This window comes from Delphinapterus leucas, chromosome 12 (assembly GCF_059928025.1).
Source record: "Delphinapterus leucas isolate spDelLeu-1000000601 "Yukka" chromosome 12, BTC_Dleu_Yukka2, whole genome shotgun sequence".
Lineage (NCBI taxonomy): Eukaryota > Metazoa > Chordata > Mammalia > Artiodactyla > Monodontidae > Delphinapterus > Delphinapterus leucas.
Window position 1 is genome coordinate 80,416,199 of NC_143140.1, and position 131,367 is coordinate 80,547,565.

General features: G+C 39.6%; 1 protein-coding gene, 1 long non-coding RNA gene and 1 pseudogene across 6 annotated transcripts; 2 read left to right on the forward strand and 1 right to left on the reverse strand.

Annotated features, from left to right (window-relative positions):
- The first annotated feature begins 9,681 nt into the window (after positions 1-9,681).
- On the forward strand, positions 9,682-94,420 carry TAB2 (TGF-beta activated kinase 1 (MAP3K7) binding protein 2). 5 transcript variants are annotated; one of them, XM_022558901.3, is made up of 8 exons: positions 9,682-10,038; positions 34,409-34,557; positions 55,707-55,897; positions 63,474-64,974; positions 80,997-81,157; positions 81,371-81,464; positions 82,720-82,800; positions 92,365-94,420. In XM_022558901.3, exons 3-8 carry the CDS (start codon positions 55,796-55,798, stop codon positions 92,505-92,507), a joined length of 2,082 nt encoding a protein of 693 aa, XP_022414609.1. In that variant the 5' UTR covers positions 9,682-10,038; positions 34,409-34,557; positions 55,707-55,795; the 3' UTR covers positions 92,508-94,420. The 5 variants fall into 5 exon arrangements, with proteins under 5 accessions (XP_022414609.1, XP_030616222.1, XP_089778255.1 ...); XM_030760362.2 differs by lacking the exon at positions 34,409-34,557; XM_089922128.1 differs by lacking the exon at positions 9,682-10,038 and having other exon boundaries at positions 32,530-34,557.
- Positions 49,589-51,513, reverse strand: LOC111168371 (large ribosomal subunit protein eL30 pseudogene; annotated as a pseudogene).
- Positions 94,421-111,197: 16,777 nt separating the features above from the next.
- On the forward strand, positions 111,198-118,526 carry LOC149747910 (uncharacterized). Its single transcript, XR_016395251.1, has 2 exons — positions 111,198-114,110; positions 115,922-118,526. It is a non-coding gene; the product is annotated as an uncharacterized LOC149747910 (long non-coding RNA).
- The last annotated feature ends 12,841 nt before the right edge of the window (positions 118,527-131,367 follow it).

Genomic DNA, 131,367 nt, shown 5'->3' on the forward strand with positions numbered 1-131,367 from the left:
AATGCACAGAAATCTCTGGCATTCCTATACACTAGTGATGAAAAATCTGAAAGTGAAATCAAGAAAATACTCCTATTTACCATTGCAACAAAAAGAATAAAATATCTAGGAATAAACCTACCTAAGGAGACAAAAGACCTGTATGCAGAAAACTATAAGACACTAATGAAAGAAATTAAAGATGATACAAACAAATGGAGAGATATACCATGTTTATGCATTGGAAGAATCAACGTTGTGATAATGACTATACTACCGAAGGCAGTCTACAGATTCGGTGCAATCCCTTTCAACCTCTCTATGCATTTTTCACAGAACTAGAACAAAAAATTTCACAATTTGTATGGAAATACAAAAGATCCCGAATAGCCAAAGCAATCTTGAGATAGAAAAGCGGAGCTTGAGGAATCAGGCTCCCAGACTTAAGACTATACTACAAAGCCACAGTAATAAAGACAGTATGGTACTGGCACAAAAACAGAAATATAGATCAATGGAACAGGATAGAAAGCCCAGATATAAACCCACACACCTATGGTCACCTTATCTTTGATAAAGGAGGCAAGAATATACAATGGAGAAAAGAGAGCCTCTTCAATAAGTGGTGCCAGGAAAACTGGACAGCTACATGTAAAAGAATGAAATTAGAACACTCCCTAACACCATACACAGAAATAAACTCAAAATGGATTAAAGATCTAAATGTAAGGCCAGACACTATAAAACTCTTAGAGGAAAACATAGGCAGAATACTCAGTGACATAAATCACAGCAAGATCCTTTTTGACCCACCTCCTAGAGAAATGGAAATAAAAACAAACAATTGGGACCTAATGAAACTTAAAAGCTTTTGCACAGCAAAGGAAACCATAAGCAAGACGAAAAGACAACCCTCAGAATCGGAGAAAATATTTGCAAATGAAGCAACTGACAAAGGAATAATCTCCAAAATTTACAGCTCATGCAGCTCCATATCAAAAAAACAAACAGCCCAATCCCAAAATGGGCAGAAGACCTAAATAGACATTTCTCCAAAGAAGATATACAGATTGCCAACAAACACATGAAAGGATGCTCAACATCACTAATCATTAGAGAAAAACATGACAGTGAGGTATCACCTCACACCAGTCAGAATGTGCATCATCAAAAAATCTACAAACAATAAATTCTGGAGAGGGTGTGGAGAAAAAGGAATCCTCTTGCACTGTTGGTGGGAATGCAAATTGATAAGCCACTATGGAGAACATTATGGAGGTTCCTTAAAAATTAAAAATAGGACTACCATACGACCCAGCAATCCCACTACTGCACATATACCCTGAGAAAACCATAATGGAAAAAGAGTCATGTACCACAATGTTCACTGCAGGTCTATTTACAATAGCCAGGACATGGAAGCAACCTAAGTGTCCATCAACAGATGAATGGATAAAGATGTGGCACATATATACAATGGAATATTACTCAGCCATAAAAAGAAACGAAATTGAGTTATTTGTAGTGAGGTGGATAGACCTAGAGTCTGTCATACAGAGTGAAGTAAGTCAGAAAGAGAAAAACAAATACTGTATGCTAACACATATATATGGAATCTAAACAAACAAACAAAAAAAAAAACAATGGTTCTGAAGAACCAGGGGCAAGACAGGAATAAAGACACAGACGTAGAGAATGGACTTGAGGACACGGGGAGGGGGAATGGTAAGCTGGGACGAAGTGAGGGAGTGGCAGGGACATATATACAGTACCAAATGTAAAATAGATAGCTAGTGGGAAGCAGCTGCAAGGCACAGGAAGATCAGCTCCGTGCTTTGTGACCACCTAGAGGGGTAGGATAGGAACGGTTGGAGAGAGACGCAAGAGGGAGGAGTTATGGGGATATATGTATACGTATAGCTGATTCACTTTGTTATAAAGCAGAAGCTAACACATCATTGTAAAACAATTATACTCCAATAATGATGTTAAAAAAAAAATCTACCATCGAAATTTCTCTTGCTCCTGACTTTTTTTTTTTTTATTGCCACAGGTTTTTTCAGGTTGTCCATACCTTTGCCTAGAAATGATTGGCTTTGTGGTCTTCCCACCTCCAGGCTCTTCTTTCTCCACCGAATAGAGGACAGATGAAGTACAGATGCAAGTATATTCAGTTGCTCATAAGACTTCAATGGTACACTACTGCCTACCAAACTTAGTTCATAATGCTACCTTTTTCTGTTTTCTCTCTTACCACTATCCTACATTTTTCCTACAGTTCAACAAAACCAAACTACTGAATATTCCCAAAATATGGTCTATGCTTTTCTGACTTTATGGCTTTGCACCTACTATTACATGCACCTGCAATGCCTTCCCTTGTTTTTGTTTGTTTGGTTTGGTTCTGGGGGGTTTTTGGTCTTTTGCAATCCCGTCACCTCTTCAAGGCCCATCTGGAATATAATCCCCAAGAAACCTTTCCTGTGATCCCCTCTTCTTCTGAACTTCCAGAGTAACTTTGTTTCTCTTAAACTTCCCACCCTATTATTATCATCACTGTAAATTTTTTACGCAAAGAGAAGATGTCTTGCTGGATGGTATGGTGAAAAGGACCTGGGCTATGTGGTCAGAGGATCTGTTCAAAGTCCCACTGTTCACTTAATAATTGTTTTAGATTACCCAATCTAAAGAAAGTCATTTAACCTGTTGAACCTTAAAATCTTTAGTTGTGAACTGGTGGTGGTAGTAATAATGTAGAAAACAAAAGAAACTGTGACAAACAGAGAAGATAATATATGTGAGAAAACCTTGTAAATTGTAAAGCACTGTATAATAAATAGTGGTTTATAACTGGTAAATTTTATATGCTCTGGGTTCCTATCACATTTGTGCATCACGCCAGTGTATCAACGTGCCATATTCTACGTCAGACAGTCGCAACATTTTCTGATAAGCTCTTGCATCATGATCTAGTCTCAAAAATGGAAATCAGCATGACTGGTTGGCTGGGAAGATAATAGACTTTTTAACTAATGGTTATCTAAAGGTGAAAAAGAGCCTTAAAAGTACTGAGCACCCCAGTCCAGCCTAAAGCTAGATTATGGAATTTAAACACTAGCTAATTATGCTGGCATAAACTATTCTGAATGAAACAGATTTTTATTCAAGAGTTTATGATCTAGGGTGAAAGGGAGAGACAAAGATGAGAATATTAGCCATTCTAATTGTCTCTGTTTTCAAGTCTAGTCCTGAGGCAAAGGGTAGCTGAGTCCATGAAAAAGACTGTTGATTTCTCATGGATCTGTCTGTTATTATTATTCTCCTGGAATAAGTTTTTAAATTATTCATAAAAACTTCTGGTGTTTCTACCCACAGTGGCATCACGCAGCACACACATACCATATTTTGTACACATGAGAGCATGTGACATAAATCACATTGTTTACCCTAGAGAGAAATAAGACAACAATTAATGAGTGACCCTCTTCCTTCATATCACTATCTCCTTTCCATAAGTTTTTAATCCCCTTCCCAACACTCTTACTCTGAGCAAAGGACCTTGCTTTCTGCATATTCGAAAGCTTGGAGGCCACCACAACCTCTCTACTGTCCCTTTTTCTAAGATTAAATTTCTCTACATTGTCACCCATTGTTCTCCTTTTAGAAAATGTTTTTATTGAAGTACAAAATATTTTCAGTAAAGTGCCTAAGTCACGCTTAACTTTAGTGTATATATAACTCGATGGATATTTGCATGTGTTTAAATCCAAACAATCACCACCCAGATCAAGATGAAGGATATTTTAGTGCCCCAGTAGGCTCCCGCATGAGTCCTCCTAATCAAAACTCCTCATCCTGTACCCCCAGAGGTAGCCACTATTCTGAATTGTATTGCCATCAGTTACTTTTGCCTGTTCTTGCACTTCACATATACAGAATTATACAATGTGTATTCTTTTCTGTTTTTTTCTCCTCTCAGAATGTGCATGAGATTCACTGATTTTGTTAAGTGTATCAGTAATTAATTCGTTTTTAAATATGTAACTGTTTTATTAAGATAATTCACATACCATAAAATTACCGTTGCAAAGTACAAAATTCAGTGAGTTTTAGTATACTCAGAGTTATGAAACCATCACCAATATATAACTGTAGAACATTTTCATCATCCCCAAAGGAAACTGTGTACCAATTAAAAGCCACTCCATATTCTACCCTTTCCTCCAGCCTCTGGCAACCACTAATATACTTTCTGTCTCTATGAATTCACCTATTCTGGACAGTTCATATAAACGAAAACATACGATATGTGGTCCTTTATGACTAGCTTCTTTCATTTAGCAGAAGGTGTTCAAAGTTCATCGCTGTTGTAGCATGTATCAGTGCTTCATTGCTTTTTATTGCTGAATAATATTCCATTTATCGGTTTTTTGATGGACATGTGCATTTATTTCTCCTGAGTGTATACCCAGGAATGAAATTGTTGGTGTATAAGAATTCTCCAGAGAAACAGAACCAATAGGACACAGAGAGAAAGAATGATGGAGAGATTATAGGAAATTGGCTCACATGGTTATGTAGGCTGGCAAGTCCAAAATCTACAGGATGAGCTGGCAGGCTGGATAGCCAGGGGGAGCCAATGTTGCAGTTTCTGTTCAAAAGCCAGCAGGCTGGAGAACCAGGAAGAGCCTATGTACCAGTTCAAGTCAGGAAGCCATCTAGTTGGGGAAATTCCTCCTAGTGGGGGAAAAGTTGTTCTTTTGGTCTATTCAAGCCTTCAATGATTGAATGAAGCCCATCTACATTGTGGAGGGCAATCTGCTGTATTCGAAGTCCACTAATGTAAATGTTAATCTCATACAAAAACGCCCTCACAAAAACACCCAGAATAATGTTCAGCCAGCTGTTTGGGCACCATGGCCCAGCCAAGTTGACACATAAAATAAAACAACAGAGTTAGGTCATAAAGTAGGCATATGTTTAGCTTTAGTAGACACTGTCAAAGAGTTTTCCAATGTGGTTGAACCAATTTACAATCCCATCTGCAGTATATGAGAGTTCAGGTTGCTCTACACTTTTCTTTGCTAACACTTGGCACTGTTAGACTTTTTAACGTTAGCTCTTCTGTTAGGTAGGTACTGATATGTCATTGTGTTTGTAATTTGCATTTTCCTGATAAGAAATTATGTTGAACACTTTTCTGTGAACTTATTGGCCATTTGGAAATCATCTTATAGGGTACTTCTTCCAAGAGTTTTTCCTTATTTTAAAAATTGGGTTGTTTGGTTTTTCTTTTTGATTTATGGAAATTTTCTCATATACTTTGAATGTGAGTCCATTGTCAGATATATGTATTGAAATATGTTCTCTCTTTCTTATTCACTTTCCTGATAGTGTCTTTTGATTAACAGAAGCTTTTTTAAACTTCCCATTTAGGTCTATGATCCATCTTGAATTAATTTTTGTATATGGTGTGAGGTAGGAGTCAAGTATCCTTTTTTTCCATATGAATGGCCAATTGTTCCAGCACCATTTGTTGAAAATATATCCTTTTCTCACTGAATTGCAGCAGTGCCTTTGTCATAAATCAAGTTCTATTTCTGGATTCTCTGTTATGTTCCTTTTGTGTATTCATCTGTCTCTGTGCCAATACCACACTGTCTTAATTACTGAGACTTTTAATGAGTCTTTAAACTTGGTAGCGTTAAGTCTTAAGTTTGTTCTTCTTCAAAATTGTCTTGGTTACTATAGAATACCCTTCTATTTCCACATAAATTTTAGAATCACCTTTCAATTTGCACACACACATGCACAAACACACACAAATATTTTAGGATAGTCTTCCTTTCTTAATTATTTTTGTCTCAGAAAATGTCCCTTGTCCTAAAAAGCTAAACTCTTCTTGTGCCTTCAATATTATTCCTATAAGTTTCTCTTAGACGCTCAAGAGTCATCACCTCATTCTTGCACCTTCAGTCTCTCCCTCTACTTTGAATCTGTGCTCCAGACGCGCAGGCTCAGCGGCCATGGCTCACGGGCCCAGCCGCTCCGCGGCACGTGGGATCCTCCCGGACCGGGGCAGGAACCCGCGTCCCCTGCATCGGCAGGCGGACTCTCAACCACTGCGCCACCAGGGAAGCCCCCTAAACCATTTTAAATTGGAATTTGTTACATCCTTACTGATAGACCGCTTTATATCAATTCATTATGTCTCATTTGGGCTATTGCAATGCTATGCAGTCTTTATGCCCTCAACTCTAATCCATTTCATACATGTGCTGCTAGATTATCCTTCTTAAAGAACTATTTGATCATATTTTTTGTCTCGTCCAAAAGATAACTTCTTTAGTAACTTCCCGTTGCTTAGAGAATTAGTCCAAGCTCAGCAGTTCAACATTTGTGATGTTGTACAGCGCTACACTCTGTTACGTACCTTGCACTATGGATACATACAACTAAGTGCTATCCCTTGAATATGCCTCTGCCTTTCCCGCTTTGTTCATCTTGTCTTTGCCTGGAATTCTCTTGCTCCATCTCCACTTGCCTGTACACAATCTTCTTGAAACTGTCCCTGACATTTCCTCTACTGCCACCCCCTGCAAAGTAAACTCTCCTTCTTCTAAGCTTCTATGGTGCTTATTACCATCTACTTTGTATTGGTGTTACTTACATAGTGTATTCTCTTCTACTACCAGTGCTGTTCAATAATAGAACTTTCTGTGAAGACGGTTAATGAGCACTTGAAATGTGGCTAATGCAACTGGGGGCCTGAACATTTCATTTTGCTTAATTAATTTAAATGTAAATAGCTACAGGTAGCTAGTGGCCACACAGCACTAAACTAAAAGACTCTTGAATGTAGTATAGGGATTATATCTTGTTTTAGCTCTCTAATCATTACAGAGAGCATCTGAAAGGCACAGTCTGCTTTGTTCCCTCATGTTTTCTCCACAGAGCCTTGTGGATAATAGACACTGAATATTTATTGGATCACTAAATATGGATATCACATTTACCAAATATATAGTAAGCGTTCCTATTTCTGTTCCAAATTCAAGTAGATTAAATAGGTGAGAAGAAGGAAAAGTTGAATGACCAAAACTCCCATCTGTTACTGAGAAACAGATGGCTAGTTCCATTATGAAAGGATATCTATTTCTCTATCTCTACCTGTCCATCTCACAACATTCCTTCTCTTGGTTAAGTAGGGAACTCTGCAGTTTAAAGCTCTTTGTTTTTTAAAACTTATTTTGCAATAATTTCATACAGTGAAAAATTGCAAGAATAGTAGAGAAATTCCCATATTCACCAAGTTTTTTAAAATATTTAAACTATTTTAAAATTTAAAAATAACCTATTTTAAAATTTAAAAATAACCAAGGGGACTTCCCTGGTGGCCATTTCAGTGTGTTTTCCGATGAACAAGAATATTCTCATACATAATATATTCAGGAAACTTAACATGGATAACGTACTTTAATCTACAGTTCATATTCCAACTGCATCGATTATCCCAGTAACATCCTAAAGTATAAAATTTTCCTCCTCCAGTAAAGATGTAGTTCAGGGTCACATATTGCATTTAGTTGTTATGTCTTTAGTTTCCTTTAATCTGCAGTTTTGTTTTGTTTTCATGACATTGAGCGTGTTTTAAGAATATGGGCCAGCTATTTTGTAGAATTTTCCTCTATTTGGGTTTGTTTGATGCTTCTCATGATTAGATCCAGGTTAAAGCTCTTCAGTTTTGGTGCAAGGATGTATTGTTATACATACCTTCTCTGCCACCCACTGGTTCTTAGACTTGAGCTATTCACACCTATCGTGTTCATAAGGTTACAAAGCATTATATTTCTATTAAAATATGTATATATACATTTCATTAAATTTCTAACAATATTTTGTATAAAATATGTAATTCTACCATTTCAAAAGCAATTTTTGGCTCTATATTTTATAGTGGTTTCAAAGAGAAGTGAAATTTACTTAATAATGGATTCAATTTCTCTAAACTCATTTCATTAATTACTTTAACATTTAGTTCAGAAATAGTTTCTCAGAAAGGACTACTGTGAAGTATTAAGGTTCAGTGATTTTTTTTATTACCAAGCATTGCATACATTAAAACTATAGTCTTCCCATTTTTTAAATCCTAATTTACTCCTTTTAATATCGACAATGGAGAGAAAAATACTTAAATTCTGATACAGTAAGTAATAATAAGTACTTCCGGCTTCTGACGTGGTAAAGGTTTTGAACTGGTGCCCTATCCCAATATTTCAGGTATTTTTAAATGATGAGTGAGGGGAAAAGAACTGGCAAAAGTACCTTAACCGTAGAGAAGCCTGTACTTCTTAAGAGATTTTTGTTTTGTTTTGGGTGGGTGGGTGTGTGTTTAAAGGCTCTCGCTGTAACTACAGCGCTCATACTGGAAATAGAAAAATAAAAATGGTCCTTCAGGATTTTTCTGGGGAGTAAGAATTGTTTCAAGGAAGAAACTGGCAGAGAAATGGACAAAAATTTTTAAAATGTAGTGTTTTGGACACCATTAAAGCGCTAGAATGTTTAAATAAATATCTTACATTGTGAGAAACGTGTGAGTGTTAAACACGTTTCATTTTAGGGGGAAATTAAACAAATATTTCTTTAAGAAGATAGAAACAGAAGTCTTTGCTTCGCCTGCCCCCCCCCCCAAGTTAAAGTGTCTTTGGCTCTGCTTCTAGGACTTCTAGGAACGTGCAATTTAAATAAAAGCGAAACAACAAAACCCTTGCAGCATTTGGACTGGTTTTTTCTTTCCAGCGCTCAAGAAGACTCAGAGCCCAACATTTTTTTCCAAACTCGAAGCTGCGAGTTCCGAGCCTTCTAGGACGCGTCCAGCACACTCTCGGGACGACTCTGGTCTCCCGCTCTGACCACAGTCAGCCAGCGGCTCTCGGCGCCGCCCGCCTCCAAAGGGGTGTGTCCCCGCCCCGCCAGCGGCCCACCTGCCGCCCTCGGCTGCCCGGGCCCGGGGAAGGCGCGGGGCTGCTGTAGTACCGCGGCAGCGGGTCCGCCCCCCGCCCGGAGCTCGAAGCCCCCTCCCCGCGCGGCAAGGCCAGCAGCCCCACTGGTCCCGCCGCCCGCTTCCGGACGGGCCGAGCCGCGGGGAGCTGAGTTCTTTTCTCCTTTCAACCCAAACTGCTATCGGCCCCCGTTGGGGGGTAAACCTGCTCTTTCTCTCCACACACACACACCCTCCAAGTAACGGCGGCCGGGATAAAACTTAAAAAGTAGGATCGGGCCCTCCTCTGGCCGTTTGCCTCGGCGCCCACTCTAGCACGGCCCCGGCGGCTGCCCGTGCCAGTCCGCGCGACCGGGCAGCGTTCTCCCTGCAGCCTTCGCAAGACGGGTGTGGAGTCTGCGAGAGTCGGGGGAGGGGTGCAGGGCAGAGAAAGAGCATCTTCCCGCCGCGCCGCCGCCGCCGCCGCCGCCGCCGGCCGCTCCCCCGCCGCCCGACTGGGGGAGGCCTAGTCACAGCCGCCGCCTCAGCAGCGCCCACAGATCTCGCGGTGTTTGCCGGCGGCCGCGCCGCCATATTGTGTGACAGTATTTTGATTTGCACTGGACTGGCGGAGCCGCGGCGAGAGCGAGCGAGAGCTGGGGGGGTGGGGGGAGGGCAAGCAAGCGCGAGGGGGGTGGGGGCTGAAGGAGGTAGGGAGGCCGAGCGAGCTGGAGCCGAGGAGCGGGGAGAGGCGACGCCACCCAGCCATCGTTTTTGATCTGCAGCAGCCGCCGGCGAGGCGTCCCAGCCCGACCCCCTCCCCTCCCCCTCAGCCACGAGCAGCGGCGGCGGCGGCAGCCGGAGGGAGTTGGCGGCGGCGGCCGATCGGAGGGGCTGAGCGGGGAGGGAGGGAGAGCTGAGGTGTCCCCCCTGCCGGGTGGAATCGGAGGCGGCGGCGGCGCTGGCGGCGGCTGTGGTGGTGGAGGCGGCGGCGGCGACGGTGGAGACGGCTGCCGTAGTGGGAGAGGCGGCGGCGGCGGCGGCCGAGGAGGAGGAGGGGGAAGCGGCGGCGGCGAAGGGTAAGCGGACAGCGCTGCCGGGCCTCGGCGGGATCCCCAATCCCGGCTCTCCCCTCAGCTCCCCGCACCCCCCCCTTCATCTGGAAGGGACTCTGCCGACTCGCGAGGCCCTTGCGGGGCGTCCGCTTCTTCCTCTCGCTCTTCCTCCCTCCGCCTCCTTCCTTCCCCAGTGGCGAGGCAGAGAGGGAGGCCCCCCAAGTCCTCCAGACCGGGCGGGGGTGGGGAGCATCGGGCCCGGCCTGGGCTCCCGGGAAGAAGTGTGTAGGGGGAGGGGGAGATTCATTGGAGTCGGGCGCCGGGGAGAGCCTCGGGTGGGGGAGGGTGCCGGGGGCGGGGAGGGCCCCTGCCTGCACGGGTGCCCCCGGCCCGCCCCTTTGGCATGTGTGAGATATGGGGGGGCTGGGCGGGGGGGGACGGAGATCTCCTCTGGGGGAGCCGTGGCCCGAGGAGGGATGACTTAGGGGCGAGGGTGTTGCGGGGAGAGATCGAGGGAGTTACGTGGAGGTCGAGGGGAGAGCGTCTTTCCTTTTCCGATGTGGGTTTTCTGCAGCCTTCTGGAAGTGGGGAGCCAGCCCCGGCTGTGAGTGTGTAGCCCTTAGATTTCAGAGTATAGTTCTAGCTTTCTGTCCTGTCAACCTCAAAACCTAAGATTGGGGTTGGGGCCGGGAGGCTGAAAGGGTCTGGGTATCGCTGAACAGGTGACAGGTGTATCTTCCCGTTGCTGATGCTGTAAGGCTGCTCGGGCTGGGTAGTATAGCAGAGTGGCGGAGCCCATGTGGCTTCGTATCTATGCGTTTGGCCATGTTTCATTCCATATATAGTATATTTGCGATGTTCGGTTTCCATTCTTCAAGTCAGCTTAATTGTCGTGGAGGAATTCTTCAAATGTTTCTGATAAGCTGGGTTTCCAGGAGAGTGGAGGGCATTTGCAGCTTCACGGGGGTTTCGCAGGAGTTCATGCGTTTCGGGGTCCCCAGTGCGAGGCTGTTTTGAGTGCCTCTCTTCATTGGAAAGTTCTTGAACACTAAGGTCGTATTTGAGGCAACAGTGAGGCAGTATACTTTTGCATCCATTTTGTCTGTTTTAGGTAAGTTTGTAAAGTGTCGAACTTTAGGGTCAGGTTTATTCGCATTTTATAAAAGGAATTCGTTTGTGCTTTAGCTCACTCTTAAAGAGTACGTTGCTCATTATGCAATTTCAGATTTGGCCGGGAATTTTGGTGGGCATGGAATACAATTTTGCTTTCAGTTTTTACACTACTGCTGCTTACCACACTCTTCATACAGTAGCAGAGTATTGACACCTTTTTAAAAGTATCTTTGAATTCCTTGGAACAATGAAGTCGTGATTGGTTTTAAACCCTGACAGTTTGAAACTTTAGATTTTGAAACCACTGCATTTTCTAATAAAGACAGACACGCTCTTCATCTTACTGTAAGCTTTGGCTGAGCACTTAAATTAGAAACAATGGGAAGAATTGTCAGATAAATGAGTTACAAATTAAAATAGGGCCAAGTTTAAAAAGGATTCAATAGCTTTGAAAAAACGTGTCTGGAAGGAATATATTGAATGATGGCACTATCAGTGTGTTAACAGGAAATAGAACAAAAATTCCAGTGATTCAGAACTTCTGTTGGGTTTTTTTTCCCCTTAAATCTAATCAGTTTCTAATAGAGGGTGCTTAAGATTTAAATCTTTAAAGGATCAACTGAAAGTTGAATGCGTTAATTAGATGAGTAAGTCGTCCACTGAATATACTCCGTTATTTCATTTTTCTCTTGGGCACGTGGAATACCTTTTCTGAGTTCAAAAGTATTCTCAGGGGACACTGATGAAATGCAAGTGGTTCAGCCCTCTTTAGTGAACTGTCGCATAGTAGAACCTGTGCCTCTGTAACTTGTTAAGAAGTGGGTAAATGATCAGTCTCATCTGATCCAAATTTCCTGAAAAATAAGTTTTAACTTAATCTGATTTGATTGAAATAACACCTATATTTGGTCCTCTCTTTACTGGAAAGAAGCGCTTGCCTTCAGCTAGTGATATTGTTTAAAACTTGCATACAGTTATTGCATCTAATGAAATCAGGAGGTTTTTAAACTCTGCAAAGTGGGCACAACTACTCAGATCCCCAGTTACGTTATTATTGAGAATTGCTTGTTTAGTATTAGTAACACATTATACTTGGGTAAGTGTCATAACATGATTAGTCTTGTGTCTTGACAGAAATAAAAATTTATTCTACTTCTGTAGTTTTCTCTGTAAGGAAAATTCTTTTCTCAAAATACTGTTGAGGATGAAATCTACATATGTATCTATGAACATATGGCATTTTGCAAAATGGGTGTGATGGGCACCACTTACATGAAACTTTGTGAGTTTTGTGCCAAAAAAGTCCCATGAGGAATGTGTGAATTTTCTGAAACAGCATTTATTTTAGTTGTATAAATTCATCAAGACTAAAAGTGTATTTTTTAATGGTTATCAAAGTATTTAAAAGGCACTGTTTACCTTGCTATAGATGTTTTGAAAAAAAGTTCCTGATAATCTTTACAACATACAAAGTTTGTAAGTTAAACTGTAATTCAGAAAAGCTTCAATATCATTATATCTCTACTTGGCCATGCTCCTATGACCCAAGAGAGAACGGTAGTAGCACTTTTCCGTTGTTTCACTTATGTCATCTTTATTTGGTCCATCTAAGATTGGGACTCTATAAAATAGAAGGATTATGAGGAAATAACAGAGGCAAATGTGAAAATGGGGCAAAACAGTAATAAGGAGGAGAAGCTAGGGGATAAGATGCTAGTAGAGGATTAGATGAACAGTTTTAGGCAACTAGGAAAATGGAAAGGTGGGTAGTGGTGGGTGCCAAGCACAGGAAGGTGATCATGCTGAACGATTCTAAGGAGGTTTCGGCTGAATCTTTCGGTAGACTCTCACAGTCTATATGTCATTTTATTTTAAGTCCTCTGTATTAAGATGGTAAGGATTTTGAGACTTGGAAATTGTATGAAATCTAAACGTATGCATGTTCATATTTATTTGCCTCTGGCTCATATTTCCAAAATACTTATAATATTTTAACATTTCATTTTTTTATGATTCTGACCCTAAAAATCAAGGACACTTACTTAATCAGAAAGCTAAAATCCCTGAGTAAGTACTCAGGGGTGGCCAGTACTGTACTTTGTTTGTTTGTTTGTTTGTTTTTGCGGTACGCGGGCCTCTCACTGTTGTGGCCTCTCCCGTTGCGGAGCACAGGCTCCGGACGCGCAGGCTCAGCGGCCATGGCTCACGGGCCCAGCCGCTCCACGGCATGTGGGATCTTCCCGGACCGGGGCACGAACCCGCGTCCCCTGCATCGGCAGGCGGACTCAACCACTGCGCCACCAGGGAAGCCCAGTACTGTACTTTTTACATTCCCTTTAGTTAACTGCTAAACTCGCCTGTGATCTTGATAAGAGTCAGAGATTAAGAATGGCTGTCTTTTTCTTCATTTTCTAAGTATTCCATCCCTCAAAACACAATGTTTGGTACTAAGTAGTATTTACTACTAGCCTTCTAGTGTTAAACTTATGCATTTTACTTAGACTTTTCACTTTGATTTTTTTTGACTCATTTTACAAAGTATGCTTAGTTTCTAATTTCTTAATCCTCAGAAGGAATGGGCTACTGTTAAAAACACAGTAAGATGCGTCAGCTGAGAAGTTGATGTTTTAGAAGGCGATCCAAGTCAGAATTGCCACAAAGCAAAATTGTGAATATTAATATCAGTAAAAGATCTCTGTGAAAATTGATTAAAGTTTTGCCACTTAAAAGTGCTTTGTTCAAAATATAATTCATGTAGACCCCCGTATCTCCTGACAGTGCTTTATAAATGAGGCTTTGCCGAATGTATCTTTTTGATTTGCCTCAACATTTTTAATGTAAAACTTGAGCAAGAAATTCTATTGGATTTCTGATAATCTGTTTCAGTTCAAAATTTGGTATCAAGGGAGTGGTAAATTTCTTTAGACCTTTAGTATCTTAACATTAACCTTTTTAGTGTTTCCTGCATAGTAAAAGAGAAACTAATATTTATTGAATACCTACTAAGTGCCAAGGTTTCTATCGTTTCACAGATATTTATTGAGCACAGGGTTCTTTGAGATATTGGAGATGGCAGCAGTGGATAACACAGACAAAATTTCTGTCCTCATATAGTTTACATTTTAGTAGTGGAAGATATAATAAATGAGTAAAATCAAGCGTGTCTGGGAGAAAAAAGTACTGTGGAGAAAAGTAAAACAGAACAGGAGGTTGGGGAACAGACATTGCATATTTGCTCTTTTAAAAACTGCATAGTGGATATTATCTTTGATTTCAAAAACAAAAACTTCCATACATAAATTTTTTTCTTTAAGAATATACTTCAAAACTAACACAACATTGTAAATCAACTATACTCCAATAAGAAACTTTTTTTAGAAATATACTTCATAACTTGGGAACAACATTATGTTTGTACTTCAGAGTTTTAGTTAATAGCGATTTCCTATTGTTAGTGCTTCAGAAAGCTGCTTTGTGGCTCAGTAGAAAATTTGGAGTCTGCTATCCTGGTTTGAATCCTGGTTTGCCACTTACTAGCTTTGTGATTTGGGGCCAACTACAATTTCTCAGCCTCTCTGAGCTTGTTTTCTTCTCTGTAAAATGAATAGAATATCTATAGGGTTGTCGTGATGCCAAATTATACATTTTGTGTAAATTATCTGATATATAGAAGGGGCTCAATAAACTGCAACTTTTTTGTCTGTTGCTTATCTGGAGTTCTGTTATAAAACAAAATAGCTGATGTTGGTAATCTTTCCAAGAAGCTTTCATAGCACTGTGGGGGACATTGTTTAATACACAGTTTATTTGAACAACTAAAGCACTCTTCTCTGATAGAATAAGGTTAATTAAAACTCACCTGTAATTTATGGTCACTAATACTTTCTGGAGCGTTTGCACATGTTATCTAGTCAATATGCTGTGAGGAGTAAACCTAGTCTTTATGATGAGGAAAAGTTGTGACATATCTTGATGAGTTGGATTTCAGCATTTTGACAAGTAGATAAAAATATCGTATAAGATCCCAGTTCATGGAAGTACTTGTGAAACATTTAGTGCAGTTTATATATTCAATAAATGTTCGCTTTGTCATTAGTTATTATACCTTTATTGTGTGAAAAGGGGTAATTCAGAGAATTCACAAAGTATTAAGGAAAACTTTTATGAAGAGGAAGTAATGCAAATTGTGCATAAGTTTTTTGAAGAAAGAGTGGAATAGTCAAATTGCAATATTTGTTTTTCATTTTTAGCCTGGGAAATCACTAAACTGTCTCAAGGACAAACCGTGTCTTATTTTCCCTTCAGTCTTGACTTCACCATATCTTCAGTGCCTGGCCTGTACTTAAGGAGCTCAAGGATTACTGCACATTCAGTGCTGAATGGCTCTTAGTGATAGTTTTCCTGTGTATCACAACTCTTTTTGGTAGTAAGCACCTTCTGATTTTGAAAAGTGTTTGCACTGGACTTAAGTCTTTGAATCTCTAGTTTTAAGCACAGACTCAGATATCACACAAAATCTTCTGAATGCTATTTTTTTGAATCTAGCCAAAAGTTTGAAAAAACATCCTAGAAGTTAAAAGGAAGAAAAGAAAGAAATTATTTGCAGCTAAATTAGTATTTATTAACCTATTCCTATGAAGTTGTTGACATTAAAGTGAAAAAGTGAATAGAAATTTTTAAAAGCAGATTAGAAAAAATAATTCATGTATAATTATGTGCTCTTAACCAGCCTTTAAAAGACAAGTTTGTCTTACCTCTTTAAGGCAATTTCAGTGAAACTGTACATTTATACTGACATTATGGATTAAATGGCTCAGTCACTTTCTTACATTCCTGTGATGTGGGGAATATTGGTGTTTTCACGGAAAAGGGAAAACGTCCCACCCCACCCTACCCTACTTTAACAGTAACCATTTTTCAGATGTTTGAATCTTAGTACCAGTAAGCTTTTTCCTGCTCTGTAGCAAGTTATTCTCTGCCTAATGAATAATAATTTTAACTTTCCTAAAACTGAAGACTTCCCTTAAGTTCTAAGATCTTTAGTCATTTATGCAAAATATTTCTTGGCTTTTAAAAAAATTCCCCTTGAAGATGTATAGAAACAAATTGCTTCATTTTTAAACTTGGTATGACACAATACTGTTTTAGAAATGAGATAAAAATATCTACAATTGGATATTTTTATACTCTTGTGGGTTTTTGTTTGTTTGTTTGTTTGTTTTGAACTGTAATAACCTACCACTGGAAAGGGATACTACTACAGGGTGTCAGCTTGAGTGGCTTCAGAAAGAAAGTCAGTCTGATTTATCCACAAACAGGTACAACATAGACCAGGGCATTTTAAGAATTTGTAGTATTTTAATTGCCTTGTTAAAGAAAGTGGCATTCTTGTTTCACCTAAGAAGAAAAACAAAAAACAGTCCTGGTACAAGCCTCAGAAGCCAAATAATAAAGTAGAGGTTGGAATGGTCCTGCAGAGAGAGACAGAGGAGAGAAGCAAGAGTAAAGAAGTGTTGAATTTAAAAGATTTTGGTGGAAATGTATGAATGCTGATTGTTTTTAATAAAATTATTCAAAAGAATTACTCTGTTAAAGAAAATTCGTGGTCTCTGCAGCCAGCCCCTGCCCAAGCTTGCCAAAACAGTAAGTCAAAAGCAATGCCACATTCCGAGGTATAGTATAGAGATTAGTGCTACCATCAAAAACTTCAGAGTTTCTGGGGGTTGATTCTGACCATTTAACTTGCCTGTTTGGCTAGTGCAGAAGACAGGTTCTGGGAGAATAACAGATGACAGTGAATTATTGAGGGGAAAAAAGTGCACAAAAAGTAAATTTTCAGTTAGTAAATTCTTTTTATTCTTTGGTTTATTAACTATACTTTCATCTGAATTATTAAATAATACTCTTCTTTTGAGTTTTAATGTTTAAAGTTTTCCTCTAACATTTATATTAAGGAAAACTTATTTTGACCCATAATATCTTAATGTTAACCTTTTTAGTGTTAGCAAAATGGAGCACATCACAAGTTTGCTTCCTGTCGGTTTGCCAGTCAGGCAGGCCAGATACTGCTTGTTTCATTAGTATAGAGCCAATGGCAGTTCAGGGGAATGATTTTTCATTCCCGATCAATGGGAGGAAATACTTGCCAATACAAATGAAAACTTGAAATCTGCAATTTGACCTTGCTGAACACAGTTCTCACACCAGGCAAGTTTTGTTTATCAGAGAAATCAACAAAAACAATCATTCTGATATGAACTGGGAAAATAGGAGTAGAAGGGAGTTTACCTAGTTTTAATTCTCTCAGCTGCTGAAGAAAATACTACTTTTGAGTTTGAGTTGGTCTCTGTTAACTTGTCAACTTGTCAACCTCCACCCTTTTAACTAAACATCTTAATTTTATCGTGTTGGGAATCTGTGACGTATGATAAGAAAAGACCTGGTCTTTAAAGTCAGATGAGCCCAAGTTCAATTGTGAGTTCTATTACTAACTATAGCTTTGTGGTCTTAGGCTAATCACTCAAACTCTTTGACTCTAGGACTTGTCTTTAGAAAAATACATAGGTATAATAATACCTACCTTGCATGGTAGTTGTAACTACATTATCTGTATTTCTTATGTTAGCTAGCTCTGTATTTATGTTACCTAGCACAGTACTTACCTGAATTTAGTAGACATCAATAAGTAGTCGTCAAAATGTCTGATATATCCTATGCTTTTTGAGGCAGATTTTCTTCCCTGTAACTTTCTTATATCAATATTAGCTTCTATTTAGCGAAGCTCAGTTTCAAAAAGTATTAATCTTTCAAACAGAACAAGGTGAATTATTTTTTCAAAGTAGACATATAGCTCAAATAATGGGAGGTAATCTTACATTTGGAATTTAGCTTTGTTAGGTTTTTCTTTCAGAATACCTGTTCAATTCATTTTCCCCAACAAGTAGAATAAAAGGGAAATAACTTCTATACTGTTTAATTTACTGTACCTCTTCAGACCAAGGGTGAAATAAACAAAACATAACCATTATTTTTTTAATTACAAAATAAACATGCAAATTATTAATTCTTTGTATTTTTCTTATCTGTTCCTGTGAAAAAGCCCACATTTTTAATTTGAAATTAGTTCACAACCCATGATTTAGGCTTTTTTATGAAAAGCATTAGAAAATTGGCATGGATCAGATTTTGAAAACACTGAAAATATATGAGCTTAAATATAATACTATAAAACATATACCACTTTATCTGTATAAGGTGACCTTTGTAATTTTTTTGTTTTAAATTGCTAGTTAATATTTTTTCAATTATTTTAATAGTATTCTGTGTCCATATTTCACATTCAAAAAAGATACAGTGCTGAATTTCCTGATGTTCATTACTGGGTTAACTGTGATTTTTTGCTTTGAGTTTTCCTAAAAGTTTTTTTATCTTAATTCATTGAGTGAACTGGTGATTGTTGTCGAATATTTTGCTGTACTAATTAGTATTAATTGCTATTTGTATAAGTAATATTTTAACCTACTAATAATACAGTTTGTATTATACAGTGATGCTTATACAAACATTTTCTGTTCATCAGCTTTTATTGGTGCTAAGTTGTCACTAGAAAATAGTAACAGAGAAGATAGCAATATAGGCAAGAAAGTTTGCTTTTTAAAAGGGCTTCAGAACAGAGTGTTTCTTCCATTTTAACTCATTGAGCACAGATTGTGGTATAATTGCTTGGTTAATTTTTAAAAGACTGTTAGTGACCTGACAAACATGGGCGTCTACTCTTTGGAACTCAAGCAGATGCATGTAGGCATCACAGTTAAGTAGTTACTAGAACTGAAGAGAAAAAGTACTCAAGATATCTAAGGGACCATTGACAAACAAAAGTTGGTGAAAATACAGGTACTGTGTGTTTGCATTGAGAGTAACTTGCTGTTTACCTTGTGACTAGCATATACCTGAACTATACTTAACTAAGTACTGTTTGCTACTTTATGATGATTTTCTAAGGAAATGGAAAAATAAACATGTGGAAGTGGGGTTTCAAAAAATAAAAAATTTCCATTTCCACAAAGCCAATTCTGCTTTTTTACATATGAAAATGTATTGACATGTATTGGTTGGGCTTGACTTTTCTTTTTCTCTTTTGAGATTTTTCTAGCTGAGGTGGTGCTTGGGCCTGAGTGAGACATCCTCATTCTCTTCATGAGATTTTCCCCTCATGAACAATGGCATGAATTTACAGGATGACTGTTCAGAGCCGTTGCTGTAGCTCTGTGAATGGAACAAGAAGTACTCTTTTGAGGAAGGTAACTGGTTCATGGGAAAAGTGAACTGGTGATCTTAGCCAAACCAAGCTACGGAATCAGTACTTCAATTTCTATAGGGTATCACATGACCAAAAGAATAGAAAGAAACTCCATAGAGTTTGTTTCATATGGCTTCTATGATATACCTGTGCAAAATAGCTAACCCAAAAAATCTTGCCTGACTCATTCTTTCACCATGCCTCATCTCTACCTTCTTTATTGGTCAACCTAATTCACCTATCCAGTAGTTTTGAATTAGTTTTGAGTCCTGCTGTGTGCCAGGTATTTTGCTAGGTGATGGGATTGGAAAGATGACTAACATATTGTTCTTGCCCTCAAGGGACAGGTATACAAGCTATCAATAGTGTACTAACACTAGCAAATGCAGTGACAAGGTTAGACATAAAACACTTTCGGAATCTACAGGAGGGAGTGTCTGACTCAGTGAGGGAAGGAGGGATATATGAGGGAATTCTTCATAGGAAGGGTGACACAATCTGTTTGTGTCAGATAGGCAAGGAAGAGGAGGACAAGTTGGGAGAAGAGAGGCCATTGCAGTCAGAGAGAACAACATGCATAAAGGATGGAGGTAGCAAAGTCCACACCTATTCAATACTGTGAATAGTTCCACAGTGCATTAGGTACCAGTGATGGGTTAATTGGAAGTGAGGTGGAAGATGAGAAGAAAGAGCATGAAAATACTTGTATGCTCTGTAAAGTAGATTTGACTTCATCCCATAAATGATGGAATGTTTAAATTAACATTCTAGAAAGATTTCTCTGGCTGCAGTGTAGAGAATATTTAGAAAAGAGTGGGGGGGGGGGCGGGAGGTAGCCTTATAACCGTTTATTTGAGAATTGATAAAGACGTGCGTTAAGGCTGTAATTAGGGAGAAGAGCAGGTGATGAATTTGAGAAGAGAATACTGAGTGTGAAGTAAGTAAGTAATCACAAGTGCCCTGGCTTGAGTACCTGAGTGCATAGTATAATGCCTGCCATTCATCAACACAAGAGCATACCAGGGGCAGTAACAGGTGAGGAAGATGTTTGAGTTCTGTTTGTTGGTTTTAAGGTTCCTAGAGAGAGAGAAAGAGGAAGAAGACATCATTTTATTTGGGAGGCAACACGGAAGTCTTCTCTGATTAGATGACATTTGAGCAGGTGCCTGAGTGAAGTAATAAAGGGAAAGAGCTTTCTAAATAGAGAGGCAGGAGCATGCTTGCCGTGTTCCAACAGCAAGAAGACCAGTGCAGTTGGAGTTAAGAGAGTGGGAGAAGAGTGGATGAGATCCTCTCATCTACTGATGTGCTTTCCATGTAGCTCTTTAGATCGTAGAAAGGATTTTAGTATTCAGGATGAGATTAGAAGCCACGGAAGGATTTTAAGACGTGAGCTATTTTCCCTTTTTTCCCCCTTTCACTCTTCAAGAATTGCTATAAAAATGGAATCATGTGTTGTGTTATATATTTTGAGATTGGCTTTTTTTCACTCAGTGTTATGCGCTTGAGATACATCCAAGTTGTTTCGTGTATCAGTAGTTCATTGCATTTTAATGCTAAGAAGTATACCATTGTATGGATGTACCACAATTGTTCAGCCATTGATTGAAGGAATTTTGTGTTTCCAGTTTGGGGCTCCAAAACTAAAGCTGCTGTGAACAGTTTTCCACAGGTTTTTATGTGAAAATACTTTTTCATCTCTCTAGGATAAATCCCCAGGAATACAGTGGCTGGGTTGTATGATAAATGTATGTTTAACTCTGTAAGAAACTGCCACTTTTCCAGAGTGGCTGAACTATTTTACATTCCCATCAGCAGTATATGAGAGATCTAATTTCTCTGCATCCTTGTCAGCATTTGGTATTGTCAGTATATTTTTTATTTTAGCCATTCTAATAGGTATGTAGTGACATCTCTTTGTGGCTTTAGTTTGCATTTCCCTAATAGCTAATGATGTTGAACGTATTTTCATGTGCTTGTTTGCTGTCTGTGTATCCTCTGTGGTGAAGTGTCTGTTCAAGTCTTTTGCTTATGTTCTGATGGGATTGTTTGTTTTCTTGTTGTTGAGTTTAGTGAGTTCTTTATATATTCTGGACACAAGCCCTTTGTCAAGTATGTGATTTGCAAATATCTTCTCCTGATCTGTGGCTTATCTTTTCATCCTCTTAATGGGGGCTTTTGCGGAGAAAAAAAAAAATTTATGAAGTCTAATTTATCTTTTTTTCTTTTATGAATTGTGCCTTTTGTTGTCAAGTCTAATAAGAGCTCTTTGCTTAACCTTAGGTTTCCAAAGGTATTCTCCTATTTTCTTCTAAAAGTTTTCTAAAAAGCTTTACATCTTGCATATGTAGATCTATGATCCAGTTTTACATAACCTTCACATAAAGGTGTGAAGTTTAGATTGAAGTTCACTTTTTGTCTGTGGATTGTTCGGCTGTTCCAACACCACTTGTTAAAAAAAATTATCCTTCCTCCATTGAATTGCTTTTGCACCTTTGTCAAAAGTCAGATGGCTGTGCTTGTGAGCGTCTGTTTCTAGATTCTCTATTCTGATCCACTGATCTTTGTGTTTATCTCTGTACTACTACCACACTGTCTTGATAACTGTAGCTGTATGGTAAGTCTTAAAACCAGGTAGTAAAATTTCCCTAACTTAATTCTTCTTTTTCAGAATTGTTTTAACTATTGCATTTCCTTTCCATGGAAAATTTAGAATCTATAAAAAAATCATGCTGGGATTTTGGTAGGAATTGCATTAAACCCTTAGATCAATTTGGGGAAAATTGACATTTTTATTTTGTTAAGTCTTTCAAGCCATAAACACAGTTTATCTCTCCTTACAGTTAGGTTGCCTGATTTCTTTCATCTGCATTTTGTAGCTTCCAACACACAAATTCTATACATGTTTTGCTAGGTTTATAACTAGATACATTTTTTTTTTTTTTGGAGCAGTTGTAAATGATACTGTGTTTTAAATTTTGGTTTCCAGTTGTTTATTGCTAGTTTATAGCAATATGGTTGATTTCTGTGAGTTCACCCTTTATCCTGAGACATTGCTAAACTAATCAATTCTAGTAGTTTTTTTGTGGAGACTGTGGGTTTTCTAATGTGTCTATGAATAGAGACAGTTTTATTTCTTCCTTTCCAATCTGGATGCCTTTTATTTCCTCTTCTTGCCTTACTGCTCTGGTTGGTACTTCCAATACTGTGTTTAGTAGGCGTGGTGACATCAGACAAGCTAGTCTTATTCCTGATCTTAAGGGAAAGCATGAAGTCTGTCACCATTAAGTACATGTTAGCTGTAGGTTTTTTGTAGGTGCCTGTCTCTTCCTAGTTTAAGAATCACTTGATATGACCATACGGTTTTTCTTCTTTAAACTGTTAACTGAAGGTAACTTTCCTTGTTAAAGATTCACTGTGGCAGCTCTTTGTGGAATAAACTATAAGAGCAGGGCAAAGACGTCAACAGGGAAGCCATATTGGAAATTACTGCAGTTATCCAAATGAGAGCTGATGGTGGCTTAGACCAGAGTAACAACAGGAAAGAGTGTGAAGAGATCAGATTTTGGATATATTACAAACCCTGGGTGGGCAGAAATTGCTGATGAATTGGATCTGAGGCATAAAAGAGAAGTCAAGGATGACTCCAAGATTTTTGGCCCAAGCAGTTGGAAGTATGGAGTCGTTGTTGGCTGAGTTGGGGAAGACAGTGAAGTAACAAGTTTGGGCTGGGCAATCAAGAGATTTTGGTTTTTTTTTTTTGGATGTGTTAACTTTGAAAGGCCTACTAGACACTTAACTGGACCTATCAAGTAGGTAATTTGATATGCAAATGGAATTCAAGCAAGAAATTCAGGCTAGAAATTGAAATTAGAGAGTCATCAGTTGAGTTGATATTTGAGAAATTATAGTGATAGTTATTAAAAATTATACCTGTAACCTTTTTCTTTTTACTGTGCCATTGTTTAAGGCTTATTAGCAAAAAGCAAGACTCTCCTAGCACGTGAAGAACTTTGTGAAAATTTTGATTGGTTCTGTTTATCAACACTGTTGTTTATCTCACATTGAGTGCACCAGAAATTATGTGGTTGGGAGACAAATTTGGGGGATATATATTTCTTGTAATGTGTATTTAATCATGCTTATTTGATAAGTAGATGGCTATAATAGTAGTATAGACACATGTGCTTTACTAATTTTCAGAGCTTTGTCCTAAATCTTTGTAAATGAAGTAGCTTTATGCATATTGTGAAAAGGGTTTGACACTATTATTAAGTGACTGAAAGGCTTTCTGTGGCAACATTTCTTTTGTAGATAAAACAGAGAGCCAAAGAGACAGGTCAAAAACAAAAATTTAAAATAGGAATGCAAAATAGCTAGCAAGGAGAGACTTAGATTTCTGACTTAGAGCCAGAATTAAATTGGTAAAGGGAAAGGGTAAGCCTCAGTTTACAGACTTGGTAAAAAGATCTTCTGAATTCCATTCAGGTATGTTTTCTTCATATTAAGGTATTCTGGAAAATACTTTCTTAAGTGGCATGATATTTTCTGTTGTAACTGATTAATGCTTTTTCTTATTTATAATTTAAATATCTCAGGACTTTTTTTCCCCTATCACAGGATTTACCATATTTTATTATAATATTCTGTTTATTTTTCAGTTTCTCCCACTAAATAAGTTTTTACAGCATCAGTACAATGCCTTGACATTTAAGCTCTATGTAAATATTTGTGAATGAATGAGTGAACACATATACTACTAAAGTTTAAAGCTAGAAGATTTGCTTGCTTTTAAAAGTAAGTGAGTTTTTGAGATTCCAGAGTATAGGTTATGGTCAAATGTCTTTTCTGGGGCTCCCCTGGTGGCGCAGTGGTTGAGAGTTTGCCTGCCGATGCAGGGGACACGGGTTCATGCCCCGGTCCGGGAAGATCCCACATGCCGCAGAGTGGCTGGGCCAGTGAGCCGTGGCCGCTGAGCCTGCGTGTCCGGGGCCTGTGCTCCGCAATGGGAGAGGCCACAACAGTGAGAGGCCCACGTACCGCAAAGAAAAAAAAAAGTCTTTTCTGAATAGTACCCTGATGCTTTCAAACAAATATTACACTCCTGAAGAATGCACCCAAACATAGCAACATTACTAACCCAAGGTCAGTGAAGCACACATTTTGCCATTTGTTATTTGTTCTTTTTTCCTAGTGGTAGTGGATTTATGTGAAATCATCTAAAGTTGGCCCAGACTTCTTGTACGGAATGGAGCACACATGGCAAATAGTAGGCTGGGCTTAGAGTTTAGACCATAGTAGTATCTCATAGGAAATTTCCTATACACATTTTAAAAGAAAGTAACTTTCATCTGCCTTTAGGAGGACTAGGTCCTCCCTATTTCCAGGTAGATGGTAGGGGTATAAGCCTCTTTTCTCTTCAGTTAAAAACATTTTTATTTACCTTTCCTCTTTGAGCTTTACAAGACAAAAATACCCTGAGCCATTACTGTTCCAATTCAGATTTAAGCCCCAAGAGAAGAGTTATTTTTGAAAGCCATAGTATTTTATTTCCAGATCCCTAGTGTGTTTGTATGTGTATGTTTACGTACGTGTATGTATGTATATAGCTGTATATACATGTATATATTGTGCTAGTCAATGACATATTAATGAAATTAATAGGAAAAATGGCTTTCCTCTGGTATTGTTGACACCAACATAGTAAGAATGTAAATTGTTTGGTGCTCTGTTTTAGGCATTGTGGGGAATAAGGCTGGGGCCAGAGGGGGGCGGGGCGCTATATAAAATAATCCTTATTTTCTCTGGGAGAGAACAATGTGTAGTCAGCTGAGTCTGATACAGAGGTACCTACTTCTCATGATTATTGAGAGCATTAAATGAGTGAATGCATTATAAATCATTTGGCCCAGTGCTTAGCACATACATAAATGCTTAATAAATGTTAACTATTCATTGTTACAAAATTATTATAAAAATAATAAACTTTATTGTTATTCCTTTTTTCATTTGGCTTTCTTGATCCCATTCTTTCCTGCATTTTATCTAACTTTTCTGACTCCTTTGTTGTAAGTTCTTGGTCTTTAAGTCTCCTCTCTTCCTGCCCAACCTCTTTTCCATTATTCCCTTGGTCAATGTCATCACCTTCTACCAAAACTCAGTATAGTCTAATTCTACAAAATCTTTTACCTCTCTTGGGGAGGAAAGTGACATGATCCAGCTATGTTTAGGAGCTAGAAAGCTTGTTACCACTGTGAACTATAGCTTAGAACGGCCTAAGAGTGGAATGAGCCATCAGATAAGAGATTATTGTGTTACTTTGATTATCCAGGTAAAAGATACCTGAACCAGGAGGTTGTGGGACTAGAAAAGGGGATTAATGCAAGAAACATTTGTGGGAGTAATCAGTAGAACTTTGCCAGTGATTGTATATGGTGAGGAAAAGAATTGAAGACCCTGAGATTTCTAACTTCAGAATCAGTGCTCTATTATTAGTAATTAACATATAGCTATATTATTGCGTGGGAGGCAGTGGGTTGAGTTTTGGATAAGATGAATTAAGGTTACTAGCATGGCACTGTCAGACTATTTATTTGTTCCAGTCCCACCCACTTATCCTTCCCCCTCACTCACTCACTCAGTCTCTGAATTCCATTGCTATTAGTCTAAGAACTTTCCTTTAAGAAAAGTAATTTCTATTTGGTCATAAACAGCACTAGAGATTGAAATGTGTGGAGAGCAGTTCCTTGTTTCCTACCCGCATTCACATTATCCTCCTCTTTTGGGCTCTTCCCTCCGATGAAAAAGATTACTTAGAATAATATTTACCACCATGACTGCTATCACCCACCCAACTTCTGTGATATTGGTATTTAAGTTTTTATATTTCTATATAAAGTAAATGAGGCAACTTGGCAGAGCTCTTTGAAGAAGAATAAAACTTCATGAAGTGTTTGTGATTAAAATATTAATCAGTGAGTAGAGTAATACCTCATTCATCTAGTATCATTAGGCAATAAATATTCTACAGACAATTGAAACTTATCCCCAAATCTATTTCTTTATAGATTTTATGTATAGAGATTTTAATGTTATATTTATATACTATGTAGATTATATATATTTTTAATAGCTCCAAATCTTTTTCTTTATAATGTTTTATATGATTTACTGCCTTCTGAGAACATTTCTCCACCCCAACTTTACCTATTCTGAAAGACAGAAACAGCTTTTTGTTCCAGAGCCTCATAATGAGAATCAGGAACCCCAGGTTCTAGTCCAAGGCCTAACAGTAAATTCTTGTGTGAGTTTTTGTTTTTCATTGTTTTGGGTTTTTTGTTTTTTGTTTTTTTACCATTGAATCAGTGGAATCTGGAATTGTGCCTGGCATGTAGTAGATGCTTAGCAAATATTTTTTGAATGAATCATTGTTTTATGCCTACTTTAGCACTCCGTTCCTGATTTATTACTTGGAATTCATTACTGCCAGGTAAATAAGTTTCTGAGTTTTTAATATAATATGACTATCTAGGTTCTGATTGAGGTGAATTATTAATATTAAGCTTAATTTATGAGTCTGTTTTTGCTGCTTAGTGGAATTTTCAGTCCTCTTGATGTATTTTCTGGTACTTAAACTTCCCAAAGAAATTGTCTTCTGATACTTGGTTTATTGGGAATAGTTTCTTTATTGAATACATTCGATGTGCCTATATTATATGTGCAGTGTCCTGTATACAAGCATGTCACCCATGTCCTCAGGGATCTTACACCTTGGATGAAGAGACACGGAAGTGGAACTCGAAGAAAATAATTACATGTTGGGTCATGAAGCATTGACCCACAGGCACATTAGGAGTTCTAGGAATAGAGAGATCCATGTGAGCTGAAGAAGTAGAAAAAGAATTCGAAAAGGAGATGCAACATGAATTGCTTTTCAAGAGATAGTTAAGATTTTGATAAGCATCCAGGTGGAGAAATGATATCCTAAGCTAGAGCAGTAACATAGTCAGGAATGAAAGCAGGGTTGAACATGTTCAGACAAAACCTGACTGAAGTTCTCTGACTGTGGGGACTAGTGGGAAATAAAAGTAGGTGGATTTAATAGAGTTTAATTCTAGACTCCATAACCCTGAAGAGCATCTGAGGAGAGAATTTAAAGGAGTCCCTGAAAAAAAAAATCTGTATATTTTTACCAACGAATAACCTGTAACTGAAATTTAATATTTCCTTCCATTATGATTTTAAACAGTAAAGCACAGTAGTATTAGCAGTACCTGTGACTTTATTACTAATAGAAAAAAAGCACAGATATTTTCATATTACTTTACTGTTGTGGCTGTCTCTGAGTACAGTTTATGTAGATTACTACTTCAAAATTATAGTTGTTATTAGACCCCTGCTGGATTTTATTGTGTTGAGTGTTAATAAAGAAGCAAATATATCATAAATATGGGTTCTAAAGAACACTTGATTACTGTGCTTTTCAGTATAATTGATTTTCTTTGTGATCATTTATTTTACTCATTAAAAATCATTCTTTTTAAAAAATAATTAGCTATATTTCAGTAAAACTGGCCTTTACTGAAAAGCCGGGGTTGGCCAGGGGCGTGTCCATGATACCAGTCCTAGTGGAACCAAACTGGAGAAGGCCTTGAAAACCACACTGAGGAATTTTAGTTGAAGTGATAAATAGGGGAGTGGCCTAGTATATTTTTCATTTGTTTGTGTTGTTTTAATTACAGAATAAATATGTCAATTTAGAAATTTTTAAAACTTCATTAAGTTTGAAAAAAAAGAGAACCTCTTCTTAGCTTACAGTTATAGATAAGGTAACAAAAATTCATCTATAATCCCACAATCACCATCTTTACCCTCTTATTATGTATCTGTTCCAGTTTATTAAGTTCTTGTGCAAAGCAGTGAAGTATTTTAAGTGGTTATATAGGAGCCTTTCTTAATCTGCTTGATGGGTCAGATGGGAAGAACTTAATGGCAGGGAGGTAAACTATGGGTCTGGTCGTTTAGAAATTGGATGATTGGGATAGTGTGGTAGCAGTAGTTGTGGAGTAGAATTGGCAATTGTGGTGTTTGGAAAGAAGAACCTATAGGACTTGGTGGTAAATATGGAGGCTGAAATGCATGGAGTGGTGTAAGGGGAAGTATCAAAAAGAAAGTTAAAAATAAGGTGCCTAAATTAGGATTCTTGGAACAATATTGTACAGGTCCATGATAACTTTTCTGAAACCCTGGGGCCAGCTATGTTTTGGAATTCATAATTTTTTGAATTTTAGAAAGGTAACATGTGTATATATTGTATACTATGTAACATGCCCAGCAAGGTTTGAGGCATCACCCAGTAGTTAAACACTAGTATCTCTGCAGTGAAAAATGGAAATGTTTACAGTAAGTGGCTAAATAAAGCCTGTAAGTAGCTTCACGTCAGTTCAAAGCAGATTTTTGCCACTACCAGATGAGTTTTGACATGAAGCTTCATAAAAAATCTTTTCAGAACTTTTTAGATTTCAGAACTGTGGAAGTGATTGTGAACTGTACTGACTGTAATATCCAGTGAGGAGAGTCTCAGGAGTTGTGTTTTGAGGAATGTTAGTTATTAAATGGATGAAATTTGAAGCAGTTGAGAAAGGTAAAGGAAGGCAAGAGAAAAGTTAAGGTAATTTCAGTTTTCAGGCTAACAAGAAAATTGCTATTTCTGATAAAAATGGGAAGTTGAAGAGGGGAAGCTAGTTTGGGGAAGAGTTTAAGTTTAAACTTAAGCACAATTAAGAGGAAAAAAAATCTTCCTGCTTCAAATGAGATTCCCTTTTATTTCTCATGCATTCTGTATCATGGGTAAATGAGCTTAAAAGTTTAGAAGTGTTGGAGTAGAAAATTTCCTTTTAAAATGAGCTGTTAATTTTCAGAGCCTATAGACTCTGATGTTGAGATATTAAAGTACTTCTAGCTTGGGAGTTGTTGGAAAGGTATTCCTAGATAACAAAGGGTTGTGGCCCTGCTCACTAGAACAAAACTTGGGCAGTAGACCAAAAGGAGAAGAGTGAGGTACTGGTCCTCTAACAGGATGCTTGTCTGTATGGCTGAATCATTAATACGGCCATATTTATAATCATATGAATATATTCAGAAGTAGTAATTGGTGGAGAAGCAGTGGTAGCTGACACGTTTTCAGTACTTAATACATGTACCAGGCACTGTTCTAAGTGGTGTTCAGAAAACAGTCTAGTGGTATCTGTTCCTGCCTTGTAGACTAGGTCATGATTATCAACCTAGGTAGGAAGCATTAGGCTAGGTAGTGGCGTGATTTTGATTCCCAGTTCACTCTAAAAATCTGGAAGATAGATAATTAATGCACGAATATATAGAATTGAGTAGGTTTTAACTTTATTGCCATTCCATGATTTTTTTTAAAAAATTACTTTGATAAATGGACTCATACATTAGTATTGTCATATTAGAAATATGGACAAGTATCTTTAACAAAAATGAAACAGGGGCCAGTAATTACTCTTGAAATTTTAGTTGTTTTCTATTTACTGTATATGTATATATTTGTTTTATGATTCATAAGTTTAAAAAGGCAAATTTTGCTTAAACTTTTATTCAAATTCTGCTACTGACTTGTGTGAGTTGAACTTTACATTTTTCTTCTGTTAAATAAAGATGTTGGACTTAATAATCTCTAAGATCCTTTCAACATCAAATTCTATGATTCTGAATGCTTACGTTTCATCAAGTAGAACAGGAAGCTTAAACTACAATTTAAAGGAGCTTCTCCCTAGATGATGCTGTAACTGTAGATGAGATGCCAGAGCAAGAAGTGAGAGAATAAATGTCATAGTTTTTACTTATACATCCTTTTGACAAACATTAAGAAGTACCAAAATAAGGAACCTAGGACGCTAGAAGAATATGCAATATTGACCAGAAAAGTTTTAAAGAAGAGAATGATCAGTAAGTATTCAAGTTAGTAATTAATCAATCAAGTTAATAAAATATAGAGGAGGGAACCCTGGACCTGGAGTTAGAAAGCCACAAATACATCTCTGGCCCTAACTCTGCTGCTTATTGGAGTTTTGATAATCAGTAAATTGATGTATTTTTCTGAACCTTGCAAATGAGAGTAATAATTACCTAGCCTTACTGGGTGGTTTTTCATGAGCATCAAATGATATGGTGAATTAAAAGTGCCTAGTAAAACTTAAAATATTCTATGGGAACTTCCCTGGTGGCACAGTGGTTAAGAATCTGTCTGCCAGTGCACAGGACACGGGTTCAATCCCTGGTCCGGGAAGATCCCACATGCCATAGAGCAGCTAAACCCATGCGCCACAACTACTGAGCCTGCGCTCTAGAGCCCGCGAGCCACAACTACTGAGCCCGTGTGCCACAGCTACTGAAGCCCGTGCGCCTAGAGCCCGTGCTCCACAACAAGAGAAACCACTGCAATGGGAAGCCCACGCACCGCAACGAAGAGTAGCCGCAGCTCACCGCAGCTAGAGAAAGCCGGCGTGCAGCAGTGAAGACCCAACGCAGCCATAAATGAATAAATTTTTAAAGAATAAAATATTCTATGAATTTCCTTTAAAAAAACAAAATTTAACAGTACATTTGAAGATCGAATTGGATTTATTAAAAATATATGAAACAAGCCGCAAAGTTTTTGCAAAATGGTGGGTAAGGCTCCTGAAGAGGTTATTGGATTTGGTGATTTGAATAAAACTTATCAAGGGATAAAACTTGAAGGCAGATTAAAACAAATTTGAGACCATAGCATAACTACTCAGTAGAGAAGTTTGGCAAGGCACCCATGGTGAGAGAGAGATGTCCTAGCATAGCTTGTTTATTCTTTGCATTGCTATTGCAGTTTTTTGTATGCATGGTTGTGCTCCTTACTAGATTAGGAATAGAGGGCAGGAACTGCAGTTCATTCTCAGTTCCTTGAATAGAGTAGCAGTTTTAATAAACAGCTTTGTGAATAAATACTTGCTGAACAAGACTTAACTGATAAGGAAAGTTTTTGTGGTATAAATGTGTCCATGTATGTATGTTTAAGATGGTTAAGACTTAAACAGGTTGGTAGGTTGAAGTGAGAGATTGAAAAGAAAGGGTGTTGTGGAAATGTGAAAGAAAGGGATAGGATCTGGAGCCACAAATGAAAATGCTGGTCTTAGCTGATATGAGACTCTTTCCTGCAAAAAGCACTAGATAATTAGCTGTGTATATCAGAATATAGAGAAGAAAAGTTAAGCTTCCTGGTTCTTTTTATAAAGCCACGTAACGTAAAATATGAACATAAAAGATTGCACATCAGTCTCACAAAAGTTGGTGCAAAAAATGCTTAATAAAACTGTCAAATGGAATCTAGCATTACATTAACAGAATAATACTATAACTGAGTAATATTCACTCTAGGAATGTAATGATAAATCAAATTAAGTCATATTAGTAGGTCACGAGGCCTTTGAATATCTTGATGGATATCAAAAAAAAGGGAAATCAACATTTATTTCTAATAAGAATGCTTAGTGAAACAAGAACGAATGAACATAGCCAAGATTTTATATATCTCAGACCGGAAGCCAGCATTTTGTTACTAGAAATGGTAAAATACTAGAATTCCTATTTTAGCATTTAGTGAAATACTAAATTCCTTTTTAAAAGTCATGAATCAAAAAAGGTCTGGCCAGCATTACTGTTACATAATAACATTGTCTTGGGAATGCTGGCCAATATAATTAGACCAAAAAACAAAATAGAAGGTGTAATTATTGAAAGGGAGGAGGCACATTTATTTGTAGATGACATTTTATATCTGGAAAATCCAAAAGAATCAACTGAAACATTATTTGAGTAATGAAATTTCAATATGATAGTAGTTATAAAATAAAAACAAAAATTAATGGTTTGTCTATAAAAGTGTTTTTCTTGATGTCTTTAAACTGAAAGTCTATCCATATGGGTTAATGAATAGGAATCCTCATTTTTAAATACTTTTTTTTTTTTTTTGCCTTCTGGCAAAATTTAGTTTAATCTTATCATCTCTAAGTAAATTGTAATCTCTTTTGAGTAAGACTCTTTCTTTCCATGTTAACTTTAAAAAACTATTTGAAATAAAGTTGTAGCAGTGAATACATTTCGAGTAACTTTAAGGAAATTTTTTTTTTCTTTTTCTTTTTAAAATTCCTTGTGGCCTGCGATAATGCTCTATTACTTGGTAATGCCAGGGAAGGTGTAATCTGATCTTGGAACCATATTTGGTAAATAATAATTTTGTGTGGAACCCACTGTTCTATCAGTAAGAGGAAAATTATTGCTCAAATGTAAGGCTTTTCTTTGCCCTTAAAGCATTTCCTGACTTAAAGACCTAGTTAGATCATATATTGATTCCTTTTGTTTTTTAAAAGGCACTGTATCCCAGATCTATAACCTTTTAACCTGTTGACAAACATATTTTTTCCTTTACTTGGAGGAGGAAGAATTACATGTCTACTTACTTGTTTACCACTAATTCTCTTTATATCCTAAATGTAAATTGTTATATTTTTATTTATCATCAATTCTCAGAACTGAGCCTTCTTACGTTTGCTTTGTTCTGAAATCAGTGTTGATGAATCAGTTATATCTCTTAGGATGTGACACAGTTGAGTTATTTAAACCTAAAGCTTGTTACACAGCTGTTGCTTTAGCATTTATTAAAATGAAAGCTTAAGTATACTCATATGTTTAGAACAAAAAAATAACGTTCCATTATGCAGAAAAATGTATTGAATACCTACTGTGTGCCAGGTCATTAGGTGCTAATTCTCATGACAATCCAGTGAGGTGGGGGATGGTATCCCATTTAATAGACCGGAAACTTCTGCAGAGTTTTAGTTTATACTGGAACCAGATTTGAACCTAGAACTTTCTCCACCTGAATATTTTCACCTGCAACATGCCATCACAGAAGGTGGAAAATTGACATTTTTCTTAAAAACTACTTTCATTTTATTTTGCTTTGTTGTGTTTCTAGTTACTAGAAATGCAGGGAGTTAAGTTCTTTGAATCCTTGTCTTCACTACTTTTTTGTCCTGTTACAGTTCTCACAATCTGCCATCATTTGACAGCAGCAGAGGGTTCAGTTTATTTTGACTGCTGTGGGATTGATTCGTTTCTTAGAGAGAGACTCCTAAGGGTATCAGCTCACCAAACATAAGGACATCATTTCCAGGCCCTAGTAATCTAATTAGTACAACAGTCTAACATTTTTAATAGCCTACCATTTCTGTAACCTTTGTAGTTGCAAGTTTTGCGTGTGTGTGTTTTTTTAAATAATGTGGACCTAACCAAAAAAAAAAAAAAATCATTGAATCTGTTTTGGTAATGGAAAAAAGAATTTCCAGTGTGGTTAAGAACCACATCTTATGAGCTGTTCTTTGCCTCCCTCTTTAAGAATTACAAAGTATTTTTAAAAATTGGAACTTGAAATTCAGTTCATTGCTTGGATATATATAAAGCATTTCTTAAGAAACCTCTGACAATTGATTGTAGGAAATTAGGGGAACAATTAGAAGATGATTGGAAATAAGATAGCAAAAGAGAAAACTGACCTGAAAATGAGGACTTTACAATTCCAGTTTTACCAATGAAAGTGAATTTATTGTTGTTTTTCTTGTTCTTTTATACTCTGTGGTCCCATATTGGACAGTCTATTGCTAAAAGCCAATAGAGATTTCATAAAGGCTACTGTGTTAGTTTCTAGAATTAGGAGTTCAGAGTGGAGTTGTGTAGATTAAGACAATGACTGAACTAATGCAAATAGCATCTTCTGGTAACTTGTAATTTAAGAGATTCTTTTCCACTTAAGAATATTTCATGTGAGAGACATTGGGGACTACCTCACTGCTATTAGATCTCAATGTTATCTGGTCACGTTTCTTGTTCTGCCTACCTCTAGTTTACTCTAGTTTCTCTTCTGCTTTCAAGGCTCCAGACCCAGTTCCTGGACCTGCCCTGGAAAAGAAGTATCCAGTAGAGATGAGCTCACTGCAGTTACTTAATTAAAAATTTGTAAGCTGCAAAAATGGCAATGGGCCAATCAAGAACAGCTACCATTTGAATTTTTCTATTTCCAGGTATGCTAAAGTCCATGGTACCAGCCAAGCTTAGCCATGTAACTGCCTTACTATGAAATCTATAATAACCAACACTTTACTTTGAAAACTTGTGGTCATCTTGCTTTAAAGTTTGGTAACATCCCTAACACCTAGATAACATGCAGCTAGTATTGACTTTAATGTACCTTTGCCTGAATATTTCTAATTTAACTTGTTTGCTAGTAGTAGCAAACTAATGCAAAAACCATTTAAGAAAAATAAATTTGACATGCTGTTGAGTTAAGCCCTGTAAATCTCCAAAAAGTACTCTGGTCTTCATTGAAAAGTAAACAGTAACAACAAAACTGTCTTCCTTTAAGAGGTTCACATATGGTACAAGTAGTTTTGAGAATTAAATGAAACCAGTTCTCTGTCCTGAGATCCTCAACTGTTCTGCCCTACGAATGCCTTCACATAAAGAGTTAATATGGCTTTTAAAAATTGGAAGAAGATTCCTGGATAGAATCAAGTAACGTATTATGTAATACTTTCGCCTGAAGAATTTAATTATATTTTAAATGTAAGTATATAACTAGTATTTGCTATGTTTTTACTTGATTGCTCAAAAGAAACCAAAGTCATTAGTAGTTGGAATGTCGTGAAATTTAACAACAAAACTAAAAACTAGGGTCTCTTGCTACCTTAGATTTTAACCGAGAAAAAACCACTTATGGTTAGAGGGCTGAGGTCACTTAGCTTTTAAGGACATTTACTGCTTTTACCAATTTGTATAGATTTAGAAATAATCCATAAAAGGTGACTTTATTTACTAAATGGGTAGATGACCTTACACATCCTTTGATTTTAAAGTTCAATTCAGTTAGGTTAGAGATTACCCAAAATTGAACAGAGGAATTTTATATCCCAGTTGTGATTTTAAAAGATGATTCCAATATTCTAGCTTATGCTTTGTATTCCTTCCTCCAGTGTTAATGCGTAATGAATTTAATGTCAGCCAGTCTTGTCAGCATTAGGTCACTGATTATGTGCCACTTCATTTGTTTGGTATGGAAATAATTATATCTCACTGAGTGTTGAATTAGGACTGGAAAGAGTTACTACCAGAGTTACTATAGGGTCATTACCACTGGTAGGTGAATTGAAGGGGAAATTAGAGAGAATTGCTTCAGAATTTCAAGTTGTACTGGTTATCACTGGGGCTATGAGTAATGGTGAAAGTTTTCTACATTATTAAATGCAAATTGTGTATAAAACACTGTGGTAGGCACAGTAGGGATGTAAAAATAAATAAAACTTGCTTTCAGTCAGTTTACAAACAAGTGATACAAAAAAAGTATCATAATAGAGGTGCAAGCAATGTACTTGAGAGTGCCAGAGAGAATCAACTTTGTAGAGAAGGTAATATTTCTACAGAACCTTGAAGAGTAGATAGAACTGTTTAGCGAGAGTGACAAGAGTACTCCTAAGTTATGGAAGTCAGAGTATATAATATATTCTGAAAATTGTGAGCACTCCAATGTGCCTACAGAATAGTAGGGTACAGAAGGAATATGATGGGTGATGGAGCTGCGTCACACATGCTTTCAAATGTCTGATGAAGGAGTTTGGATTTAGTTCAGTAGGTAATGAGAATCCATTGCAGGTTTCTTAGCATTGGCACACTTAAGTCAGTGAGGCTTTTGAAAAGCTGACTGCAGTACAGTAATTGATAAGGTTAGAGATTAGGCAGTAGGAACACCTATAAAGGACAACACTTATTGTTATGTGATTGGGCATTATGTGTGAAGAGTTTTACCTGCAGTTTCTCATTTAATCCTTACAGGAATATTGTAAGAAGTAATTGAAATAATACAGGTTAACAGCGTTCATCACAGAGCCCAACCTGTAGTGAGTGCTAAACCAGAGTGATTATGCTATAGGTTCAGAGGCAAGTGCTCTTGTCCACCTTTATGTATGGACGTTTAAATCTCGTCTGTCAAGACTCCTGATGATTGAGCGTTGTTGCAGTTGCTAACTGTATCGGTAACAGTTTCAGCATTGATAACATAGGCTTTGAGTTATTTGAAAGTACATTGAGTTGTCTCAGTTCAGGTACTTGCAAATAATTCTTTCTATTCTGCTCTTACTCTCCTACCCACATATCAGAATACAAGTAGTGTTATGGGGAAATATGTAGGAAATAACTTTATAGGGAAAATATTCTGCTTTAAGCTCAATTGTTTATGCTTAATTATACAAGTAATACATGAATATATATCCTTATAAAAAATTCAGACATAACAGAGATGACTAAATCTCCTTGGTCCATCTTCCATCCATGTGTCCCTTTACCCAGCCGGCTCTCATTAGTGTGTATCCTTTCAGAGCATTTCCTGTGCGTTCATATAAAAATAATCTGTTTAAAAGTTTTTTTGTATCCTTTTTTTTTTTAACACAAAGGGTATCATTATACATGGGTTTTGCATCTTTTTTCATTCAGTAATGTCTTATAGGTCTTTGCATATAATTACTTGGATATCTTACTCCACTTAAAAAAAAAGTTGTATGATGTTCTTTAGTATTGCTATACAGTAATTTATTCATTCCTCGATGGTCATTCAGGTTGTTCTTTTAGTAATATACACTCCAGTGACATCCTTATATGCTCCTCTTTAAACACATGTGTTTGTCCATAGGTTAGATACTTTATATTGTTATAGATAGAGCTCTGGTACTTAATGATCAGCAACAAATTTCATTTACAACTGATTGCGCTAGCACTGGGTAGTGACACCACAGTTGAGAACTGCTGGCCTAGAATACTGCTCTGCTACTGACTTAGTTGGAACTGTAGATATATCTCTTAATACGTCTTTCCATGATTCTCTTCAGTTAAAAAGAAAAAAAAATGGTTTACCCGTTGTCTTCTCCGCTTCACATGTGGGGAGGATGAAGTAAGATAGATAACAAATATATGCTATAAGAAGTCCAATATAAATCTGAATTCTACTAATTTATAATCTCAGAAGCAGGGACCATATTTTATTCACCTTTGCATGTTTAGCACACATTACCAGGCTTATAGTGGGCAGTGTTTGTGGAATGGATCCCAGATATCAAGGTGAACCAAAAAGTAGATCATATTTATCAGAAAGTTCCAGGACACTATAATTTTCTTAGATCTTTTACATTATCTAGAATCTGTACATTTTTCACTGAAAACTTTCCACCTTTTTAGCCTTATCTCACTTACCCTTCTACACTGCAGCTATAATTCTTCAAATTTATTCTTTCGTGGTCTTTCCCGCAACACAAACAGTAGTCAGTGATGTCCTGCAAGACTTTTATGATTCATCTGTAATGGCTAAGTTCAAGCACTACATTCTTTGTGAAGTTTCTCCTGCCTCTCCTTAACTCCTAAGTTTTAGGCACTTCCTCCTGATCTCCACTGCAGCTTATACACTGCTAAATGGCACAGAGTGAGTGTTGCTGAAGGAATGCCTGCCCACCTCTGGGCCTTGGTGGAATGTCACAGAACCAGGCAGGGCTTGGAACTTCACAGATAAATTATCTGAATCTGGAAAGTGAGAGGCATGTTGTTCTTGCTGACTTGTGGGATTCAGCACATATGGTGCAGAGGAAAGCAATTAAGATCATCTATGATATGCCTGTGCCTACCCTACTTCTTCAGCCTCTTCCTTTATCACACTTTTTTGCTGTTAGCCTCACTCCCTGCACTTCAACATTAACCAGCTTCTTGTGGTTTTCCAAACGTGCCATGCATTTAAAGTCTTTTCCCAGACGACTACTTATGTTTGAAATATTCTTTCCCTCTTGCCTGACAATCTAGCGAACACATTTTTATCTTCCAAGACGCAGCTTAGGTGTTGCCTTCTTTATTTTATTTTTTTTTAATTATAATCTTGTGATTGTTTTGTTTTTCATGTCATCATTCTTTTTTTTGAATTTTATTTATTTTTTTATATAGCAGGTTCTTATTAGTTATCCATTTTATACATATAAGTGTATATATGTCGATCCCAATCTCCCAATTCATCCCACCACCACCATCCTCCCCACTACTTTCCCCCCTTGGTGTCCATACATTTGTTCTCTACATCTGTGTCTCTATTTCTGCCCTGCAAACCAGTTCATCTGTACCATATTTCTAGGTTCCACATATATGCATTAGTATGCGATTTTTTTTTTCTCTTTCTGACTTACTTCACTCTGTATGACAGCCTCTAGGTCCATCCACGTCTCTACAAATGACCCAAAATAAAATATTACTTTTATGGCTGAGTAATATTGCATTGTATATATGCACCACATCTCCTTTATCCAGTTGTCAATGGGCATTTAGGTTGCTTCCATGTCCTGGCTATTGTAAATAGTGCTGCAGTGGACATAAGGGTGCAAGTGTCCTTCTGAATTATGGTTTTCTCTAGATATATGCCCAGTAGTGGGATTGCTGGGTCATATGGTAGTTCTGTTTTTAGTTTTTTAAGGAACCTCCATAGTGTTCTCCATAGTGGCTGTATCAATTTACATTCCCACCAACAGTGCAAGAGGGTTCCCTTTTCTCCACACCCTCTCCAGCATTTGTTGTTTCTAGATTTTCTGATGATGCCCATTCTAACTGGTATGAGGTGATACCTCATTGTAGTTTTGATTTGCATTTCCCTAATAATTAGTGATGTTGAGCACCTTTTCATGTGCTTCTTGGCCGTCTGTATGTCTTCTTTGGAGAAATGTCTATTTAGGTCTTCTACCCATTTTTTCATTGGGTTGTTTGTTTTTTTTTTAATATTGAGCTGCATGAGCCCTTTATATATTTTGGAGATTAACCCTTTGTCTGTTGATTCGTTTGCAAATATTTTCTCGCATTCTGAGGGTTGTCAATTCGTCTTGTTTATGGTCTCCTTGGCTGTGCAAAAGCTTTTAAGTATCAATAGGTCCCATTTGTTTATTTTCGTTTTTATTTCCATTACTCTATGAGGTGGATCAAAAAAGATCTTGCTGTGATTTATGTCAAAGAGTCTTCTTCCTGTGTTTTCCTCTAAGAGTTTTATAGTGTCCAGTCTTCCATTTAGGCCTCTAATCCATTTTGAGTTTATTTTTGTGTATGGTGTTAGGGAGTGTTCTAATTTCGTTCTTTTACATGTAGCTGTCCAGTTTTCCCAGCACCACTTATTGAGGAGACTCTTTTCTCCATTGTATATCCTTGCCTCCTTTGTCATAGATTAGTTGACCAGAGGTGTGTGGGTTTATCTCTGGGCTTTCTATCCTGCTCCATTGATCTGTGTTTCTGTTTTTGTGCCACTACCATATTGTCTTAATTACTGTAGCTTTGTAGTATAGTCTGAAGTCAGGGAGTCAGATTCCTCCAGCTCCATTTTTTTCCCTCAAGACTGCTTTGGCTATTCAGGGTCTTTTGTGTCTCCATACAAATTTTAAGATTTTTTGTTCTAGTTCGATAAAAAATGCCATTGGTAATTTGATAGGGATTGCATTGAATCTGTAGATTGCTTTGGGTAGTATAGTCATTTTCACAATGTTGGTTCTTCCAGTGCATGAACATGGTATATCTTTCCATCTGTTTGTATCATCTTTAATTTCTTTCAGCAGTCTTATAGTTTTCTTTTGTCTTTTGTCTCCTTAGGTAGGTTTATTCCTAGGTATTTTACTCTTTTTGTTGCAATAGTAAATGGGAGTGTTTCCTTAATTTCTCTTTCGGATTTTTCATCATTTGTATATAGGAATGCAAGAGACTTCTGTGCATTAATTTTGTATCCTGCAACTTTACCAAGACGTGATCTATCCTGGAGAATGTTCCTTGTGCACTTGAGAAGAAAGTGTAATCTGCTGGTTTTGGATGGAATGTCCTATAAATGTCAGTTAAATCTAGCTAGTCTATTGTGTCATTGAAATCTTGTGTTTCCTTATTAATTTTCTGTTTGGATGATCTGTCCATTGGTGTAAATGAGGTGTTAAAAGTCCCCCACTATTACTGTGTTTCCGTTGATTTCCTTTTTCATAGCTCTTAGCAGTTGCCTTATGTATTGAGGTGCTCCTATGTTGGGTGCATATATATTTATAATTGTTATATCTTCTTTTTGGATTGATCCCTTGATCATTATGTATTGTCCTTTCTTGTCTCTTGTAACGTTCTTTATTTTAAAGTCTATTTATCTGATACGAGTATTGCTACTCCAGCTTTCTTTTGATTTCCATTTGCATGGAATATCTTTTTCCATCCCCTCACTTTCAGTCTGTATATGTCCCTAGGTCTGAAGTGGTTCTCTTGTAGACAGCATATATATGGGTCTTGTTTTTGTATCCATTCAGCAAGCCTGTGTCTTTTGGTTGGAGCATTTAATCCATTCATGTTTAAGGTAATTATCGATATCTGTGTTCCTATTACCATTTTCTTAATTGTTATGGGTTTGTTTTTGTAGGTCCTTTACTTCTCTTGTGTTTCCCACTTAGAGAAGTTCCTTTAGCATTTGTTGTAGAGCTGGTTTGGTGGCGCTGAATTCTCTTAGCTTTTGCTTGTCTGAAAAGCTTTTGATTTCTCCGTTGAATCTGAATGAGATCCTTGCTGAGTAGAGTAATCTTGGTTGTAGGTTCTTCCCTTTCATCACTTTAAATATATGATGCCACTCCCTTCTGGCTTGTGGAGTTTCTGCTGAGGAATCGGCTGTTAACTTTATGGGAGTTCCCTTGTATGTTATTTGTCATTTTTCCCTTGTTGCTTTCAATAATTTTTCTTTGTCTTTAATTTTTGTCAATTTGATTGCTACGTGTCTCGGTGTGTTTCTCCTTGGGTTTATCCTGCCTGGGACTCTCTGTGCTTCCTGGACTTGGGTGGCTATTTCCTTTCCCATGTTAGGGGTGTTTTCAACTATAATCTCTTCAAATATTTTCTCAGGTCCTTTCTCTCTCTCTTCTCCTTCTGGGACCCCTATAATGTGAATGTTTTTGTGTTTAATGTCCCAGAGGTCTCTTTGGCTGTCTTCATTTCTTTTCATTCTTTTTTCTTTATTCTGTTCCATGGCAGTGAATTCCACCATTCTGTCTTCCTGGTCACTTATCCGTTCTTCTGCTTCAGTTATTCTGCTATTGATTCCTTCTAGTGTATTTTCCATTTCAGTTATTATATTGTTCATCTCTGTTTGTTTGTTCTTTAATTCTTCTAGGTCTTTGTTAAACATTTCTTGCATCTTCTCCATCTTTGCCTCCATTCTTTTTCCGAGGTCCTGGATCATCTTCACTATCATTATTCTGAATTCTTTTTCCGGAAGGTTGCCTATCTCCACTTCATTTAGTTGTCTTTCTGGGGTTTTATCTTGTTCCTTCATCTGGTACATAGCCCTCTGCCTTTTCATCTTGTCCATCTTTCTGTGAATGTGGTTTTTGTTCCACAGGCTGCAGGATTGTAGTTCTTGCTTCCGCTGTCTTGGTGTTGCCTTCTTTAATTAATCGTTTCCATAAACCCTCCACTTCCCTCAGAATTGATGGGTCCCTTCTTTGTTTCCCATGTATACTGCAGCACAACTCAGTTACAATTCAGTTATTATATTTACTTGTTGATGTATTGTCTTCCCCTACTACAATGTAAATTTCTTGAGTGGAGGCAACTGTGCTTTTATTAATTTTAATATTTTCAGCACCCATTATCATATAGAGTGACTAGTAGACACTCAACAAATGTTTATTGAGTAAGCAAAATATGTATACTATATAGTACATATGCAAATATAATATATAACAATAATATATTAGAAAATGTGTCATTTCATAAATCAAAATATGAAGTAGATGGTCACTTTCATATATTTTTGCAGTTCATATTTCTTATTATGGAAGTCTCTAGATTTATGGATAAGCATTGTATAATGAGATTTCTGGTTCTTTATTCAACTATATTATACAATTAAAAATATTGAGTATTCTCTAAGGGTATCTATAATTGTTTGAAGAATTGTGAAATAGATTTATATGTAATAAATCTGCTGAGACAGAAGTTTCTGTACAGTTTTGAGATTATTCTTGACCATCTAATATAAAATTCATTCCCCATAACTATAACAAGATTAATAGCCATCTTTTCAACAGTTTTGTAGTGTTAGATTTGAAAGACTGGCACATAACTTAACAAAAAACAAAATTATTTTAGAGAGTTGATTCAATTTAATATTGTTTCACTGTTTTAACCACTCATTTTAAATACACTATAATTTCTTTTGAAGATTCTGAATACTGTTATAGTAATGAAATCTTTCTTTTAAATGTTTTCCTTTGCACATAGATCCTTATGTACTTTCTCCATTAGCAGGCTTAGCCGTCTCATGATTCACCACAGTTGTCAGTTACCAATCAAGTGTATGTATATGATTTTAAAATTACTGATTTAACTTTTTGTTAGTTATTAAAGGTTTTGGAGATCAAGAATAACTGTCCATTTATACTATGTCTAACTCATGAAGTTAACCATCACACTCTCAGTGCCATAACACACACACATACCTAGCATCTGGCCAGCAGTCTACACTGGGGATAAGTCAGCTAAGGGCCATGACAGTAGAAAGAAGATGGGCAAAGTTAGATGAGATGAACAGAAAAAACGGGTCAAGGAAAGGGTTGAAACTACATGGAGATGGTGAAACTTCTTATAACTTTCTCTGAATCTTCATCTTAAAATGCCATTCTAGATTAATATTTTAACCAAATTATTATAATTTTCACATGTCACTGAGACTGTTAGTTCATTCCAAATGTTTATGGTTGATGTAAGATGTAAACTGGTTCTTTCAAGTGCTTTCATTTCTTTTTCTTCTCTTTTTTTTCCCTTTTACCCATAAATAGGAGCTTATTATCATATCACATATTTATATCATGTTTTCTTTTAAAGATATTTGCATACAGGATGCATTATCCAAAAATTACATTAAAAGGGGCTCACACAGAAGTAACTTTGTTTCCATCTTAAAGCCCTAATGTATTGAAAGATAATAATGGGGTATGAATTGGAAAATACACACAAGGTAGTTAGTTATATAATATGTTTTGATGGATTATAACCATTCTGCCTTAGATTTATTGCACTTTTCTTGATCCTTAGAAAATGGTAGCACTCACCACAAAACCACAATACATAAATTGCCAAGTGTGGCTGACTTGCACATTCCTTTTAGAGGAACTTATAACTGGTAAGCCTTTTAACCATAAGAAACGGTCAACATTCAATGAACTTGAGGCAGTGTATTAAATGAGAAAATTGGGAAATTTTTTTTTAAGAGGAGGTAATGTGGATCATTATGTTACTTCAGGTATTAATATTTACTGTTTTTCTTTAGAAAATAAATTACTGTAGGCTTATAAAGTTGAGAAGTACATTTTCTGGTAACATAATCCTTTGTTCCCTTTAAGCTTTTAACTAACACTAAATCTGAACATGATAGGTAACTTAAAGTAAGTAGCATTTAGGTGACTAACTTGGTGTGTTTCTGTTATTTTATTTTTGCAAATATCTATGTAAAATGATTCAGTATTACAGCTGTTTTATGCTAAAGTTTATGCTACAGGTGAATTGTACTTGTCCTGTTTTTAATTGTAGATGATGATAGTATTTGAATTTTAGATTTTTAATTGCCATAGCTATAACTCTTACATTTTAAATCTTAGGAAAATAACTTGATATTATAGAATTTGGGGGGCAGCGAGTTTGCTTTGCCTTAATAAAGATGTAATATCATGCTCCAAGAAATACAGTTCTAAAAATTTGCTGTTGAAGTTAATTTTGAGATTTTTCATATTCAATTAATGGCATTTGTAAATTCTTTTAAAGTTAATCAGATGTGAAGTGCATCAGCGATTACCTACTTGGCATTTGATGAGATACTTACATACTACACCAATAATGAAAAAGGTATTTTAAATAGTGTATATAATTAGGAAGGTAATACTTTTTTTTTAAGTTTAATTCTGAAATCTTCATAGAGGCCAAAAAGTTTCAAAACTTGCTTTAACTTTATAAAAGTTATAGCTAACTCACTGCACAGCCTGATCCTGTCAGCCAGTCCACAGAGAGACACAAGTTAAAATTAGTAATAAGAAACTGTTAACATCATATTGACAACCAAATATGTAAGTTGAAACATTCTACCTTCCAATTAGACATCCTGGGGAATTGAGTAACCGTTGTTGAGGTCAGGGGCTTTGCAGTACAAACAGTTCTGTTAAAATTTGACATATGTGTTGCTAAAAAACACCATACTATGGAAAATAATACAGTCAAAAAATAAAAAACAAAACCCTACAAGACTTACGGGAAACATGGAATTGGAGTACAACACTCAAAATGTCATCAGTGAACATTTAGAAAGATAGGAACCTTAAAAAACATAGTATAGTTTTACACATGTTAAGTGGCTAAGAAATATGTAAATACTTGTACAATAGTTATACAAATAAATATTGTATTTTGCTTTTAAACCCTCCTGAAGTTTGCCTTGTAAAAGAAGTTTCCACATAGTTGTGGAAGCTTGTTATTGTGAAGTGGTTGAAGAAGCGTTTTCTGAAATCACAAGGGAAGTTGAACACAAGTTGTGGATGGGTGTGACTGATTCCACGAAGATGCAGTGAGCTGAGGTAGCTGGCAGATGGTTGAGGTGTGTTCACATTCACACTTTGTGTATTCACATGAAGCTTGTTTCAGCTGAGTATGGTTTTCTGCATTCACCTAGTGTTTCTGGCAGATAAAGTCACAGCAAAATTCATTTAGTGTTCAAATTGTTCCCTAACGTATCAATTGCATTGAAACAAATTTACAGTTTCAAAACAAGTATTACAGCAGCACTGACATAGCCGGGGGTAAGGCAGACACTTTGGTTTGGAGGGATAGCTACCATTTTTTATAGTAGTCTTTAATCTAGATGTATTCTGATCTGTATTTAGAGACTTATTGCAACAGTATTTTTTGAACATCTACTACTTGCCTTACACTTTCTAAGTGTTTAGGGTACAGCAGCAGTGAACAAGGTAGTCTCTCCACTTCGAAACTAACATTACTTGTGTAAAAATTTCTGTTTGTTGTCCAGGGTTAGTTTTAGGAGGTAAAATTGGATAGATGAATGGAAGAGGAAGTCTGGTAAAAGGAGTCTACTGGGCAGCAAGGCTTTTCTCTAACCTCTTAAATATATATACTTTTATAAGACAATTTCCTAGGGTTCTAGCCAACTCAAGATTCCATTGTTTATAGAAAAAATTATCGTCTCTGGAAGTCACTATGGAAATCAGAGTTAAATTTTAGGATGGTATATATGGTTAAAGTGGAAAGACCTCCTTCTTGTCCGCAAGCTAAAGGAGAATCCTAATGCAGTTGAGAAGTGAATTTTAGTTTTATATATTTCATCCTATTTCTCTGTGATATTTCAACATGAACTGTATTTTTTCTGTTATAGTAATTAAATTTGTTCCAGCAAAACTCAACCATGTACAAACTGGGCAAAGATAAAATATGTATACCAGTTTACATAATAATACTAAACGGTTAGTGTTAACTCAAGATCTTCTATGATAAAGGCCACTGTACACTTGCAGCCTTCATTGGCCTTTCTCGTCTTCTCTTGTAGATACTCACCACCCCAAACTCCTTCTTCATAATTCCCTTTCCTCCTGTCCCTCCTTCTTTTAGCCAGACAGGTGACTGACTCATTGTCTCCAGGACCTGCCCAGTATTTGGTTGCCTTGCTTCATACTTTAACCTTCTTATTTAAGTACCCATGATTCAAGACCCTCCCACACCCTCCCTCAGCCCAGAGAGCCCTTTAAACACCTATAGCACAGTTTATATCACTTATCTGGCACTTATATGCAACCTAATATTTGGTTTTCAGGTAGCTTTATCTGAGTTACCTAATTAAAACAAATTATTTGTCCCATATACATGGGAAAGGAAGGCCTCAAAGGCTCAGTCAACTCCTTCAATATTCTGCAGCCAGAGTGGCCTGCAGCTGTGTTTGCTAAGGTTTTGCTCCTTTGTACTTTGTGGAAATTCATGATATTTAGAATAAATAATTATTACTACTAGTGTTTGTCATTTTTGCTACAGGCCAGGCAAGTGTAATACCATTAATTTTCACTGTGTTATCACTAATCCTGTAAATTCTTGGAGTTTCCTTCATTTTACAAGGAAGAAATGATAGTGTTAATGGCTACCATTTACATAAGCTATTTTATGTACTTGTTTGCTTGCTCTGTGTTCCTTTTTATTATCTTATGTGTATTACTCAAAATCATGTGAGGTAGCTACTCTGTCATCACCATTTTGTAGGTAAAGAAACTGAGACACAGAGGAGTTTAATGATTTGCCCAAGAAGATACTGCAAGTAAGTGACAGATTAAATTTCATAAATAAATGAGCACAAATTATAGAATCCTAGAATTTATACTTAACCAGCCATTTAATTGTCTCATCTTATTAAATGAAACAATGCCCACTAATGTAGAAATTGAGGGTGAAATATTTAGCAGTGTTATTTCTGTTTTTAACTATTAACATGTTCTTTCGCCAGAAAATTTTAGAAACAGATGGTTAGAGTATTGTTTCTTGAAATTCTACTGCTTAGGAAAGTTCTAAGCTTATCTGAGAGTTACATTTAATTTATTCATTGATTTCTTTTTTTAATAAGACTTTAATAATAAAGGCCAACACTTTGTCAAGTTTAAATTACATAAATCTAAGTAGTTTATATAAGATACATTACCAGTTACTCCTTTTTTATTTATCTTTTTATAAATTAATTAATTAATTTATTTATGGCTGCATTGGGTCTTCGTTGCTGCACGCGGGCTTTCTCTAGTTGTGGTGAGCGGGGGCTACTCTTTGTTGTGGTGCACGGGCTTCTCCCTGTGGTGGCTTCTCTCGTTGCAGAGCACAGGCTCTAGGCACACGGGTTTCAGTAGTTGTGGCATGCGGGCTCAGTAGTTGTGGCTCACAGGCTCTAGAGCACAGGCTCAGTAGTTGTGGCGCACAGGCTTAGTTGCTCCGTGGCACGTGGGATCTTTCTGGACAAGGGATCGAACCCACATACCCTGCATTGTCAGATGGATCCTTTTTTTTTTTTTTTTTTTTTTTTTTTTGCGGTACGCGGGCCTCTCACTGCCCTGGCCTCTCCCGTTGCGGAGCACAGGCTCCGGACGCGCAGGGTCAGCGGCCATGGCTCACGGGCCTAGCCGCTCCGTGGCATGTGGGATCTTCACGGACCGGGGCACGAACCCATGTCCCCTGCATCGGCAGATGGACTCTCAACCACTGTGCCACCAGGGAAGTCCACTCCTTTTTTCTTAAAAGTTAGATCTCTGGGAATTTTGCTTTCCTCCATCATTTATTTTGTATGGTACCTCCTGGCCAGGAGCAGTCAACTTTAATCTTTTACATATCTGTATAGTCATAGTTTGGGGGTTTTGTTTGTTTTTTAATCTCTTGTCAAGGTTTGTTTAAAAGTAATACATCTCATCTAAATCTATAATTTCAATAGTAGAATAGTAGTGTTTACCCCTATCCCCTCCCCTCTCATTTCTCCCCATTTCTCCTGGGGTTAGAATTGCGAGAGCTTTGCTGTTTTCTTGGACTTGATGGAAAGCCAGCTTTTGGTCACATATGGTTAATATTCTACAGTTTTTTCATTAACAACACACACACTTTTCTTCCCAAAATGCTAGTAGGGGAAGGACCTTGGCAATATAATCCACCCCTCATAATAGATTAAGTGTAGGCTAACAGTATTTACAGGAAAAAGTAATATAAATACTGAATATGGATTTAAGCAAAAAATTGTGAAATAAGTATTGGGCAGATGGACATTGGAGTGAAGAAGCATGGTTATATTATAGGATGGGAACTAAGTTATAAAGCTAACTCTTCATTTTCCACAATAGGAAATCCATAGAAAATGTATAAAATTGAAAAATCAAGAAATAGCCCTATAATCATCTTTGTAGGAATGTGGAGAAACAGCTCAGTGTTGACAGTGGAATATGGAATAGGATAAAAGTGGAGAGGCATGAGACAGGGAAATTGCTGGTTTCTTGATAAACTTTGTAGTACTGTTTGGCTTTTAAAAAACTATGTACATGTTTTCTTCTTTAAATTTTTATTTAATTTTTCATTATAGGGTATATCCTTAGAATAGTTCCGGAACAAAAAATTAAGATATTTTAAAATCAATTTTTGTATATAATGTTTGGTGTTTGGGCTGGAAGGAATGTTGGCCTTTAGGGAAAAAATTAATAATGACTGTGTGATGTTTTATACATAGTATAACCAAGAATATTTTTCTTTGACTGTTCTTAAATTATATGGTAGGATTGTCTCATCTATGCTCAGATTTTAATTAATGCCAGCACCATAGATGCCTCTCAAATGTTTATCTGCAGCCTAGACCTCTCCTCTGAGCTCCAGGTCCATATATCCCAACTCCCTCTGTGATATCACTGTTTTGAGGTTTTAAAGGTACCCTAGACTCAGTATGTTCAAAACTAAACTTAGAATCTACCCCTTTGTTTTCTTGGACCTTTTCTGTTGTTCCCTAGTTTATAGATGGGACCACCATCTGAGCAAATAAGAAAGCAACCTTTATACCTCCTTCTTTACCCCAGTATCTAATCCATCTCAAAGTTCTATTAAATTTTACTTCCTAAATATCCCTGAAGATTTTCCTTCTACTCACTGTCCGTTGCTATCTCTGCAGTTACAAGCTATTAACTATTTCATGGTTACACTACAGCATTTTTCTAACTGGTCTTCTCATATATTCTTTTGCCCCTTTTCTCTGTACTATAGCCATTCTTCATACATACAGGTTTTCTTGATCATGTCACCTTTCCTGCCTCTGAGCTTAAATCTTTCAGTGGCTTCCCATTACCCTGAAGCTAAAACCTCCAAATTTTAATGGCCCAAAAGGCACTTCACGATGTGGCCCCTACCTTTCTCTTGCTGCTGCTCTTTATAGTTTTTCCTCATGTACTCCCTTCCAGTCTGTTTTTGAATGATGTGAAACGGATGAAAAAGATTACTGTGTCAGCAACAAGGTAGACTGAGATAGCAGGCAGCAGATCTGGTAGCAGGAGGCAGACAGAATATAAAATAGTGGACAAGTTAAAATAGTTACCTAAATTATGAGCTTGTTTTGATGTGCCTTTAATCCAGGAATGTCTGTGACCTGGAGAGCAAGGGTATAGACTCTAATACTTGTATCTCCAACATGGTATCTGCTGCATACTAGGCACTCCTTAAATTCGTGGGTTGTGGATGGTGATGATAGTCTAATTTTAAATATCCAGTTACCTCATAAATGCTCAAATTTTGATCAGACCTATAAGTCCTGTTGCTTTTCTTTATCGTTGTTTTTTAATCTGAAGACTGTGGTCTCTTCTTGTGAGTACCGTTAAACCATTATTTGTGTTATACTCTTACAGTCCTGGAAGAATTCACCATGGTAAACAGTAGTGAAAATGAAGACTTGATAATTATCATAACGTGAAGTCTGAGTGAGCCATTAACTGATACTTAGTACTCTGCACTGTCATAATATTGAGAGGTCAGAAATAAATTGCTTACATACTCTAAGAAAGGAAAGAATATGGCACATTTTGTAAATCTTTCCAGTATATTTACAGTTGGGTTTTGTAGTACTGTGTATACTCTGCTACTGTTTAGAATCCTTAAGAAATTATTCCTCCTAGATCATTTGAGCTGGTGGCAGGTTAGGTGCCAAAATTTTGCACCTACTGTTAGAAGCATACCTATAAAGTATGACTTCTTTATTTTCTCAGAAGAGCAGTCATTTTGCATCTTAACCATAGAAAATATATTTTTGTTTATTATTAGAAATAATTTTCCAGATTAAGTTGTAAAGTATTTCTTGGTTTTCCTTTCGTAATTAAATAAATACCTGTTTGTTTCAGTAATGTGTTTAGTTGTAAAACTTATTCACTCACCCACAAAGGCTATATTTAAAAATAGTTATCTTGCCTTGTCCTTAAAGTTTACTTTTGCTGGATGCAGGATGTGGGTTCATTGTTTATTTTCCCTTTCAGCACTTAAATTTTGTCATTTCAGTATCTCCTGGACTCCACTGTTTTTGATAAGAAGTTGGCATTCATTTTAATTGTTGTTTCCCTATATTTCGTTTCTTCGGCTCCTTTCAAGATTTTTTTTTTTTCTTTGGTTTTCAGCACTTCGACTGTTAGGCCTCTCTGTGGTTTTCTTTGGCTTTTCCTGTTGAGGGTTTGCTGATCTTCTTGATCAAGATCTTTTTGTTTGTTTGTTGTTTTTAAAACAGGCTCTGGCCAGTTTTATTATAGAAAAATTTTGCATGATTTACTTTTCACAAATCTGTTTTGGCATGCTTCTAATGATATCAGAATCACCTGGATCATTGATAGCCATTGTGCATATTCTTTGGTATTTCCCACACGCTGTGCCCAATTCAACATTATTGCCACTGTAGATGGATACCAGTTTTGGCCAACATGACATAATACTCTGTTTCAGTTTTCCTCAATCTGAGCAGTTGTAGGTGAGGATGACAGGTTTCACTTTGCCTTGTCTTATTTTCAGAGCCTGCATGTACCCCAGCATGTACTTTCCACTTTTCATAAGGAGGTGGAATCTTGAGTTGATCTGGAGTCTAGAGTTGATTGACTTAGGCAACTTTTTTGTCTTCTTTGTGACCACCACCTTCCTGCCTTAGGTGCAGGATGGCGCCCAACCAAGAGCAACCTCCAAGATGGCCGGGGAGCCAGTCAAGATCTTCTGGATGTGTAAATTTATATCATTTACTAACTTGGGGAAATTTTTAGCCACTGTTTCATTAAATACTTTTTTCTACCCCATTCTCCCTCCCCTTTTCTTCTGGATATCCACTTACAGGTATATTATATTAGAGTTATTGATTCTTTCTCACAGGTCCCTGAGGGTCTGTTCATCTCCCTACCTCAACCATGTTTTTTTTCCTCCTCTCTTCAGGTTAGAATGATTTCTATTGCTTTGTCTTCAAGTTCACTGACTCTTTCTTCTGTCATTTCTGATCTGTCGTTAAATCTAGCCAGTGAATTTTTTTATTTCAGACATTTTTCACTTCTTGAATTTGCATTTTTTAATAGTTTCTTTTTTTTTTGGCTGAGAAATCCAAGTATATTTGCCTTTACATTCTTGAACATAGTTAAAATAGCTGCTATAAAATCCTTATGTGCTAATTCTAGCATCTGGGTCATCTTGGGCTTGGTCTCCCTTAGTTGCCTTTCTCTTGAGAATGGGTCAGTTTTTCCTGTTTCTTATGTGTAATAATTTTAGTTTATAACTTGGACATTATGAATGACACATTGTAGAGACTCTGGAGTCTATTGTGTTCCTCTAGTGGGTATTGATGTTTGGCTGGTGGTTTGCTTCCTTACTTGTTTGTTTCAGTAGGCAGTTAACTTGGCTCAACTCAAACTTCAAACTGAAATGTCAGTTCTGTTATTTTAGCCTTAGCCTGGCTGTTTGGAATCTCTCGCATATGTGTAGCTTGGGGATCAGAGATACATGCAGAATTTATACACAGAATTTGGTGCTTCTCTCCTTTCTGTGATTTACTGGCTAGATTTTCAGCTGTTGTGGTCATGCCACAACATGACCTACCCTTTGGTTCATTAAGTGAGTAAGACTATGGATTTACTTGTTTGGGTTTTAGCTGAGCAAACCAGCTGAGGCCTGCTCTCTGGCTAAAAGCCACTTAAAAAATGGAAAATCACCCTGTGCTGTCCACTTCTTCTACGTACTGACTTCCTTCACCTCCCCACCCCCAGCACCACCACTCCCCCTTTGCTGTTTCTGCCTTCAATCTCTTTATACGTTGTCTAGTTATAGAAGTTGCTCATGAGAGAATTCGTCCAGTAGGAGCTACTTAGGCATTACAGGAAGTGGAATCCCTAAAATACAGTTGTACGTTTGAACAGTTTTCTTGTTAGTGTACTTGATAGTCTTTATTAGAAAGCAAGCGTGATAAGAGTTTTTCAAAGAACTTTAGAAATTTCTGTATATGTTTTAACAATAGAATAAGTTGAAATTTATTTACATGATTCATCTACTTTTAAATAAGAAAGGTTGTCCTGAATTAGACTGAGAATTTATTTATTTGCCTCTCCCTCAAATTATGTATATAAATTTCCAATCTAGGTTATTTGAAATGCATTTTAGAAGCAAAAAATATGAAGAAACCATACAGTAAAACCTTTATTTCATCCAACAAATGTTACATCTTTGACTTAGATCCGGGGGATACAGCAGTGAACTTCAAAGTTCTTAATCCTGTGGAGCTAACGCTTTAGGGATAGGCAGGTGGGTAGGTAAGTATGTCAGATATTGATAAATGCTATGAAGTAAAAGCAAGGTATGAGGATGTGATAGGGAGGGAAGGGAAACAAGTGTGGCATTATTTTAGATAGAGAGATTGGTCAAGGAAGCAGTCTCTGAGGAAGTGACATTTGATCAGAGACGTTAATGAAGTAAGAGAGAAAGCCATGCAAGTATCTGAGTGAAAAGTGTTCCAGGCAGAAGGAGCAAGGAGTCTAAAAGCCCTAAGGGAGGAATGAGATTGGCTTCTCTTTGGAAAGTAACCAGTGTGAGGGAACTTAGTTTGGAACTGAGGGAATAAAGATGGTGGTAGGAGACAAAGCCCCGGGGGTGGTAGTTAGCCAGGGCCCTTGTTTAGGATTTTGCGCTGGGGAAATGATTGTTCTGATTTACTTTTCACAAAGATCACTCTGTTCAATAGAGTGGGAGGTGGGGGTAGAGCAAAGAGTTAAGGCAGGGAGGAGACCAGTTAGGAGACCTTCGCAGTAGTAGTCTAGGTGAACTATGATGGCAGCTTGGACAAGAGCAGTAATAGAGGTGGGGAGAAGTGGTCAGATTCAGAATATTCTTTTGCAGATAACAGCCAACCAAACTTTATAATGGATTAGATATGGCATGTGAGAAGGACCAACTGAATGACTGGTGGTACCATATATGGAGATTAAAGAGACTGGGAAAGGTTTGGTTTGGATGGGGGAAAATTGAGAGTTCAATTTTGGACATAGTAAGTTTGAAGTGAATTTTAGATATCCAAAAGGATATGTGAGGCAGGCAGCTGGTTATATTAGTCTGGAACTCAAGGGAGAGAGAGCTCCCTTGCTGTTGGACATACAGATTTGCAAAGCCTCTCTTTAAAGTAGTGTGTTTGGATGAGATTACGTTGAAGAGGAATGTAGGTGTAATTGAAAAGAAACCCTAGATCTGAACTCTGTAACTCACCAAGATTTAGATGTTCCGAAAGGGAAGAGGATCTGACAAAGAAAACTGAGAAGGAGCTGCTAGTGGGTAGGAGGAAATCCAGAAGAGTATAAATCTCAGAGGCCAAGTGAAGAAATTGTTTAAAGAATGAGGGAGTGGTTGACTAGTTCATAAGCTACAGAGAGGTCTGGTGAGATGAGGACTGAGGAGTGACTGTTAAGTTTGACAACCTGAAGATCCAGGACAGCTTTGATAAGTGTAGTTTCAGTGGAGAAAAACTATGAAAACCTGACTGGGGAGGATTTAAAAGTGATAAGAGGAAGGAAATGAAGACAAAGTATAAACCACCCTTTCAAGGAGTTTAGCCCAAAAGAGGGAATGGGCAGATAAATGAGCTGATAGCTGGAGTGAAGTCAAGGAGGCTTTCTCAAGATGAGCAGTACTGTAGCCTGTTTATCGCCCTTTATTGTTATGTTTAAATATCTTTGCTAATTTCCAGTACTTTTCTTTTCTCTTGCAACCCATTTCTAGAAACACTACATTGAGTGCTAAAAATTGTGTGTGTGTGTCTGTGTGTGTGTGTTTTAGAAATAGATTTGAGAAATGTGTAATGCAGATAACTTGGTTTGGCAGTGCTTTTACCTATGAGATGTAACTAAGCTGAAGTCACACAGACAAAAGAATTAAGGAAAAATTAACCACATGATAATAAAAAGCTTGAGAGTCTTTACCAAACATGATATCTCAATGAGCTTTTATTGTGTTGAGGATTCGGGAGTCCTATCATAACTAAATTTACTCAAAAGTGTTTTAATATCTACTGTTATGCTGAAAACTGCCTACAAAGCACTAGGTGTGTAATAATGGGCAAAAGAGACCTAATTCCTATATTCATAGAGTTTACAGACTTGTATTTAAGCTTATGGAAAAGAGAAATGCTACAGATAAGAAATTTGTTTTAAAGAGATTGTCTTATTGTCAAATTTATACTAAAATGAAATGTATTTTAATTATTATGCAAATGGGATGATTTTAAATATTTTAATATGTTATTTAGGTTTAATATACTTTATACTATTTATATCCCAAAGAGGCTTTCAAGATTAAGCACGGTTTACATTAGGAATATTAGGAATATAAATAAGTTAGGTAATTCTCAACTTGGGCTATATGTTAGAATCACTCGGGGAGCTTTTAAATATCCACATGCTCATGCTGCTCCCAGCCAATTAAATCAGAACCTCTGGGGTTGGGGCCCAAGCATTAGCATTTTTAAAATACTAATTTTATAGAAACAGAGGGAATAAAATGCTGCTAAGCCCCTGAGAATGAATTGATTACACATTTAAAGATTAAGTATATCTGAAAATTAAGGCAAAATATCAAATGTTTTGATTTACAGATCAGTTTTAGACAAAGCAGGCAAAGCTATTTGTAGGACCAAACTTTTTCAGGATCCAAACTTTAAGAATTTTAAGTAGAATAAACAAGATTACTTACCTTAGACTGTCCTCTGATCATTAAGAAAAAAATCAGTAAAGTTACTCAGTTTTCCATTTTAAAAACAACCTTGACAGTTTCTTATTTGAATGCCTTTTAAAGCATACAAATACGTAGGAATTAGAATGCCATTATAAAGCATACAAATACATAGGAATTAGAACATTTTAAAGTTTGCCACCAGTAGTTATAAACTGAAAAGATAGTATAACTATATGGGAAGCATTATAGGACTAAATAATATTTTTATAGTTTATATTAAATGTTAGGTACTAAAGCACATACCCTTTTGTATTGAAATTTTAAATCCACAACAATATTCATTCTATAACAGTTCTCATTAAAGTTTTTTTTCTTTCTTTCACAGAAAATGCTTGGACAGAAGAGATGAGTACTGTTTCCACTAAGGCCTAGAATTGCCTACTGTACAAATAGTCCTGATCAGGCAATATACGAATGGCCCAAGGAAGCCACCAAATTGATTTTCAGGTTTTACATGACCTGCGACAAAAATTCCCTGAAGTACCTGAAGTTGTTGTATCCAGGTGCATGTTACAGGTCAGTGTTCAATGATTTCTGAATTTATTAATACAAACTTGGTATTTTTTTAAACACTGAAAGAAAACTCTTTTATCTTCTTTGGCTTTAGTGTACTATGATGGAGAGATGAGCTTTGGTGTCTGATAGTCACGTGGCCTTTAGCAAGTTATTAGGCTCTCTGTACCCCATCTGTCATATGGATAATACCTACCTTGTAAAGTAGATGGAGGATTAAATGAGATCTCAATATAAAGCATTGATACATGGTCCACACTTACTACGAGCTTGCTTCACTCCCCCCTTTCCCCATTTTGCCAGAACTTTTAAAAATTCCAGGTCTTCATACGAAAGTGAGAAAATCATTAAATAAGGAATCAGGAAACTTGGGATCTAATCCTAAATAGGCACCCTAAACATATTTGACAAGTAATATGCCTTCTTTTGTGCTTTAGTTTTCTTATCTGTAAAATGAGGAAATTTGACTAGACAATGCCTGAAGTCCCAATGCTAAAGAAGAAAAATGTTTCTTTTTATATCTCTTAATTTAATCTGTAAGTTTTCCAATTAATACCACTATCTAATAAATTTTTACATTTTTCTTAGTACGTACAATTTTAGAAATCCATAATTCTAAATAGTGATAGTGTACCTTCTCATTTGATTAAACTGGACACCTTTCTATCAAGAACTATTTTTCAGCTTGTTAAAATGGAGATATAAAAAAGTGATTTGGTTTCAGACATATTTATTCTTGATGAATGATTTTTAAAGTTTGAAATTATATGAAACTTTAAAGGCTCAATATCAGTACTTGATATCAAGTGACTACATTTTGTTCACACCCTATCATCTTTTATCTGTACATTTAATTGGTCTACCCACCTTTAGCCTAACCCAGCTTTGGTCGCTCCTATCTATCCTCCTCACTTCTGCTAGAAATGTCTTTTTAAATGCAGGTTTTATCATATATTTACCTGTTTAAAAACCTCATGGTTGTTCCCCATACCCTTCAGAGTAAAGTTTATGTATCTTGACTAGGACATACTAGGCCTGTGATCTAAATCCTGCCTTCTTGTGCAGCATGATCTCTTACCCAGTCCTTCCTCCCTCACACCCTATGCTATAATCATCCTCAACTGATTGGAACTCTCCGAACACGTCTGGCTCTTTCTGTGGTATATTGTTTAAGAGCATATGTTTTGAGTTAATAATACTGTATTGTATATTTGAAATTTGCTAAGAGAACAGATCTTAAGTATGCTTACCGCCAAAAAAGAAAGAAGCCAGGGTGGGAGGGTTGGGGGAGGGATGGAGGAAGGAAGGAGAGAAGAGTTGACTATGTGAAGTGGTGGATGTGTTAATTGTAGTAACCATTGCACAATGTATATGTATATTAAATCATCACATTGTATACCTTTAAAAAACATCATGTACAACCAAAATATATACAATTTTTATTTATCAATCATACCTCAGTTAAAGCTAGGGGGAAATAAATTTAAAAATTTAAATAATAACAAATAGTATATATTTTCCTGATAAATAAAGAGACTTGAGTTCAAGATTTGACAGTTATTAGCAGCAATTGAATTAACCTCTCTGACCCCCATTTTCCTCAGGGGTACAATGGGAATAAAGAAAGTTCACAGAGAGTTAAATGTGATAATGCAGGAAAGCAACTAGTAGGATACCTGATTCATAATGAGCACTCAATAAATGTTAGCAACCAATACGAATAACAGTAATAATAGTGGAAGGCCCATAATGAATATTTGGTGAATGAATCAATAGTCCATATTTGTTGATATCGGATGTGCAGTGATATGAAAGAGGAAAAAAGGGTAATAAAAATGGAGTCAGAAGCTAAAGAAAGTATGGGAAGAAGCAGAGATAGTGAGGGGAAGGTATCTTCCCCTAGCACTCAGGTACCTCTTCCTAATTTTTCAAATAGCATTTTCTGATAAGACTATACTGAGAATGTTCAGTGAGTCATTGAAAACTACAAAAATATTATAGGTTCTTCAATAAGATTGTATAAGATTTGCTATTGAAAGAACTGTCCAGAACATGGAGGGGGTGGGGAGGGACGGAGGAGAGAGAAACTCTTACAGTATGATCTTCAGGATATATTAAGTTAAAAAAAAATGTAGAGCAGTATATATAGATGTATGTAAATACATCTATAAATAAATATTCACATGTATGTATATCTGCCCCTGTTTGCATAAGGAAACACTGGAAGGCTTAAAAACAAAGGTAATAAAAGATGGTTACCCATGGTGGGCAAGGAGGAACAGGCCAGATGGGAGTGAGACTTCTTAACGTGTATCTTTTAATATTGTTTTGATCTTTGTAAATGAATTACCTAGTTTTTTAAAAAATAAAATAAGTAAACATGTTTTCAACTTTACCGAAAAATAGAAAATAGATGATTTAGAATTTCTTTTGGGCCCCCAGTAGTATCAACTTTCACTGTGTTAATCTGGTTTTACAAAAACAAACCTCCGTATGGCATGCTTCCCAACACCCAACTCTCTTTAAATTGAGTTGCTAATCATTCGAATAATGTCCCTTTTAGCTGATACAACAAAAATGTGACAAGCAAGGAATGGGGAGGGCTCCTCTGGGGATACAACTAAGGTGTAAGTATTCCCAAATTTAGAGTTACTTTTAAACTGTAACGGCAAATAAGCTACCTCTAAATGCAGTATAAACACCTCTTATTTGGTGACAGCCTTTCTTTTGAGAGCCACTCTCCCTTTCTCAGTTGGGTAGGCTGTCTTTTCTCTGGAGGGATCCTCCCTATAATATACTGGTTCAGAACTTTTCTAGATGAAAAAAAAAAGTATATAGAATATTGAAAATTAGTAGCTAAAGAATCATGTCACACTACCACTTTGTATACATGTTCTTAGGAGGAGAACAGAAATATCTATCCTCTGTTCTCTTCCTGACTTTGTTTACTGTTCAGCCCCCTCTTTTTGGAACTACTCACATCATTTCCTTGTGCTGTGGATTCTCTAAGATAGCTATGTTATCAGTGGATGTAATTCATATCTTTAAAATTTGGTGATTAAATCATAACTTAGAATAGTGTAAAAATATTGCATAGTTGACACTTTAATTTTTTTAACTGAAATTTTCACTAGTTTTTAATTCTTTTAATATGACAATTAAATCTGTAAGTTTAAAATTGCTATTTCTTGGGCTATTCCCTGGTGGCGCAGTGGTTGAGAGTCCACCTGCTGATGCAGGGGACACAGGTTTGTGCCCCAGTCCGGGAAGATCCCACATGCCACAGAGCGTCTGGGCCCATGAGCCATGGCCGCTGAGCCTGCGCGTCTGGAGCCTGTGCTCCGCAACGGGAGAGGCCACAACAGTGAGAGGCCCGCGTACCGCAAAAAAAAAAAAAAAAAATTGCTATTTCTTTTCAAAGTAATGTGTTGTGTTACTTACCATATCCTTAATTGAAGCCTTCTCAGGTGCCCTCCACCCATAATCCTTATTCATATTTCTATTAAAACACCTACCATTGTACATTATATTTATTTGCATACACATTAATCTCCTCCAGTGGACTGTGAGATCCTTAAGAGCAGCGATTATATTCCTTTCTACATCCTACTGGGATGCTCAGTAAATATCGGTTGAAAGAGTGAATGAATCAGAGTTTGAGAAGGATGATTATAGTGTATACTTTGATATTATCTGTAATGTCTCTGTGCAAGAAGCTTGGAGAAAAATGGAAGATGAACTGAAAATAATGATTCGGACTCTTTTGTGGTTTTGAAAAGAATGCAGATTTGTATATATACAAAAAAGCAGTGATTTTTCAACCTTTTAAAAACTCATCCCATCTCTTTTGATACACTTAAAGGGAGTCCTATGCAGTTTCCCACTAAAAGTAGCCAGGGCTTCTTTGAGAAACAGCTGGTCCCAGGTCTGGGATAAGATGTGTACAAGATGATCTTAGACATCTTGTCATATTAGAAAGCAAGGAAGCTATGAAAGACTAACGGGCTCATGTCATATGTACACAGGAGCCAACTTGGAGTCATTCCCACTAGGCTGAAGACAGGATATAATGACCACAATCAGTTGACACATATCAAAATGTTAAAGATACAGGAGTTTATAATGATACTGAAAATAAGTGTCACCTTTGGAAGTTGCTAGGGCACCAGTTCATTATTCTAAAAGCCAGTAAAGAGAACTTATTTATCCTGCCTCTTCTGTGCAAAGAGTAAGTAAATAGTTAAAGAGATCAAGTTCTATGAGGAAGAATTGCAGCTAATACATGATAAAGGAATATTATATTTGGAATATCACCAATAGCACCATTTTGCAACCCCTAATGAGATAAAGTTTCTAAACAGTGATTATCATTGGCTGATAAAAATCATTAGCTGGCGCTTCCCTGGTGGTGCAGTAGTTGAGAGTCCGCCTGCCGATGCAGGGGACATGGGTTCGTGCCCCGGTCCGGGAGGATCCCACATGCCACAGAGCGGCTGGGCCTGTGAGCCATGGCCGCTGAGCCTGTGCGTCCGGAGCCTGTGCTCCGCAACGAGAGAGGACACAACAGTGAGAGGCCCGCATACCAGACACACACACACACGCACACACAAAAAAAATCATTAGCTGGATCAAGCTGTGACAACATCAGAACCTACCAATCAGCCTTAAGATCACAAAAAGACAGGCAGATATATTATTGTGCCTCCTGTGTGATACACTATGAAATAAAGCACATACAGGGCCTTGCTAACAATTTGTACATGAACCTGCACACACCTCTAGTTGTACCTTCTAGTTCACAGTGAAATACAGAAAATATTGATACCACAGGGTGCAATCAGCTAATCCAGATGGGAAATCTGCTGGACAAATGATCATTTTTCAAAAAACAAATGGCTTAGAAAATTTGAGAAAGAGCGGAGGATTAATTATTATTATAAGAAATCTAAGAGGCATATCAACCAAATGAAATATGTGGACCTTGCTTAGATCCCGATTTAAACTAACTAAAAAGATACTTATGAGACAATCAAGGGACTTTAACACTCTTTGGATATTATACGATCTTAAGTGTTGATTATTTTAGGGTATGATAATGGCATTGTGGTTATGTTTTAAGATACATATTGAAGTATTTACAGATGGAAATTAAATAATGTCAGGCTTGATCTAGCTTGATGAAGGGAGCAGCTGGGGCATATACATTGGATGAAGAAAGAGTTGCCATATATTGATATTTTAAAAGATGGATGATGAATATAGGAGAGTTTGTCATATTTACTCTCTATTTTCATACATGTTTAAAATTTTCTAAAATAAAATGTTTAATAAAAAGTACGTTTCCTTTTATCCTATTGTAGCCTTGTAAAATCCCTGTAAGTTCTTTTATGTTTTGCTGATAAGAAACTAATGTCTGTAGAGAGTAAAAAACCTAAGGGCACGTGAGTTATGGCATAGCTGGGACTAGGACATATTAAATAATGAGAGATTATAAAGAATTGAAAGGATTTTTGAGAGCTCAAGAGAATTAGAGAAGAAGACTTTTTAAATGGGAGTATCAGCTTTTAAAAAGGAAGTGTGGGATTGGATTTAGTAGGGAATATACATTTTAATTTGGGAATGTCAGCAAAGGAGATGAGAAGAAGAGGTCTTTGTGAGCTTTGGCTTAGGAGGGAGAAGAATTTACTAAGAATAGCAATAAACTTAGCTTGAAGCAAAAAGCACCAGTTAGGTTTGGCAAAAGATAAGGTCTAACTATGATAAGGAGTAATCAATTGATAAAGATTGTGATGAATTTTTAAATTTTCTTTGAAAAACTAGTATATATCAATTCAGAGTTATGTGTAGGATAAAAGGATTTTTATAGCATGAGAGATTTGAAGTGTTCGTTTGGGGAAGAAAAAAAGTCAAATGTTGCTCACTAATCTTTTCTTTTGTATTATCTGGTCAAACTGTGGACTACCATTTCTTAACAAGACTTCGAGATGCCTTTTAGTTCCATTTTCTCTAATAAGATTTTATCTCATGTCAAACCATCTGTAGACATTTTAACTTGGCTATATTCATCCTCTTTATGTCTAAAACTGTCCCCTTTCTGTCAGGCTCTTTGTCTTCCAGCTGTCTTTGAATTCTCTTTCTCCCTTATAGCCAAATTGTGTTGACTGTTTATTTGTAGTCTTTCATAATTTGTTTCCACCATCAGTCATTATTTCATATCTTCTAACCGATCTTCTTGCCAAAAAGTTTTCCTTTCCTCTTCATCTTAAGTATCAGTGGAGTTCTTTATCTTCCCCAAACATCCTTTGTGTCTTCACTTCTCTGTTAATGAATGTTCAGTGGCTCTCCCCATTGCCTGTATTAAAGCCCAAACTCTAATATAACTCATTTTTAACAAGCCCCAATTATTTAACCCCAATCTGCTTTCCTAACAATTTGTTCCACAAAATTTCCAATACAAACCTTTAACTCCAGCCAGATCTGCTCCAGTCACCTTGTTTAGAACATACTTTTCCTTACTATCACATTTATGTCTGTCTTTAGGCATGCCATTCCCTTCACCAGGAATGCCTTTTTTCCTATCCAAGTCCTACATATACTGTGAAACCCATGAGATTATACCTCCCTCATTAACACAGTCCTTTCTACGGTAGCCTACGGTATTAACTCTCTGTTGAACTTCAATGCCACTTATTATTTGACATATATTCATGTTTTAATAATGTTACCTTTTCATAAATCCATGGTTTGTCTCCCTAATTGAGTTGCAAGCTCTTCTAGGGAAAAGTCTGGTTTTATACATCATTTGAGTCTTCCACAGTCTCAAACAGAATGATGTACATATCGTAGGTGTTCAGTAAATATTTTTATGGATAATTTATAAGTAGTGGTTAGTTTCTTTTGAGAATTCTTTAGAAACGGTCTAATTGTTTGTTTTGTTTTGTTTTGTTTTTCATTTCTCTGGAGTAGAATTATATGATGCTATCTAAAGGCAAAGATGTGATCTCAGTTACTCTGGAGGCTACCTTGATCTTACATATGTATATGTATGTGGCTTGTTTGTTTTTAACACAAGAGGAAGCGCATAAGGAATTGTAATGCCTTTGTTATGAATTTTAGAACTTTTTAATTTAAATACCACAAATAATAGTTTTTAAAAGGTCATTGGTTTAAAAGAATTACATAGCACATGAATATGCAAAATATTAATTATACAATATTATATGCTTAAGTTGAATGCTTATATTTTGTTCAAAATTCAAACTGCATTTTTAATTAAGTTGTAATTTTACTATATTTGCATGAATCCATTTTACTATAAAATAACTCCTAAAACAGAATACTGACTTGGTTCAGTTTTAGCTATTGCTAGTTAGAGAACTTTTCCATTACATTAGTAGTGAGGATTTTTAATTCAACTATTTGCATAAATACTAGTTCTTCTCAAGTAAAAGAGCTCAAGTGTATCTGTTATCATTGTATTAACTAATCTCTTGTTAATCGTGTAATATTTAAGTAGTGATGAGAGTATGTGCATTGGCTTCTGGTTGTTAACACAAGCTGTTTTTATTTTGTCTTATAGAATAATAATAACCTGGATGCCTGCTGTGCAGTTCTCTCTCAGGAGAGTACAAGGTATCTTTACGGTGAAGGAGACTTGAATTTTTCGGATGATTCTGGAATTTCTGGTCTACGCAATCACATGACTTCTCTCAACTTGGACTTGCAGTCACAGAATGTTTACCACCATGGAAGAGAAGGAAATAGAATGAATGGAAGTAGGACTCTAACGCACAGCATTAGTGATGGACAACTTCAAGGTGGTCAGTCCAATAATGAACTATTTCAGCAGGAGCCACAGACAGCACCAGCTCAAGTTCCTCAAGGCTTTAATGTTTTTGGAATGTCCAGTACATCTGGTGCTTCAAATTCAGCACCACATCTTGGATTTCACTTAGGCAGCAAAGGAACATCTAACCTTTCTCAACAAACTCCAAGATTTAATCCCATTATGGTAACTTTAGCCCCAAATATCCAGACTGGTCGTAATACTCCTACATCTTTGCACATACATGGTGTACCTCCACCTGTACTTAACAGTCCGCAGGGAAATTCTATCTATATTAGGCCCTACATTACAACTCCTAGTGGTACAACTCGACAGACACAACAGCATTCTGGCTGGGTATCTCAGTTTAATCCCATGAACCCTCAACAAGTTTATCAACCTTCACAACCTGGTCCCTGGACTACATATCCTGCATCTAATCCTCTGCCACATACCTCAGCCCAGCAGCCAAATCAGCAAGGCCACCAGACCTCTCATGTCTACATGCCCATCAGTTCACCTACTACTCCACAACCACCAACAATTCATTCGTCTGGTAGCTCACAGTCTTCTGCCCATAGCCAATATAACATTCAGAATATTTCAACAGGACCTCGGAAAAACCAGATTGAAATCAAACTTGAACCCCCGCAAAGAAGCAGTTCTTCGAAACTGCGTTCTTCTGGACCTCGAACCTCCAGCAGTTCCTCTTCGGTCAACAGCCAGACCTTAAACAGAAATCAGCCCACTGTTTACATAGCTGCCAGTCCCCCAAATACCGATGAGGTGATGTCCCGTAGTCAACCTAAGGTCTATATTTCAGCTAATGCCACCACAGGAGATGAGCAGGTCATGCGGAATCAGCCCACTCTCTTCATATCCACAAACTCTGGAGCATCTGCTGCCTCCAGGAATATGTCCGGGCAAGTGAGCATGGGGCCTGCCTTTATTCATCACCACCCTCCCAAAAGCCGAGCAATAGGCAATAACTCTGCAACTTCTCCTCGAGTGGTGGTCACTCAACCCAATACAAAATATACTTTCAAAATTACAGTTTCTCCCAATAAACCCCCTGCAGTTTCACCAGGGGTGGTGTCCCCTACCTTTGAACTTACAAATCTGCTGAACCATCCTGATCATTATGTAGAAACAGAGAATATTCAGCACCTCACGGACCCTGCTTTAGCACATGTGGATAGAATAAGTGAAGCACGGAAGTTGAGTATGGGATCTGATGATGCTGCCTACACACAAGGTAATAATAATATTGGCAATGGGATCATTTTCCATTCTGGGCTTAATTGGTGTACATTTGATTTCACTGTAGAAGTGGATATCACTATTATTTTATCTTTTAAATGTTGCCTGAAATAATACTATCTTAAGAACCTTTGAGAGTGTTCATATAAATTTTGAATATCAGTTTTATCTTATAACTTGAAGCTTGAATGGTAGCCTTATCAGATCTTCAGAATAATCAACTCTTGATTTGTCTGTTTTCTTAACGTTTATAAAACTTTCTTTTCAGTAACTCTGTCACCTGTAGTGATGCAGATTTTCCCTTTAAATTTTCTTCAAATAAAAATTCATAAAAACACATTTTAATAAGAGATTAGTGAACTAATATAGTAAATCTGCCTTCTTTGACCAGAAGAATTCTCTGTTCTTCATTTTTCTAATACAACATTACTTGTCTTATTTTATAACAAAGGTTAAATTGCTGTGAATTCTTGAATAACTCAAAGAGAAATTTGAATCCTGTTCCTGGTACTTATTTCTTTCAGCCTCCCTTAAACATCAGTTAGTGCAACCTTTCTCTTTGTTCGGAATTGTGAATGAGAACATTAGTTTTAAATCTATCTCACTTGATTGTCCTTTTCTGGAACAGACTAGTTAATATTGGTGTAATACTAAATTATATTAATTCAATTAGAGATAATTTCTATCATATCACATTTTGTTTTGTTTTGTTTTGTTTTTGCGGTACGCGGGCCTCTCACTGTTGTGGCCTCTCCCGTTGCGGAGCACAGGCTCCGGACGCGCAGGCTCAGTGGCCATGGCTCACAGGCCCAGCCGCTCCGCGGCACGTGGGATCTTCCCGGACCGGGGCACGAACCCATGTCCCCTGCATCGGCAGGCGGACTCTCAACCGCTGCACCACCAGGGAAGCCCATATCATATCACATTTTATCTGACCCCTTAAGTTATTTAATCTTCCGTAGGAAACTGTTAAATTCATTCAGATAAAAAAGGAGAGGATGTTTGTCTTGACTATTGACTCAGGTTTTGTAAATTAGCTGGAGTCCTTTAGAGTAAGGATGTATCTCAGTCATCCTTATATCGCCAATGAATTGTTCCAAGTATTATAGATTGGAAAATACTATATCACCCCCATGCAGCATGTAGCCTCCTACTACTATTAGTACCACTTGTCGTTTTTAGAATTTCTAAAAGTAGTGATTTTACTGCTGAGTTTCTTAGAGGAGCCTGATTGTTTTGGTTTATTTTATGTTTTAAACAACTATATTCTAGTGATTCACAACCCAAGCTAGGCTGTGGTGCTTTCAAATTCTGTAATCACCTACGAAGCTTTCAAAGCATAAAAATGCCCAGATTCAGTCAACACTTGCTCAATTAGAACTTCTTAATGGTGAAGCCTGGGTGCACGTACGCATGGGTGCGCATGTGTGTTTTAAAGCTCCATGGGTGATTCTGATTTCACTAGAAATTGTGCTGAGACTTTATTTTCCATATATCTGTGACTAAACTAGAACCATTTTTGTTTAGTTTTGGCAGTAAATTATTTTTAATATAACAGTATTTTTTTTCCACTGATACTTAATTCCTGTTCTTCCCTCAAAGTCCTTCTCCTCTCCTTCCAACAAAATAGTAGATTTCCTGTGTTTGGATAGTTACTGATTCTTAAATGGAGAGTAATTTTTTTCTTCCAGTTTTATTGATATACAATTGACATATAGCATTGTATAAGCTTAAGGTGTACAACATAATAATTTGATTTACATATGTACATCATGAAATGATTACCACAGTAGGTTTACTGAACATCCATCATCTCATATAGATACAATATTAAAGAAATAGATTTTTTAAATATGTTTTCCTTCTGACTGAGAACTCTTAGGATTTATTCTCTTTTTTTTAATTTTTTTTTTAAAATTTATTTTTTTGGCTGCATCGTGTCTTAGTTGCGGCACGCGAGATCTTTCTTTGTGGCACCTGGGCTCTTTGTTGCGGCGTGCAGGCTTCTCTCTAGTTGTGGCCGGCGGGCTCCAGACCGCACAGGCTTAGTAGTTATAGCAGGTGGGCTCAGTAGTTGTGGTGCGCAGGCTCCAGAGCGCGTGGGCTCTGTAGTTAAGGCACGTGGGCTTAGTGGCCCTACGGCATGTGTGATCCTAGTTCCCCGATCAGGGATCGAACCCACATCCCCTGCATTGTAAGGCGGATTCTTAACCACTGGAACACCAGGGAAGTCCCCCTTAGGATTTGTTCCTAACAGCTTTCATTTACAACGTACAACAGTGTTAATTATCTTTACTGTGTTGTGCATTACATCCCTAGTATTTATTTATCTTATAACTAGAAGTTTGTACCTTTTGACTGCTTTCATCTAATTCCGCCCCCCCACACCTCTGATAGCCACAAATCTGATGTCTCTTTGTTTGTTTTTGAAGTATAATTGACCTACAACACTGTATTAGTTCCTGGTACACATCATAGTGACTCAATATTTCTGTACATTTCAAAGTGATCACGATGATTAGTTGTCATCTGTCACCATACAAAAATATTACATAATTATTGACTGTATTCCCCATGCTGTACATTTTATGCTTGTGACTCAGAATTTCATAACCAAAAGTTTATACCTCTTAATCTCCCTCACCTGTGTCTCTCCTCCTCCCACCACCACCCCCAGAGAGTAATTTATTTTATGAAGATAACTTGATAAGGGGAATTTTTGCTTAAAGTAGATGTGAGATATTCGTATACTAACTGGAGTGTGAAAATAAAGTATTGCTTAGATGTGGTAACTCCAACTTCTCTCCCATTCTCTCTTGAGTCTTCTCTAGTCAGGATTTTTCCCACTGCAGTCAGCCACAACTGCTCCTGTCAAGGTCATCAGTGACAGCATCATTACTAAACCCAGTGGTCTTTCAGCCCTTGTCTTCCTTGATCTGTATCAGTAGCGTTTGCCGCTGTCAAGCACCTTCTTCTCTGTGAGACATTTTGTTCATTTGACTTACTAGGATTCCACCTCTCCTTTTATTCTTTGGTGGTTCTCCCTCATCTCTCTGACCTTTCACTTCTTTGTTCTTCTACTTCTTTGTTCAAAGAAGTGAGATCAAAGCCTCAGAGTTCAATCCTTGGGCCTTCTCTCTTTTCTGTCCTTACCATTCCCTAGATGATCTCAGCCAGCCTCATAACTTTAAATATTATTCTATGCTAATAGCTCCCAACTTTGTAACTCTAACCTGGACTTATTTCCTGAATTTCAAGCAGTTTAATTAACTGCCTACTTAACATCTCCATTTGAATGTTTACTAGGCATCCCAAGTTTACTCTGTCTGAAACAGCTTCTGACATTGCCCCAAACTTACTCTTCCTATCTCCGTTAATGGCAGCTTAATCAGGCCAGAAACTTCAGAAATACCACGGACTCCTTCCTTCTTTCATATTTCACATCTAATTTGACGATAAATCCTGTCAACTCTAACCTTCAAAGTATATCAAGAATTCTTTTTTCTTACCACCCCCGTTTATTGTCACCACTCTGACCTGAGCTACTGTCATCTCTTAGATGAATTATTGCAGTAGCCTACCTGCTTTCACCCTTGCCTACTTATGGTCTTGTTTTAACTCAGCATCCACTGTGATACAGTTTTAAAAACATAAGTCAGATCATATGACTCCTCTGCACATGATCACTACCTATTTCATTCAGCCATCCACTGCCTCCCCCCCATCTCTTTTCCTTTTACTTACCACCTCACTCACTCTGTTCCAGCCCTGCTGGCCTTCATGCTACTATTCTTTAAACATAGAAGGCATACCTTAGGGCCTTTGAACTTGCTATTCCCTCTGTCTGAAATTCTCTTCTCCCTGACTCCACAGTTAACTCCCTCACTCCCTTCAAGTCTTTACTCAGAAGTCTACCTTTTCAATGAGACTATCCCTGATCTCCCTATCTGAATCCACCCCCCAGCATTTCCTGTCTCTCCATCATTGCTTATATTTGCTCAACGGGGAAATGAATAATCTAATATTAAGATATATAACAGCTAATACCTGCTGAAAGCTTATAATGTGCTAGGCATTGTTCTGAAAGCCCATCTATTTCTCACAACCAACTATAAAATAGGCACTAGTAGTATTCCTGTTTTCAGTTTAAAATACTTAGGAACAGATAGGTTAAATAGCTAGCCAAAGGACAAGTAGCAGCGTCAGGACTCTCACGTACGCAGTTAACAGAGCCCATGGCACTGTCTTTCCAGATTTTCAAAATAAACCCTCTGGAAAGATGCTTCAGGTTTATCTTGTACCTTCATATAACCCCTGGTGCACCACTGTAGGGGCTGTGTATGCCTCAGTTTGAGAAGCATGGAGCTAGAAGATCACTCAATAAAAATAAATAAAAACAGGCAGCTATCACAAAAGAAATCACAATATAGATAATATATAGATATAATTTGAAATAACTTGAAACAATAAAGTAATAACCTTGGTAGATGTAGGAAGCACCTTTTTATTTTTTCTTTTATTTTTGGCCGCGCTGCGTGGCATGCGGGATCTTAGTTTCCCGACCAGGGATCGAACCCACGCCCCCTGCCGTGGAAGCAGGGTCTTAACCACTGGACCACCAGGGAAGTCCCGGAAGACCTTATAAAGACACCTGAAGGTAAAAAAAGCTTTGCTAATGAATAAGGGCTCTGTTTTGAGAGCTCAAAGCCTACAAAAAAAAAAAACAGGTTTCCCCAGAATGGGCCACTCAAATTATTTCTCTTTACTGAACAACCTCCAGACAGCTATAACAACCATGCTCACTTTCTTTAAGCATACCTACCTATGTAAGGAATTTCCTAACATCCGTATGGCTGTGTACCCTTGTGTTATCTGCATGTGCACACAGTACTGGGGTGGGTGCTGTTCTGCAACCTCTTATCTCATTTCCTTCTGTTTAGCGTGGAACTGGTGTTGACCAAGATTTCTGTGTCATCCAGTGTCAAAATCTTGACCTAGTGTTTCATCGACTTGGTTCTAGTCAAATCAAAGGACTGTTCTTTCCAGCAAAATGCATCTCTTACGATGTTAACTTATACATGTGTAGTGCTTTACAGTTTACACAGCACTAAATGAGGTGACCCAATAATACTGATCTTTAAGTAAGGATCTTTTCTGAACTTTAATTTGTGTGGTGTGGGTAATAAAGAGAAAAGAAATATCCCTGCCTCCTGCAGTGAAATTGATCTTTCTAAAGCTCCTGAATCATACTGTTTCAGAGTAGAAGAGCAAGTTAAGCCAGGTACTAGAATCATTGGAAAATATTCTTCTCAAATTGAGGCGAGGACGTGCCTAAATAAATGTGGTTAAACAAAACGCATTATTTTTCATTTATTTATCATTTAACATTTGAAATATAAATATACTACAATAAAAATTTCAAAAATGAGAATTTCTTTTTAAAGATCTATTGTTTCATACGCCCTCTGCTATAGAATGAAAAAAGAGGACAGTTAATGAAATTTCTTTCGGGACCCTGCTCATCTCAGCACCAAGTCTATCACCATCACCCCCTGTAAAGGAAGTAAATTATACTTTAGTCCTTAATTATTCACTGTCTTCTGAGACTTTCTGGTGTCCTCCCCCCATTCATAAAAGTTTGCTTTTTGTAACACTGGAAACTTCTGTAGGTGTGGAGAACAAATGCTCCATTCATTCAAACCAGTTTTCATGGTAGGGGATTGGGGGCAGTGGCCTGTGGTCTGTGTTTTGTTACAGTTGCCAGAGGCTCTTACCAAACTAACATTGCTGCCAAAAATGATTTCATCTTCTCCATTATCGCTACAGAAAGCATCTATGGCATTGATCTAGCTAAAGTAATAAGCATTTTTAATGATAATTTAATACTTTTTTTTCCAGTTATATTTATGGTCCCATTACATTGTCAAACAGCAGCTATGACTTTAACCCTAAAATAGAAATGCAAATAAGAAAGTGTATGAGAGGAAATTAGCTTCTTGGACTTTCTCATTCCTTGTCTTTTTTTTTTTTTTTTTTCTGTACGCGGGCCTCTCACTGTTGTGGCCTCTCCCGTTGCGGAGCACAGGCTCCGGACGCGCAGGCTCAGCGGCCATGGCTCACGGGCCCAGCCTCTCCGCGGCATGTGGGATCTTCCCGGACCGGGGCACGAACCCGTGTCCCCTGCATCGGCAGGCGGGCTCTCAACCACTGCGCCACCAGGAAGCCCCTCCTTGTCATTTTTTTCAGCGGTACTTCCCTCCAAATCACTACACCTTTCTATTTAATGAGATTTAATAAAAATGCTAATCATGACAAAACTTGAGGGGGCTAGATATTCTTTTCAAAAGGAACTAGAAATTAATTTAAATTTTAAAATTTGCACTTTGACTCTGATTCACCTGCTGATTGGAAATGCCTTTTTTCGAACGTTGACTCACTATGTTGACATTGAGGTCACATTAAATTAACTCAGTAGTTAAGCTTGACTTCAAACCACTTAAAGAATTTTTTTCCTTTCGAATCTGGCCTACTTCTCGTAGGTTCTTCCTGGTCTTAAGACTACCTACCTTTTTAATTTGGAATAAATCTCAAGGCTGGAAGAGACTTGTTTCATCTAGAACTCTGCAACAAACGTTATCCAGTCCACTTACCCATCCAGCAGTTGGTCCTGCAGGACCCCTGTCAAGTGTAAACCCATTGTGTACTGCGTGCTTTCTGAGGGACAAAGTGCCTCCTAAGGCAGCACATTCCATTTCTGAAGAGTTCTGCCTACTAGCAAGTTATTTCCTATGTTAAACTGAATTTTCTACAAGTATTAATGAAAATAACATATCCATATGGTAAAAGAAATTTAACCCAAAAAAGGGAAGATACGATAAAAATGTCTCCTTTTGACCCCTGACCTGTCCCTTCCCCCAGCCATCCCACTGTTTAATTATCAGAGGTAATCTCCATTAGCAGTTCTTGATCCTCCTTCCCTTTATAATTACTCTCTCTCTCTGTCTCACACACTTTTTTTTAATGGGAATGCAATATATGTATATGGGTATACATAAATACATATATGTGGCATTATATAATATGTACATACTCTACAGTATGTATAACATAAACATACTCTTTGGGGATATATTATATACATTTTTTGTTTAACATCTTAAGATCATTTTATTTTAGCATGTACGAATATTTCATTCTTTTAATTTACTTTAAAAAAGTCTTAGTCATTATTTTAACATTTATTGAGATAAGGTTCATCAGTCATTTACAGTGTACAAGTCAGTGATTTTTAGTATAGTCATATGTGTGTAACCATCACCACAACCAATATTAGAACATTTTCATCACTTCCAAAAGAAGCTCCGTACCCTTTATCTGTCACCTCCTATCCCATCACCTCCACCCTCAGCCCTAAGTAGTCACTAATCTACCTTCTGTCGCCGTAGACTTACATATTCTGGACATTTCCTATAAGAGGAACTACATAATATGCAGTCTTTTGTGACTAGCTTTTTTCACCTAGCATAATGTTTTAAAAGCTCATCCACCTTGTAACACGTGTTAGGACTTCATTCCTTTTTATGGCCCATTATGCCATTGTATAGATATACTGCATTTTGTTTATTCATTCATCAGTTCATGCACATTTAGGTGGTTTCCAGCTTTTGCCTATTGTGAATAATGCTGCTGTGAACATCTGTGTACAAGTTTTTGTGTGGACATATGTATACACATATGTGTAGGTATACACGTAAGAGTAGAATTGTTGGGTCCTGTGGTAGCTCTGTGTTTAGCCATTTGAGGAATGAACTGTTTTCCACAGTGGCTGCACCATTTTGCATTCCCACCAACAATGTGCGAGGGTTTTGATTTCTCCACATCCTTCACGACAGTTGCTTTTTTCTTTGATTCTTGCCATCCTAGTGGCTGTAAAGTGGTATCTCATTGTGGTTTTGATTTACATTTCTCTGATGGCTAATGATGTCAAGGATCATTTCATGTACTCACTGGCCATTTGTATATTTTCTTTGGAGAAATGCCTGTTTATTTCCTTTGCCTATTCTTTAATTGGGTTATTTGTTTTTATTAGTGAGTTGTATGAGTTCTCTGTATATTCTAGATACAAGTCCCTTATATGATTTGCAACTATTTTCTCCCATTCTGTGAGTTATCCTGTCACTTTGATAGTGTCCCTGAAGCACAAGTTTTTAATTTTGCTGAAGCCCAAGTTATCTTTTTCCTTTCATTATTTATATTTTTGCTGTCATATCTAAGAATCATTTGCCAAATCCAGGGTCATCAGGATTTACCCCTGTGTTTTCTCCTGAGAGTTTTATTGTTTTAGAGCTTAAATTTTGGTCTTTCATCTATTTTGAATTAATTTCTGTGTAATGGCATTAGGGTCCAGTTTCATTCTTGTGCATGTGGCAGCCCAGATGTCCCGTCACCATTTGGGCTGTTGTGTTGTTGCTGCAAAGTTCTCTCCTGTACCATAGGTGGCCTTTTCTTTTTCTTTTCTATACTGGAGTAGAGTTGATTAACAATGTTGTGTTAGTTTCAGGTGCACAGCGAAGTGACTCAGCTATAGGTATACTTGTATCTACTCTTTTTCAAATTCTTTTCCTGTTTAGGTTGTTACAGAATATTGAACAGAGTTCCCTGTGCTATACAGTAGGTCCTTGTTGGTTCTCTATTTTAAATATAGCAGTCCAGCACCATTTGTTGAAAAGACTCTTCTTTTCCCATTGAATGGTCTTGGGACCTTTGTAGAAAATGAGTTGACTGTAAACACATGGGTTTATTTCTGGACTTTCAGGGTTTTTTTTATTATCTGTATGTCTATCCTTATGCCATTACTACACTGATTATTGTTACTTTGTAGTAAGTTTTGAAATTGGGGCAGGTAAATTCTACTTTGTTCTTTTTTTAGATTGGCTCTTTGAGGTCTCCTGCTATTCCATATATAATTTAGAATCAGCTTGTCACCTTCTACAAAGAAGTCAGCTAGGATTCTATAGGGATTACACCAAAACATTTTTCTAAATATACTTGATTTTTTTTAAAAATGCAAACAGACCAAAAAGGGTTTATGATGGAAAGTTCCCCTCCCCGGAGACAACCAGTAGCTGGTCACAAACAGTTCATTTTGTGTTCTTCTAGAAATTGAAATTGTATATGAAGCATATATATTTATACCTTTTTTTATACAAATGAAGCATAGTATTTTACTCTCCGTCTTTATCAGTGTTTTTGTTTTTATCTCTTTGAGAGTATTCCATGTCAGGCATTGCAGATCTGCTTCTTTTAAAAATGACTGCATAGGGCTTCCCTGGTGGCGCAGTGGTTGAGAGTCCGCCTGCCGATGCAGGGGACACGGGTTCGTGCCCTGGTCCAGGAAGATCCCACATGCCGCGGAGCGGCTGGGCCCGTGAGCCATGGCCGCTGAGCCTGTGCGTCCAGAGCCTGTGCTCCGCCACGGGAGAGGCCACAACAGTGAGGGGGCCCGCGTACCGCAAAAAAAAAGAAGACTGCATAGTATTTTGTACCATGATCTCTAATCAGTCCTTTTTTGACAGATCTTAGGGTCTTGTTTTTACAAACTGCTGCAGTAAAAATTTTGTGCATACAAATTTTGCCCACACCCAAGTATGTTGGCAGAAGAGATTCCCAGGAGTGGAAAACTGCTGTGTCAAAGGACATGTGCATTTTTAATCTTGATAGATGTATCATTTAGGCTTGGTTATGCTGCTGTAAGAAACTGTGTCTTTAAACAACAAAGGTTTATTTCTAGTTCACTTGCCAATTAGATTAGCTGGTGGGCTCTTCTACATCATCCTCACTTAGGTACCCAGGTTAAGGGAAGCTCCATCTCTGTGCTTCCGTGATTGTTCAGGCAAGGCAAAGGACATACAGCAAATCAGCTCTGACTCTTTAAGCTTCTGCTCCGACACTTGTTACTCTTTAGAAAAAACAAGTCCACGTAGCCACCCCTAATTCAGAGAGAATGGAGAGGCGCCGTTCTACCACATACCTGGAAAGCAGAGAGGCAGAAATATTTGGTGAAGGACACTGATGACCGCCTCAGTGCATGTTGCCGATTTTAATTTTGAGACTCTCTCTAAAGAGATTCTACCAGTTTATACTCCTATATTTATACATGGGGAACATTTTTAGTAATATTTATAAGAATGTCCTTTTCTTCTTTCTTTCTCCCACCCATCACTATGTAGGTGATTGAAAAAAATACATCTTTGTCTGTCTGATAGGTAAAAATATATTGTTTTGGTGTTTTTAAATTTGCATCTTTGAATATGAGTGAGGTTGAGCATCTTTTCATGTATTAATTTTTAAACCATTTGTATTTCTTATTTTGTGAACTTGCTTGTTTTGTGCCTAGTCTGTTTTTTCTAATATGTTGTTACTTTTAACTTGGTCAATAAATTTTTTTGTTGTTTTATAAATTTTTTTATTTTTGTACATTCAAACTTTTTAATCTTTTTTTCCTCTGGCTTCTGTTTATGTTTAGAAAGCCCTTCTCCACTCCAAGATTTTGAGAGAAAAGAACAGAAATCTTGTGTGTATCTCCTCTTTAGTTATAGTGATACTCCTTGAAATCATATTGAACTGGCCTTATTTCTCTTTCATATGGCATCCCTTCAAAAACTTGAAAATAACTACCATATCCCCTTTTAAAGTATAAACCTTTCTAAGCTATAAACATTCCCAATTCCTATTATGGTTCATCCAGTTGTATTTCTTTGAGGCTCTTTAGGTGTCTGTAGGCCCCAGTTTTCTTTTTCTCTAAAACAAAGCTTTTAGACAGTATCTGTATCATAATGCTGTAAGAGTACATGCAGCATCTTAATTATATGCAAATAAATGACAACAAAGTTGTCTAGTAGGGGTCCCATACTCATCTATTATTAATACTAATATATAAGTAATTTAAATTTCTTAAAAATAATTACAGAGGTTAAGCATTATTTTCATGGTTTTGTTGTAAAATGTGTTGCCCAGATTACAGGCCCAGTTGCAACACTGTTGGAAGATCTGATTTCAAGCTGTCCTTAAAAGTGGCAAAATAGATTAAAACATCAACATGCTTTATTTTAAAGAGTAATTGCCGTCTCTGAATCTTGTGACTCAATCACCAAATAAGTGATTGTAATTATACAGTGGTATATAAAACATCTAAATATCCCTGCTGTCCGCAGTTACAGTCCAGAGAAATCTTGATTTATTTTAGAAGGTGACATTGTGCCTTTTGGGGTACAATGACTTAGGCCACATGGTACCACACTTGGGCATTTAAAATTGCCCTGACAGACAAAAATTTTAAAGACAGTAGAAATAAGTGTCTTATGTTTCCAGTGATAAAGTGTATCTCCTTCACTCTCTCTCTTTTTTTTTAAAATAAGCCTAAAATCTTTGTATCCATAAATGCCTGGTACGTTTTCCAATGGCAAAGGCATCTTTTTTTTAATATGCCCATCCAATTCTCTTATTTTTTTTTTTAACTTCTGGAGAAATTAGATGTCATTTACATTTATAGAATGCCTAAAATTAATAAAGCTAGCGCTGTCTGAAACTTCAGGTGAGTTTTTCTATTTACAAATAAAGTTGAGTAATTAATTGTCTCCATTGTTTATTGGAAGCTGGCCAAAGTTCGGTAAAGACTACGTTTTCCGAGATTGCTGTGTGAAATATCTAGTATGCCTATAGAAGCGGTTTTAAAAGCCTTAGTATGTATTTTAAGTAACTAATTGTCAGTTATTTTAACAACCACCAGGGGGCGTTGCATGCCTAAATTACCTTTATTCATTAAAATTTAATTTTGACTGAAAGATTTAAAACGTACTGAGTATTTTTTCTCTACCTGTTATTCCTCCTCCTTTTTTGTCTATTTAAAAGGACAAGGTAGATAGTTAAGTTTGGAAAACAGAAGAAATCGTTGTATGATTGAAATGTTAAATATAACCCTTATTTCCTTAGTAGAACTAGCATATAAAAGAGCCATCTTTCTGCAGTGTCAGCAGCCTAAAAAAGTCTTGCCATATTTTAAAATTATTAAAATTTTGCTAAGTAAAGCATATTAGAAGTACACATTCAAGGAGACTTTAAAATAAATGTCCAATTTTTGTTTTAACAGTATTTCCTAGACATTTCTATTTCATTTTACTATCCATTAAAAGTCAAATTATTGTTATTTTACATTTAATAGGTATTTATCAAGTGCCTACAATTTTCAGGGTTAAAAATAGATACAAGATGGTACAAAAATGTTTACCCTCAAGGAGATTGCAGTTTAATTGAGAAATGTACTTTATCATGAAAAATCTAAAATGCTGAATTTTTCCAAGTGAAAAATGAAATGAACTCATCTAACAAAAAAAGATTCCCCTTTAGTGTGAAATGATTTATAAATACAAAGTAATAATATGTAAGCTCTTGACGTAGTTTATTCCCTTTGTTTCCTTCCTTCACACTTCACTCATGGTAGTAATTTACTTAATGCCCTTTGAACTAGTACAAAAAGTAATTTCAGTTCCATTACGATTTAAATAATTTAGGATTCCAGAATAGGGAAAATTAATGTGATTTGGCCGAATAATTAAAATATTATTACAATGCAAATATTACAAATGAAGCTGCAGCATAGTCTTTACCTGTGCCTTATTATGGTTTAAATACTTGTATATAATTGGATATTATTTTAATTTTATCAAGGTATACATACTTGTGTGTGTGTGTATGTGTATATATATATATATATATACACACATACACACACACATATATTCTATGTATAACTACTCTATATAGACCACAGTAATGTATCTAGGTATAGGTCTTTTTTTTTTTAATTGTCCATTTTTCTACATTCATTGGACCTTCAGTTTGAAGGCTAGCGTCTCCCTTCAGACCAGGAAATCTCCTGATTTCCAGTTTCTTATTGCCTCTTTCCAGAACTTATTTTAATCAGCTATATAACGTCCTGGACCAATTTTCTATTTATTTCTCATTGTCATATTCTCAGTATATCCCACCTCCTTGTCCTTCTGTATTGTAGTTGAGATTTCCTTAAATTTTCTTTCAGTCCATGTATGAAATGTTCATTTCAGCAGTAATGTTTTTAATTTCTAAGAGCTAGTTCTCCGATTCCTTTTTCATAGCAGATTGCTGTTTTATGGATGCTCATTGTCTGAACTCTCTTAATGGTGTTCATTAGAAGTTGAGTTCTCTCATCTCCCTATTCAGTTATATTCACTTAGTCTGGGTTTAGTCTTTCTCTTTATCTAGGTCTTTCACATGTCAGATGTTCCTCAAATGTGTGGTGATCCTTGGCTATTGCTTCATATTTGAGAATGAAGGACTATGAGGGCTAAAACCCCTGGGTAAGCAAGTGAGACTCATCACTTGGCAGACTTTGCTTTGTGAGGAATAAGTGAAGAGCCTTCTGCTGCAAGAGAACACTTCACTATCACCACCTAGCATTCTTTGTGTATGGGAACCAGCTTGAGAAATGTGTGTTTGAAGGAGCCTTAAGAATAAGCATACAGCTACCTGCCCTTCCACAGGATGGGGAGAGATCAGCTGTTCCATAAAGAGACATCCAATTAACCCCCTTTTCTGGCCCACTCCTCACTTCTGCCTTCTGTTGTTACCTTCATTCTCCAAAGTCTGGAGCCTCTTTAGGTTTCTGCAGGCAAGTTAGCTGCCTCTTTGCAGTACAGTACTTGTCTATGAGACTGTAGCTTCCTCCTTCATAAACCTATGCCACTTCATCTACTTTCATTCTCCAGAAACTTGTTGAAATTTCTCGTCCATTTATTGCCTTCTTCCTATTTTTTATCATTGTTGGATTCTATCAGTTTTATTCCTCTGTCATTTTCGTGGGGTTTCAGGAGGCAGAAGATTATGTAAATGCAATGCTCAATCATCTTTAAATGGAAGTCCTCTCTAATATAATTGATTCTTCGTATTTAATTGTTATAACTCCTTACTTTGAGGTTCTCTCCCTGCCCTCGTGGTATGAATTTTGACCACTCAGAGTGTAATATAGGTTGGGTTTCAATTTCTTAGAAAATCTGTTCTTATCCCCTCTCCATATATAATATTAAATAATATAACAAATGTATATCTTATTTTCTAGTTCAGCGCACATATGAATTATCACATATCATTAGAACCACTAAGTAAATGTGTTTTAGAAGAGTAGCCCCTGCTCGCAGCAACTAGAGAAAGCCTGCGCGCAGCAATGAAGACCCAGCGCAGCCAAAAATAAAATAAATAAATAAATGTATTTTTTAAAAGTTGTGGTTTTTTTTTTTTTACATATTTAGGAAAAAACTTTTAGGGAGAAAATCTCCATTACTTTTAAGAAATACTGCTTTTAAGTAGTCATTAATTTGAACAAATGTCTAATGCCACTTGAGACACGTTGGTAGGTAGTTAGGGTTTAGAAACAAAGGAAAGTGTATTACGTACTCCTAGTTCTCCTTTGCCTTGCCCTTCATTCCCACTTCGTGCCTCCGTCTTTCTCCTCTTATTATCCCACTCAAAAATTAACAGCCCACTCCTCATCTTTTTTAAGAGAATAAAATAAACCCTAATGCAGAATTCTTATATTTTGGAAATAGAGGGATAAAAGTCTGCAATTCAAATAAAATAAACCAAATTAATAAAAGCCTGACAGAACAAGCTTGGGGTAGGTATGGAGGTACAGAGACATGGTGAGTTTTCTACCAGGAACATGTGTACCTCCAAAAACACTGCCCTGTGTTCTTAGAATATATATTAAAATGGGAGAGAGGGTAGCAAGAATCAGTCATGGTTTTTAAAACTTGAAACATAATGCCCTAATGCTCTTTTCTTCCAATAAGTAAGAAAGAAGAATTACAGAGGAAATACCTGTGGATTATATTAGTGTCAAATTTTTGTTGGGAAAAATTATGTATTGTTTAAAGTTAATTTTAAAGTACTTAAGCCTAACTAGCCTCCCGCACCTCACACCCTAATTCTGATTCTAGAATACACTACCAGATTGAATGGCCTGAATGTATATAGCCTTTTCCTTATTTTTTAGATTCATGGAAATTTGAGTTTGATTGATGATGACTGTTTAGCATTAATCTAATCTGTTTAATCGACTTGACTTTTTCATTTTTAGAGGTTATTTATTGTATTTTCCCAAATCTGCCTGTTTTCTCATGGTAGAATCATCCCAAGCTGCCTTTTAATAGAAGTCTATTCAGGTATCTTCACTACCAGTCCAGTGTCCTAAGAAGCGAAGCTCACATTGTCCAGAGATGGCAGGAACATACACCAATTTTTATGGTTTAATAAGGTTTCCCAAGCAATTCATCATTCATGCGACAAGATTGATTGCTTATTTTCTTTCCTTATGAAGTCTTAGGAAAATATTTTCACAAAATGTAATTGCAATATAAGAAAATGTGTTTGATTTATCTGAATGGTATTGTTTTTAATTTGCAGTTTGAGGAATTTAATGTTAACATTCATATGAATTGAAATCAGTTTTATTTGTTGTATACATCAAAATGGATTTAACCTAACTCATGTTCCCTTCTAAAATATCTATAACATGTCTATATTAGGATACCTTATGTATAGTCCAAACATGTCAGACTTTTTGGAGTAGAGGGGCTTATCCTTTCAAGGGGTCAAATTTGAATTAAATAGTAAGTAGGTTAATTGACTCTACTAGACCTTTTGAGCGGTTATAGGCAAAAATGCTGTCATTGGCCATATTAAAACCTCCCCCCCCAAAAAAATGAGTGACATTTGTATGCTTAAATGATTAAAATAATTTTCAAGTAAAAAATTTTGAAATTTTAAATGTTTAACTCACAATATTTTGTGTTATTGTTATCTTTGGGGTTCTTGGCAGCTTCTCGTTTGTCACAGAAGTAGTCATTTGTTTTGTTTTCCCAAGGCTGTTTAAAGGTTAATTGACTAACCTGGGTGGGTCCTCATATTTACTAATATGTATTGCAGCTCTTTTGGTACATCAGAAGGCCAGAATGGAACGACTTCAAAGAGAACTTGAGATTCAAAAGAAAAAGCTGGATAAACTAAAATCTGAGGTCAATGAAATGGAAAATAATCTAACTCGAAGGCGTCTGAAAAGATCAAATTCCATATCCCAAATACCTTCAGTAAGTCTCTTTCTCTAACTGTTGTGACTGCTATGCTTGAACATGAGAATAGGCAATCTGTCATAAGTATAAAAGCTTGATCTTGTTTTCTAGAAATGCTCTTAATTCATACTTCTTTCTCTGTCCTTACCTCCCCCTGCAAAATTTCACTCTTTCTTAGCTAATAACACAAGAGTTCAATGTAGATCCTTCTCACATGGAATTATTTTTCAGCTCGAAGAAATGCAGCAATTGAGAAGTTGTAATAGACAACTCCAGATTGACATTGACTGCTTAACCAAAGAAATTGATCTTTTTCAAGCCAGAGGTAAAGTTCAATGCATACTCAGCTGAAATTCATTTTTACCAACTCTTTTCCCATGGCTAAAACCAGACTTATCAATTGTGATCTTACTGTTTCAGATTTGACTTTGGAGCATATAGTGCTACTTGGATTTTTGTTTTCACTCACTCTCCACTCCCCCCCAAAGTTATGTATTTGGTTGAGGAGTAATTTGATACATTGTATAGCCTTCAAATCCCCTTTAGTCATGTGTTAAGGGAAGACAGTGATTAGTATGTCTGGCTGTATTGTCAAAAGTATTGCTGTTATGTATTAGTATAATCTGGTACAATATTTAATGAGATTAAGATGTACGTACCTCATATACCTTTTTCCCTTTCAAGAATTATGCTTTTAAGAACATAATTTAAAAGGCATCGCCACCCTAATGGTACTTTCTTAATTGCTAAAATAGAGGAGAAAATAAAAATACGGCTTATATATTTTTAGGACAATGATAGTTTATTATACTTGAGCTGTTCTTGACAAGCAATAACTGCTTATTGTAAAACAAAAAAATGTTTACAATTCAGTTCGATAGACAACTAAAAGGAATATTTATAACTTAAACCTAATTCTGAAGTTTAGAAATAATAGAAATATATAGAATGGAAAAGACAGGAAAGGGAAGAAGCCAAAAAACAAGCCCTTAATCATACTTCTTAGTATGTGCCAAAATCCATTAAACTGAAAGATGATTTGTTTTATTTTAGTAAGTAAGCTGTTTATCTTGAAACATTCATTGAAAATGCCATAATTTAACTTTGGAGAGAAAAAGGAAGTTAGTGCCAGTCTAGAAACTATAATTCTTGAACTTGTCCCTTTTGTTTAAAATCTGAAGCATTGTATTACATTACTACAAGGTTTTTATACTTACTTGAAGCCAAGCTATTTAGTTGCTTAAAACCATGTTAAAATTGTATTTTAAATTGTTAAATTTTAAGTTTTCTTGTCACATAGAACAGGGGTCTAGTTCTAATTCTGTTACTGTCTTACTGGCATTAATTTGACTTCTTCCCCAATTTACCACTTAGACCTCTGTTATGGGTACTATATTATACCTATCTCAGCTGTTTTTGAAACCCTGACACGTAATTTGACATTAGAGGTGCAAAAAGTATTTATTTCTTCTATTTATACTGTGATATTTTTTAGAAAAAAAATATTTGGTTTTTTTTAACAATTTTTTTAATATTTTTGAGCTATAAGCATTGATATACTTACTTTTTATGTATTTCAGGACCACATTTTAATCCCAGCGCTATTCATAACTTTTATGACAATATTGGATTTGTAGGTCCTGTGCCACCAAAACCCAAAGGTTAGTGTGTCCAGTAAGCGTGAGAACTGTTGCATTTTGAAAAGCAAGGTTTTGGAAAACCTTCCACTCTAGAAGTGCTTCAAACTTCGGCATTCTTGGATGGATTCATTCGGAAGATATTTATTTTCACTTACATGCTGGGAATTGGAGGGGTGCAAAAATGTAATGTACTTAGCTCTTGAAAAGTAATATGCATGTCCTAAGGATTCATCATATACTCCCAAAATAGCAAATCTTGGCCAAAAAAAAAAGATCACCAGGTGCGGAAACTTGCATTCTTTGAAATTTTAGAGAGACATTAAGGAAGACACCTTAGGAAAGTTTATTTTTCATGAGTATTCTGTCCTATGTAGTTTACGCATAGTTCTCTGTAATCAAAATACTCTGAATTTCAGACGAATGGTTTTTAAAAATAATTACCTATTATCATTTTTACATCACTGATATTCACAGACTGTATAGACACCAAACTAAGAAATGTCGGAACATTTGTGTGCGTTTTTTTACTCCAGGCATTAAAAAACATAAAATGGGAATAAGAAAGAAACAAGTATGTTACTAGTTTTTTAGTTTGTTACAAGAATTTTCATAGTCTCTTTCAGTATCCTTTGCTGTCCACTCGTTTTTGTTCAAGTATAATTTAATTAGGCCTAGCTTTATCTTCATATTTTTTAATTTAAATGTCTTTAAACATCGTTAGCTGGAACGTAATGAACTCTTATTACAAAGGAGCAAAAGTGAGATTAGAGTATTTGGCATAGTACATGGGGAAGCCAGTGTTCAGACATTGGATGCTATTTGGATGTTAATTGAATATCGGGATAAAGAAAACAGTGATATAGCCTAGCGTCCTAAAATAAGCAAAGTGGGTATTTTAGCCTCTAAATGAGTTGCCTTAATACACTCTTTTTTACTGTCTTTCAAAAACTAAAATTTTCATATAAAAAGATCCTGTTTTGTTTCAACATAATCCAGTACTTATGTGTTGAGGTTAGGAGGGAGGTGGAATATAGATGATATAAGATTTGTCTTGAGAGTTGTAGAAGCAGGATAAGTGCCTGAGGGTTTATTTCACCGTTCTCCCATGATAAAAAGTTCGAAAAGAAAAAGAAAAACTCCAGTACTTAAAAACCTTTGCACAAAAGATAGAAGCTTGTGTACTGACTACTTTGGGAGAAATAAAGAATCAGTCATTTTTGCCTTAAAGCTAAAATAGGGAGTTACTAGTTTCACTTATAGAGGTTTACTTAGTTCTTGAAATCAGTTCTGCTTCGCAATGCAGGGGTGTTTTTTGTTTGTTTTTTTAACATCTTTATTGGAGTGTAATTGCGTTACAGTGGTGTGTTAGTTTCTGCTGTATAACAAAGTGAATCAGCTCTATGTATACATACATACATCCCCATATCTCCTCCCTCTTGTGTCTCCCTCCCACCCTCCCTATCCCACCCCTCTAGGTGGTCACAAAGCACCGAGCTGATCTCCCTGTGCTATGCAGCTGCTTCCCACTAGCTATCTGTTTTACATTTGGTAGCGTATATATGTCCATGCCACTCTCTCACTTTGCCCCAGCTTACCTTTTCACCTCTCCGTGCCCTCAAGTCCATTCTCTACGTCTGCGCATCTTTATTCCTGTCCTGCCCCTAGGTTCTTCATAACCATTTTTCTTTTTTTTTTAGATTCCATATATACGTGTTAGCATACGGTATTTGTTTTTCTCTTTCTGACTTAACTTCATTCTGTCTGACAGTCTCTAGGTCCATCCACCTCACTACAAATAACCCAATTTCGTTTCTTTTTATGGCTGAATAATATTCCATTGTATATATGTGCCACATCTTTATCCATTCATCTGTCGATGAACACTTAAGTTGCTTCCATGTCCTGGCTATTGTAAATAGAGCTGCAGTGAACATTGTGGTACGTGACTCTTTTTGAATTACGGTTTTCTCAGGGTATATGCCCAGTAGTGGGATTGCTGTGTTGGGTTGTATGGTAGTTCTATTTTTAGTTTTTTGAGGAACCTCCATACTGTTCCCCATACTGGCTGTATCAATTTACATTCCCACCAACAGTGCAAGAGGGTTTCCTTTTCTCCACACCCTCTCCAGCATTTATTGTTTGTAGGTTTTTTGATGATGGCATTCTGACCAGTGTGAGGGGATACCTCATTGTAGTTTTGATTTGCATTTCTCTAATGATTAGTGATGTTGAGCGTCCTTTCATGTGTTTGTTGGCAACCTGTATATCTTCTTTGAAGAAATGTCTATTTAGGTCTTCTGCCCATTTTTGGATTGGGTTGTTTGTTTTTTTGATATGGAGCTGCATGAGCTGCTTGTATATTTTGGAGATTAATCCTTTGTCAGTTGCTTCATTTGCAAATATTTTCTCGCATTCTGAGGGTTGTCTTTTTGTCTTGTTTATGTTTTCCTTTGCTGTGCAAAAGCTTTTAAGTTTCATTAGGTCCCATTTGTTTATTTTTGGTTTTATTTCCATTTCTCTAGGAGGTGGGTCAAAACAGATCTTGCTGTGGTTTATGTCATGGAGCGTTCTGCCTGTGTTTTCTTCTAAGAGTTTTATAGTGTCTGGCCTTACATTTAGATCTTCAATCCATTTTGAGTTTATTTTTGTGTATGGTGTTCGGGAGTGTTCTAATTTCATTCTTTTACATGTAGCTGTCCAGTTTTCCCAGCACCACTTATTGAAGAGGCTCTCTTTTCTCCATTGTATATCCTTGCCTCCTTTATCAAAGATAAGGTGACCATAGGTGCGTGGGTTTATCTCTGGGCTTTCTATCCTGTTCCATTGATCTATATTTCTGTTTTTGTGCCAGTACCATACTTTCTTGTTTACTGTCGCTCTGTAGTATAGTCTGAAGTCAGGGAGCCTGATTCCTCCAGCTCGGTTTTTCTTTCTCAAGATTGCTTTGGCTATTCGGGGTCTTTTTTGTTTTCATACAAATTGTGAAATTTTTTGTTTTAGTTCTGTGAAAAACGCCATATGTAGTTTGATAGGGATTGCACTGAATCTGTAGACTGCTTTGGGTAGTATAGTCATTTTCACAGTGTTGATTCTTCCAGTCCAAGAACATGGTATAACTCTCCATCTGTTTGTATCATCTTTAGTTTCTTTCTTCAGTGTCTTAGATTTCTGCATACAGACCTTTTGTCTCCTTAGGTAGGTTTATTCCTAGGTATTTTATTCTTTTTATTGCAATGGTAAATGGGAGTGTTTCCTTAATTTCTCTTTCAGATTTTTCATCATTAGTGTACAGAAATGCCAGAGATTTCTGTGTGTTAATTTTGTATCCTGCTACTCTACCAAATTCATTGATTAGCTCTAGTATTTTTCTGATAGCATCTTTACGATTCTCTATGCATAGTATCATGTCATCTTCAAACAATGACAATTTTACTTCTTCTTTTCCGATTTGGATTCCTTTTATTTCTTTTTCTTCTCTGATTGCTGTGGCTAAAACTTCCAAAACTATGTTGAATAATAGTGGTGAGAGTGGGCAACCTTGTCTTGTTCCTGATCTTAGTGGAAATGGTTTCAGTTTTTCACCATAGAGAATGATGTTGGCTGTGGGTTTGTCATATATGGCCTTTATTATGTTGAGGTGAGTTCCCTCTCTCCCTACTTTCTGAAGGGTTTTTATCATAAATGGGTGTTGGATTTTGTCAAAAGCATTTTCTGCATCTATTGAGATGATCATATGGTTTTTCTCCTTTAATTTGTTAATATCGTTTATCACATTGATTGATTTGTGTATATTGAAGAATCCTTGCATTCCTGGGATTAACCCCACTTGATCATGGTGTATGATCCTTTTAATGTGCTGTTGGATTCTGTTTGCCAGTATTTTGTTGAGGATTTTTGCATCTATGCTCATCAGTTATACTGGCCTGTAGTTTTCCTATTTTTGTGGCATCTTTGTCTGGTTTTGGTAGCAGGGTGATGGTGGCCTCATGGAATGAGTTTGGGAGTGTTCCTCCCTCTGCTATATTTTGGAAGTGTTTGAGAAGGATAGGTGTTAGCTCTTCTCTAAATGTTTGATAGAATTCGCCTGTGAAGCCATCTGGTCCTGGGCTTTTGTTGGAAGATTTTTAATCATAGTCTCAATTTCAGTGCCTGTGATTGGTCTGTTTATATTTTCTGTTTCTTCCTGGTTCAGTCTTGGAAGGTTTTGCTTTCCTAAGAGTTTGCCCATTTCTTCCAGGTTGTCCATTTTATTGGCATATAGTTGCTTGTAGTAATCTCTCATGCTCCTTTGTGTTTCTGCATTGTCAGTTATTACTTCTCCGTTTTCATTTCTAATTCTATTGATTTGAGTCTTCTCCCTTTTTTTCTTGATGAGTCTGGCTAATGGCTTATCAATTTTGTTTATCTTCTTAAAGAACCAGCTTTTAGTTTTATTGATCTTTGCTGTCGTTTCCTTCATTTCTTTTTCATTTATTTCTGATCTGATCTTTATGATTTCTTTCCTTCTACTAACTTTGGGGGGTTTTTGTTCTTTCTCTCATTGCTTTAGGTGTAAGTTTAGGTTCTTTATTTGAGATGTTTCTTGTTTCTGGAAGTAGCATTGCATTGCGATAAACTTCCCTCTGAGAACTGCTTTTGCTGCATCCCATAGGTTTTGGGTCATCATGTTTTCATTGTCATTTGTTCCTAGGTATTTTTTGGTTTCTTCTTTGATTTCTTCAGTGATCTCTTGGTTATTTAGTAGTGTATTGTTTAGCCTCCATGTGTTTGAATTTTTTACAGATTTTTTCCTGTAATTGATATCTAGTCTCATAGTGTTGAGGTCGGAAAAGATACTTGATACGATTTCAATTTTCTTAAATTCACCAAGGCTTGATTTGTGACCCAAGATATGATCTATCCTGGAGAATATTCCATGAGCACTTGCGAAGAAAGTGTAATCTGCTGTTTTTGGATGGAATGTCCTACAAATATCAATTAAGTCCATCTTGTTTAATGTATCATTTAAAGCTTGTGTTTCCTTGTTTATTTTCATTTTGGATCATCTGTCCATCGGTGAAAGTGAGGTGTTAAAGTCCCCGACTATGATTGTGTTACTGTCGATTTCCCCTTTTGTGGCTGTTAGCATTTGCCTTATATATTAAGGTGCTCCTATGTTGGGTGCATGAATATTTACAATTGTTATATCTTCTTCTTAGATTGATCCCTTGATCATTATGTAGTCTCCGTCTTTGTCTTTTGTAATAGTCTTTATTTTAAAGTCTATTTTGTCTGATGTGAGAATTGCTACTCCAGCTTTCTTTTGATTTCCATTTGCATGGAATATCTTTTTCCATCCCCTAATTTTCAGTCTGTATGTGTCCTTAGGTCTGAAATGGGTCTCTTGTAGACAGCATATATATGGGTCTTGTTTTTGTATCCATTCAGCCAGTCTGTGTCTTTTGGTTGGAGCATTTAATCCATTTACATTTAAGGTAGTTATCGATATGTATGTTCCTATTACCATTTTCTTAATTCTTCTGGGTTTGTTATTGTAAGTCTTTTCCTTCTCTTGTGTTTCCTGCCTAGAGAAGTTCCTTTAGCATTTGTTGTAGAGCTGGTTTGGTGGTGCTGAATTCTCTTAGCTTTTGCTTTATCTCTAAAGGTTTTAATTTCTCTGTGGAATCTGGGTGAGATCCTTGCTGGGTAGAGTAATCTTGGTTGTAGGTTTTCCCCTTTCATCAGTTTAAATATGTCCTGCCACTCCCTTCTGGCTTGCAGAGTTTCTGCTGAAAGAGCAGCTGTTATCCTTATGGGGATTCCCTTGTATGTTAATTGTTACTTCTCACTGCTGCTTTTAATATTTTTTCTTTGTTTTTAATTTTGATAGTTTGATTAATATGTGTCTTGGCGTGTTTTTCCTTGGATTATCCTGTATGGGACTGTCTGTGCTTCCTGGACTTGATTGACTATTTCCTTACCCATATTAGGGAAGTTTTCAACTATAATCTCTTCAGATATTTTCTCACTCCCTTTCTTTTTCTCTTCTGCTTCTGGGACCCCTATAATTCGAATGTTGGTGTGTTCAGTGTTGCCTCACAGGTCTCTAAGACTTTCCTGAATTCTTTTCATTCTTTTTTCTTTATTCTGCTCTGAGGTAGTTATTTCCACTATTTTATCTTCCAGGTCACTTATCCGTTCTTCTGCCTCAGTTATTCTGCTATTGATTTCTTCTAGAGAATTTTAAATTTCATTTATTGTGTTATATGTCATTGTTTGTTTCCTCTTTAGTTCTTCCAAGTCCTTGTTAAACGTTTCTTGTATTTTCTCCATTCTATTTCCAAGATTTTGGATCACCTTTACTATCATTACTGTGAATTCTTTTTCAGGTAGACTGCCTATTTCCTCTTCATTTGTTTGGTCTGGTGTGTTTTTACGTTGCTCCTTCATCTGCTGTGTGTTTCTCTGTCTTGTCTTGCTTAATTTACTGTGTTTGGAGTCTCCTTTTCACAGGCTGCAGGTTTGTAGTTCCCATGTTTTTGGTGTCTGACCCCAGTGGCTAAGGTTGGTTCAGTGGGTTGTGCAGGCTTCCTGGTGGAGGGGACTGGTGCCTGTGTTCTGGTGGATGAGGCTGGATCTTGCCTTTCTGGTGGGCAGGACCACGTCCAGTTGTGTGTTTTGGGGTGTCTGTGACCTTACTATGACTTTAGGCAGCCTGTCTGCTAATGGGTGGGGTTGTGTTCCTGTCTTGCTAGTGGTTTGGCATAGGGTGCCCAGCACTGTGGTTTGCTGGGTGAAGCACTGAGTGAAGCTGAGTCTTAGTGTCGAGATGGAGGTCTCTGGGAGAGCTTTCGCTGTTTGATATTACGTGGGGCTGGGAGGCCTCTAGTGGTCCAGTGTCCTGAACTTGGCTCTCCCACCTCAGAGGCTCAGGCCTGACATCCGGCCAGAGCACCAAGACCCTGTCAGCACCCGATCTCGCTTCGGAAGACAGGGCTGGGCCTTGAGAGAGACAGAAGACGTGGAAGTGTGTGGGTGGCCTCTGCAGTCAGAAGTCCTGAGTTCCAGTGCTGACTTTCCTGCTAACAGGTCTTTAGCCTCTGTTTCTGTATCTGCTAGTGTTGGAGGGTCTCCTGCAGAGTCGGCGGTGGCTGTGGCTCACTATGGGGACAAGGACACTGGCAGCAGAAGTTCTGGGAAGTTCTCCTTGACGTGAGCCCTCCCAGAGTCTGCCATTAGCTCCACCAAAGAGCCCCATCCCATGACTCTTTTTGAATTATGATTTTCTCAGGGTATATGCCCAGAAGTGGGATTGCTGGGTCGTATGGTAGTTCTAGTTTTAGTTTTTTAAGGAACCTCCATACTGTTCTCTGTAGTGGCTGTATCAGTTTACATTTCCACCAACAGACAATGCAGGGTTTTTTATGGGTTTTTGTTTGTTTGTTTGTTTGCTTTTGCGGTATGCGGGCCTCTCACTGTTGTGGCCTCTCCCGTTGCGGAGCACAGGCTCCGGATGCACAGGCTCAGCGTCCATGGCTCATGGGCCCAGCCGCTCTGCGGCATGTGGGACCTTCCCGGACCGGGGCACGAACCCGTGTCCCCTGCATCGGCAGGCGGACTCTCAACCACTGCGCCACCAGGGAAGCCCAATGCAGGGTTTTTTAACAGCTAAAATGAAGTGTGGCAATCACAAGTCATCCTGTGCCACCTAATTTCCTCTTTTTTCAATTCTGGTGGTTACTTAGTTTCCAAATACCACTCATAAATAAGAGTCATAATTCTAAGTACCAAAACAGATCATGCAGATGTAAGAAAACCATTGGAGATTTTTCCATTTAAAAAAAAATTTAGGTCCTCTATTGATACCTTAGATATTACTTAAATAATGAAGAAGATTCTGGCACTTAATAATAGATTGAAGTGTTAATATAGATTGAATAGCCTTCCTAAAAAACCTTTGTAGTTAAACAAAAAGGGAAGACAAGGTTTTACTGAAAATGTGCCAGGTAGGAATGTTTTCTAACCTCGGTGAGACCAAAATTCTAGTAAGTAGACTGGATTATCCCCAGATTAAAACAGTTATGCTATAAAATGTTTCCCAGGTATGGAGTGTGAAATAATTGTAGATGGTAAAAAGTCAAACTTTTTTTTAACTGTATTTATTTTAATGTGTTTTAGAGGATAGTAATTAGTACTGTCAGACCCTTGATTTTTCAAGTATTTTTACTTAGGTAAACCTTAAATAGATATTTGTTTTAAAGTTATTCAATTCAAAGAAAATTACTGTATAAATAGTACTTCCATGCTGCCCATGCATGTGCCAGAAATTGTGGTGATGCCTAAAAAATTCTGACCAATGCTTAAAGTGGGAATTTTGCAATAAAGTGTTTAACGCCAAACAGTAAAGTGCTGCTAAAGGGGTACAAAGTACCAAACATAACTTAATGATTTTAAATTTGTTATAGAAACTTGATATTTTCATCCACTATATACAATAGTTTGTCTTTTAAAATAGCAGAAAAGGATTTAGTTATCAACTCCATGGAGCAGGTAGAATTTTCAAATTAATATACATTGTCTTAACATAGTTTGGAAACTACAAATTATAAACCTTGACTGGAGAGATCCAACAATGCATGCTCCTTTTACTTGAAACGTCTCCACAATAATTTGTAGGGATACTATTCTGAAATTATAAATGGTACCTCCCTCCCCCCAAAAAGTAGTTTCATAAATGTAATTTCATCTTAGATACAACCATGGAGGAATAGAATTATTCCTTATATTTAAGTTACCTCTGTACATTCAAACATTCTAGAACATTGGCCTCATAAAGCTGCAGTGACTTTATTTTATAGGTAAGAAAGATTAGATGTAGAGGTTACATGATTTATTATCTAAGATCACAGAGCAAAGAAATTAGGAGTTAGTAACAGAGCCAGGAGTAGAACTCCATTCTCACAACTCCTAATCTTTAATCTAATAGTCTTTCCAGTGTTCCATAATAAATATGATTTTAAAATAAAGTGAGAAATAAAGTCTGGTAAAATTTTATACTGATTTACTCCTCCAAGGTCTATTGTCGATATTTAGTTAAATAAATAAGATTTTAGAAATTAGTTCATCTTTATATTTTATTTGTGTTGTTCAGATAGAGAACATTTAACAAAAACTTCCATTCCTGGTAGAAAACAAAAATATAAATACTACTTCAGTGAGAAATGAAACTCAAACTTTAATCAGACATAAATGCACTAGCAGTATTACATTGTGGTTGGACACCTTTTCACCGTATTAGGTGACATTATGGTAATCTTGGCTATTAGTTACCATATGAATTGACTTCCCTTTTCTCCTGCTATAAATTGGGGGAAATGATGCTCTTTTCCCCTTTGAGGAGATATTGAGGTGGTTATGTCATGTACATGTTGCTGTTCTCCAGCGGAGAAGTGCCAGCCTGATAGAGACAGGTTGTAAGGATCAAGCATGTGTGTCAGTTTCAGCTAGATGCTTCACTTGTTTAACAAGCTGTTTCATGCTGTGCAGTACAAATAGTGTTTAAAGTTGCCAGTAATTTATGACTTTGCGATTTTTGCTTCCTTACAGATCAAAGGTCCACCATCAAAACACCAAAGACTCAAGACACAGAAGATGATGAGGGGGCTCAGTGGAATTGTACTGCCTGTACTTTTTTGAACCATCCAGCCTTAATCCGTTGTGAACAGTGTGAGATGCCAAGGCATTTCTGAGCCAAGAGGCCCTATATCTTCCCTAAAACCACATCTGAAGTTCAAGAAACTAGTCTGTCATCAGGGGAAAAGTTTCACTGCTACATAGGATTTTGTCAAATTGAAGGTGTGACAAGATGGTGTTGTGCTAATGTTAAATGTCAGCCCACAGAGCTAATAATACCTCAGTCTAATGTCATGGGCAGTTGAAATTCATCACATGAAGGTAATCTGCTGAAAGACTTGGTTGCCCACTGCCTAACCATGTACAGTGTTACCAATAGCCCATTAAGGATAATTCTCGATATATTAATACCTAGGTGTTCCCAGTACCTTTTCCCCTCATGTCACTACTGAATTTTGACAGGAGGAAGGAATAGAACAATGGCTTTTTTTTTTTTAAAGCTTTCGGTGAAACACTACAAACATGAAGAAAAGGAACAAGGTTTAACTATTTAAAAACTGTTTGCTGCCATATAGTGCCAATGGATAGGGGAAGAACTTCACAAATCTGTGGTACTCTTGGCTTTGTCTTTGTCTTCCCTGAAAACGTCTCCACTCTGTGAAGCCAGCATCTAGGGTCTAAAGATGAAAAGAAAAGCAGCATGCATTGTCTGTACAAACATGGAGTGAGATATCCCAAAGCCTTTCCTACTGTACAGATCTCTCGAGCCTGCTTTAAGTGATTTCTTTTCTTCCTTATTATTTTCTTGTATTTCTATATGTATAGTGTAATAGTCTTTTGTTAACTAATTTTCTTTTTTCCTTTTAGTGATTAAGCACGATCATGTCCCTTTTTAAGCCTTACCTGAGAGAAGCAATGCCTTAAAATAAAAAAAGCATTAATGAAATGAAACTATGCACAAAATAACTTTCCTCTACTTATTCTGTACTTTGCCCTCATGAGTGCCGATGTTCTGTGAAGACATACAGATGCTGCACAGTGAATTGCAGAAAATATTACAAGACTTACGTCTATAGGTCACACTATATACTGACTTTAGCAGTGGGTAACACAACACAGTGTTTTATCTTCCACAGGGAAGCTTAAAACAAAAGATATTTTTAACCCACTGACAGCAACAAGGTTAAGCTTGCTTTATCTGCCTCGTGTCCCACAGAACTCTCACAAGAGATTACTATTGGGAAAGTACAGTTTCAAAACCAGCAACAGCAGCAGTACCTACAGCCCTTTTTTCGGAGAGAAGTTTAAATGCTTTACTGTTGGGGCAATCCGTTTCTAAACCTGACTTGGTGGCAGTATCATGTATATTTATAAAACAAGGCTAGTCATATTTAGGACAACTGAAGAAGAGCTGGAAAAAAGAAAAACAAGCAAACTTGAACACTGAAGCAACCTCAAGCATCTCTTTATTTTGATGATATATTTTTATAAGGAAAATAAATATTCAGATGATCAGAAGTGTATATAACTAAATGAAATCAAGAAAAAGAAATAACAGTATGCATTTTAAAAAACAATTATGGAATTATATATCAGTGCTTAGAATGGGGCTAAGGGAGGTGCTGAAATGTAGCAAAAGATAGGAGGTAATGTAGACTGTCACCCACTGTAAATGTTTGCAAATGAATATTTTTAAATAAACAGGATTATTACAGGTGATTCTATATGAATGTCAAAGCCTTAACTTCCAGGCTTTGCATCTTGTATATGGGAAGAACTATGACAATCCTAGTTAATTAGACAAACTCAAAGCCCTTACATTTGATGCATTTTGTTTTAAAAATAGGCCTTGTTTTTCAGCTTCATCTGCAGTTCTATGTGAAGATTGATAAATCAGTTTTTACTTGTTTTATTAATAAAACGTAATTTGGATATCTTGAGTTGATGGTTTTGTGATTTAGCTGGGTAAAAACTATCTTTGTAACAGATAAGTTATTTATAAAAATTAAAACACTTCTATTCTAACGTGGATTTTGTGACTTGTTTTTAAAGTCTGTGGGACAGGAGCTAATTTATGCCCCAGCAGAACCTTTGATAGTTAATATAAACCAGAGAAAACTCACTCTCTAGAGTCTTCTCATGACATCATGGCATTCCACTGCATTTCTTGGATTATTTGTATCAATTTCCGCAGGCTTCTTTTTAACTAATGAATGAAAGCAATCATGTTTAAGCTAAGGCAGAAAAATGAATATTGCTTTTCTCAGAGTTTATTATAGCTTTTTCTTTTGTTTCTTTTGGGGTTTTTAAATGTGATTTCTTGGGCCATGTAGCCTGAGTAGTCATTGAGTTAACATTTGCTCTCGTATCATGTGTAAGTGCTGAGGATGGTGGTGCTTCTCTTGAAGAGAACCTTTACATTGAGTTTTCAAAAAATTATGACTCAGTTTTTCTGAGCTTGAAAAGAGCAGAGTGGCCCTTGCTGACCTTGTTATGACATAACTTACAGAAAGCTCTGCCTTGCCCTGACTGGTCTTTTAAACCTAGTAGGACATAAATATTCTTTGCCAGGGAATATGAGGTCTGGATATGTTGGTGGTCTGGAGACTACCTTCAGGAATTATTGCACTAAAATAGAATTGCAGGTACTAAGAGCCTCAGATGGAAAGATGGACTTCGTTTCTCATTGCTGATCATCCTTGGGTGCTGACATGCTTTATATTGAAAGGGGAGGTGGGCAGTTAGCGGTTCATGTAAACTGGACTTCTCAGGAAAACTTTTATTTTTAACAAAATGTTGGCCAGTATCTACTATATAACTAGTATGTTATACAAAGATGCATGTTGTATTGAGAATTTTTGTGGAAAAAATATAAAAATTTATTTTTCTTTTAAAAGTTCCATTTTTTTTAATGACAAGCAGGACCAAACTACAGTGTAATATTAATTGACTTTATATTGGAGTATTGAAATTGTATATAAACTCATATCTATGATAGCTCAAAACTATATTAGCTATTTAACTTATATTTTAATCAAAGCATGTATAAATAGCAAGGTTAACTGACATTTCATCAGTTTCCTCTATCCCGGTTTAATGTTGATGGGAAATTATAGTGAACAATGATAAGTTTAAGTAAATGGTATGAGATATAATCGTCAGTCTGTGAGTAATTGAAGTTGACCGTGTTGCCTTCGAAAATAATATTAAATGGCACCAAACGCCATTCCAGATTTGATATCTGCATGCCAGGTATTAGCATAGTTTCCTATATAATATTACAAAATGCTTATATTTCTCCGTGACAAGTGAATGTATTATTTTTTTTGATTCTAGTTTTTAGAAACTATAACTGTATCCATTTTACTTGAAGATGAAATGACTTAGGGCTGCATTTTAATTTTTATTGTTTCCATCTGAAAATATAATTAGGCAACTGAGAGAAAAGGCTTCCTCTAAAGAAAGTACAATTTTGTAGCTTTATATTTGTTAAATTGGATTTCCCCCCTCCCCAATATGTAGTAGGCTGTTTGGTGTTTTTTTGTTGTTGTTCTTGTTGTTTTTTAAGGGAGTGTAGTTAGTCATTAAAAATGCTTGGTAATGCATTGTCTTTGCAACTATAAATTTATTCCTGTATTACAAGTTCAAAAATAGAATTGCCATGTTACAGTACAATAGTTCATTAATTTACCTAGTTATTTAAGAAGGTTATGAAAGCAGTTGCATTTTTAATACTGTGCCACCTTATTCCCCAGATACACCCCTCAAATCTTAAGAGTCAGGACAGTTGGGATCCAATTCGGGCATCTCCCTAGATTTACTCTGTAACCCTGGGATAGTCCTTTGCTTTTCTTTCCTTGCCTTGTTAAAGGAAGATAATTATATTAACGTTAAACCCTCCTCACAGAGGTGTTGAGGGGCTTAATGTGGAACTATCTGAGCCAACCTCTTTTCTCTCTAGGAACCGGATTATCCTAAAACTGGGTTATGTTTCTGTATGAATGGGTTTTGAGGCATTTTTCTCAACAGTATTAATGAACAGAATGGTAAGTTTACTATTTATTTCTCTGAATTGGTCTAGGGACATCTCAGTCGATCAGAATTTGGTATTTCAGTCACTGTAATTCTTTCCCTCTTTTAAAGTCAAAAGGTTGATTGCTTTGCAAAGGTTACAAAGCTGACCTGGAGATCAAGTGTGTTTATATTTCTCTTGCATGTCCAGCTCTCTAAAGAATGTACGTTTTATGATGGAGAATAGCAAATTATTTCTCTAGGAAAATAAACACTTTCTTCAAAGGACTTAGTCCAGTGTTTGCACATCTGCATATTTGTTTTAAGCCTAAAATTGACCCAAGGTCCACTTCATTCTAGCCTCTCTTTACAGATCCCCTTCTTTTACCTCTTTCTTCCCCCCCCCCCCTTCTGAGGGCAGAAATACATCCTTCCTCTGATCCCAACTGCATTCGGCCGTCCATATCTGCAGGTTCTACATCTTCGGATTTAAGCAACTGCAGATCAAAAATACTCAGGAAGGGACTTCCCTGGTGGTCCAGTGGTTAAGAATCCTCCTTCCAAAGCCACGGTTCGATCCCTGATCTGGGAACTAAGATCCCACATGCCGCAAGGCAACTAAGCCCACCCGCTGCAACTACTGAGCCCAGGCACTCTGGAGCCCGCGTGCCACAACTAGGGAGAAACCCACGCACCGCCATGAGCCCACGCACAGGAACGAAAGATCCCGCATGCCACAAGGAAGATCCTGTGTGCCGCAACTAAGACCCAACGCAGCCAAATAAATAAATAAATGTTGGGGAAAAAATACTCGGGGGGAAAAAGATTCCAAAAACTTCCAAAAAGCAAAATTTGCATTTGCTGTGCACCAGCAGCTGTTTACATTGTATTAGGTATTCTAAGTAGTCTAGAGGTCATTTAAAGCATAGCAAATACTACACCTTTTTATACGAGGTACTTGAACAGCCTTGGATTTCGAATATCTTGGGGGCTGTCCTGGAACCAATCCCCCGTGAATACCAAAGGACGACTTGCATAGTAGAACCATTACAACTTACCAATCTACCTTCCAATAATGCTTATTGATCCTCATAGCATAGTGAATAAATACTGTGGTATCTTCAACGTGGCAGTGCTTTCCAGAGAGTTTACAAACAAAAAAGTTGGGCTTCCCTGGTGGTGCAGTGGTTAAGAATCTGCCTGCCAATGCAGGAGACACGGGTTCGAGCCCTGGTCCAGGAAGATCCCACATGCCGCGGAACAACTAACCCCGTGACTGAGCCTGCGCTCTAGAGCCCGCGAGCTACAACTACTGAAGCCTGCGTGCCACAGCTACTGAAGCCTGCGCGCCTAGAGCCCGTGCTCCACAACAAGAGAAGCCACCGCAATGAGAAGCCTGCACACTACAACGAAGAGTAGCCCCTGCTCGTCGCAACCAGAGAAAAGCCCACGTGCAGCAACAAAGACCCAAAAGCAGCCAAAAATAAGTAAGTAAAATATAAAAAAAAAAGAGGGCTTCCCTGGTGGCGCAGTGGTTGAGAGTCCGCCTGCCGATGCAGGGGATACGGGTTCGTGCCCCGGTCCGGGAAGATCCCACATGCCGAGGAGCGGCTGGGCCCGTGAGCCATGGCCGCTGAGCCTGCGCGTCCGGAGCCTGTGCTCCGCAACTGGGGAGGCCACAGCAGTGGGTGGCCCGCGTACGCAAAAAAAGAAAAAAAAAGAAAAAAGCTCCCTCCCACCTGTGAAACCACCCATTAGTTCCTAGAAGGCTCAGTGCCTTTCGCACTGTGATCTAATTGGTTCTGCCTCTGGCTTCTTCCTCTTACCTTGCACCTGCAGCTAGATTAAAGAGAGAACATCATCTCCATGCTCTCTTCAGAAACCTCTACTGTTTCCCCATTGCTGACTGGGCTTAACTTGTACAATTCTGTCGTCTTTTCAGGATGGTTTGTTACTTTGCAACAGAATACTCTTCCAGCTAAATTGGCCTAATCACTTCCCTGAAGAGATCTTGCACGCCCCACATCACCCCAATGTACTTTTGTCCATCCCATTTCCCCTGTCTCTACTTAAGTTTAACCTTTCAAAGGTTAAACTTGGTGCAGCCAAAACTTAACCAGGTCAAGAGTCAAGGTTGTGAGAACTTTCCAAACTGCACCTTCTCATGGCACTTGCTATATTTTCTGCCCACTTGTCATTCATTGCTACTTTGACCCCTCCATTTACATCCTGACAGGGCAGGTATTGTTACACACCCGCTTTGTGTCCTCATGCCCTTATGTACAGCAAGAAGTCAATAATTGGTGATGGTGGTAATGATTCTTGACGACCAAGTTAATTTCTAACATTTAATTCCAAGTTAATCGGTACAGCCATTTTGAACTTGATATGTATTTTCTCATAGGACCAATATCATAAGTGATAGGTTCCCAGGCCAGATCACTAATTAACTGGAATGCTTTGCATTTGAAATACTGAAATAAGGTGCAGTACTATTGGGGTAAGTAAATTAACAATGAAATTAAGTGAAAATGTTTCAAATCTCTTATGTGCGTTTCTGGAAGAGGGTGGAGAATTAGAGAGCTTTGTGGATATTCTGGAAAATTCAGAAATTTGACATTTGAAATTGAGTCTCCTGATTCTGTTACATCTGATTTCACTTTAGAGCTTTAATTTTGCCTTTTTCTTCGATAAAGACGTTTGCGTGGCTTGTTCTTAAACATAACGAGGATCAATTTTTTTTTTAATTCACAATTGAAGCAGAGAAGGACATGAGAGAATATTTTTCCTGAGAAAACTGGTCTAGAGAAGAGGAAAGAAAGAAGAAAGTGAAATGTGAAATAACTCCTCCCCTTTCCCAAGAAGGGGGTGGAAAGACAGGCTTCCGACTAAAGGAACAATAGCAGAGAGCAGGGACTAGGTGTATATTTGTGACTCAGGCATGTATAACCAAGACACTGCCTGTGTGTTGGGCACCATGAAACAAGGTTACATTTTAGTACACGAATTGGCTTGAAGTCATAATGACTATCTTTTGGGGTTTTAATAGAATTATTTCACAAACCCTTTCACTGAAGCACCAGATTCAGTATCCCAGAGCATAATTACATTACTATCAAATGGTAAAAACACGCAGCAAAGTTTTTTAAACTTGTCACTGTATTTCTTTATCAACCACAATCTTACTCTTTTCTACTGTTCACAACCATTAACGTACCATAGTTAAAGGCACTGACGGGCTTCCCTGGTGGCACAGTGGTTGAGAGTCCGCCTGCCAGTGCAGGGGACACGTGTTCGTGCCCTGGTCCGGGAAGATCCCACATGCCGCGCAGCGGCTGGGCCCGTGAGCCATGGCTGCTGAGCCTGCGCGTCTGGAGCCTGTGCTCCGCAACGGGAGGGGCCACAACAGTGAGAGGCCCGCATACTGCCAAAAAAAAAAAAAAAGGCACTGACTTCACATTACATGAAACAAATGGCCTCCACATTCCAAGACAAATGAAATAAAGAATAAGCAGGACTCGCTGAAAACCTTCGGCCAACTGGCATTTTTTTCCTTTGAGCACATGTGCTCTGACATCTATGTTCGCTACGGTGCAGAAATCTTGAGACCTTGAGTCGTATGAAGCTTTCGTTTTTCAGGGCATTTTTACATAGTCATGAGTCCACAAGTAAAAGGATTTTGTTGCTATATTGAGTCATTGGGTTCTATTTTCTCAGGTTCCTACAAGGATACAGAGGAAAAAATGCCCTTCCGTTCTCAAAGAATACAGTTCAGTAACCCTTCAGCTTTCTTCTCTAGACAGAATAACGACCTTCCGTCTTTCCTCATACACTCTGTTTTCCTTTCCTAAGGCCCCAGCTTCCTCTACCACGCTTTATGAATTATAATTGGACATAGAACCTTTGGCATCTTTATTCGTTCAGAAAATGGGCTTAGGGCTTCCCTGGTGGTGCAGTGGTTAAGAATCTGCCTGCCAATGCAGGGGACACGGGTTCGAGCCCTGGTCCAGGAAGATGCCGCGGAGCAACTAAGCCTGTGCACCACAACTACTAAGCCTGCGCCCTACAGCCCGTGAGCCACAACTACTGAGCCCACGTGGCACAACTACTGAAGCCCACGCTCCTAGAGCCCGTGCTCCGCGACAAGAGAAACCACTGCAATGAGAAGCCCATGCACCACAACGAAGAGCAACCCCTGCTTGCTGCAACTAGAGGAAGCCCGCACACAGCGACGAAGACCCAATGCAGCCAAAACTTAATTAATTAATTAATAATTGATTGATTAAAATAAGAAAGAAAATGGGCTTAATGCTTGTTTTCTGGCACTTGTATGTCCTGTGCTTTTTGCTACACGTTTGGGGCATGTGGGAGGTTTCCTCCTGTGGCGTTTGTCACACAGCTCTCTGCCTATGCTCTTCAGGGTGATTTCATGGACTCAGTTGGCCTTAGAATTGTGCTACCCAGTTACTCACTCGGTTTTTGCTTTTGTTACGTTTTGTTTTCTTAATCCATCAGTGCTTTTACTTCATGGCTACTGACTTCATGCTGTTGTGGGTTTTTTGTTTTGTTTTTTGGGGGGTTTTTTTTGGCCGTGCCACGTGCCCCAACCAAGGATTGAACCCAGGCCACTGCAGTGAAAGCACAGAGTCCTAACCACTTGACTGCCAGGGAATTCCCTATGCTGTTTTTATAGAACCTTTTTTTTTTCTAATATTTTAGAGTATTTAAACTTTAATTTCTCTTTCAGTGTTAACCATCCATCCAAAATTCATCCTTTTCTACATACTGAACATTTTCTCAGTAGGTTTGTATGTGACTCACCAGGAGACGAGCAAAATGGGGTGGTGATTCTTAGCCTCAGGACCAACCATGACTCAGTCCTGATAACATCTTGGAACATCTCTACTCGGCATGTCCTCAGACTACACAGTTCACCTGAGAGCCCAAGACCACCTTTCCTGGCTTGATAATGAGATGCCCAGGAGATTATCTACCTCATATTCCACTTCCCTGTTTCTCTTTAAAAGGTAATCACGTTGATCTGACAAGGTTTGCTTCCTCAGCAGATGAATTGGGCACTGCGTAATTTTCAAAATATGATTAACACCTGCTTTTTACTACATTAGGCACTGTTCCAAACGCTTTACAAATATTAACTCATGCGATCCTCATAACAACCCAAAGAGGTAGAGGATAGGATATTCCCATTTACAAAAGAAGAAGTGAAGCAGAGAGGTTAAATAACTCTCCCAAGGTCACACAGCTAATAGGACCAAAATTAAAAACCGAGCAGTCTGACTCCAGTCATGCTTTTAACCACTACAGCGAGCTACCTTCAGGCTCTCCTGAGGGGCTTGCAGATGGATTTTTATTGCTATTTATTCCAAGGTAGCTATAGTAAGTGATCAGCTCTCAGTCTCTGAAATCTTCTTTCCAGGTGGAAAGTGCAGGCTTCTTACTCCTGCGAGTGAGGACAGGGTCTCTTGTTTTGTTCACCACTATATACCTGCTCCCCATGTGGGCCTGGCACATTGAGGTGCATAACAAATTTTAAGTTACCTGATAAATTTGGTGACCTAGTATAACTTTATTTTTCTATCAGTCTCCCCCAAATGCTTCTCAATATCACATTCCTCCCATGGGCCAAGCATTGTGTTAGATGACATGGCAGATACAGTCACCGCCTTAGAGCTTACAAAAGGGAAATCAGTACAGTCAATCCTTGTTATTCTTGGAATTCCATAAAATTTGTGAATTTGTCTACTCACTATAGTCATTCATGGACATGCACAGATCGATGAAAATTTTGAGTTTCCTGACACTCAGGCTCAGGTCAGACAGACAAGGTGAGGACCCTGCCTTTTTGTTTCAGCTCTCCGACTATAAACACCTGTCCTTTTTTCTTTGCGGTACGCGGGCCTCCCACTATTGTGGCCTCCCCCGTTGTGGAGCATAGGCTCCGGATGCGCAGGCTCAGCGGCCATGGCTCACGGGCCCAGCCACTGCGCGGCATGTGGGATCTTCCCGGACCGGGGCACGAACACGTGTCCCCTGCACTGGCAGGCGGACTCTCAACCACTGCGCCACCAGGGAAGCCCGACACCTGTTCTTTTTTATGGTCTATTTAGTGCCCTAGTTTTTGCATTTTTGTGCTTTTTATTGGTGATTTTGCTGTTTACGATGACCCCCAAGCATAGTGCTGAAGTGCTGTCTAGTGTTCCTGAGTTCAGGAAGCCCAGGATGTGCCTAAGGAGAAGAGACGGTGTGTCAGGTAAGCCTCGTTCAGGTGTGAGTCATGGTGCTGCCAGGGAGGTCAGAGTCAGTGAGTCAAGAGTACCTATGAAACACACATGGAAACAAGGTCATGTATTACTTGGTTGATGAAAACGTGGTGACCAGAGGCTCATGGGAACATAACCCTGTATTTCCCTAGGAATGGGAGTTTAGTATTCACTAATACAGTGTTTGTGGAGACTTTATAGGACACAACTACCATAAATAACAAGAATCGACTATAATTATAAGGCAAGTGCTGTACAGGGGGTACAAAGTTCAGTGATGGGAGAGATGACTTCTGATGGTTGAGTCAGAGACAACTTATGAAAGGGAGGCCTTTGAAATGGGACTCATGGTAGGCGGGAATCTGACAGAGGTGGGAAGACATTCCAGGTGTGGGAAACAGTGTGAGCCCCAGTGGAGTCTAGAAGCTACAGGGGTTGTGCAGAGATCTGCAGGGGACCTCGCTTGGCTGAAAGGTGAGGACAGGTTGGGAAGAAAAGACAGGAAAGGTAATTTGGACCATTCTGTGGAGGATGATTGAGAGCGTGCTTAATTTAATAAGGCAATAATGAGCCATGGAAGGTTTGCGGGTAACTTGCCCAAGGAAATGAAAACAGAAGTCCACATAGCAAGTTTACCCATTAGAGCCAAAAACTGTAAACAACCCACATGCCCATCAATAGGTGAAGGGATAAACAGATGCGGTCTATATATACACTGGAGCACTACTCAGGATTAAAAAGGGGCAAATACTGATACAACAACATAGACGAGTCTCACATGCATTCTGCTGAGTGAGAGAAGCCAGCCAGAGGAGCACATTCTGTATGATTTCATTATTGTGAAATTACAGAAACAGCAAAGCTAATCTCTAGTGACAGAAAACAGAGCAGTGGGATAGAATTCACTGAAAAGTGCACAAGGGAACCTTCGGGGTGATGGATGTGTTTACATCTTGATTGTGGCAAAGTTACGTGGGTGTATCCATTTGTCAAAACTCATTTAAAAATGGGGATTTTTGTATGAAAATTATACAATTTATGTGAGTGTACTTCATTGTATTAAAACAGTACGTATTAAAGTAATAGATTTATCTTAAAAGAAACTTTAGGGGAGGAAACATCTGTTTTAATACCTTGGGGGGAAAGCTGAAAGTTCTCACAAACACCCATGAGAAAGACAAATAAGGGGAAAAGCAGAAACACAAAACAAGTTGCCAGCTAGGTGCCCTCTTAGTAGTTATCAGCTATAAGGTGACCTTGTCACATCTGAAGTTAAAGACTCACAGACATCATCTTATGTGGGAATTTTAATTATCTATACTGTCACTAGCTTGTATCTTACTTACAACTACATAGTAGTAGAGTATATATGAATTCCTCTGAAAGCTATCACCACTGTCTATCAGATAACTCCTGGTCAGTTTTCTTCTCAAACCATTGACCGAATTAATGCTAAGCAAGATGAGGTCAACCTGTGCTGAGGAGCCTCGCGTTGTCATCTGTTCCGGGGGGCTCAGCATGAGGTCAGTGACGTGAGGACGCTGTGAAAGTGGCCGGGGGAACTCTGCCACATGTGCACCAAGATCAGAGCCGTCCTAGGACTTTGAGCCCTCAGGTCCTTCCAGAGGATCATTCTTTGTGAGGGAGGGAAGAGCTCCCTCGTCCTGGCGGTGCTCACTCCCATGCAGCCACCGCTGGATGTTGCATAAAGGGACACAGCATCAGCATCCCAAGGACGCAGCCTCTGGCCTTCTGGCAGCTTGAATTCTGCAGAACAAACAGATGCTCTTCAGGGAGCAACCCATGTTTAGCTTTCCCCATTCTGACTGCCTTTTTCTTAAACTATTTGTTTCATTCTAGTAATTCTCTTGTATATAAAATTAACATCTCTGGTTACACTCACTATGCAACATTTTATGCTGACAAATCCCGAACTGTCAGGTGCTTCTGCTTTCCAGAGTTAAACCTTGATTTAGAAATTTCATTTCTTTTTCATTCATTCAAAAAATGCAGTCCTACGTGCCAAGCACTCTTCTGGTTCTGGGGACACAGACTCGGCGTTACAGTTACCACTGTGCCTGCCTGTCCCCCGGGATCTCTCACAGCCCTGGACTGCCTCTCACGTGCCTTCTCTGTATGTTGCCCAGTTGCTTTGAGAGTGGTCTTAGTCATATTTTGGTTTCAGGTTCTCCCATTAGTAGCATGTGCTCAAATTCAAGAGAATACATTTCTAGTAGTTTTGGGGGTTTGGGGGGTTTTCTGTTTTGTTTTGTTCTGGCTGAGCCTCAGGGCATGCGGGATCTTAGTTCCCCAAGGAGGGATCGAACCCACGCCCCCTGCAGTGGAAGCAAGGAGTCTTAACCACTGGACACCAGGGAAGTCCCGAGAATACATTTCTAAATGAGAGCAACCATTTCTTTTACTGAAGAACGATTAAACTGTGATACTTTCCTGGCTTCTGCTTCTGTGATATAACGGAGAACCTCACTTGTCAAGACGTGTTGCAAAATGCTCCAAACATTAGCTGTTAGTCTCTTCAGAGCGGGTCTTGGTTGTCATATTGTTGGGGCGGGTGGAGAGGAAAACGGGCAAGTGAACAGCTCTGGGGTCACTGCTCCCGAAAGGCTGGAAAGTGTCGCTCTGACCGTGCACTCGTTTGTCTCTTCATGTGCGGTCTGCCCAGCAGCAGCTGACTTTAAGTTGGATGGATTCCTAAATCTCACATCGTTTTTTGTTCGCTCCTCACGTCTTTAAATGTTTTCTTTAATAAGGAAGGGAGAGTGGACGGTATCTCAGAAAGATGATGCCCTTCCCCCCTAACCGCCGTGCTGGGGAGGACACAGCACACGTGTGGCTTCTCCCCTTGGGCTCCCCTTTCTCGCTTTCTGAGCACTTCGTGAGGACGTCTTCCATCAGCTGAGCCCTGTGTGGCACGGCTCCTAACTGCTGAGCAAACAGAATGCAAGTCAAGCAGAAGAAAAGCACGAATACACACAGAGACATAATTACACGGGAACGTTTTTAAGTTTAAAACATTGCTCACTCGGAAAAAACTTTAGAGAGAGGAGTTTAAGCTGTTTTCAGTTTTCCCTTCAGAAATATTTTCTGACAGGGCTGATATTTCCATAGTTCAAAAGAAACCTTTTGAGCAGAGGATTAAAGTTTTGATTAATCCCAAAAGACAGTACAAACGTGGTAGCAGCCTTCAAAAGCACCTATGATGCTGATCATAGGAAACGGATATCAAGCAGAGGAAGCAAAGACTCCACAGAGGGGTCTGGACGCGAGCAGAGCAGCCAGCATCCAGGACCTCGATGCTGTCACTTCCAACTCCATCTCAGAAGGGGCTGTTTGAAAATCCACGTGAAGCCGTCACCTCTACTGCCTGAGAACAAAGTCCTTCCCACAGTGGGCCTTCACCCACCGCCTGTGTTGGCCGGGTTAGGGCATTTATCCTTGAGTAAGTCCCATCCCTACCCCTCTTCACAAATCATTCACGGGAAAAACACAGCAGCCGCCACAACGTGAGCACAAGTTTAGTTCACGGCTCATCAAGAGAAACAGCAACAGAGCCAGGGGAGACAGGAGAGCCCCCAAGAGGGACTTCTACTCCGGCGGCCCCTCAATGCCAGGCTTCACGCTGTTCCCAATCCACACTGATTCCTTCAGCGATCTGGAGCAAATAAAAAAAAATTAAAACAACATGCTGCATTTTCATAGCTGATTTTGTTTTAAAGGCTGCCTTTTGTTCTAAACATTTTTAAACTTCTTTGTAGACGCTTAACCCCTTGAGAAATGTCCCAGCAGTAGAGCTTTTAAATCCAAAAAGCCTCTCTATGGGACTTTCCTGGTGGCGCAGTGGTTACGAATACGCCTGCCAGTGCAGGAGATACGGGTTCGGGCCCTGGTCCAGGAAGATCCCACATGCCGCGGAGCAACTGAGCCCGTGAACCACAACTACTGAGCCTGCACTCTAGAGCCCGTGCTCTACAACAGGAGAAGCCACAGCTCGCTGCAACTAGAGAAAAGCCCGCGTGCAACAACGAAGACCCAACGCAGCAAAAAATAAATTAATTAATTTTTTTAAAAGAGTTTTTTTAGGGCTTCCCTGGTGGCGCAGTGGTTGAGAGTCCGCCTGCCGATGCAGGGGACACGGGTTCGTGCCCCGGTCCGGGAAGATCCCACATGCCGCGGAGCGGCTGGGCCCGTGAGCCATGGCCGCTGAGCCTGCGCGTCCGGAGCCTGTGCTCCGCCACGGGAGAGGCCACAACAGTGAGAGGCCCGCGTACCGCAAAAAAAAAAAAGTTTTTTTAAAGAGCCTCTGTGAGTTCACACCCTCCAAGAAGCCGACCCCAGGCGAAGCGAGATTAGAGATGCACAAGAGATGGGGGCGGGGAGGGCGGCAGAGCTCGGCGTGGCCTGAGCCCTGGGAAGCGGGGAGGAAGGACTGGGCACACAGACTCGGGCCGCAGCACAGATCTAAGGAAGTTCCAGCCGGGGCGGTGGGGAGCCCTGAGCAGTGGCGGCCTGTCAGAAGCACCCATGCCTTCAGGTCCTGGTACCCGCTGGGCTCCGTCAGTGGCTGGAAACTGCCTCAGCGCAGATGCGCCGACGGATCCGCAGGGACAGCGGCTGGGGCCTCGGTCTCAGCGGGACGTCTGGGCAGCTCACGTTCACGGCTGTCGCAGCTCAGCCACGCGCCTCACGGACCTACTTTACCTCTTCACGTGGGTCTGGGGAGCAGCGCCCCCACAGTTTCCGTGGGCCTCTTGCTAAGGAGGGAGGCTGGTGGACACACTCCCGCTCCTGTCTCTGCAGTTGATCTGGGGCCACAATGGAGACTCACCCCCTCCCTCTTCCACTACCAGTTCCCAGTTCCCCTCAGCCTTCCCCTCAGCAGGTCTTTGGTGTGTCCCTGGTGTAACCCAAGCCTCCTGGCCTGAGAGCTCGGAGGCCCGGCAACCACAGGCTGCACAGCCCAGGGGCTGCCAGGGTCTACGAAGATCCACGCTGAGGCGGGAAGCAGGAGGTGACCACAGGGGTCACCCGGGCCCCACACACACTCCTCCCGGCCCCCAGGATCGTGATCATGACCCCTCACGTGCTGGGCACTGGACACAAGGGCGAAGGTGCCACAGCAGTACTCGTAGTTCAGTGGGACTTGCTGTGCACTCTAGCAAGAATGCACCCCCTTCCTGGGCTGGGACCTGCAACCCTGCAGGGCCCAAAGTTGGGGAGGGAGAAGCACACAGTCCCCCAGTGGGTCATCGGTGCTCATGGTAAGCGGAACCACTTGTGTTCCACCACTTGTTTCCTAGCCCCATGGACTCTTACTGGGGACACAGTCCCACAATAGAGATTTCTGACTCCATGCCCGAACTGCTCTCCGAAGGGTGGCACCTCTCCTTTTCCGAACGTTACTGCTAAGCTGGGGCTGCAGCTGGGCTGTTAGCCACTTCAGTGCTCCACGAGGCCAGCGTTCCCGGCCGCTGCAGTGTGCAACATGACCAACAGATCTCATGATCGAGGACACGCTCCTGCACCTCGTTCACTGTGAAGAGCATCCCCTGGCCTTACAGTGTGCTGTGTGGGATTCTGTGCCCATGGGTAAGGCGTTCAGGAGGCCCCCAGATAGTAGTGCTGGCTGAAGCTCTGTGGGCAGGAAAGGCAAACCCACACCAAGAATAGGCATCTACTCTGATGAGGAAGAACTGAGCAGAACAGGGGGGGCCAAGTGTAGCTGACGTGCTCCCAAGAGGTTGGCGGTTGTCCTTTGAGGAAGACTACATATCAGGGGCTCAGCATTGGCCCTCAGGGGCCTGAAGTAGAGGGAGTGGACTTAGAGTCCACGTTAGGTATGTATTAATACGTAGCCTCCTTCATTGTCACCATGGCCGCTCCATTTGCGCACCCATCATGCCAGTTCCAGGGGATCAATAACAAAGTTTGACCGATGTCAACTGGCTAAGTCATTTTGTCTACTTGGTTGTTCAGTGCCTTTTCCATAGTGATGCTTTCTGATGGACATAATGTATGATAACTTCTCATCTCATGCCCCGCCCCGTATGTCCATCACATGGTCTAACCCCAACCTCCTTGTCTCCCATCTTCCAATCCTTTTTATTTCAAGCCCCTGATCAGACATCCAGGCATTGGCCACTGCCCAGGGTGATGTATAGTCTCACCTTAGGCCGTTTCTCCTTCCACTTAAAGTGGGAGGCCACAGCTCACACTTCCACTCCTTGGGAAGATTTTCCCTCTCCACTGTCTTTCAAGGCACCCCTGAGTGTAGCTGTAATGCAGCCACCATATGTTTGCAGCTTGTACCCACATACTGATGAACCCATCCATTAACCAAGGTTGGGTTTTTTCCTCCTGGTCATATAGGACCCCCCTTAAGGCCATAAGTGTGAGCTGGGGAAATGACACTGGTGATGGTGTGGGTTCCGGCTACCTGCTCATGCAGCCCACCTGTGCCATCTGGCCCTGCGTAGGCTTAATTCTGGATGGACCATTTCCACCTTACAATGGACTGATGGTGGGTCCATTCAACTTTATGACTTGATGAGTCATATGAAAGGACCCATAATGGACAGTCCTGCATGGTCACTTGGCACCCCATGATCAAGGCCCAGTAACATACCAGGAACTATTTCCCAAAAGAACTGGATAGCACGGCCTTGTTCCAAATTTCGAGGGTCTGTGTTGTGATTCTCCCGCTCGAGGGGTCTCCATAAGCTCGACCCTGCACCTTCTTTCACCACTGACACCTTCAGCACCATGGGGTCTGATGGATACTATGGGGCAAGCAGCCTGGGCCGGCTACAAAACTGCTTCCTGCTCCCAACCCCACGCAAAGCTGACAAACTTTCACGTCACCGGGTATATGGGCTGGAGGTGTGGAATGTGTTGCTACTAGGAGCCAAAGAGGCCCATCAGGTACTGAGTTTTCTTCTCTGAGATGGACAATGCATTTGTCTTTTATTTTGAAGGAGACATCTGGGCATGCCCCTGACCACTGGACCTCTGAAAACATCACTGAAGTGGTTGGTCCCTAAATCTTCACAGGGTTTATCTCCCACCTCTAGTGAGCGTATGTCTTACTAAGGCCTCTGCTTTCTAGTCACCTCTTGCTCTCCTGTGTGATCAGCATATCATCAGTGTGACTGATGGGTCAGTGTGATGTTCCCTGGGCAGTTCAGGCAATCCAGCTCTCTTTGGACTAGATCGTGACAGAAGACAGGAGAGTTAACATAGCCCCGAGGCAAAACTGCAAATGAATTTGTTGTCCATCCAACGTGAATGCACTGTTTCTCATCTTCTTTTCTAATTGGAATAGAAAAGAATGCATTTGTCATAGCCTCCAAATGCCTGGGTATTGTCCTTTCTGTATACAGTCACCTGAGTAACCGGCCACAGGTCCCTCCAGGGAGAGGCTGGGGGATCATCACAGTACGCACTTGCCACGGTGTCACAGGGTCCTTCTTCCTAAGGACGTGGCCACTCATCAGTTAATGGGTTCCAGTCCTGAAAATAGACTCTGGTCCAGAAACTGAGGAAAGGATCATGACTTTATTTGGGTGAGTTCCCTGGGCTTTCTGCTCTTCCAGTCTTGTCTTTCTCTGGCTGTAGATGTTAAGCAGTGCCCCTGCTAGCTCCCCAGCTACTTGACCTCAAGGGTAACCATGCTCTAATGACCATCCCCATGATTCTTGCTGGTCAAGCCCCCTCTCATCTTGCTGTAAAATCATTGTAGCCTCCAGTTCCTGGTAGCTAAGCATTGCCACCCAGCTTTACTACTTCATGGGGGTGGGAAAGGGATATTAACGAGCCCTGCTCTGTGCCATCCCTTTTACCATCAACCCTGGGCTGCAGCAGAAAGCCACCACCGAACTTCCTGGTGATGCTGGGTCCCTCTCCCCCATGTGCTCCTGATGGCCCCGTCTGGAACCTCTTTGGGGGTCTTTGGCCTCACATAGGATAAGCTTTCGAGTGTGGCCATTCCCCTCAGTCTCTGTTCCTTCCTTCACCATCTGTTAGGGCAACTCGGGCCTTTTCACCTCACCCAGTGTTGGCTGCCACACTTCAGGCTTCTAACGGCCACCTCAGCAGGAGTCTGCCCCTCCTCTGGAGGCCTTGCCAGGGTGTTAAACCCCACATCTGATAAAGTGCCCCAAATCGATGCACTCCTGCTTATCCAATCTTATATTCTAGCCTCTTTGAGGAGGCCCCTCAAAATCCAATCCCAGACAGACTCCCCCGGCTCCTGCCCACACATGCTTGCTGATTCTCCCAACACCTCTGGAATATAATCATTTTCCTCCCTGATCAGGAACAGTCTATGTCCAACCAAACTATGCTGGAATTGAACCCTAGTTGTCAGCCTGGCAGCCAGGAGAGGAGATGAGGGCAGCTCCTGAGGGGACTCCTGCCACCCTGCAGGACCGTGGCCTCTGCAGTGTCTTTCCAGCACAGGGAAAGGCCATCTTACTGGGGAGGGGCCACTTCCACAAGCTCTGAGGGCTTGGGGGAGGGGGGAGCAGGGGGGTCTGCAGAGCCAACATCCTCAGAGGCACCCATCCAGATGCCCCCATCACATGCTCATGGGTCATGTCTTCCCAGCCAAGGCAAAGACCTTAGCAGCCTGACAGACCTGCCCTGACGGAGGATTTAAACATCTCTGAAGTTCTGAGTCTATCAGGTCCTCAATCCACTCTTCAGCTGTGTCAGTTCTACTGCAGGAGATAAAAGCCTCTTTACCAAGAGGCCTCACGCCCAGGCTTTAACTGCTCATTAAGGGCATAATAATAGTGATACGTATTTATTATCCCTCTGCGGGGCCTTAAGGCATCTTAGCAGTTACCAAAATCTCCACTCCTGTAGACATTGTTTTCCCATCTCACGTTGGAAGGATAATTTCCACCACCAGGACCTTTTTCTTGGACCGCCACTGATGAAATCTTTAGTGACGGGGCTGCCACGGAGTGTCAGGGGCCCACATACCACTCAGCACGGTGCCCTCCTCGCCCTGGGCAGTGAGCCAGCCAGTCCTCAGCCCCATCTCGTTTCCTGGGACCCCTCCCAGCACCACTTGTGTTGCTTCAGCTTCCCACTGAAGTGGATACCAAGATGGGTTAGATGTGTGAGCTGTGCTGGGGAAACACCAGGGTAAAGGAGAAAGGAGCGATGCAGACCTCACCGTGTGTGTGTGTGTGTGTGTGTGTGTGTGTGTGTGTGTGTGTGTGAGAGAGAGAGAGAGAGAGAGAGAGTAGGAAGGAGGTTGGAGTGAGGAAGGTGGAGAGTTCAGGCTGCAGGTGACTCTATGGCAGCTGCACCAGGCCAAGGGAGTGCTTGAAGGAATTTGCCCACCAAGGAGCTCAGATCCCTCAGCAAGGGGTCTGAGCGAGCGCTGCCCTGTGCCCCGCCCTGTGTCATTCGCTGGGGCAGCTCGTGGGAAAAGTGGCCTCAGCACAGACGCAGCGGGGGAATCCAGAGAGAAAAGCTGGGTCTGTCCGTCAGCCCAGCCGTCAGCCCGCAGAGAGAGCTCGGAGGGCTGCGTCCCCGCGGCTGTCACAGCAAAAGCCCCTCCCCCCACCGTGGGCGCCCAGGATGACAACTCCCAGGGAAGTTCCTACGGCTCCCGGCTCCCGGACGGTACCTCCTCCCGGCCAGCGGGGAGCAAGGCCATTCCCAAAGGAGCCGGCCGACTGCGGTAAGTCAGAGAAAGACAAGTGCCAGACAATCCCACTTAACGGGTGGAATCTGAAAAAGCCGAACTCAGAAACAGGGTAGAATGTGGTTGCCCAGCCGCGCAGGTGGGAAATGCGGAGATGTCGGTCGAAGGGCACAAACTTCCAGCTAATAAGACAGATACGTTCTGGGGCTCTATGCACAGCATGGTGACCGAAGCTTACAATACTGTGTTATATACCTGAAAGGTGCCAAAGGAGAAGATCCTAAATGTTCTCACCACACCCACACCCACACACACACAGTAAACAGGTGAGATGATGGGGGTGTTAATTAACCCTATTGTGGTACTCACTTCACAATACACTCAGATCGAATCATCACCTTGTGCACCTTAAACTTACACAATGTTATAGTATCTCGGTAAACCTGGTCGGGGGGGAAACCTGAGCAGGTCAGCAAAGCCACACTTTTTCAGGCTCTCTTGGTCCAGTATTAATAATGCAGTACCACGCTTTGGGTTTTTTCTCTTAGGAAGGCTCAAGCGCACATGAGATTTAATTACACTCTGAGAAAGGCCTTCGTTAGGCGGAAGGGAGTCTGGAGATGTTTAACCACACACAGTAGCGAGGGCCTCAGACAGCTCTGGTGCAAGCGTTCGTCATTGTATGCGTTTTTCTTTCTCTTTTCTTTTTTTTGTTTTTGGCCGTGCCTCATGGCTTGCGGGATCTTAGTTCCCCAACCAGGGATCAAACCCGGGCCCTCGGCAGTGAAAAGTGCAGAGTCCTAATCACTGGACCGCCAGGGAATTCTCTATATGCATTTTTAAATCTCATGACAGCTTGCAGCCTTGATATATATAGAAACTGTATCTTATCCTCCCAAGTCTTACCCGTTTTTATCCAACAGGGGCTTGAGGAGATGGGGCAGACGTGGCAGGAGGTGAATGAGGGAAGGGAGAGTGGAAAGATCTAGCACCTGTGCATCCAGCATCTTGTCTTCACGACAATGAGACCACTGGGGTCCCAGGACCCAAGAGGCTGCTGGGAGCACGTTGATCAGGCTCACGGGGCTTCCCTGAAGGGACTCTGAAGCCCTACATTCTTCTGGGCTTGGAGAGTTTCAGGAGTTGGGAGAGGAGGTCGGCCACGAGTGGAGAAAACTGTGCCTCAGATGCCCTGAGGCAGGAGAGAGCCTGGCACATCTGAGGGACTAAGAAAAGTCCAGGCAGCTGGTGTCCAGAGAGATGAAGGGGCATGGCCGGAACGGAGGCCGCAGTGGGTGGTGCAGGTCTGAGGCCACCTTATGAGTCTTTGGCTTTGAGAAGCAGGGGGTTGTTAAACAGAGTGGATGCCTGGTCAGGGCTGCCTTTTCTAGAAGCTTTTGCTCTGGCAGCAAGTGCAGAGAATAGACTGGAGAGGGCAGGAGGCTCCTGTGGGGGCAAAGGTCATGAGCAGGCAACTCACAGACGAGGAAATGCACAAGGGAAGTAACACTAAGCCTCCCTTGTAAACAGGAAAGTGCAAATCAAAACCGCAGTACAATGTGATTCACACCCATCAAGTCAGCAGCAGTGGAGAAGCTGTCAGTACATTTTTGGTGAGAATGTAGGAAAACAAGCCCTCAAACCTTGCAAAAGGACAATTTAGCAGAATCTAATGAGGTTGCAGATGTGTTCTGTCAGCAATTCTACTTGTAGGGAGGTGCCCTGTGGACACCATCTGCATGTGAGAGAAGGTGAGTGTAAGAACATTTATTAAAACATGGTTTGTAATGCAAAAAGGGCGGGGGGCAGTAACTTAATGTCCACCAATACGGGAACAGATGTGTAAGTTCATACCGTGGAATCTATACAGCAATTAGAATGAACTGGAGCCACACGTGCTAACAGAGCTACATCTCAAAATATAATGTTAAGTGAAAAAACCAAGTTGCAGGCAGAAGTATTATGTGGCATTTGGTATCACTTATATAACACTTTAAATGCATCATGCCCTGTATTTGCAGACTTATATGTATGTTGGAAGTATAAAAATAGAAGGGAGGCCACCAGCTGTAGAACACTGGTTACCCCTGGGGAGAGAAGATGGGTGACAGGATTTAGAGTCATAAAGAGAGTTTCAACTATATCTCGTATTCTCATTCTTTTAAAAATGGGATGCATTTAATGGCTAATGTTAGCATTTATTAAGTCTGAGTAGTAGGTTGCATAGTTGTATAACATAACTTTTTTTTTTTTTTATTCATTTATTTTTGGCTGCGTTGGGTCTTTGTTGCTGCACGCCAGCTTTCTCTAGTTGCAGCCAGCATGGGCTTCTCTTGTTGCAGAGCATGGGCTCTAGGCCCATGCTTCAGTAGTTGTGGAGTGCGGGCTCTGTAGCTCCGCAGCATGTGGGATCTTGCCGGACCATGTCTTGAGCCCGTGTCCCCTGCATTGGCAGGGGGATTCTCAACCACTGCGCCACCAGGGAAGTCCCAACATAACATTTTATATGTTGAAAATTCTTTAGGAAAGTTGGGGCGGGGGGAATGATTCAAGTAATCCAGGAGAAAATTCACAGGAACAATCACAGTGGAGATGAAGAGAGGGCAGGTAGGAAGCAGAATGGACTGGCTACGTGATAGTATAACGTGGAGAAGAAAGTGGGTCAAGGATGTCCCCCAGCCTCTGGCAGGGGCAGCCAGGTAGACAGTGGAGAGCACAGAAAGAGGCGGGTGTGCAGGGAGAGCAGATGGCTGAGCAGGGAACACAGATAAAGGGGATTTGGGGGGAGAGTCATGACATCAGATGTGAGTGTGCTGAGTCCCAGGCACCACTGAGTCATCCAAATAGAGCTGTCAGGGGGCGGTTGAAGCCCAAGGTGTGTTCTAGGCTGGAAAGGCAGCTACGTGTCAGTGACGATCAAGCCCAGAGTAAGATTGCCAACAGAAGGGTTGTCGAGTGAGAAAAGGACAGTCTGACCGGTACACCTGCCCATCACGGTCAGGCAGAGGAGAAGGGGTGGTGGTGGTGGTAATGAAGTGCAGGGTCCCCTGCATTACTGATGACGGGGTAGATCTGCACGCCTTCTTGGAAAGCAGTTGGGCAATAGGCGTCAGAGACCTTAACCCATGTGTTACTTTGCTTGTGCCTCTAGTAATTCTACTTGGTGTAAATTCTGGAATGGTGAAAGAGCTTCATGCCAAACATATTTATATGCATAATAGCAAAAGAGAGGAATAAATAATGTGCAATAAATTAAGTAAATTATAGTCTCTCCACTGCAAAAAATATGTAGTTCTAACAGATGATGTTTACAAAGTTTATAATAAGAGGAAGAAATGCTCATGTTACAATATTATAGGAAAGAACCAGGATTTTAAATTATATCTGGAGAATGGTCTCAACTGTGCATCTGCAAACAAACAACAGCAACAGAAACTTATATATTAAAAGCGTATGAGAAGGAAATACACCAAAATGTTACGTGGTTGATTTGATTTTTTTTTCCTCGTCATTTTTCTGTATCTCCTGTGTCTTCTCTAATGAATATGTATCTCCTTAACAGTGGAATACACATACACATTATTTTCCCAAGAAGAGTTGGTGTTAAGGAGTTGCACTCAACGTGTGGATGTCTGCATTGTCTGGTAAAGTGAGGTGGGGCACAATCCCCCTGCTTATGAGAAGGAACACGAAACAGAAGAACCTGCGGTGGTGGCTGCTCCGCTGTCATGTGACTTTTCACTGCATCATGGTTTGGGTTCAGCTTCCTTTTTATATTTCCCCAGGAAAAGCAATAGTCTTTATCGCATTTCCCGAAGAGCCCATTCAAGGGAATAGAACACAGGAGATAAACCCCGAGCAGCATCACAGATTGGCCAGCACCAGGCACGCAGCTGGACTTTGTGCAGGACAGCAGCCATAAGCCACGTGTGGCTATTTAAATTTATAATTAAATTAAGCAAATTAAGTAAAATTTAAAGTTCACCTCCTCAGTCACACTAGCCACATTTCAAATGCTCAATAGCCACACATGGGTGGTAACTACTCTCTTAGAGCAGAACATTTCCATGACCACAGAAACTTCTACTGGTCCGCACTAATGGAGAAAATTAACGGGCTTTTCCCATATGCAAAGACAGCTCAACATCAATAAATTATCAAAGAAATGCACATTAACAGATGAAAGGGGAAAACTGAATCATCTCAGTAGATGCAAACAAAGTATTCGGGGAATTCAAGATTTATTCATACAAAAATAAATACACCAAGAAGAGACTATGGGAAAATGGAAAGAAAAAAGAATTCATTTATAATAATAATAAAGACCACAAGGTATCCAGGAATAATTTCAATAACATATGCACCCACACCTTTGCAGAGAAAATTGCAAATTATTACTAAAGGAAATAAAAGACAACCTAAATAAATCTAGATATATGCCATGTTCCTAAATGGAAAGATTCAGTATTATAAAGATGTCAATTCTCCATGAACTGATCTATACATCTATAAATTCAAAGCAATTCTAATAAAATTTCCAGTAAGGATTTTTGTGGGACTTGACAACCTGATCTGAACATTTATCCAGAACAATTAAGGACCAGAGATAGCTAAGACAGTCCTGAAGAAAAAAGAAAAAATGAGAAAAGAGACTTGCCCTACCATTTATTCATTCATTCATTCAACAAATACTTATTGAACACCTACTATGTGCTATAGCTTTAGATGCTGGGAATATGATAGTTAACAAAAAGGTCACTGATCCCTGCCCTTGTAGAGCTTAGTAACATTCCAAATGTCAAGACTTGCTCTAAAGCTGTAATGATGGAGATGGTGTGTATGGGCACAGGCGCAGACAAACAGAATAGAGAGCCCAGAAACAGAAACTTGACATGGAATGTGGTTTGATAGAGGAAAAGGACATCCACATGGAGAAAAAAATTCCTCACCACATACAAAAACCAATTATAGGTGGATTAAAGACTTAAAGTGAAATGTAAATTTTTTTAATTTTAGAAGAAAATGTAGAAAGATATTTTTTGACCTTGGGGTAGGGAAATATTTCTTATAAGATGTGGAAATGTTGATAAATTTGACTACATAAAAATTTACAACTTTTGTCCGACAGAAGTCCCTAGAGTTGAAATAAGCCACAGATTGGGAGAAGGTATTTCCAAAGCATGTAACTGAAAAAGAATAATTAGCCAGTACATATAAGAGACTGCTACACATCAATAGGAAAAGACAGTACTTTAGAAGATGAGCAAAGAATATGAATAGGCAATTTACAGAAGAGGAAATGCAAAAAGCCAATAAACACCGAAAGATAGAAGTTAGGAAAATGCAAATTAAAACAACAAAATAACTACACAAATCTGATCGGCAAAGAAAGGAACAAAATTAAAGAAAATAATATGGCCAAAGAAGAAGTCTAAGGCTTCCCTGGTGATGCAGTGGTTAAAACTCTGCCTGCCAATTCAGGGAACATGGGTTCGAGCCCTGGTTCAGGAAGACCCCACATGCCGCGGAGCAACTGAGCCCGTGCACCACAACTACTGAGCCCACGCGCTGCAACTACTGAAGCCTGTGCACCTAGATCCCGTGCTCTGCAACAAGAGACGCCACCGCAATGAGCAGCCCATGCACTGCAACGAAGAGCAGCCCCCGCTCACCACAACTAGAGAAAGCCTGCGTGCAGCAACGAAGACCCAATGCAGCCAAAAAGTATTTAATTAATTAAAAAAAAACAACACATGGTTTCATTAAAAAAAAAAAAGTCTACACACCACTGGTAAGAGTGTAAATTGATTCAACCACACAAGGCACGATAAAGCAAAAGTTGAGAATTGAAATACACGTGCCCACGGCCTTTGCAATTCCACTCTTCGAGGGAGAAGCTGTCTTGCACGTGAGCACAAAGAGACCTGTGTAAGAATAATCATTGCACAGAAAGTAGTTAGTAGTTGCCTGGCTGGCCCGGGACTGGAAATTAATGGTAAATGGGCATGGGGCCTTACTGGGATGATAGTGAAATGTTTGAAACCTGGATTGTGGAAATGGTTGCACAACTTGGTAAATTTACTAACAATCATTAAATTGTATACTTAAAGTGGATAAACTATATGGTATGCAAGTTACACTCGAATAAAGTTGTTTTAAAATTGTCATTCCAGCCTTATCTGCAATGAGTAAAAAATTGAAAACAGCCAATAATTTTACAAATTTGATTGCTGTAGAGATTCACTTGAATACAATAAAGTGATCCAAGTAAATAAGCCAGAGCTACTTATATCGACATGAATAAACCTCCAAAATGAAAAATAATGGTTGAGGTAGTAAAAGCAACTTGCAAAACAATACACATAGCGCGAATGGTAACATTTACCTAAAAATTGAAAACACCCAGAACGATACTATATAATCTTTATGAGTGCAATAAATACAGTGATGGCATAGAAATACAGAGGAATGAAAAACACCAAATTCAAGATAGTATTGTCTCTGGAGAGCCAGCAATGGAGCTTCAACTGTATCAGCAATGTTTCATTTCTTTAAAACAAACACTGAAACAAACATGGCAAGATGTTACAGTTCAACTCAAATGTTTCTCATAATAGTCTCCGCAATTTTCTGTATATTCAAACTAGTTTACTATGAATTTAAAAATACAAGGTAAAAATATATTTTATTTGCCTTTCCTGATGTTCGTGATACCCACAGCTCTTACATCTTCCACAAACAAGGAGCTGTAACTGCCAGTGCGCAAGTGTAGTGAGCTTTACCTATATTCTGTAAACACCGTCCACTGTTTACTGGTTGCTGGCCTCAGGCCGGGCACTGCTAGATGGTTAAAGCTGGAGCACTGTCAAGCGCCTGGAGTCCAGGTCAATACAAGTTGTGTGCAACAGGGACACCTAATGGTCAGAGAAGGTATTTACCTGCACTCTTGGGTCTGAAGGACTGGGTAGCAACAGGCCAACGAACGCTACCAGCTGTATTTGGAGGCCTGTTCTTTCGGCAGCTAAGTAAAACAGAACGAAGGATTCCGGATTGGAGTGGATTACAGCTGGTCAGCTCCCTTCTCAGCCGAAGCAGATGAACATAAACTAATTCGGAGAATTTCGATTCGATTCGGAGAATTCTCGATTCGGAGAAATTCGATTCGGAGAATTTTCCTCTCCTTCCAAGAGCTGAGCCAAGTCGTAAGTCCTGAAGAAGCTTTCTACTGGCATCCCCGACAACACCAAGGCAGCGCCTGGAGCCCTTTGAAAATAATGTCTCAAACCCACATGTGAAGTGAGCTTTGAGGGGAAGAAATGTTTCTGTAGTTGGGTAGGAAAGACTGCATGGGGTAGGGACAGGTACTTTTATCCATTTCAAAGCAAGCTGGTTAGTGATGCTACATAAATGGGAAGTAGTTTTCAAAAATCATGGAGTGTCAGGGCCAGACAAGACCTTGGAGCTCATGTTACCAACTCCCCACGGACACTGGACGTCTTGAAATGTCTGAGAATGTACACGTGACCAAGAACAGAAGTAACTCAATAACACTAGCATTTCTAGCACTACACCGAGGACCAGTGACGTGTGTGTTCCCCCAGACAATACACTCAGATGCGCCAGCCCGTCTCCTTCCACAGCTACTTATAAATCCTCTAAGTCTGCACAGTAACAGGCCACAGACAAAACTGACTCTGCTTATTTGCTTTGACATTGAAATAATCACCAGCCTGAACCTTTCAAAATTACTAAAAATCAACATCTTCATTGAAGGTCATTAAGTAATTAGTGCAGGGAGAGCGCTAAATTCATCAGTCTAATAAAGGTTCTCCAGAGAGACAGGACCAGTAGGAGAGAGAGAAAGGGAGAGAAAGAGAGAGAGACTTATTATACAGAATCAGCTCCCACGATTATGGAAGTAGACAAGCCCCAAGATCTGCAGGCTGAGTCGGCAAGCTGGAGACACACAAGAGCTGATGCGTTAGTCCCAGTCTGAGTTCACAGGCCTGAGGGGAGTAGCTCCTGTCCAGAGGCCAGTAAGTTTGAAACCCAGGAAGAGCCAATGTTTCAGTCAGAAGGCTGTCCAGCAGGAAGAACTAGGGGGAGGGTCAGCCTTTTCATTCTTTCTAGGCCTTCGCCTGATTAGATTAAACCCACCCTTACTGGGGAGGGCAATCTGCTTTACTCAGCCTCCAATTCAAATATTACTCTCATCCAGAAGCATCCTCACAGACCCACCCAGAATACTGTCTGACCAAACATCTGGGCACCCTGTGGCCCAGTCAAGTTGATACATAAATTAACCATCACAGTCAGTAAGAGTTAATCCCCTGGAGGATGAGGGTAGGAGCTGAGAGAGGCAAGTGCCCACTGCCCCACAGGTGCCCTGGCCAAGGGCCTGATTCCCTATGGCCCAGCTTCTTGTTGTTTTCTGTACCTGGAAAATGGGTTGCCAAGCTTGTATCAAAACCCTCCTCTTGGGCTTCCCTGGTGGCACAGTCTTTGAGAGTCCACCTGCCGATGCAGGGGACACGGGTTCGTGCCCCGGTCCGGCAAGATCCCACATGCCGCGGAGCGGCTGGACCCGTGAGCCATGGCCGCTGAGCCTGCGCGTCTGGAGCCTGTGCTCCGCAACGGGAGAGACCACAACAGTGAGAGGCCTGCATACTGCAAAAACAAAACAAAACAAAACAAAAACAAAAAACCCCTCCTCTTTCCCTTCTCCAGGACACATTCCAGTCATTGTGGATATTGGAGCAGAGGAGGGTGAAAGCCAATTCTTGTAGCATTTCTGGAGTCTTTTTACCTGGAAGTTTGCCTCAGGGGTCATGGATTTGTGAGGAGCTGGGGTGACCAGCTGTCTGGTTTGCCCAGGACTGAAGAGTTTCCTGGGGATGTGGGGCTTTCAGTGCTAAAACTGGAGCAGTCCTGGGCAACCTGGATGACTATCACCCAAGGAGCCCTGCCTTGCCTGAGGGGTTTCAAGTGGCTCCAGGTTCTTTGTCTCCTTTGGTTTAGATACCTTGTCAACCCTGGACCCATAGAAGTGTCCAATGGTCTCGTGGTCAAGCGACTCAGAGAGGGGTCAGCTGCAACTTTGGACCCCAGATGTTTTCTTGGTGGTGCAGTAGTGATGGATGTTTTGTGGCTGCTTCAAGTCACTGCTTGATGTGCAGCCCTTGATACTGTGATGGGGCAAAGCCCTGCCCACAGCCCACAGCCAGGCTCAGGTTCTTGCCAGCGAAGTGCCCACTCCCGGATGGGCCTGGGCTGTGCCTGTCTCAGCTCCCAGACAGGCTGCCACCACTTGCTTATCTGGGAAGCATGGGGCAGTCGGTTCCTTGCAGATGCAACTTTAACAGGAGCCCTGAGATGTTAGAAGCAGAAGGGACCCAGGATCTCTTATAGCCAGATATTTCTATGTGGTCCCTCCCCCACTGAGAGATGCAGGAAGATTCGGGATGTTACTCAGACCAGCTTTCTTTCTTTTCCTTTTCTTTTCACTTTGTAACAGCTTTAATGAGGTATAATACACAGGCCATACAATTCACCCATTTAAAGTATACAACTCAAGGTTTTTATACATTCACAGAGCTGTACAACCAACACCATGATCTAATTTAGAACATTCTTATCATCCTAAAAAGAAAGCCCATACCCTTTAGTTATTATCCCCTTACTTCTCCCAACAGCACCCGTCCCCCAGCCCTGGGCAACCACTAATCTACTTTCCATCTCTATAGAAATATCTTTAGTTACATAACTCTTTCCTGTGTACTGAAAAACATGTAGCTAACATATCAACCCAGGACCTCACAGATACTGCTGCTTGGAAAATGCTAGATAAAAATGGGTAAGTGTACAGACACAAAAATAAACTCCAAATGGATCAAAGACCTAAATGTAAGACCGGATACTATAAAACTCTTACAGGAAAACATAGGCAGAACACTCTTTGACATAAATCGCAGCAATATCTTTTTCAATCCATCTCCCAGAGTAATGAAAATAAAAACAAAAATAATGGGGCTTCCCTGCTGGCTCAGTGGTTAAGAGTCTGCCTGCCAATGCAGGGGACATGGGTTCAAGCCCTGGTCCAGGAAGATCCCATATGCTGCAGAGCAACTAAGCCCGTGAGCCACAACTACTGAGCCTGTGCTCTAGAGCCCGCGAGCCACAACTACTGAACCCATGTACCACAACTACTGAAGTCCGGGCGCCTAGAGTTCATGCTCCACAACAAGAGAAGCCACCGCGATGAGAAGCCCGCTCACCGCAACAAAGAGTAGGCCCCGCTCACCGCAACTAGAGAAAGCCTGAGCAGCAATGAAGACCCAACGCAGCCAAAAATAAATAAATAAACAAACAAACAAAAATAAACCACTGGGACCGAATTAAACTCAAAAGCTTTTGCACAGCAAAGGAAACTGTAAACAAAACGAAAAGACAACCCACAGAATGGGAGAAAATATTTGCAAATGACGTGACTGACAAGGGATTAATCTCCAAAGTTTACAGACAGCTCATGCAGCTCAATATCAAAAAAAGAAAAAAAAATCAAAAAACGGGCAGAAGACCTAAACAAACATTTCTCCAAAGAAGACATACGGATGGCCAAGAAGCACATGAAAATACGCTCAACATCACTAATAGAGAAATGCAAATCAAAGCTGCAATGAGATATCACCGCACACCAGTCAGAATGGCCATCATCAAAAAAATCCACAAACAGTAAATGCTAGAGAGGGTGTGGAGAAACTGGAACCCTCCTCCACTGTTGGTGGGAATGTAAATTGGACCAACCACTGTGAAGAACAGTATGGAAGTTCCTTAAAAAAACCAAAAAATGAGCTAACCTATGATCCAGCAATTCCACTCTTGGCATATATCCAGAGAAAAGCATTGTTCGAAAGGATACATGCACCCCAATGTTCATTGCAGCTCTATTTGCAATAGCCAAGACATGGAAGCAACATAAATGTCCATTGACAGAGATATGGATAAAGAAGATGTGACACATATATACAATGGAATGTTAGCCATAAAAAGAATGAAATAATACCACTTGCAGCGACATGGATGGACCTGGAGATTATCATACTAAGTGAAGTAAATCAGAAAGAGAAAGACAAATATCACGTGATATCTCTTATATGCAGAATCTAAAAAAAAAGAGAAAAGAAAAGACCAATACAAAAGAACTTATTTACAAAACAGAAACAGACTCAGACTTAGAGAATGAACTTGCAGTTACCAGGAGGGAAGCGGCAGGGTGTGGAGAGGGTATAGTATAGATTGGGAGGTCTGGATTGACATATCCACACTGCTATATTTAAAATAAAAAGCCTCTCCATGAAAAAGAAAGTATGAGAATAAAAAATAAGAGATTAAAAGAATGGGTAGGCAAATGTAAAATAGATAGCTAGTGGGAAGCAGCTGCATCGTACAGGGAGATCAGCTCGGTGCTTTGTGACCACCTAGAGGGGTGGGATAGGGAGGGTGGGAGGGAGACGCAGAGGGAGGGGATATGGGGCTATATGTGTACATATAGCTGATTCACTTTGTTATACAGCAGAAACTAACACAGCATTGTAAAGCAATTATACTCCAATAAGGATGTTAAAAAAAAAAATGGGTAGGTGTAAAATCAAGTAAGGAGAAGTGCCAAGTAAACACTAGTACTGGTACTCTGGTGAACGGACAGAACTGAGAAGCTGGTATTTTCTCGTGCTTTCTCCTTTGCTGCTGTCACTTTCTCCCTTCCCTGCTCCTCCCATTTTCCAGCTGTTCCTGGAGCACTTATTTAAGAAGCTGCCTGTGCCCCACGTTCCTTGTCTTTCCACCAAATCTCCAGGGCATTTCAATGCCGGGCCTGAAATGAGAAGGGCTGCCACCTTCAGGAACTTCTCCCCCCCTCCTCCACTAAGGTGTCCACGAAGGGCCAGAGAAAAAGGCCCTGGACAGCAGAGCAGGGACTGGACGGGGGTCAGGAGAGCGGTCCAGCAGCCCAGCCACAAGGGGACCTACCTGGAGGAGTGGGCCCTGGGAACAGCCAGGACAGGGCCCTGTGCTCCACGGAAGGCCCGGCAGCCCTGCGGTCTCTCCACAGACCAGCCCCCACGTGCCCCTGAGCCTTAGATGGACCCACCTCATTCAGTGGGGACACACAGGGCAGGGGCCCCTCCTGCTGGACTCTGTGCGGGACAGAGAGGCGACGGGGTGAGGCTGGGACCCAACTCACAAGACTCACAGTGAAAGCCGCTCCACATCAGACCCTCCAGAATTAGTTCTTTTGGGAACACGTTTCTATGCAGTTTTTGTTTTTCTTCTAAAGAGTTTTACTAAAATGTAATTAACATACTACGAACCGCACATATTTAAAGTGTACAATTGATCTGTACACCCACGTGTATACACCCACGTGTATACACCCACGAAACCATCACTGCAATCAAGATGATGATGTATCCACGGCCCCCAAGTTTCCTCGTGCCCCTGGGTAACCCCTCCCTCCTCCTCCTCCCCACTCCCTCATCTCCAGGTAAAGTTGCATCTCCTTTCTGGCACTAGAAATCAGATTACATTTTCTAGAGTTCTACATAAATGCTATCATACATTATGTACTCTTGTGTGATGGGCTTCTGTCACAGCCTCATTTGAGATTCATTCATGTTGCACATACCAGGAGTTCATTCCTTTCCCCTGCTTAGTGGCATTCCATCACATGGTTATGCTACAAATTGTTTATTCAGTCACCTGGTGATGGGCATTCAGGTTGTTTCCAGTGTTTGTCTATGACAAATAAAAGCTGGTATAAAAATTTATGTGGAAGTCTTCATATGGATATACACTTTCATGGCTCTGGGGTGAATACCTAGGAGTGAAGCAGCTGGATCACATAGCAGGTGAGTGTTTAACTTTTTTAAAAACTGCCAAACTGTTTTCCAAAGTGGTTGTACCATTTTATTGATGGTACATTCCACCAACAGTGACGCAGTTCCAGTTCCTCCACTTCCTTGCCAACACTCGACATGGTCTATCTTTTTTATTTTAGTCATTCTAATAGGTGTGTAGCGGTATCCCATTGTGGTTTTAATTTGCATTTTCCTAACGACTAATTATGTTGAGCATATTTTCATGTGCTTATTAGCCATCTATACATCTTCTTTGGTGAAGTGTCTTATTCAGTATCTTTATTGGTCTGTTTGTTTTATTATTGAGTTTCAAGAGTTCTTTATATTGTCTGGACACAAGTTATTTAGCAGGTACATGTTTTGCAAATGTTTCCTCTCAGTCTATGGCTTATCTTTTCATTCTCTTAATAGCATCTTTCGAAGAGCAGTCCAATTTACCAATATTTTCTTTTATGGATCATGCTTTTGTACCTAAGAAATCTTTGTCTTAAAGGTCAAAAAGATGTCTATGTGTTTTTGTAGACATGAAACTAGAAGTTTTATAGTCTAAGGTTTTACATGTAGGTCTGCGGCCCATTTTGACTTAATTTTTGTATATGGCACGAGTTCAGAAAATGATCTGAGTTTGAGTTTTTGTTTTGATTTGGCTTGTACATGGACATTCAATTGCTCTAACACCATTTGTTTAAAAAACTATCCTTTCTCCACTGAATTGCCTTTGCACCTTTGTCAACAATCAGCTGTCCTAAACAGGGTTTCATTTTGTTTTGTTTTCCGTTCTGTTCTCTGGAGCTGTTTGGAGCCTCCCTTAAATCACAGGGGACGGCAGCCCCTGCACCAGGAGCAATTTGGTCTTTGCTACCTGCTGTCCAGCCCTCGTCAAGGCGCCCTCCGACCCCAGCTCTCCTCACCCCTTCAGTGAGAACAGCACACTTTTCCACATGACCGTCCGTCCCCGTGATGAAAGTGGTCACTGACTTAAGCAAACTGCTGCAGCCACACGGTGGACCCCTAAGAAGATCCCTCCCGCCTTCCCGAAGCTTCTGTCCACTCCTTATGGCCTCCAGGTCCCCAGAGGTCCCAGCAGACAGCCATGCTTTCTCCTTCGCAAAGAAGAGAACTATGGGTCCCTGCCCGGAAGGGTCCTGGGGCCGAAAGCTCCCCTGGGCCTTGAGCGAGCCTCCCAGGAAGGGAGTCCCTGGGAGTTTCCTTCCAGCTCCATCCTGATGGGAAAGCACCACATCTGGTCCACCAGCCGCAATGGCTCCAGCACAGCCCTCACCTACAGCACCCAAGAAGGAGGCCCAGGCCACCGGAGTCCATGGGCACCACAAGCCCTGGCTGTGCACCCAGACTCTGTAATGAGCTGACCCATCAGAATCAATACAAAGTCGTGTGCCTCAGCTCCCAGCGAGGAAAGAGCAGGTGTGGAAGACACGGGGGACGAAGCGGGGCTGCAGGCGGCAGCCGTCCGGTGAGATGCACGCTGGGAATCTCCTCGGGGGCTTCTGGAAAGGGGTTAAAAGCTGGAGACTATGAGTGACGTGGTCCAGCGAGTCCAAAGGACAACTGCCTCTCCATATGAGATATGAGGCTGAGCTCCGACCAGGGTGTGAGCCCTGAGGGCAGGGGCCATGCGGTCAGGTCCCGGGGCGGAAACGCTAGGGAACCCTTCTTGGCACTGCAGCTCCTAAACCACTCTTGGTAAACAAGCAAAGGGAAATTTCCCCAGGGCCCCAGGCAGGGACTTGCCAACAAATCAAAGGTCAGCAGAGCCACAAATCAACTGTATTTGCACCAAATAGTTTGTGAAGAGTTATTTGAAAAATGCCTTGGCCAGAAAAATTCCCTGGAGCTGAATCAACTCAAAGAACACAAACAGAGAATGGGAAATGTGCATCTTCCTCCTCTCCGAGGCGATCAGCTGAACAGTGAGAGCTGCCCCCTCTCCCCCGCAATAGCACGATCCCAGATGTAAGTGTTCGTGGCCCAGGGTGCCGAAAGGTCTTCGTGCGACAGCCACTGCAGCCGGCAGACATAGAGCTTGGGCGGGGCCTGCCCAGATCCTTCAACCTTCCAGGGATCCAGGGCCTGCACGAGACGCTCTGGCAGTGGAACCAGCATGAGGCTCTGCTCACCTGGACTGTGATGTCACTGACATCAGCCAGGTGTGACCCGGGCCCTAGCCCATGAGGACCCTCTTTCAGTTAAATATGCACGCAAGTATGGAAAGAGATCTGGAAGGATCTACACCTTGGTGTTATCAAATGTCAATTCAAGATGCCTGAATTTTCTGGATCTTTTATAATGAATGTGCACTTTTATTATTTTTTTAAAGGCAGCATTGTTTAGCAAGAAATTGTTTTCTTGTTACCAAAGTTATTAGCTATAGAAGATTTAGAAAACTATAGAGACCAAAAAGGGGAGAGGGCCACCTGTGATCATAATCCCCCCACCCGGATATATTCTCTTGAACTTCTAGTAAATTTCCTTTGGTTCTTTTCTATAAATATGCATTTTTTACACAAAAAAGAGAGATCATATGGTACATTCTTTTTATAATCTACTTTTCTACTTCATAATGTATGCTCAACATTTTCTATGTCATCAACATCCTCCTACGGTACCATTTCAGTGGCTTACAGTATTCTATTAAATGGATGTACCATGCTTCATTTAATTCGTTCCTTCCACTGAGGTTTTCAATCAACAGACACATCTCTCTAAGCCACTGCAGGCAAATTGTCATAGTGCTGTTCTACAAATGTGCCTACCATATGCAGACATACAGCAGAATTGCATTTTCCGGCCCCTGGGGAGTTAGGTGTCGTCATATCACTTGTTTTGGCCAATGAAACGAGAGCAGTGATGAGCCTGGGAGGAGCTTTAAGCGTCTGTGCCCATTTGAGAGCGGTCTGTGCACGCACAGCCCCAGCCAACCTACAACGGACACAGAGCACAGTGGGGAAACGAGCCCTGGGGTCTTAGCCATTGGGATTAGGGACCGTTTTTTGTTTCTGTAACGTAACCTCTCTGGCCTTGACTGCCTGGCCTCAGGGCTGATGGAGAGACAAGGTTAAAGACAGAGTCCCAACCCTCCAAGTGTGTGTGGTCTTGTTGGGGACGTCCAGCCTGAATACAAGGAAAGAGTTCAATGATGAGCCGCCAATCACCATTCAGAGCCAGGACGCCGTGGAGCAGACGGGAAACGTCCAGCCCCTGAAAGGACAGCAGGACGCTATCTGAGCAGAAGGTGCTGGGATGGCCGGGCAGGCTTTGTGGAGGAAGCATGAAGGCTGGGGAGGTTTGAGGGCAGGGGTGGGGGGCAGGAGGTCAAGGGCGGTGGGAGAGCAAAGGCGTCGTGATCGAGCACAACACGGCACCCAGAGGACTGCTGAGCAGGTGATTTTGTGTGAAGCAGAGGTTCTGAGCAAATGGGGGCTAAAAACAGTCAGAGAGAGAGAAAAGGGCCTGTTTGGGAGAAATCACTGCTGCAAGGAGAGACGTTCCCAGTTTTCCTTTGGAGAAAAAATGCCTCCATAACCTGCCTCATCAAGAATGGCATGGGTGAATCTGAACTTCGGAGGTTTAATAGGGCTTGCAAGTCAAGCATGCCCTTGATTTGAAGACAAGAGTAAGGTGACTTCAGATAGAGTCAAAACTATTGTGGTTTTCAAATCCTATTTGAGTGATCTCTCCCCACAGCTACAGGTGCTGACCACACTTTCCATCTTACCAGTCAGCCAGTGTCAGTCATTCAGTCAGCCTGTCAGTGTCTCTCAGTATCAGTCAATCCACCAATCATTGTCTGTCAGTCAGCCAGTCTGCGTCTGTCAGTCAGTCAGCTAGTCAATAAGTACAGCATTCAGCTGGTTTCTGAGCGCTGTGCCCATTCGCCTCTATCTACCCAGCACCTTTCCTGTTTCTGTCATGGGGATAGGTATGTCATTCCTCCACGAGGACACACAGGTGATGTTTCCCCAGGAATTCAGAACAAAGTAATTCCCCAGCTGGGTCAGGCCCTCAGCCCCTCATTTTCAGCCTGGCTGCCAGCTGCTAGGCTGAGCGGCCGTGATCCCAAGGCTTCCTGAGGGCATCAGCTCAGAAGTGACTGAAAGGGACCCAGGTCACCTGAGACTCTGGGGAGGCGCTTCCTCCCCTGCAGGGGTTTTGGAGGCTTCCCACCTAAGTGCTCATCTGGCCACAGTCCCAGGACTGGCAAGATGAACACAATGATACCTCGGGTGCCGTAGCAGCAGGGCCTCCCAACTTCCTCCCACAGAAAGCTCTGCCGTCTGCTGTCTGTGGATGTGACTAAGGGGAAAGTGAATAAACACAGCAGCTCCTTTCTCGGGTGCAGCCAGTGTTGGGGGTGGAGGAGGGTGGGGACATCCTAAGTCCTGGTGCACAGGGACCTTCCCCAGTGACAGACGCCCTGTGTTCCCCATTTCTTGCTTGTAGAGAAAGCTTTAGTCTCCTAGGCCTTCCCTGAGTTCCAAAGAACAGGCCCAAGCAGTTAATGATTAGAGAAATAAAAAAGCAGAAACAAAGGAAAAGCAGTGAAGCAAAAAAGTAATAATAACCTAAATAATAGTCCAGCCATAAAAGAATCACAAGACTCCGAGTTTCTCCCTGAGGGAGATAAACTTCTGACTCACATTTTTAGTTGTTTTTACAGAAGCCAGGACCCCACCAAGTGAAAACTGCTGACCACAAACACGTAGACCCTAGACTGGTTGGACCAGAAGGTTGATGATTGAGATTACTGAAATATCACACTGTTACCTCACCACTAACCAATCAAAAAACTGTCCATGTACTGTGCAACCCTCAGCCTTGGTGTTGCCTTTTAAAACCCTTGCCTGAAAGCCATTGGGGAGTTCAGGTCTTTCGAGCGCCAGCTGCCCATTCTTCTTGCCTGGCTCCATGCAATAAATGCTGTACTTTCCTTCCCCACAGCCCAGTGTCAGTAGATTGGCTTTGCTGTGCATGGGGCATTTGTTTTGTCTGCCTGGACACTGTCCCCGCTTCTTTGAGGGAAACACTCACCATCCCCAACTCCCCACAAACTACCTGGGTTCAGGTATGAGCTGATAATCAGTGTGCACTTAAGACCCAGTGAACCAATGGTAGAACCTCACAGCAGCTGGTTGGGATGGACACGTGATCCAAGCCAGGCCAATCAGAATTCTTCCCAGGATTTTTCTGAGACTGCCTCCTGAGTCCTTTAGCCAGAAGGATATGTGCCTGTCTGCCAACAGAATGGCTTTCACAGTGCAGGGAAAATCTTAAGGGAGAGAATGATCGCACATATAGAAGAAAACAGATGAGAGAGTCCTGACAGGGTTCGAGCCCCTAAATTCAGTCAACCTCACAGCTGCCTCCATCCTGGCCTCCCGCCATTTGGTTTGTGAGCCTTGCTTGTAAAAAACCACCTTGCCCGACACAAATGAGCATGCCTGCTGCCCTGTTAGAGCCACCCCTACGTACATCTGGTACTCACTTGGAAGTGGCCAATCCAGTGTGCAGTTTGCCCAATCCCCCCGACTTCCCCTCTTCAGTCTCTTGCATCAGAGGTGGGCACTTAGAAGGGCCCCATGCTCGTTTCAATGCTCAGTTGCCAATGTCTTGAAATTCTTCATCACTTTTGAACAAGGAGCCCTATTTGATTTTACATAGGGCCCCACGAGTTAACTTTGCACAGGGTCCGGGCTCCATGCGTTCCCTCATGGTGGGATTTGCGATTCCACTTCGTTGCTCCAGTTCCCAGGGCCCCCTCCCCCATCACCCACTCCTTAATAACCCTTCCACTCACCCCCTTCCCCTATGCTCTTCTCTCCCACAGGAGGCTTTTTTCCCAGAGGCAGGGAGCCATACCCGTGCCAGCTGGGAGTTGTCTATTTGCTCCCCATCTGAGCTCTCTGTAAAATCCTGAGAGCAGGGATTCACTTGACCTGGAACAATGCCGACAACAGGAGTGGCTTCTCTTGCTTCTAGCCCTCAACCCCCAACATTCTGCAACTGTGTCTCAAACCAGCTTCCAGAGGCCTCTGAGAAAGCTACACCACATAGCAAACAACAGTCCAGCAAGGGG

Bases quoted from the DNA above. Each gene is read 5' to 3' on its own strand.
- TAB2 (XM_022558901.3), top strand. From the start codon at position 55,796: ATGGCCCAAGGAAGCCACCAAATTGATTTTCAGGTTTTACATGACCTG. The intron at 64,975-80,996 runs GTAATAATAATA...TATGTATTGCAG, and splicing joins TGATGCTGCCTACACACAAG to CTCTTTTGGTACATCAGAAG. The intron at 81,465-82,719 runs GTAAAGTTCAAT...TATGTATTTCAG, and splicing joins TGATCTTTTTCAAGCCAGAG to GACCACATTTTAATCCCAGC.